General features: G+C 45.4%; 4 protein-coding genes across 5 annotated transcripts; 1 reads left to right on the top strand and 3 right to left on the bottom strand.

The window, feature by feature from the left end:
- The first annotated feature begins 8,699 nt into the window (after window positions 1-8,699).
- On the top strand, window positions 8,700-59,773 carry LOC136638643 (alpha-2-macroglobulin-like protein 1). Its single transcript, XM_066612677.1, has 36 exons — window positions 8,700-8,767; window positions 11,989-12,172; window positions 13,773-13,917; window positions 14,346-14,398; window positions 14,999-15,019; window positions 16,032-16,188; window positions 17,795-17,879; window positions 19,700-19,823; window positions 20,654-20,768; window positions 22,654-22,763; window positions 23,919-24,083; window positions 24,907-25,140; window positions 26,957-27,020; window positions 28,583-28,728; window positions 28,938-29,084; window positions 32,074-32,250; window positions 34,952-35,051; window positions 35,409-35,550; window positions 39,702-39,927; window positions 40,809-40,935; window positions 41,388-41,509; window positions 41,861-41,912; window positions 42,882-42,965; window positions 44,881-45,057; window positions 45,780-45,861; window positions 47,398-47,554; window positions 50,268-50,346; window positions 53,013-53,171; window positions 53,832-53,992; window positions 55,310-55,525; window positions 56,849-56,976; window positions 57,338-57,428; window positions 58,467-58,535; window positions 58,723-58,825; window positions 59,530-59,571; window positions 59,700-59,773. The coding sequence occupies exons 1-36, from the start codon at window positions 8,700-8,702 to the stop codon at window positions 59,771-59,773; spliced, it is 4,386 nt and encodes a 1,461-aa protein (XP_066468774.1).
- An 8,674-nt stretch (window positions 59,774-68,447) lies between these two features.
- LOC136639248 (C->U-editing enzyme APOBEC-1-like) lies at window positions 68,448-85,248 on the bottom strand. Of its 2 annotated transcripts, none has more exons than XM_066613267.1 (6): window positions 84,453-85,248; window positions 83,312-83,695; window positions 81,147-81,174; window positions 79,116-79,507; window positions 72,072-72,201; window positions 68,448-70,005 (listed from the first exon to the last, which is right to left on the bottom strand). In XM_066613267.1, the coding sequence occupies exons 2-6, from the start codon at window positions 83,322-83,324 to the stop codon at window positions 69,996-69,998; spliced, it is 573 nt and encodes a 190-aa protein (XP_066469364.1). In that variant the 5' UTR covers window positions 83,325-83,695; window positions 84,453-85,248; the 3' UTR covers window positions 68,448-69,995. The 2 variants fall into 2 exon arrangements, with proteins under 2 accessions (XP_066469364.1, XP_066469365.1); XM_066613268.1 differs by having other exon boundaries at window positions 83,312-83,545.
- A 134-nt stretch (window positions 85,249-85,382) lies between these two features.
- On the bottom strand, window positions 85,383-106,748 carry LOC136639246 (C->U-editing enzyme APOBEC-1-like). Its single transcript, XM_066613266.1, has 5 exons — window positions 106,671-106,748; window positions 103,787-103,814; window positions 100,317-100,726; window positions 94,797-94,932; window positions 85,383-87,163 (listed from the first exon to the last, which is right to left on the bottom strand). The coding sequence occupies exons 1-5, from the start codon at window positions 106,681-106,683 to the stop codon at window positions 87,154-87,156; spliced, it is 597 nt and encodes a 198-aa protein (XP_066469363.1). The 5' UTR covers window positions 106,684-106,748; the 3' UTR covers window positions 85,383-87,153.
- A 1,563-nt stretch (window positions 106,749-108,311) lies between these two features.
- On the bottom strand, window positions 108,312-116,990 carry LOC136639249 (C->U-editing enzyme APOBEC-1-like). Its single transcript, XM_066613269.1, has 5 exons — window positions 116,918-116,990; window positions 116,025-116,052; window positions 114,216-114,616; window positions 111,987-112,104; window positions 108,312-111,480 (listed from the first exon to the last, which is right to left on the bottom strand). The coding sequence occupies exons 1-5, from the start codon at window positions 116,928-116,930 to the stop codon at window positions 111,471-111,473; spliced, it is 570 nt and encodes a 189-aa protein (XP_066469366.1). The 5' UTR covers window positions 116,931-116,990; the 3' UTR covers window positions 108,312-111,470.
- Window positions 116,991-121,271: the final 4,281 nt, after the last annotated feature.

Here is a 121,271-nt window from a genome sequence, read left to right as displayed (position 1 = left end):
TCATGCCCTTTTCCAGCCACATCATTTCCACCATCCCACTGAATTCAGTGGAATACTCCCTTCTAAATAAAGAGAATGAGGGCCCCATCTTGTCCAGCTTTTCAGCTCTGATGCAGTTATGCCAATGGGGCATGCACTGCGTCCTCCAGTGGGGGTGGCAATAATGGAGGCCTCCTCAAGGTAAGGGAATGCTCATTACTTCACCCTGAGGCTGCACTTTCCCTGCATCCACACTGGAAAGTTGGATGGGATTGGGCCCTGAGGCTGTTAATATATGTCCTTGACCCCTTCCCACTTGCCTTTCTAGACTTCTCACTCAATATATAATACTGATTACAGATCCCCTCACTGTGAGGTCCCTCCATGACACCACCACCTCCCCCCAGCCCAGTATTCTTGGGTGATTAGCAAGTACTAGAGCCTGAGGCTCCTGTGCCAAATTGTTCTCCATTTGAAAGGAGTCCTGGAAGGTCATGGGAGGTGAAGTGGAAGTGGCAGGTGAATGTCTGAGTCTGAAGGAAGCAAGCAATTTATCTGCTTTTGTTGGGTGGGTGTCTTGGGGGGAGGACAAGGTTGACAGCCTTTTTTTAACTGACTCCTGTGCTTGACACAGAGAAATTTATCTGGTGAAGCTTTTCTTATGCCTCCCTATCTCTACTATCAACTTCATTTCTGCAGGTGTGGCTGCTAGTCCCACCCCAGTTTATTTATGTATTTATTCATTCATTACATTTTAATACCTTCCTTCCTGCAGGGAGCTCAGGGTGATGTACAGTACACAGTTCCTTCCTTTTGTCCTTACAACAACCCTGTGAAGCAGTAGTGTAGCGCAAAATGGTAAGTATTGCAGGCTCCCAAACTTGAGTATAAGTAGCTCCTCCCACTCACCCTTGGAGCCATTCAGGCAGCAACAGCTTTGTGGTGTGAGTGGGCTGCTTGCCTTAGGGAGCCTGCAGTACTTACCATTTTGCACAGCTCTAGCTAAGGTAGGTGAGGCTGAGAGTGACTGGCTGGAAGTCACCCAGGAAGCTTCATGGCTCAGCAGGGATTTGAACCTGGATCTTCTAGGTCTGTCCAAGTTCAAAACCACTACACCATCCCCTGTCACTTCTCCATGTCTTCCTAGTGCTAAAATTTAAATTAACTTTGGGGAGAGGAGGTTGTCTTTTGTGTACTATTTTGTGTTTCTTTCTTAAAGCTCCATGTACTTTGCTGATGGTTGAACCATGTACGTGCTCTGGGGGCAATTTTTACTGTAAGCTGCTTTCATTCTGAGTCAATTTGAGTTCCGGATTGCATTGCATTTCCCTTTAGTGAAAGTCAAGGCATCCTCATCCATGTGTATTTTATATATATATATATATATAAACATTTTTATAGCACCCTTCCTCCAAGGAGTTCAGGAAGGTGTATATTTTTGTCCTAACAACAACCCTGGGAGGTAGGTGAGGCTGAGAGATAGTGACTGGCTCAAGTTCACCCAGGAAGCTTTATGGTTGAGTGGGGATTTGAACCTGGATCTTCCAGGCCTAAGTCCAACTCCTGAACTACTATACCATCCTGGCTCCTGGCTTAGTCTGCACCTTGCTGGTTCTTAAATAGTACTTTAAATTGTGTCATCTCTCCACTCTCACCCCTGATCACTTTCATTGGTGGGTCTGAATGTACAGCTAAAAATCCCCTATAGAAAGCACCTCATAAGTTGCAGCAGAGCCCAGTGTCATTAAATTGCCCCCTTAGTCCTTTTCCTGCTTAGTTGGATGCAGAAACCCAGGATTCCAGTGATATTTCATCTGCATATCTGCTGCACTTTTCCCTCTAGCAAAGCTAAAATGACACCTCAGAAGCTTGGTGTTATCAAGATGCAGAGAGATAGCAGAGCAATTGCGTCACAGAATGTATAGATATTTCAAGGACAAGCCTGTTTGGTAATAGTGTCCAGGAGCCTAACCTGAACTCCTCATGCAAAACATTTTTGCAAGAACAGAGATCCTGCATGTATGAAATATCATACATGGATGTATGTATCATACATGGATGGATCAGGCTCATCTAGTCCATCATTCCACTCTCACAGTAGCCAACCAGATCCCTCTGGGAAGCCCACAAGCAGGGGAGAGACATACTTCTCTCCCTTGTTGCTTCCCTGCAATTGATAAGCAGAGACATACTGCTGGAACACAGAGATCATAATCACCATGACTAGTGGCCAGTGACAGACTTGCTGTCCATTTACATGTCTAATCCCTTTTAAGAGCAATCTAATGCTGCAATACTATACCCCTTTACCTGGGAGTAGGGTTCACTGAACTCAATAGGACTAACTTCTCAGTAGATATGCATAGGACTGGGCCACTACCTAGTCACCATCAACTGTGGCATAGCTAAGGGGTACAGGGGGTAGCAGTTGCACTGGGCATGAAGCTTTAGGGCAGCAACAAACTGAGCTTGACACTAGTGACCAAAATTGTGAAAATCTTGGTATGTATGAATAATACCATCATGTTATATATCATTGGAAAGGTAATGTAAAATTGCAAATTTAATCTACGAATGCAATGAAACAAACCGCACTGGAATATCTGTTTTCTATCAAAAGTTCTGGTCAGTTAACCAGAAAATGAAAACAACTGCCTTGTGGAACAAAAAGTGGATTTGCTTAACTCCAAACTGACCTGTGAGACTGTTTGTTCTGAGTGCCAATGAGATGTTGTTATGATACAGCATGGAACCAATAACTTTTTATTGATTTCCTTAATTAAATTTGATTTTGTCATGGGGGGGGCTACAAAATGTTCTTTGACCCCAGGTTGTAGTTAGATGCCTTAGCAATTGATTGGGGGGAGGCAGCAGAGCAAGTAGGTGGTGAGCTGCTGGAGGGAGGAGGTGGGTTCCTCCCAATTTTCACTTTTTAAAAAGTCTGGGTGTGATGTCACTTCCGGTTGTGACATAACTTCCGGGGCAACATTTTGAGCTTGGCAGCGGGCTACAGGATCATTAGCTCCACCACTGGCCATCAGCACATCTTGTAGCAATGTATTCCTTATTAATTATGTACTATGTGAAGTACTTTTTTTGTCTGTCCTAAATCTCCTGCCATTCAGTTTCACTGGATGACCTCTGCTTCTAGTGTTCTGAGGGGGTTGTATTCTCTATCAATTTTTCCATGCAATAACAACAGTTATCATCATCATCACCATCATCATAAAATGTATTTTTAATTATTTAAAAATAATATAAAAGTTATTTATTTAATTATTTTAAAAATTTTAAGGGGGTGGGGTCCCACCCACTGTTCTTTAAGCTGCATTACCACGCAGCTCAAAGGTGAGCAAATCTCAGATGCATGCAGCTTGGAGTTTGGTGTTCCCAGAAGTCCAGAGATGACGTAGAACTAGAGATGTTCTTAAACGTTTTTATTTTTTTGCAATTTCATTTTTCCCAAGGAGGAAAAATGCAGAAAGTGGTAGTATGTGTTTTTTATTCCGAGGGCACATTTTAATAAATTATAATCACTTTAAAAGTGTACTAGGTGGGTGATATAGGTGGTATAGTGTCAGCAAATGCAGTCACAATCATTACCCATCCTACCCCTCACAGTCCAGCCCATTATTTATTTTTTATTTTTTCACAGATTGCGCAGTTTATTTTTTCCCAGATTTTGGCTGTTTGCTTCCAAAATGAGAAGTGTAGAAAGTCATGTTATGTGTTTTTATTTCGTTATCACTGAAAAAAAGTCACACTTCTGCATCATCACTGGTGGAAATGCTGTCAAGCTGCTGTGCAGCAACTAAAGGGGTCAGCACAGTGGCGCAGATCCCTTATGGGGAATATTGGTCCCATCCCCCTTAATAGCTTCCCCCCCCTAAATTAGACCCCCCCCACTCCCAAAATTGTAGCCTTTTCTAATAAGGAAGGTGCTGCAGCCCTCTTGCCATTTTGGTTGCCAGCTGTGCAATGTCTGCTCTGAGATGTGGTGATCAGAACTGTACACAGTTTTCCAAAGTGGCCACACCATTGATCTTTACAGTCTACTCTGAGCAGTTTTATTTTCAATTCCGTTTGATACAGGGATGTATGTGACTGCTCTTCTGTTGCTATGAAATGGGGACGGGAGGAAAACGGAAAGCCAACTCCAGGATGTTGAACAGGGACATTATAAAGGGAAGTGGAGATTATTTGCCCAAAGGCCTCTGAGAGAAATGTCCTTTGGACACCCCTCCCCTGCTGTGGAGGCATCACTTTTCTGCAAGTAGTTGAGAGAGAAGTTCAAACATTCCACATGGAACTTAACACTGTGCTGTATGAATTGGCAATGCCTGTCCCCATGGCCAAGGTCCAGCTATAAAGTTTATTTGGAAACAGGGCATGCCAAGGTCTCTCATGTAGTGAAACATGATCCAGGATCACAATGAAGAAGGACCCAAACTATATGGCCAATGCAAGAAGTAAAACTGAAATAGAAGCTAGATCTTTAGTATTGGCCAAGTCCACTAAAACTGTTCCGTATTATTGGAGGAATAAAAATAGTTGCAGTTCATCTACTGCAGTCTCCCTCCCCACACTGGGGCCCAAGGAGTTCACAAAGTGAGGATGCTACAGATCAGGGGTGTCAAACATAAGGCCTGGGGGCCAGATGCAGCCCGCAGAAGTTTTTTATCCGGCCCTCAGGCTCTCAGCTGCTGAGCCAGGCTGAGGTGTTACTGCTGGAAGGGAAGCCCACTTGAACATTGAGCTCTCCCATATCTTGAATATGATCAAGATATGTATATTTTCTCTTCTATCATTTGCAGCTAATGAGTTCCCAAGTGAGAAAAAGTGCTTATTTTTGGTCATGACCTGTTTAATGACATCACTTCCTGCCTAATGACATCATTTTCGGCCCTCAGCAGGCATCATGAATGCTATTCGGCCCTCTGTATGAAATGAGTTTGACACCCCTGCTACAGATATTGAGAACAGAGAGGCCCCTCTCCTGCAGAGTCCCTTCCTGAGGTCAGCTGAGCTAAGTCACCACAAGGGTAGATCCCTATCTTTCAACATGCGATCAACATGTGATCAGTTCAACATGTGATCAGGTCAAAGTCTCAAAGACAGAGCAGCATCTGACAAACATACAAGTGGGGTTGCCAACTACCTCACCCAAGCAAGGCTCTTTTCCCTTTGCCAGTTATCTGCCAGATAGTCAAGCAGCAGCTGTCAGTGATGACTAGCTGCACCAGTTTGTTCACAGTCTGTCAGGACATTTGCACAGCAGCGGGAGGGGGGGCCAGAGGGCAGAGGAGGCACAGCTGGGATCACACCAGTTGCTGCTGTCAGGCATGCTGCAGGCTTCCCTTGTAGTCTGCATGACTAGTCAGTCAGCCAGCCAGTCAGACTAGCCAGTCATGACTAGCTAGTGTGGAGTGTCCTGTGTCTGTGTCCTCTTTCCCTTTTGGACTACTGCCTCTGGAGAGCAAAGTGAAACACAGAGAGCATGGCACGGCACAATCAACAGCACTGTAGGCTGCATCTGCTCTCTCAAGTAGAATACATACTCAGTGTTTGGGAAGAAGAGTGGGCTATCTGGGTGCACGTGCACCAGTGCCCTGTTGGGGGTGATGCCACAGTGGCTTGGAACTTTACCTTTCTCTTTCATGAAGGGATTGCAGTGAAACTGACTTGTCTGCTCATATGCTATTTTTTTTTGGTGCAAATGCCCTTTCTCCATAGTTCTCACATATGTGCACTCTAAGTGTGCACAACATGTGGCTGCAGAGCTATAGCTCCATGCCATATGCCCTGTTGTCTGAGTCCTGGTGTCCTTAGTAGATCCTTAGTCCTGGGTTTGTGTGCTGTGATTAGTGGCAAAGTGTAGTTTGTAAACTGGGTGGGGTAGAAGGGGTGGTGAGAACTGAGATTTTCTGGTGTTTCTTCTTTCCCCATTGCTTCCTATGGCTTTGAAAATCTCTATGCCACCTGCTGTTGTTTTGTGTTTTGCTGACATTTGGGGCATATCTGTTATCAGAAGAGGGGTTTCCATGATGGCATATGTCAACTCTTCCTCTTACCACTCACATCTCTCCCATGTCTCAACCCTATTCTGCTGCTATAGTTGCACAGGCATTAAAGGTTCATTGGCTTGACGTTGTGCCGGCATCTGTGGCACATCCATCAGTGGAACTGGGGCAATGATGACAGGGCTGTCATTGCATTGGCATAAATGTTATTTCTTCAGCCTCTGAGGTCATGCATCATATCCCATGCTGTTTCTGGAGGATTGCACCCTGCATTCCTTAAGTGCTTGAGTCAGGGGCTTCATATAAAGCATTTTGAAAGTCAGCATTTATAAGGTCTATGGGATCAACCCTGAAGACTTCACATCTATCGTTCTGATGCCAACTTTGATGTACTGTAGATAGGTTTTCTGATGGTCACTGACCTTCAGTGCTTTCCTCCTTCTGTGTTTGACTGTCCTTTGTGGCAAGAATAAAGTTCATCTGTTCCCTAACATTTCCAAATTCACGTACACACAATGTTATCAGCCTGGCAGCTTCAGTTATTTAAACTTCAGTTAACTGAGGACTGGGCAAGGTAGCTTTGCTGTTAAGCATCTAAAAGGGTGAGGACTGGTTGAAACATTTAGGATATCTGATTCCTATAAGCCACACACAATACACTGAGCTCATGCTTTTGCCAGACATCTGCCCATCTGCATGGTCAACGCAGAGATGTAAGTGGACTCCATAGCCCAATCCTATCCAACTTTCCAGCACTGATGCAGCCATGCCAACAGGGTGTGTTCTGCATCCTGTGGTGGGGCAACAGTCATGGAGGTAAAGGAATGTTTGTTCCCTTACTTTGGGCCTGCACTGCAGTTGCACTGGCTCTGGAAAGTTGGATCGGATTGGGCCCTATGTTATGCCTGTGGTGGGTTCTCTGGCACCTCACTGTTCCTTCTTCATCTCGGGCTTCTGATTTAGAATTGAGCCGCAAACTGAAAATGTGGGTTGATGCTCTCCAGCAGATGGGTCTTTTAGACCTAGAGCAGGGGTGCTCAAACTTTCAACTTTAGGGATGCTGGACCTTTAACAAGTGTATAGAAGCTAGAATTTCAGCTGCAATTCTCTCTTCTATACACTTGTTAAAGGTCCAGCATCCCTAAAGTTGAAAGTTTGAGCACCCCTGACCTAGAGCCTAATTGGTGTAACAACATATTCACTCACCTCACAAAATATCTTCTCCAGAACTTCATATACACAAAGGGGAGGAGGTGTGGTCTGTGGTTGAGCTGGTGCCTGCCTGAAGAAAGCTAAACAGATTCAGTTGTGGTCTTGCCTTTGGATGGGAGACTTCAGGTGGAGACGGGAATGGTGGTTTAGACTAGCTTGCCTGTGTAAACTGCCTTAAATACTATGCAAAAACAGAGAAATTAGTACCTTCACTTCCATCTGAAATGGCAGCTTTTGAATAGTGGGCTGGGGAAGAAGGCAAACACCCTATCTGCCCCCTCACTTGGCCACAAGCCCATCCTCTTCTTGTCCCCTCTTCTTGGAGAACTCATAGGAATAGGATGAGAATGAGTAGCTTAACTCCTTATCCGGTGTCACTGCGGAGGCACTGACAGTTGCTGTTGCTGCTGTGATCCACTCCTTCCAAGAAGAGCTTGAGGAAACGGTTCCCTGCCTCCTCTTCTGCTAGCACTGATTCTAGCTGGTTGGGCACTGGTGATCAAGATGCTGGGAGTGGAGAGTCTGATCAGTGTACAAGTGGCAGTGGTGGCAGACAGTGAGGAGGGGGGCCTGAGCTAGTTGGATGACTGGCAGGTGCAAGGGGAGGGTCAAATTGCAGGGTGGTGTTGGAGCAACTGCTGTTTTGGGCAGTCAGCTCCCCCCACCCCTGGGTGCAATCTAGTATTATATACCCGTCATTACTAATAAATAGAAGTGGGAGAAGCTGGTGAGAACAAAATAAAAACACATAACTCTGCTTTCTGCACTTCCCATTTCTGTAAACAACCAAAAAAACCCCCCTCAAATCTGTGAAAAAATACAACTTTTATTTATTATTTAATGCAGGTGTGTGTGTGTGGGGATAGGTAATGTATGTGGTTGCATTTGCTGATACTATATCACATACCCAGTACACTTTTAAAGCACTTTTAAATTATAATGATTTATAATTATAATGTAAATTTTGAATAAAAACACATAGGTTCCTGTACTTCTAGCTTTTGGAAAATACCAAAGAGTAAGCCCCATTGACTATAATAGGACTTATTTCAGAGTAGACATTTGTAGTATTGGGCTGCTAATCTATGTACTGCCCTATTTCTAGTTCTGTTCAGATATGTCATGGTCAGATTTCACAATATCCTACTTAGTTTCTCTCAAGGCCAACAGACTGGAGTCTATGTATCATTCTCAGCTGCGTGACACTCCTGCCTCTTGTCTGAAACGGTCCCAGTGATGTCCCAGGTTGGGGGTTAATGGGAGGAGACTTGGAGACTGGGGTCACTTACTCAGCTGTAGAGAAGGGGGAAAGTAAACACAGGGGCTATTGATTCAGGGAGATGAAGGCCATACATCTGAAAGATTGTGTGCAGTTGGGAGGGGGGGGGGAGTTGGGGAAGGTATTTAGGTGTCTGCGCAGGACTCTAGCACTGGCTGCTTGGAGCTCCAGTGTGGATCTAATCTCTGCTGCCCATCACAGTTCAAGCTATGGGGAGAGCTGTGTTCTTCTGGGCCCTGGCTCTACTATCAGCCACAGCATCCGCCATTTCAAACCCGTAAGATTTTTATTTATCATTGCTCAGCCAGTTTCACAAGAGAACATAAAAGCGCAGGCAGGCATAGAAGGCAGACAATGGTGATGCTTTTGATCTAGAATGAATGGCTTCTGCTCAAGTTGTTTTAGGGCTTCATCCTATCCAACTTTCAAGCACTCATGCAGCCATGCCAACCAGGTACATTTGTTCCCTTACTTTGGGGCTGCATTGTAGCTGCATCGGTCCTGGAAAGTTGGATAGGACTGGGCCCTTAGTTATTTATTTAGAAGATTCATAGCCTACCCTTTCCCCTGGAAAGGTGGCTTACAATAATAAATTAGTATCATAAAAACAAATCATGATACAAATCAGTGTTAAAAATACATAAAAATACAAACCCCCCCCCCCCAAAAAAAAACACCACACACATTAAGAACCCACCCAAAAATGTCTGTGGTTATGCATGCCTTCAGCTTAGAGTGGAGACAGATCTTAGAGCATTTTCAGACACAAGACTTAATTTGCTGTGTTATTATATGAACAGATCCTTGTTCATGCAGAAGATAAGAATGAAAAGAGGGGTGTTTGTATCAAGAGCTGAGGCCAAGGTAGGGTACAGTCTGATTGACTTTAGAACCACTTTAAACCATGGATGAAAATGCTTGCAACATATAATTTGGAAAGGGGTCTTACAAGTGGTTTGGTCCAATCTGCAGCAAATATCAGAAAATAATTAAAATGTGTTCATCAGCTCTCTGATTGGGTTCACAGGAAGGTGTTACTGGCAGTTGGGCAGTTTGTTTAAGCTAGTCCTGCTTTGGTTGTGCTTGCTAAAAATGTTCTCTGCAGGCCTCCTGGTCCATGATCCAAGTGATTTCTGCTTTGGCCTGAGAGCTAAGAGAAGTGTCTTGGTATGATGGCAATACAGTTCCATGGCACACAGAAGCTCTTAATAATGGCCCATCCTCCCCTTAGTTGTTGCTTTGTTTGCAGCAGAAGAGGTGTCACTGAATTTCAAGGACCCAATACTTTGAAAGTCATGGACACAAACCAGCCACAGCCAACTGATTGTCATCTGTTTCAAGATTGAAACAGCCATGCATGTTTGTTAACTCCCAGCCTCCTTAGTATACTTACCGAAGACATCAAACTTTGTGGGCCACGAAGGAAGCACCTCCTCAGAAGGTTGTTCTGCAACAAATACTGTATGCAGACAGTCCTGCTGATTACTGGGAGCAAGCATCTCTATCCCTGTGTTTCTTAGGGTCAGCTTTGCAGTACTGGATTGCTTGTGTGGAGGGGGGAATGTCTTGCTGTGGAGGAGACAGAGTTGCAGAGAGGGAGACAGTGTTAAAAATGCACAGTTAGCCTTATTATTCACTTGTGTTATTGAAAGAGCAGAAATGAAACTGACCAGGTTCTTTTTATATATGACTCTGTACTTCTCACTGATGAGAGGTCCTAGGGCAATGCCACAAGTGTGCAACCCAAGCATCTTCATGCTTCCTCAGAAGTGAGGGTTTACCCTCAGTGGGGTTTATGTAGTATTTCTGCCTTAGTTCTTTTTGGGTGGGAGAGCTCCAGAGCCTTGTGGTACCTTTCCAATGGTTTATTTTTAAATGTACAAGCAGTGCCCAAGTGCCAAGAACAAGCACTCCTACTACAAAGAAAAGGTCTTTTAGCCAGTGACTTGGATACTCCCCAAAGCTGCATCTCCTGCCTGTTTCAGCAAACTCCAGCTAGAAGTCCTCAGTTACCCACCACCCATGCCAACTGTAGGCTGCACTTTATGTGATTAAGGGTGACACGCTTTCTATTTCATCAATAGCAGTTGAATTCGGAGCACCAATGTGGCTCTAACTTCTGTTGCCCATTGCTATAGCTTAGGCCCCCCGCCATGGATTGGGACCACAATAGGAGGGTTGTTTTTTTTTAACCTTTTGCCCCATAATGATCATGGTATTGATCAGGCTCCCACTGCGGCTTCTATTTGCCCTGGAAAGAAAAGCTTCATCTGGTATCAGTGAGAGTGTTTTCTCAATCAAATAGCAGTTGTGCAGGGGATGGGACTGAGTTCAGGACCACAATGGGGCAAAGGGTTAACCCCCCTCAGATCCTGATCTATAGGGGGTACAATTTCCTGAATAAAAAGTAAGCTTAAAACAGGTTATTATTTATTATTTATTTTTCACATTTTTATACTGCTCTTCCTCCAAGCAGCTCAAGGCAGCGAACACTGTGAGGCTAAGAGAGAGAGAGAGAGAGAGTGACCAGCCCAAGGTCACCCAGGAAGCTTCATGACTAGTGGTGTTTGTTTCCAGTGAGTAAGATAGGATTACAGCCCAAATCTTACTGAACATAATGGCCTTCCTTCTGAGTAAAATAAATAAAATGTTTTCAAACACCTCTATGGCTGAGTGGGATTTGAACCTGGATCTTCCCGGTCTAAGCAACTCCCAAACCACTACTCAGTTGTTTTCTGGTGCTGATCTCTGCCCCACCAATGCAGGTGAACTGCCCTTTCAGGAGACATCCACAGCCCTTGAGAAGCATTTACATCTTTTTTCCACAACAGCCCTGACAGTTCATTCAGAGTGATCAAATTAGCCTATTCACCATCATCATCATCATCACCACCACCATCATCCACATTAAAAGGAGAGTTAGTGTCAGGGTTCCTGCAAAGAATTGTAACTTAAAAAAAAAAAAATGGCAAAGACTCGTTAAAAGATGGGGTATTGCTCCCTCTGTGTGTGGGGGGTGGGTGGATGGGAAGGGCACCTTGCAATGTGAAGTAGCCTCTAAAATTTAGAAGTAGAATATCACTTTCAGAAAGGAAACCACCTGGCACAAGAAAGGGAGAAGTATATTGGGGCTTGTTACAGGCCTTGTCTAGTCATAATCTCTGTCTGGTAGGAGTAGATGATACTCACACAAACGTGCATGATAGACAATATATGCATTAATTGGGAGTGTGGAAGGGGAATTGCGTTTTTCTTGTGGCAAATGAGTAAAGGTGAAATGTTTGTTTCAGTGTATGGTTTAGCCAAGGGCAATATGAGAATTGGTGAGAAGATGTGATTTCCCAAGAAAAGAAGCTCTAACTCAAGTTAGAGTTGCTTGTATCCTAAACAGCTGCTGAGTAACAATTGTGCAATTATTAGGTGAAAGTAACACCAAAGCATTGCTTGGAAAGGTCTCAGAAAGGTCTGAGAAACCCTCATTTTTCCCCCCTCTTTCAGTTCTTATATGGTGGTTGTCCCTGCCATCATTTATCATCCCAATGTGGAAAAGGTCTGTTTACAACTAAGCTCACTCAAAGAGACAGTCCACGTGAAAGTAACATTGGAGACGCAGATTCAGAACCACACCTTGGTGGAGAAGGATGTGGACAAGCCTGGGATCTTTGAGTGCATTGACTTTAAGGTAAGCTTATTAGCTGCAAGTGACTTAATATGGAATGCTCATGGGGATTCTCTGTGGCAGAAACAGGCAGAGCCTCCCCTTTCCTGGGCTTAGCCTCCCCTGTGATTGCACGCAAGCTCCACCCAGTTTCGGATGGTTGCGATGATCACCGGGGATGCTGAGCAGCTCCTCAGCAAGCTCTAGTCTCTCTGAAATTATCCGAGTCTCTTCAAGAGACTAGAGTTGGTTGCAGCAGCTCAGCCTCTGCTGTGATTACCCTGTACTGGAGCTTCCGGGTGGCCCCCAGAATGCCTTGCAGTGTGAAGTCACCCAGGAGCTCCATGTACTGTGCCTCCCTAGAGTTGGACCTCACTGCACATCACTGCTCTGTGGCAAGCCATCCCCGCCACCAAAGGGTTTAGTACAGTGGTTCCCAACCTTTAGGAGCTGGCGGACCACTGAGGCAAACATTGGAATTGTCGTGGACCACATGCAGCCCCCCTCCATCCTCGCAGCACACACAAAGTTCAATTTGGTAGCCCATATGGGAGCACTTGGCAAGATACTGGAAATGCCAGCTATGGGGGGTCCATTCTCTGCCCTTCCTGTTGGTTAGTGGGGAAGCATATCATCGAGTGAGTGCTCCTCCACAGACTACCAGAAAGGGTGGACCCTCCCACAGCTGGTACTTCAGTAAGCTATGGACCACCAGAGACGGCAGAGAACAGACTACCTACAGCCACAGCTGACACTTCAGTGGTCTGTGAGATAGCACTTGTCTAGACACTGGAAGTGATCAAAGGTGATCATCTTTTTTCCTGAGGCCTCAGGGACCAATTCTCAGGGTCTCGAGGACCACGTGTGGTCCCTGGACCACAGGTTGGGAACCACTGGTTTAGTAGAACTCGCTGCATGCCTTGGGACCATGAAGTATGTCTCCCCACCGGTACGGGTGATCACCAGTGGCATGGAGTGGGAATAGGGTGATAAAGAGTGGCCTTAGTTTAGGAAGAATACTACTCTAACTGTAGCTTCCATCATTAAGTTACAGGCAATGGATGGGAGAGGATACAACATTAAAAAACTAAATGAGACAAGAATAGAATAACTACTGTAAACGCTTTTGAGTATCTCTGGCAGGGAGAATGAAACACGTTTATACACTTGAAAATAAAGACTTCCAAGTAATGTGTTAGGACTCATAGGCACAAGCCTATGACAAAAGTTTAAACACTCTGCTATTGCTAATGGAGCCTCTTCTCTCCCCACCCTTTCCCTCCTACCCATCCTTCTTTCAGGCTCCAGCCTTTGTCCCCATGAAAAAACTGTACCCAAATCAAGATATCGTAAGTCTTGCGTCATTCTGTTCCTTCTTCTTAAATCACTCTGGGCACAGGAAGAACTAGCATGGCAGAGAAGAGGGGAGATTTTAGGCTTATAGGAGGAAAGGGGAAGAAAATATAAAGAAAGGGAAAAATAGGATAGAGAAGGGGGAAAGGGGGAAACCAAGGCGGGGGGGGGAGAGAGAGAGAATTTCTGAGGAATTCCATGCAAAGTGCCCTCTGTTCTCATCTCTCTGCTGCTGAAAGCTGAAACAGCTTTTCTCCTTTGCACTGTGAAGGAAGAAGAAGTGGCCCGTGTGCACGTCCTAGTACGCAAGGGTGGCAGTGTGAGCTTTGAGGGTCGAAAGAAGGTGCTGATTCGTGAAGCTCATCCAAGGGTGATCATAGAGACCGACAAGCCTTTTTACAAGCCTGGAGAGACAGGTAGGCCTGAGCAGTCAATGAAACATGGCAGATGCCTGCTGCAGCTATTCCATTTTTGGGGTGTAATGATGTCAGCATTACTGAGAATTAGGATAAGAAAGATAAGCTTCGCAAGAGCTGGGTTGCTAAACCAAAGCAGTTATCCTTGCAAGAACGGAGATACTCTGAAGAGTAAATGCATCCCAAATGGGAGCTATGTTTTTATGAGCTCTGCTTTGCAAATTGAGTAATAGTTAAAACAGAAGTGTGTGTGGGGGGGGAGGGGAAAGGAACATTTCAATCTACTTTTAGTTTTAAAATACAGCAACTTGAAGTATAGAATGTCATGAGAGAAAAAACGGTGGCAGGAGACTGAGCAAAAAGAGATCCAGGCTTCTAAAATATCAAGTACTGTACTATGATGAATGACTTTGTCTTTTCTTTTTCAGTAAAGTTTCGCATTGTGAGGCTCAATGAAAAATTTCAGGCCCTTGATGATACAGTGAGTACTGCTCCCTTATTTCTTACAAGGCATAGCTGTCCATTAACCAAAAGTTTCAGTTCTGTTCTGAAAACATCAACAATCAGTAATGTCTTTGCTCTTTAAACACACGCACACGCACACAGAGTTAAGCAGGGATAAATACTCTGCAAGTGTCTCATAGGGTTGCCAGCCCTCCAGGATTGGTCTGAAGTCTCCAGGAATCAGCATCAATTGTGAGGTGATGACTGAAAGTAATCCTGGAGATACTAACAAGCCCTCCCTGGTGTAATAACATTATGTCATGTAGGGAAAAAAAAAATCTTCAGCTTCAGTGAGAGCTGGTAACCCTAGTTTCTCATGCTATTATTCCCTTGAAATGGGTGCAGAGACTCCACAGAATACCAAAACCTTAGCTTAGGCTGCACTTTCCTAGGAGTAAGTCCAACTAAAGGCAATGGGACTTAACTCTGATTAGACAAGTATAGGGTTGTGCTGTTAAAGATGCAAGCCAAGTGATTTAACTTCATATCAGTTCCTAGGCTGGCTACATTACCAAATGTTGGCAAAAATAAAATCTGTACTCTTCCTCATTATGCTCATCTCTCTTATCTTTTGCAGATCTCTTTGATATACCTGCAAGTAAGTAACTTGGAATGATCTGTGTTGGTGGCAGAGTTGTCATGTGGATCTGACAGTTTTATTGATGGAGAGAAAAGGAATGTGAGAGGAAATGTAGCCTGGTGTTGAGAAAAGGAGGGTTCTGGCCTGTTTTCCACATTCTTTGTTGCATGCTGCAGTGCAGTGATCAGAGTATCAGGCATGGTTTCATGTCAGCATTGGAGCGGCTGTTCTCATATTTGTGTGTCCTCATTTATGTGTTATGTGTGCTCTCTGGCCTTTCCTCAAGAATTTCCCCCAATGTTCTGGATATACCAGATGTGGATGTTGGATTGCTTTGAATGTGTTCAACAGCAAAGACATGCTGCTATGTAAACAGCTTTTTTTTGTCTTAAAAAGCATGTACAGTATTGAGATGTGGGCAGAAATGCAATGAATTTAGGGGAAGGAGTGGTGGCTTGCATGTTCTCTGAAGACATTGCTCTCTGTAAATATAGCTTGTCCGCCCACAAGAAATCTCTCTGCGTGCATCCATCTCCAAATCTACAGAGGCCATCCTGGACGTGTCAGGGACATGTTAGTCACTGCTATGTGGCATAAAAATTTGTAGGAAGTGTGTTGCTGATCAAACCAAAAGTCAATGTACTCATGCATGGAGGCTCCTATAGCAACCATTCTGATGAATCTGGGAAAGAGATAATGGTGAGATCTACCCCTATAGTTTGTCCCTGACAATGAGGTATATTGCCTCTAAATAAGGAATCTTCATTTCCTATCTTCTTTGTTTGCCAGTTGATTGTTTCCTATTTGGGCTTGATCTTTGATTTCAGGAGATGCATACTTTGGTCCTAAAGTATCTCTTCTGTATTTATCACCAATACAAATTCTCCATCACACACACGCATAGATGCTTCTTACACACCCGCATGTTATACATGTGACACACACATATTAACTGTGAATCTCAGTATTGCTGACAATGGCAGCCAAGCAAGAGCACGTCACAGTTCTTTTGTCTTATTCCTGTCCACAGGATTCCAATGAGAACCGGATTGGCCAGTGGGTGGATGTGAAGCCTCGGCAAGGCATTGTGGACCTATCCTTCCCTTTGGCCTCTGAAGCACCCCTGGGAATGTACAAAATATTTGAGGACAGTTTGATCCCAGGAATATTCACTGTGGATGAATATGGTGAGATTTCAAAGAGAAATCACTTTGCTTGCAAGAAGCCTCTAAGAATAAAAGCCTGTCAAAAAAAAAACTGTCAAAAGCTCTTCCCCCTCTCAGTATGATGTGAGAGTTGAAGTACTGCCCAATAAGACTAAATATGTCTCTCAAACCCAAACATGACACCCATCCCATAGCAATAATTAGCCGGTGGAATAAATCACCGGACTTAAAAAGCCCACCTAAATTTTAAAAACATTTGTAAGCTTTTTTTTTTCTGAAATATAATGTTGAACTCTGTTGTTTAGTGAGTACCAAAGTTGATTTCCTTTAACTGAGAAGGTTGCTGATCTATATTCTCAGAGAGACACCACAAACAGGCCCACCTGACTGGGAGGCTGTAGCACGTAGAGCACTGCACGGGCAAATTGCTGGGCTGGTTTGTGTCACTGGGCCCCTTTTGCAGCAGCCTGCCCATTGGCCACACCCACACTGCAAATGCCTTTTATGTCCTTGCTGGCATTTGCTCAGTGTTTCTATCATTATACTACCCTTTTGTGCCTCCTGCCCTCTGCCTTATAAACCATGGCAGCAGAGAACAGCTAAGCAATTAGAAGCTTCCTTCCCCCTACTGGAGCCTAAGGAATCACAAAACGAAGATGTTGCAATCTCTGAACCCTGAGAGGCCCTTCCTCCCTCCCTTCCTTGCACCCAGAAGTCAGCTGAGCTAAGAAACCACAAAGGTAGGAAGTTGACTCCTTATCGAACAACAGGTGATCAACCTGACAACTTGTGATCAGGTCAAAGTTTTATTGCACAGTCTCAAAGACAGAGCAGCATCTGAAAGAGAAACATACAAGTAGAGTTGCCAGCTACCTCATCTTAACTACGCTCTTCTCCCTTCATCTGCCAGATAGTCAAGTAGCGGCTGTCAATTATGACTGGCCGCACCAGTTTTTTCCAATGTCCATCATGGCTTTTGCACAGTAACAGGCCCCCCTCCCCAAGGAACAGCTGGGATCACACAGGTTGTTGCTGTCAAGCATGCTGCAAGCTTTCCCTGTGGTCTTCATGACTGGCCATGTGGAGTGTTCTATGTCTGTGTCCACTTCCCCTTTTGGACTGCTGCCTCTGGAGAGCAAAGCAAAACCCAGGGAGCCTGGGAAGACACATTCGCCCAACACTATCCTTGCTTGTGATGTTCCCACAAAGTTGTGGGAAAGGATAAAAGTGTTGGGCATTTGAAATTCTCTCAGGCTGCAAAAGGAGGGAGAGTGTCTGCAGTTAGTCAGATCTGCTAATTATCAGTAGCCAAGACAAATTCTCAAACCTATTTGTGAGGAGGAAAAATAATTTTGAGATATTACCCAGAGAGAGATGTTTAATATCACATGAAAACATCTTAAGCCCTAGCTGCAATTTATGATGTGTTCTGACACATTTTTATTCTCCATCAGGCTTAGGTGTGATTTCTGACACTGAATTTAGCTATTTAAGAAATGACATCACAAGTAGCTCTTCATTTTGTTCTTGAATGTAGAGTGTTGAATTCAGAGAAGTTAGACCACGTAGGGTTGGGCCTGTGTGAATCATTTTATACACTCACTGCCTTCTCCTCTTTCTATTGCAGAGCTGCCAAAATTTGAAGTGTCACTTGTGCTCCCAACACTGGTGACCATCGAAGATGAAGAATTTCAGGTCAAAGTGTGTGGCAAGTAAGTAAAAAATTTGTGGTTAACAATATTCTCATAGGCATTTAGTCTTCACCCTTTTCCAACCAGGGACCAAACTTTAAGCCTACCTTGCAACTTATCAGACCCAGTTTTAAAGTTTGAAGGGATATGTTCCTCCCACTCCACCTTTTCTCTGTTTTCCTTCTTCCCTGGGCCAGATTGGATATATGTCTCCTGATCCAACCCATGGCATAGAGATCAGTGTATGTGTGCAGTTCCTTTAATACCCCTAGTATGCTGTCCCTCCCTGCTGCACTCCGAGTTTTTAAATATATTTTTATATTATTTTTATTTCTTACTGTTAGGAAAGTTCTATTTTTATTTCTTACTATCAGGGAAGGCACCAAAATCAGGCAGGCAGACCAAAGAGTGTAGTACTTATAATTAGTGTACGTGCACCCCTTCCTGATCTCTATTTTCCCTTTTTACTGGGTCCGCATCTAAATTGAGGGGAAATCGTATTTTCTATCCTCTGTCACCACCCAGACTACAGAGACTAGGGGGGGCTCCTAGGACCCCCCCCCCCCCCAGAGAGTACTGAACCGGAAGTGTTCTCATTAAAAATCAAAATGATCATTGGTTTGCAAGTAGGTGACAATTCACCAAGGGCCCAATCCTATCCAACTTTCCAGCACCAGTGCAGCCCCAATACAGCCCCAAGGTAAGGGAACAAATGTTCCCATACCTTGAGGAGGTCTCTGTGTCTGCCACCTCAACACAGGAAGCAGTGCATACCCCATTGGCACAACAGCACTGGCACTGGGAAATTGGATAGGATTGGGTACTAAATTACCTGTGAACATGGACTAGGCAAGCAAAGAGTCAAAATGTAACTAGTTGACAAAAAAATCCAAAAGAAAAGGAATTAAACAAAATGGAGAAGGGGGGTTAAAAATACAAGCAGGCTGATGGGAAATACCTGAACTTGGCTGAGTGGACACAAAGAAAAACATTTGACCATATTAGATACAGAACCAGTAATGACCAGCTTCAGGGCAGACCAGGCAGAACATCCATGAGCTTCCTTGTGGTTGGACTTAAATAATCACATATAATAAAGTTCCCTGATTGGACCCCACCTGGCCACTGCATCCCACCCTTTTACCTTTGGTTGCCCAGTCGATGAGGTGTAGCTATTCCAGGCATGGAAGAATGATTTGACTGGTAGTGGCATTTCCAACAAAGCACAAAATGTGGCTGCAAAGGGATGTTCCTGCAGCTCTTGGACTGCTGAACCTGCACAGGAGCTTCTGAGGAATCAGAAATGACCAAAATTAAGGAAAAATAGGCAAGGAATAGGGGAAAAGCCAGACATTCTTCACAACTATGGAATTTGTTTTGCACCAGTTTCCACTTTTTGTGTTTAGGAGTTTAGTTTCAGTTCAGGTTCAAGGCATATAAGTCTGGGTCTAGTTCTTATTCACTGCAAAGCCCTATCTGAACTGGATTTTGGGTTCCATTTGACGCCTAACTTTAGGGTACCCACCCAGTTCAAACAGGGTGCCATATGTCACTTTGCACTGTCATTGTCACTTTGCACTGACTGTGTATGCCCTAGTTAACACCAAACTTCATCTATGGCCTAAGTTCATCTGTATTAGGAGACAACCAGAAATGCAACAGAAGTTGTCTTGTAGCAAAGCTAGTCTACTAATACTGAGCAACTCAGTATTCTTATTGAGCAACTCTCTAAGCAGCTCCAGAGTCCGCAGGTTGCAATGCAAACACTACTACTTTAGCTTAAAGCATGTTTCTTCCATATCCCCTCCCCCCACCGCTACCACCCTTTGTTCCTGACACAGGTACACCTATGGAAAGCCTGTTCATGGAAATGTAAACCTGGAGTTGAAAAGAGATGTATCATACTTTTATCGTGGTGATGAAAATGAAACCTTGCATGGTATTGAAAAAACATACACAGGCCAGGTGAGCTAACTAGGAAGGAGTTGTCACTGAACAAACTGGAGGAGGGAATGAGTTATCTACCTCTGCCCTTTGGTTCAGAGATTTATGACCTCTCATCATCATTCACTGCTCTGGGACTTGACTTTGATCCAACCTGGGCTTTGCACATGCCTGAATATGTACAGGGGTTACAGGCCAATCCTAAAGGTGGTGCTGCAAATGGGTGGAGTGGCACCAAAGTGGCTCCCGCTGCATCCTGCAGCCCCATAGCAGCTGCCAGAGGTTTCCTCGGGAGAAGGGAACTTTCGGCCCGTTCCCCCAGGGAGAGTCCCAAGACCTGTAATGATGCTTCTCAAGTCTGCCCCAGCTATTTTGCCGCCGCAGACTTGAGAGACTCCATGTCAGGCCATTTGGCTCAACATGGAAATCAGGATCCTCCTTCCCCCATCCTCAAGGTCCTCACTGCTGCCTGGAGCTCTTACCTAGTTCTGGGAGGTCTCTGGCCAGCGCTGGGCTCAACATGGACTGGCACTGGGTTGGTGCCAGCACTGACTTGGTGCAGGGTGTTGCGGATGTGACTTACAGTATGTTTGTGACACCTAGCACCAGTGGTGTGCTCATGCCACCAGCACTGAAGAGCTCAGGATCAGGCTCCTAGGCACTGGTGAGGTCTTGGGCCAGCCCTGGCAACAACGAACCCCAGGAGGTGCTTCCTGCTTGCAATTTCTCTCTCTCCCCATCCAGAAAACATACAAAATTTCCCTCAAGTTCCCTCAACTGGTGCAACAGGAGAGTTTCAAAATCTACATATACAGAGCTTGCTGATGTACTTTATTTTTTATGTTCTTCAGACAGACAAGACTGGTTGTGCAGTGTTTATCATTAAAGGACCAGATATGAATCTGACTCATAAAAGCTATGACACTGATATTAAGCTTACTGCAGAACTGGAGGAAGAAGGAACAGGTACAAGGGAAATAGCAATGAATGGGAAAATGTCATTTTCACTTTTTTGGAGAGCTCTGAGAACTTTAATTTCCCCATGATAGTTTTGTATGATTGCCACTTCCTCTCTACTCTTTGGGTATCTGGTGCTTTTTAACTTTTGTCTGTTGAGGGTTGCATCTGTACAGGGTTGAGGTTCATTCCTACAGTGCATTTGACTTTGCAGATCACATTGTGTTGATGTATACAGGTATGGCCTGAGCCCAAAGGCTGTTTGAGGCAGAGCGCAAATGCTGCCCCCCTTTGAACCCTCCCCCCTCAAACAAGGAGGAGAAGAGAGGGAGGGAAAACTCCCTTCCCTTCCTGCAGGGCAGCAGCATTCTCCTTCTCCCTCCAATGGTGCTGTCCTTGGCACAACTGCTGCCTCCATACTCTGCCAACTCAGCCTCAGGGAGAGGTCAGGAAGGAGAGTCCCACCCCTCCCCTCCCCTCCCATGCTGGTCTGTTCCTGTTCCTTTTCTATAAAGCTCTGAACAAGGAGGTGGTGCAGAAGGAGGGGGCAGGGGCAGGATTGCCATGCTCCACCTCTCCTTGCCCATTCATCTGCAGCCAAGAGGGCAGAGAGAGCAAGGAGGCGGTTATCGCAGCAGTTGTGGCACCTTTTCTGTCTCCTGTTTCGCCCTCCAGCACAGCTAGAGGAAGAAGGGGGCTGCTGCTATTCCGATTTTCTTCTTGCTCGCTCTCAGCAGACAGGAAGAGAATTGAAGCGCCAACTGGAGGGGCTTTGTTGACAGCTTGCTGGAGGAGGGCGGCAGACAGGCAGGGGCCCTGATCATTTCACTGTCCCTTCTTCTGACACAGCCTTTCTGGTGGAGTCATCTGTGGGCTGGATCTGTATTCATGATACAGACATATCCCTTGCAGTCCATCCTTAAGGATGGGTCATCTTGAACTGTGCACTGGCAGTACACAAAGGAACTGGTAATGCTGACATGAAAAACTTCTCACACCAAGTTGTATCCTAGCCTGTAAATAGCTCCCCCTCCATTTCTGTTTAGTACTAAAACAAAGAGCAGGAAATGTCAGGGTTTCAGTGGGTGCCCATCAGGGATATTTATCTAAATTTGCATTGGCCTAGCCTAGCAGGTTAACAGTTCTAACAAACTGCACCCATTTCAGTCATCACATCTTTTGTCTCACATTATTAATCAAGATAATTAATCAGTCTTAATTACTGGTAGTTCAATTTAATCCCACAAATTATAAAGCAGAGTGAAAGTATTTTTCCAGAGCAATATACTCAGAAAATTATAAAGTGCTAACTTTAATCCTAGTAAATTGGGAATGTATGTATAAAGTCTAGGCTCAAATCCCATTTCCGTTTAAGAGGAAGGCTAGAAGAAACAGCCATTACTTGCTATGGACTCGTGGGCTGACCTTATGCAATCCAGCAGCAGCATTCCTACCACATGTGCACTTCAGGCTCCAAACATTAGTAGTTCTCCTGCTAGGGTCTTGGGAAGGAGCAGGCCCTCTGAATCTTAGTATGGGAGATGCATGTTGGTGCCCTGCAGTGTGTCTGGTTTTATGTATACCCAGCTGAAGACCAGAGCAAAAGGAATTATGAGGCCAGTCATAAATGGCCTCTCTGGTATTTTTGTACTCAGATATTTGGGTAATATGTACATTACAACTTTTGATCTCCAGTCCAAATAAGTCTTCAAGAGGCTTATGTAGGATTCCCAGGTGGTATTTAGGCCCGGGCCCTCTTAGCTTCAGCAGGGGAGCTGCATCACATGCCTTCCAACCATTTTACAGGCTCTTGAAGAGGGGTGTGATTTGTACATGGTACTTTTCACACGTTTCGCTTAGCTGCGCTTACCCAGCATATCACCTTTCTGTGCAGGAGTGTCAAACTTTGGATCTGACTATGTCTCAGTTCTTACTTCAGAAGTGCGATTGTCCTTTATCAACCTCAATCCATTCTACAAGCTTGGTGTCCCCTATGCTGGACAGGTAACATCTCACTATAGCTCCTTCCTTTCTATTTAATAAGGCTGTATTTGAGTAATAAACTGTTTCTGAGGTGGCAAAACCCTCACCTCATTGTCTTTTGAGGAATCATTTTTGTGAAGCAGCATCTTGCTCCACCATGAAAAACTTACCAAAATGTGTTGAAAACCAGTGGTCTACCTGAGGAGGAAGGGTTTAATTTTTTTTTGTGAGGGAGGGACTTTGAATTGAGTATTATGTATGAAAATGGGGTGTTAAAGGCAGACTTTATGTTATGCACACTTTGCAAATTCAAAAATAATGTGAAAGTTGATGGCCTCTCTGGGTCTATGGCAGGGAGATAAGAGAAAATTTGCCAGCTGCAGAGTTGTCACTCAAGTATTTTATTCTTGGTGACACTGATCCCATGAGGACAATCAAACTACCCTTAGGACAGCTCCCCAGCTTCTGTCTTTCCTGTAAACCAGTGGTTCCCAACCAGTGGTCCGCAGACCACAGGTGGTCCACAAGAACCTAAAAAGTGGTCCCTGGGAATAAACCTTATTGAACACAATGGGACTTACTTCTGAGTAGGTACAACTGGCGTTCCTCTGTTAGATGAGTACTCCTGTGCTGGAGTGGTTCGACTGGGAAGTGCTAAGTGAGAAATCAATAACAACAACCAAAATACAACTTTTTAAATGTTCCCCAAATGCTGCAAGCTTGGAGGAAAGGAGTTGTGTTCTCTAACACTAGTGGTGTCATAGCTGTAGGAGCGTCATGTGCATTTATATGTTCCAAAACTTTCACAATCAAAACTGTAACAAAATATTGCTGCTTGAGTCTAGGGAAACACAATACCCCTTCCACAAAATCTTACCTGAATGAAAGATGTCTGGATCCTCTGCAAGACATGAATAATATCTTCACATTTATTGCATGAAATGATCTGTAAGTCTCTTTAGGCCCAATCCTATCCAACTTTCCAGTTCTGGTGTAGGCACAATGCAGCCCCAAGGGAACACTTGTTCCCATACCTTAAGAAGGCCCCAGTGACTGCCCCTCCACCACAGGATGCAGCACACACAGCACTGGCACAACTGCACCAGCTCTGGAAAATTGGATAGGATTGGTCCCTTAGAACTTAGAGTTCACTTATTCCTCTTTATATTCCTGCAGTTGAAGGCTGAAGTCTACGGTTTGCCTGTCAAGAACTTCACTGCTTATCTCACAGTTGATGTCGATGACAAGGAGACCCACACCCAATATGTCACAGATGAGGATGGCATCATCCATTTCTCCCTAGACACAACAAACTGGAACAACACGCTGGTTTCCATAAGGGTGAGTTAAATATTTGCAAGGAAAATGTTTGCAAGGAAGTTTGCAAGACAGAGAGAAGAGAGAAGGGCAATGTGAAGACTTGCCCTGGTGGTCAGCATCACAACATGGTTTTGGTACTACACTCGGGCAGGGGTGTCCAAACTCTTCGGCGGGGGGGGCCACTTCATCTCTCTGACACTGTCGAGGGCCAGGAAAGAAAATAATTAATCTACATTTCAAATTTAAATAAATTTACATATATGAATATATTAGAGATGAAACTTACATGAATGAATGAAGGTCTTGCAGTAGCTCAAGGCCTAGAAAAAGGCCTTGCAGAAAGCAAGGCCGACCTTTCCTTTTCTGCCACTGCTGCTTCACAGACATGAAACAGCAAGCAGCAGAGGGAGCTCTCGTCCCACAGCTCACGTGACAAGTCATACAGTTGCCCTCGCACTGAGAGCAGTTGTGTTGGACCAGTGCAGGCTCCAGCAAGTCTCTGGAGGGCCAGAGGCTCATTGGAGACTTGGGGCTCCCCAAGGGCTGGATTGGCCCCTGGGCTGAAGTTTGGGCACCACTGCACTAGGGCATAAAAGTGGTATGCCAATCATAGGACGGATGCAAAAGTTGAATATTGCATTTCACTACATATATCATCATCATCATAGTGTTCACAACACTTGTAGGTCCAAATCCTAACCAACTTTCCAGCACTGACACAGCTATGCCAGTGGGGCATGTGTTGCATCCTGCAGTTGGGGGGCAGTCATTGAGGCCTCCTCAAGGTAAGGGAATGTTTGCCCACAAAAACTTCTGACCTCTGATGTGTCTTTTTACATTGTAGGGGAGACAGTCCCTTGACTATGGGAACCAGACTGAGGATGCTCGAGCTGCGATGTTCCATTTTGAAGCTTTCAATTGGCTGAAGCCCTTCTATTCGGAGAGTAACAGTTTTCTGGAGATTCAGCATGTGGAGGGTGAGCTGCCCTGTGAAAAAGACCAGGAAGTACTGGTGGATTACATCCTTGACCGGAATGAACTGGTACCTGGGGCTGACCATGTGGTTTTCTACTACTTGGTGAGTATTAAACACTTCATGAAATGTGAAGCAGTGGGTGGAGAAAGAAGAATGAAAGAGGAGAAAGACTGAATAAATGTAAAATTTGAAAAATGAGGGGAAAAAAGGAAAAGAAAACCACGAGCAAGGGCAACAGAGCATACAAATGGTTAGAAAGGAGAAAGCTAACAAGGGAAAGGAGAATAATATTAGAGCAATCGAGGGGAGAAGAATTAAATACTTGCATTTCCTCGACTTCTTAGATTAGAAAAATGCTTGTAGAACATTCCCTCACAGAGTAAAGCCGAGCTTATTTGGCCATCCAAAGCTAACCTTAGTTTTTTTTGTTTTTTTTAAATATAGATAAACAGTTGGGCCATATTCAAAATTCAGATCCTAAGATGGAGTTCTAAAGCAATCCTGAGTTGGACCATTGCCCGTTTTGTTTGCACCCAGCTCATCCCAAGTCATAGAGATCTCACCAGTTACTTCGGTGGAAGGCCTTGCATGAAGCAGCTGCTTTGGGCAGTGGGATAGGGGAGGCAGTAAGTGTGGGGGGGGTGCCATTCTCCCTGCACCTGCCTGCTGCCTCCCACAGCTCACTGCTTGCCCAACTCCTCCACCTTGCCCCTTGGAAAGGTGGTATACCGCCTTCTCTAGTGCTCCAGCCAAGAATGCAGTAGTGGCGCTGGAGGAGGAGAAGAGGCTGCCGTGATCCTCTTCCCAATTGCTCTTCAGTGAAGAGGGTCTGCTCCTCTCCTCACCCCCCATCTCTCACGGAGTGTCAGTATTTCTGTTTTTGATGCTGCTGGTGTATTGTGTGAAACTATGTTGGCTGGATAAAGCAACAGCAAAATTATAGCAGAATTTGTGTCTTCTGTGTATACGGACTGATTTAGTCATCAGACGCAGTCCCGGGCTTTCCCACGCCTGAGGCCACCTCTGCCTTTGCTGCCCCCCTGCCCCGACCCAAAAGTAATTGTGGTGACATCAACGTTGCCACAATTACATCGGTGTAGCTGCCTCCTCTGTTCCCCCTTTGAAAAAAAGGGAGAAGGCAGCCCAGGCCCCAACAGAACCTTCCGTGCTGCTTGTAAGCAGTGAAAAGGGCTCCATCAGAGCATTTTGGGGCCACTGGAAGTGGGACCCATGACAGGCGAGCGCTGCTTCCAGGAGGTGGGTGGCGGTCGCCTCCTGTGCGCCATTTCCAGTGGCCCCAAAGCGCTCAGATGGACCCTTTTGCACCACTTGCAAGCAGTGTGGAAGGCTCCTTCAGGGCCTGAGAAGCGGCATGCGTCTCCTCCAAAATCAAAGGAGGCACGCACTGCTTCCACGCTGCTCTGAAGCTTCTTTTGCTTAAAAAAAAAAAAAGTCAAATAGGCAGTGGAGGGGGACAAGGCTGGTGGCAACAACAGAGCCTCAGTGGTATTGAACTGAGATACACTGGTGTCAGTGACTCATTTCATCACTGTATTTAATGAAGAACTTTAATTCAGATAAAATGGAACGGGACACTGCGGCTGCAGTTGTGTCACAGAAGGCAGGGAACTGTAGGCTTTTCTTGTTACTGCCGCTGCTTGCAATTCCAGCAACAGTAGCCTCAGAAGGATAGTTCTGTAATCTATAAGGCTCTCTTGATCCTAGATGCTAGCATTCTTATGTTAGCATTGCTCAGGGCTACTGTTTTCATCTCTGTGCCATAGACTTCCTGTGGCAAAATCCAGCCATCTATTTCTTCTGAATTCCCCCTTTCTTTCCTCTTCCTTTCTAGCTTCCTGCAGTGTCTTGGAGGGGCCTGTTCTCCTTGTCCTTGGCTTAACATGCTTTCTCTTTGCAGGTTGTATCAAAAGGGAAGATTGTCTCCAGTGGACAAAAGGAAGTGCCAGTTGGCCATGATGAGAGTATGTAGGAGAACCAAAGAAATGTCACACTAGGCTAAGCTCCTCAAGCTTGGTGGAACTATGTTCCACTATGCAAGACCTTGATTTTCCCAGGCTGGTGTTACTTTCGTGTAATTGGTTTTTACCAGTGGGGTACCGGGGGAGGGGGGAAGGGGTATAAATGCCCCAGGCATTGCGCTGGGGGGGCAGCGCTGTGACCCACCCCCGGGGTATACCAAGTTCCGTGCTGAGAGTGGTTGCAGGAGTGCAGCCATTCTGAACCTGGTTCCACATTGCTGAAGGCTGCCCCTCCCCTTCCCTTTATTTAAAGGGAAGGAGAGTGGGTGGCCCTCCAATCAGTGGGGAATTGCGCCGAGAGTGCACTCCTGCAGCCACTTTCCGCACAGTTCCTGGCTGCATCTGAGGCCACCCCCCTCCCCTTTAAATAAAGGGAAGGAGAGAGTGGCAGGAAGTAGCACCTTTCTCCTCCAGTTTCAGAGGAGATGTGCGCCACTTCTCTGGCATCATTGGAGCGCTTTGGGGCTGCTGGAAGTAGTGCCCAGGAGGTGAGTGCTGCTTGCTTCCTGGAAGCAGCACTCACCTCTGTTCAGGGCACTGCTTCCAGTGGCCTCAAAGCGATGACAATGATGTTGCCACAATTACTTCTGGGTCAGGGGCGAGGGGTGGCAAAGGCAGAGGTGACCAGGGAGGGGGGAGCCCAGGACTGCCTCTGGTTTTTACCCCATCTTTCAGACAGGGTCAGTGTCACAATTTTCACCTTCTTTTGACATCAGGTCCACTAGGTGGCTAACAACAAAAGCTGTATATAATAACATAAGCACTAAAACCACTACCAAATAATGAAACCTCTTCATTGACTCCCATAATGAAAGTCAACAATATGAAAATCAATAAAACCATAGTGCGCAATATTACTGAAATGAAGCCTGCTTTTTAACTCCTCATTAGACCAACTGCAAATTCTTTAGAAGAAGACCTCAATCAACATAAAACCTCCTGGGAAATTGTCCTAATTCAAATTGCTGGGGTGTGGAATTTTCAAGTGCATATTTGCAATCCTGAAGGTTCCTTAACACTGAGTAGAATGAAAGTATAATTATTGGGTTTTTTTTTCACTATACAAATATATCATACAAAAGAGCTCATTTGTATCCACTTGTATAATTTCCATGGTCAGTGTATTAAAGGAGAATGCTCACAATGGACTGGTTTAGACTTCTATCTTAAAACACTTGGTGTAAAAGAAAACAGAACTTATTCTTGACAAGTAATCAGTGATTAACCCCAGTCCACAATGGTAGAAATACTTTTTTCTTTTCCACCTTTCTTCATTGATGTAATCAAGGTAGGATACCTGGTGCTCCTATTCAGGCACTGACCAGACCCAGATCTGCTTGGCTTTAGCAGGGAATATCATAAACACTAAATCCACAGGCAAGGGGGGAGAAGAGGGAGTGTCTTTGATTCTCCCTTTCTTTGCAGAAGTGAGATTTATAGAGCGTTTGTTCTTCATGCCTTGGGCTTAAATCCCCTCTCTCTCTCTCTCCCTTTCCCTTGATCAGCACTGAAAGGCCACTTCTCTCTCCCCTTGTCCACAAGCTTTGAAATTGCACCGACAGCCAGGCTCCTGCTTTTTGCTGTGTTTGCTGATGGGGAAGTGGCAGCGGATGTGGAGGAGTTCAAAATAGACAAGTGCTTCAAACATAAGGTTGGTGTATGATCCCCGAGTCGACAAGTGGGGCAGAGCAGGAATTTGGGTCCTTTTCACCATTTATACCCACTTTCTGCTGTTGTCTTCCTTTCTCTATCAGCCTCCCATGATACACATGCTCTGTAAATCTGGTATTGACCAACAGCGATTATTGCCACAATTTCTCATTTTTTAGCACCCCCCATCTCATGTGTCTCTGATCACAGGTGGTGGTGGATTTCTCAGAGAAGGAGGAACTTCCAGGATCAAAAGTCAACCTGCAAGTAGAAGCTGCCCCTGGTGCACTGTGCTCTCTCCAGGCTGTGGACAAAAGTGTTCTTCTGAAGGAGGATAAAACACTGACACCAGAGAAAGTGAGTGAGCCCATTCTTCTTAGCTAGAACCATTTCCTACACTATTTATTGCAGACAGTATTTTACTTAATATTTGTTCTTGCCTGGTGGATGATTGCTTCCCTTCATTCAACTCCTGCCCTCTTCCCATTCATCACGACCAGCCAAGCTCTGCTTGGGAATCTCTTCAGCCCTTCTGCCACTTTACCACCTTAGCAATTTCTCTTCCTCACTTCCTGCCTCAGCCCTTCATAACATCCTGGCTGGTTCCAGTTAAAATTCTGTAATGTTGCTATGGCATTTGCTTTTCTTTTATTGCTTTTCTACACATGGGTGGGAAGGAAGGAAGGAAGGAAGGAAGGAATGGGTGTTCCATACATTACTCAGTTTAGTGCTGTTTTTGCAGTTGCAAACCCACAATATTTGTTCCTAGGGGCAAGACCCTAAAAGGGTCAGCTTTAAATCAATTGGACCCAACAGGGCCCCATGTCTAAGGGGGCCCCGTGCTAGGGTCAAAATAAAATTAATATTTTTACTAAATCACTTCACAGGCATTAAAACAAGTGGTTTTGTAACTACTGTATTTACACTTCATAGGTAGTCTTACACATTTTATTTGTTTACTTGTAAGCTTACATGTGGGTGCACATCTTATATTAAGATGTGCTTAGATCCATTTGGTCCATTAACTCAAATGCATTTTTTTAACCACACATTTTGATTGCTTTCCATACTACCTCAGAAAGTCCATAATAAATGTTGCTTATGTCCCTAAGATTCTACAGACCTTAGCTGTGAACCTTGGGGCCCCATAAAAAATGTTTCCAATTGGGCCCCACAGTTCCCAAGGCTGGCCCTGGACCCTAATATGTTTACTCTTATTGTAAATGAATACAATGCCAGAATGTGTGACCAGATCAAGAAAGAAACATCGGAATGTTGTGGTTTCTTGAAAGATAGAAACCTTCTTTCAAATTGTAAAAATCCCTACGGGGATTTAATTTGCCTGCCTATGTAAACTGCCTTGAATAAAGTCTAAGGAGAAATCTGAGGACCAAGAAAGGCGGTATAGAAATACCTGTATTATTATTATTATTATTATTATTAGTCAGGAGTAGGTTGCTTTTGGTGAAGATCCTGCTTTTCCTTTTCCCAGTTTTTAAATTTCCAGCCCATACGCTTCCATTTCAAAATGCCAGTTTGCTTTCTGAGGTGGAGAAATGGTCAGCTGGGATTACCACTATTGCAGAAGGAAGGGGATAGGTTAGCATAGCTATGACTGCTGGTGCTAAGAGCAAGTGAAGATAAAATGTGACTCAGGAGCTCTGTTCCTTTTTCTGACAGCCCCCCCCCAGCCATATATAACTCCGCTGCCATTTCCTTCTCCTGGAGGTATGAAGCAGCTGCTCTTTTCCTTAGCTACTTCTAAGCACTGACTCCCTCCCTGCCAGAAAACCTGATCCTGGGAAAGGGTGGGGAGACACAGCTGCAGATGTATCACAGCTGCAAATGTATCTTGTTTTTCTGCAGCTCTACACATGCACACACGTACGTTCTTCAGGCTCTGGGGAAAGGTATGTGCTGAGTTGTGGAGAAGCAGCTCAGCCGAATGAAGTCAATCCCCTGCTTGCTCCCCCCCGGAGCAATTGGTATGAACAAGAATTAAAAATTGGCATTTGCTGCCTCACAGGCAGCTCACCACCACAGTTGAGTAATGAAAATTATTTAAAACGAAAAGAAAAACCTAGACCATGCTGTAAAAGTAACATATGAAGTCAGATCATTTGTGCTTTGCCACTGCACACCAGACAAGTGAGTGGTTCAATTCTGAAGATGGAAAAGTTAGTGTAAATCAGGCCTGAAAAAAATGAGGGAACAACTCAGAAATCACTGGTATGCAACACATTGGCAACAGTGTTGTCTGATCTAATAAGGAAAATGAATTAAAAACAGCAGTTCCAGTCAAAATAGCTAGTGTGGAATCCGTATTGCCGTCTTTCTACCTCTATTGCCATTAAAACTTCCTTGTTTGTGGGGAAAAAAGAAACGTTCTTTTTTTATTCTTTGTGAATTGGTGCATTTTCATTCCCAAATAACATACTGAGGGAGGGGCAAAACTTGTTCTCCTGCACTGGAGAGGTCAAATGCACAGTTTCCAAAGGGAAAAAAAAATCAAATTACAGGCAACCCCCCCCCCCCCATTTTTAAATGTGTATGTACTTGAGCAGGTACATCAGGGGAAGTACTCAGCCCCTGTGGCCGTAAAATAAAATGTTAGTTCTAAAAAGTTATTTGAACAACTTTCAACCACTGTGCCGTGGCACACTGGTGTACCGCAAATGGTCTGCAGGTGTGCTGTGGGAGTTTGGGGGATGGTCATTTATTAGTAGGGCCACTGGGTGATGTGATCTGCCTACCAGCAGCATGGTGTTCCTTGGCAATTTTAATGCCTTGTCACTGTGCCATGAGATGAATAAGGCTGAAAATTGCTGGCTTATGTAATGTAGTTGGTATGAGGACAAGGCTTTTGTGTCCCTCATTAAACATTTATTATCCAAAATGTGTGAACTATATCAGACTACAGGAAATCATAGAAAAGGAAAAGCATTTGTGCTATGAGACTATTTTGTTGTTTTTGTAGCAACACACTAACCCTCTGGAAATGTCCTTAAACATTTCCCTTCCCCCCCCATAACTTGGAAAAATTTGGAAGTCATGTCATTATCATACCACTCCTACAGCACCCTCGCAGCTTGTTTTTTTTCTTTACCTAGTTAGCCTTCTACTTCCTCTTTCCAGTGCCTTTTTACCTTTAAGATATTACTGGTGAAAGTCTGGTAGCTACGGTTGAATTGCCAAGAGCTGTCGGCAGAGATCAGGCCTTTCAATAATACACCACAAAACACCATGGTTATGCCATGGACACCAGACCTGCGGAATTCTATTTCGTCAACATTAAATATAGTGTGTTTCCTCAATTCCAACTTATTTCTGCTATTTCTGTTTCCAGGTATATAGGAATCCATTTTCATTTGATGATTATACCATTTCTGGAAGAGGATTTGTCTATCATTTGGAAGACTTTGAGCCATATCCTTGCTTGCTCCCCAGGGGACAAAAGCAAAAACGTTCTTTGAGAGTTGCTCCTTGGTATCAGAGTGAGGCTGATGTTTACAGTCTGTTCAAGGTGAGTGGCATCTACTCTTCCTTCAGGCTCCTGCCAAACCTGTTGTATTTATTTTCCCAAGCTACAGCAACACACTCTGGCATAAGGATGGCCAAACATTTTCAGATTAAGTTGACTGTGTTCTTCATTGTCATCCTTCAGTACAGGGGTCCCTCCCTTTATTTTTTGATCCATTTCAGTCTGGTTCCAGTCTGGTTATAGCACTGAAACAGCCTTTGTCGCCTTGATGGGTGACCTTTACTGTAACAGGGAAGTGGGACCTTGTCCATTCTCCTGGACTTTCTTGGATAGACTGTGGGGCCAGGGCTTGCAGGCCCTGCATTGTGGTCAACTCACAAAAATAGTCCAGTGGGACTCTTGCTTTACCACATGGCTATTATGCTCTAAGGGACTGCAGGGTTCCGTTTTGCTACCTGTGCTTTTTAATATCTACATGAAACCACTGAGTGAGGTCATCTGGAGGTTTGAAATGAAGATTCTTGGGCCCAATCCTATCCAGTGCCGAAGCAGCCACAATGCAGCCCTGAGGTAAGGGAGCAAATGTTCCTTTTGCCTGAGGCCTTCATGACTGCCTCACCACTTCAGGAGGTAGCACACACCCCATTGGCACAGCTGCAACCAGTGGTGTCTCTAGGGAGGTGCAGGGGGTGCAGGCCGCACTGGGTGACGTGCAAGGGGGGTGACGCGCACTGGGGGGTGACACGCTAAAATCGCGGTGGTTAGGAATAACCCCATCATATTATATACCGTTCGATGCGGAATTTTGAGTGGAATGCAGTGCAACAAACCAGAGTGAAATCTCCTTTCTATCAAAAGTTATGGCAAAAAACCAGGGAACAAAAAATGCATGGAGCCCTATGGAAAGTGAAACTGAGCCGTATCACGCATTTACTTGCGAGTAGGTGAACGTGCCTTAGTTCGTCGGAAAGGGCAGGCTGAGAGGAATCCAACAACACCACAATGATCCTGATCCAATGCATGCAGACCCCAAAAACACCTGAGAAGGAAGTCTCTCCCTCCAAGCAGACTAATGTATTGAACCGTATGGAAAGCAAAACTAAGCCTCATGGTCATGTTTACTCGTGAGTAAGCAAACATGCCTTGGCTGGTGGTCAAGCCAGGCAAAGGGGAATGTGAAGTCACCAGAATGGTCCTGATCTGTTGGAATTGGAGCTCCACAAATGCTCCAGAAGGCAGCCTCCCGCCCCCCCCCCCCAAAAGGATCAAAACAGAGGCTTCAGCTGATCAGGTTAACTTTTCTGAAACTTGCAAAGCCAGGTGGATCCTGACAGTCATCTGGTTTAAACAGAAGTTCTTAAATTAAACATGGCACTGGGTAGAGCTGAAAACCTGACTGATTTTGGAGGGGGGGTGTTATTGCAGGCAGGCTACAGAGGAAATTCACTTGGTGGAACAGGGCTGGCTTCTGCTTATTTAATTATTTTACTTTAATTATTTATACTTATTTATTTTAATTTGCACTTCCACCATGACATCACTTCTGGTGGGACTTGGACAGATTGTCATTCTAAAAAGTGGGTCCCAGTGCTAAAAGTTTGAGAACTGCTGCAATAAGAGTAAGTTGACACCCTGGGGTGTGTGTGTGTGTGTGTGTGTGTGTGAGACACCACTAGTGAAAATCACTAAAATCACAGTTTGGAGGAATAATACCAGCATGTTATAGATCAATCAATGCGTAATTTTGTGCAGCATGTGTTCTATGTTTGTTCTATCAAAAGGTACAGCCAAAAAACCAGTGGAGGCGGAGTGATGGTAATCACCACGCCCACCACCTAGGGTGTTGGCCCGCCCACTGCATGGGGGGTGACGTGCTGGCATCCCGCACCAGGTAACGCGAACCCTAGTGACGCCACTGGCTGCAGCAGCCAGTTGGATAGGATTGGTGTGTTGATGATACATAGCTCTGTTTCACGGCAGGTAGCACTGGGAGTGGCAGATTTGGGGTGCCCTTTACTTTGAGCCTACCACTGCATCCCTCCGGCAGGCCCACTGTGTTTGAAGCCACACTCATCTGTGTCCCTTTAAACTTCAAACTCTGTGTGAGGAAGGAGCAAAGTGTTGGGGGACCAAATGGCTTCTTCCTTGTATGGGGTTTAAAGAGACATTTTCCCTTTGTAGTTTAAACTTTGAACTTCATGCAAGGAAGGAGTGCTTCCCTATCCCCTCACCTCACTCCTTTCTCACATGGCCCCTTTTAAATAAAATAGAACATAAGAAGAGCCCTGCTGGTTCAGGCCACAGACCCATCTTGTCCAGCTTCCTGTATCTCACAGTGGCCCACCAGATGCCTCAAGGAGCACACAAGACAACAAGGTACCTGCATCCTGTTGCCACTCCATTGTGCCTGGCATTCTGAGGTGGCCTGCTTCTAAAAATAGGAAGTCCCGTACTTCCTTTTTTCCAAAAACTGCTGTGTGATAGAATGAACACAGAAGGTGAGGAGGCAAGGGGCTAGATTTTTTGTTTATTGCAACTGTGTGCACCCTGGCAGAGATGGCAGTGACAAGTCACTGCATTGGAAAGTGGACCTGGTTGGGCCATCCCTGGCCTGGCAGTTTCATTGCAGGAGCACAGGGCATTTTGCAGTGCTTCCCTGATCACTAATAGCAATAAACTTGCTGAAGTTTTCTTTAGTTGTTGGTTCCAGTAGTAACTGTTCTACTCTTCTGGTTTCCCACAGTCTCTGAGGCTGAAAATTTTTACCAACAGCGAAATTAAGAAGCCTGTTTCCTGTGATCCCATACATGAGAGACAGCTTTTCACATCTGCCCGAAACAATGGTGAGAATGACACTCCTTGGACTATTTTACTGCTGTTAATGCAGAGGCCAGTTTTTGAAAGTTCTGGCCTTATTTCTTTTCTCAGACTCTGCTTTCCAAGGTTCAAATGCATCTGATTTCTGTTGATAATCTCTTTTTTCATGATGACATTCTGTCAGATTGAATGAGATCCCCCCCCCAACATTCTAGTACTTGAATTACTACTGTAGCCACACAATTCTCCATTTAGTGTTGATAGGACTGATGTTGGCCTAAAGCTGCCATCATCATGTTCTCTTACAACTTTGCCAGCCTTTCACTGACCCTACCTTTAACTGAGCAGCTTACCACCTTCATTTCTCCCTGCAGAACTCTCAGGTGGCTTATTTCCTCAGCCTTTTCCTGTTGTACATCAGGCAGTGCCTTTTGTTTCTGAGACTGCAGCAGAGCCCAAGAAGGAAAAAGCCAAACCCAGGACAAACTTTCCTGAGTCATGGATTTGGCATCTGGTCCCTGTCAAGTAAGTCGAACCCAAACATTTCTAGGGAGAGAACCAAACACTGTCACTGAGTATGTCACCTGCCTACTGACCATGAGTATTGATCTTTGTTCATTCAATGTAAATCAAAACCACATCTAGTTTCAAGAGTGGGCAGAATTCTTTGCCTTAAGTCCCATCTGCATCTTGGCCCTTTTTCTTTACTGAGTACGCCCATTGTATGTCCCGAAGCAAAAAGCATATATTGTGTCACTAACAGAACAAAAGGACAAGTAAAGGAGAACTGTTTTGTTTTTCCTCAATGTTTGTCTCCATTCCTATATATTAGGTGAGTTTGCACTAATACATCTGGACATTGGTTCCCCTCAGACACCCTGAGAGTTGAAGGGTGCTAATTTACAGCCCAATCCTGAGCTGCCCGCAGCGCCCAGGCTCAGCGGCTCCGAGGAGGGCTTCCACCGAATCCTGCGCCTCCCACGCTACCGCAGGAGGCACCTTGGGAGAAGGGCATGTTCGTCCCCTTCCCCCGAGTAAGGGAAGCAGCCCCGCAATGGGGCTACTCTCTTAAGCGCCGACCAAAATGTTGCTTGTAAAAATGCTCGTGTAGGGCGGCAGCCCTGCACGAGTGCCCTGGATCCTGTGGAGCACAGCTCCGTGGATCCGCCTCTCTCCCTTCCCCCGACACACCTCCCGCCCACCTCTGGCATGCCTCCCCCCTTCCCGGAAGGCCTCCCCCATGCCCCTGGCCATGCCCCCGCATGCCTCCGCAGTTCTGCAGCCTGCTGGTCCGGGAGACCACCGCACCGTGGAACCCGGGCGACCGCTGCGTGCTAGCCCAGCTCTGGTGGGAGCCTGGCGGTAAGCCCCGCAAACGTGCCTTATGGCACATATGCGACTGTGGTCTGCGGCACGGCTCCATGCGGGATTGGGCTCTTATTAATTTAATCACCTAATAATTTATTTGTAAGCAGTAAGTTAACACAGCAGCCCCACAGGCTTACAGCCCAGTCCTATGGGTTTCGTCAGCAGAAGGCCCTCTCTGTCAGTCCTGTGGCTGCAGCAACAACACACACAGCAGGGATGCCAGCGTGAAAGGCTGGCAACTGTGTATGCTCACCACCAGAGCACCTAGCCACAGTGGGAGGAGATGAGTTGGCCCTAGGGATGGACTGTGGATGGAGAGGGGAAGGATCAGGGCAGAGAGAGGGAGGATTGGGGTGGGGATTGGGGCAGCCGGGACGTGTGTCAGGGAAGGACAGGGGGCAGATATTGGCAGCAGAGATGCTGCTGCTATCCTATGCCACCTGCCTAACCTCAGCACGCCTTCTTGGGTCCACTTGGATTTGTATCAGCCAAAGAGCTGGCACAGATCTGAGTAGACCCATTTTGGAACCATTGCACGACAGCGTATGTAAGTAAGAATTTTGTTTAATTACCTCTCTGGCTGGTCTGCAGAATTCAGCGGATGCTGTGTTACTGCTGCTGTGGCCTGCAGACTGGCCAAGGATAGGATTGTGCCGTCAGAGTCCTGCCATTCAACACCTACCTCAAGGTTTGTCTCCAGTACATTTTGACACACTGGATTGGACAGACTGGGTGCGAGATTGCAGGAAGTCTGTGGAGGAAAAAACAACAACAGAGAATGGTTAGAAAAGACCAGAAGTCTCCTGTGCCCAGTTCATGAGTGAAAGTGTTCACAAGCACAATTGATGCACCATGGTAGACATCATAGTCCATTATGAGTTGTCATGTGGCTAAATCAAACAGACTAAAGAAAGCAGCAACTTTGTCTTTCTGGCTCTGAAGAAATACTCTTCTAGCATTTAAGTCTGTACATAACCGCTTGCTCAATATTCATTACCCCCCTCCCACGTTTCCTTCTCCATTGTTAAATTGTTATATAGTTAAAAAGTATTTAAATTGTATTTTTAAAAAGTCAGAATTTCAAGAGACTAACCAGCCTGAGCGCCTAGTATACATGCAACTGCACTTCAGAAAAAAAAATGCTACAAAATTAGGAGGCTAAACCAGGGCCACATAGTGGGCAACCCCCAGGCAAGGTTCTTTTTCCTCTCAACATATGTAACCTGCATTCTTCCATCTCCCCCAGTTTGATTACCAGCTTACCTGCCTGATTTTTGATCACCTGAGCAAGGTAGAGTGTGAGTTGGCAGATACTTGAAAACTGAGTTCAAGGGAGACCCTGGGAGCTACCTGGTTGGCTGAAGGGATAGGGGAAAGGAGCCCATGAGAGTCTCTTCTTCCTTCACTTCCATTCTGGATGCAGAGGGTTGAAGAGGAGTAAACCGATTGACTGAAGGAAAGGAGAAGCAGGAAAGCCTGCACGAAATTAGGGCTTTCCCTCCATCTCTCATGCCCCCCCCAGCTCCTGCTTGGAAGCAATAGAGTAACACACTCTGCCAAATACATTGCTCTGCCACTGTACACCATAAAGGGTGGCTACTAGGGTGCTTCAGGGGTTAACCAGGTGGGCCCTTAAGCAGTGTCCAACCCAGCTGACCTCTGATGCCACCCCTGGACTCTAGTATTTCCTGTAGCCCTGCTCTCGCCATCCTGGCTATGGTTGGATGAGTGTAGTGCATGATTTTGTGCTATTTATGGTAATCTGTCTCACACAACGGTTTAGAGGAGACATTATATGACAGCATTCTAGGAATAAAAATCCCTACATGATAGTTTCCCTGCTGTCTGTTTTGACTAGGGCCTATGATAGAATTCAGGTTCTTCCAAAATGGTTTTCTAAGCCAGCTTCCCCTAGACCTGAGGTATTCAATCTGTGCGTCCTGCCTCTCTAGTGAGGCATGGCTAGCCTCCAGGGGCGTCACCAGGCATCTTGGGGAGAGAGGCTGCTCTGCTCAGCTGCACATGCTGCCTGCTGACTTGCTGCTTTTCTGCAGCTGTGAACGAGGTGGGTGGGGCAGCATGAGGCTGGGAGGGCGCTGAAACACGGTGGGGGGAGGTGGGAGAGAAGGCTGGCTGGGCAGGCAGAGGTGCCGCATCTTATCATGGAGCTCTCTCCATGTGCAACCTTGCCCTTGCCTGACTACATTTCCCAGTGTGCCCCTCGCCCTGGGCATTCTGGAATTGGTCAAGGCTGCTTGGGAAGGAAGGAACCAGCCTGCTCCTAGTGGGGGGGGGGGAGGTGTCCAAATGCCTCAGCCTGCATCCCTCCGTCTTGCCTGGGGGGAACAGGTGTGGCATCTGCATGTTGGGTGTATGTGTGTGAGCAGCCCCCATCTACTTTGGGGTGAGTTGTAATCTTGCTGGGTGTGGCTGCAATCCTTTCCACACTTTCCTGGGAGTAAGCCCCATTGACTCAAATGGGGCTTACTTCTGAGTAGACCCAGCTAGGCTTGGGGTCTGTTCAGCTTAACCAAGGATCCTCACCTTTCTCTTTTTCCTCCCCCTTCAAAAAAGAAAAAAAGCCACTCTTGATGGCTTTGTCTCCAAAAATTGATTAAAAATAAAAAATCCCCATTCCTTTTCAGCCATCCCCTTTTCCTCCTGCCTCCTTTGGGGGGGGGGGTACTCTGTTGGCTGCTATTGTAAGACAAAAGGCACAATCCTAGCTAGGTTTACTCAGAAGTAGGTCCTATTGTGTTCAATGGGACTTACTTCCAGGAAAGTGGGGTTAGGATTCCAGCCAAACAGTCTCTAGGTCTCAGTTTGCATCAGTTTGCAATTAGCAGATACACACAAAACAAAGTCTTCCCCTCCCACAGCAAATTCATCACTTCCCCCCTCTCTTTCCAAAACCCTCCAGGTGTGCTGCTAACAAACTCAGGGCACAATCCTAACCAGGTCTATTCAGAAGTAAGTCCTATTTTGTTCAATGGGGCTTACTCTCAGGTAAGTGTGGTTAGGATTGCAGCCTCAGAGTGCTGGCAGCTTTATTTTGTTTCTAGTGTATAATTATAACACCTTAATCCCCATTTTGGGGGTAACTGAGGTGAGGTGTTGTAATGGGGAGCCGTGGCCAATGGCTACAAGGATCAGGGAAGGCGTGAGCCAGAAAAGTTCGAGAACCACTGCCTTAGACTACGGCTATGTAACCTGAAACCCAGTTTTGCTGTAGCAATGATAAAAATCCAGACAATTGGTCTGAGTTTTGTTGTCGATGAAATGTTAATTGTTTTTCTAATTTTTTTTAGTCAGGAGGGGAAAGCAACTCACCCAGTGACAGTTCCAGACACCATCACGGAGTGGAAAGTCAATGCATTCTGTGTAGCTGATATTGGCTTCGGACTTTCTGAACAAGCCGGCCTCACAGTCTTCCAGCCATTCTTTGCGGATCTGCTAGTGCCATATTCTGTGGTCCGTGGAGAGATTTTGCAGCTAAAGGCCATCGTCTTCAATTACCTGAAGGACTGCATCCAGGTGAGAGCCTGTGTAGAAAAGCAAAATGCAACTTCCACATTTCCCTCGGTGAGTTGTCAAAGCGCATTATGACATGTGGGAACCTTTTCTGTACCTTGCCATAAGTAGAGATGCACAGAAATGCAGAGATCAGGCAGTGTGAGGCCCTTGAACATCTTGTCCTCTCCCTCTTCCCCACCTCGATATTTCCATCATAACAGAAGATGTTCTGAACCTGTAAGGTGTATGACAGAGCCATGGAGTAGAAAGGGACTGGAAAGCCATCTAGACTAATCCACCTTCCAACCACCTACTGGCCTCCACCTCTCAACTACAGTTGGAGAGGTGTACAATAGATAGCTTTATTGGTACACGTATGATTACACAGGCCTACTGCTGTCTTAAAAGTTAGACCTTTGGCATATTGGTGTGCTATGAATGATCCACAGGTGTGCTGTGAGAGTTTGGGTGAGGATCATTTATTTGTAGGGCCACTGAGGGATGTGAGCCTTATATTGGCAGCATGGTGTGCTTTGTCAATTGTAAAAAAAAAACTGATGGTGTGTCTTGACAATTTTAGAGTGGCATGGGATGAAAAGGTTTGAGGATTGCTGTCCTAGAAAATTGTAAGTCACTAGCCAATCTGACCTAGGGAGAAATTTCTTTGTGACCCTTATATGGTGTTTACTTAACATGAGGAACACCTATCATTGGCATTTTATTGGGTGCATCACCCAACTTTCCATCTCTATTAATGGTGGGCCAGTCATGAGCATCTGGTCTCCAGTATGAATTCAGACATGTGTCCATATCAGGCCTAGCCTGCATCCTTTCCCCTGAATGGTTGCTACTCACCCTAGACTGCATTGCCCATACCAAGTGAATTGTTTCTTTGCATCCAGGTGAGAGTGGACCTGGCAGAGTCTCAACAACTGGAGGTGAAGCCATGCCCAACCTGCCAGTTCACGGCTTGCCTGTGTGAAGATGAGGCCAAGACCTTCTCTTGGAATGTGACAGCTACGGAACTAGGTGAGGCAGAGGTACCTGGGAGGGGTGGACCAGGGGAATGTGGACAATTCCAAGTGCATCTCCCTCACTTATTCAGTGAGCAACTAGTGGCTTCATTGCCAGAGCACCACGGGGGGAGGGGATGTGACTGAGTTTTGTCCCCAGTCAAGATTTTGTCCCATCCTAGCTTCTGCTAATGTCGTGTTTGCATTGGTATAGATCTGGCTGGTGGTGGTCATAAATTCGTTCAATAAGCACTCAGCCTCTGTGTGCTGATCTGTGTCCTTTCCATCTCTTGTGCAGAGGAGTACTGTGGAGATGTTAGCAAAGAGGGCATAGTCCTCATAATGGCAGAAGTAATGGCTGGACCTGGGTTTTGCCCCACCAGGCACAAGTGACCACAAGGTCCCACACTGAGCTCTTGACCAAGAGTCTAGTACTCTGCCTTCTCTGCCACTTTCACTTTCTTTCAGGACATGTCAATGTCTCAGTGACCGCTGAGGCTGAAGAGAATCATGATCTGTGTGGCAACCAGATCTCTGTGACGCCTGCACGAGGCCGTTCAGACACGGTGGTAAAATCTCTGCTTGTCAAGGTCAGTATATCATCGATTCCAAGTCTGGCATGCAACTGTCAAGCCCAACAACTGTTCAAGAACCCTGGATTATACTTTTGTTGAGAGTGTTTCCTTTTGGTTATTGCAGAGTGGCTGGGAAGGAGAGTGCCTTTGAACTCCTACATAGGCTCCTAGTTTCCAGGGCTAGGACCCAGTCATTTAGAGACTCTCAGCATGTCTCTTTTGGCCAGTGCAAAGCAATGCCAAGAGTTATGCTCAGTCTGAGGGCCTGGCATTGAGAAAGCAAGTGCAGGAAGGCGTGGAGTGGAGAGGAGAGGGAGATTCCAGGTGAGCAGTTCCTGAACCCACAACTTCCTTTTCATTCCACAGTCGGAAGGCTCCCTTGAAGAAGAGACCCACAATGCATTCCTCTGCTCTTCAGGTATGGGTCGGCTGCATCCCTTGTTCAGGATACCTTGGCCAGTGGCCAGTGTAATTGGCTTAGAGCAGTGGTTCTCAAACTGGTGGGTCGTGACCCACCAGTTTGTGTAAAGCTTCCCCTGCCCCTTTAAGGGGCAGAGGAAGAGGAGAAGCAGGGAAGCGACCCCCAGGATCGTGTCCCTAAGGGGAGGGGTGCTTGCACTTATATTTATGTAGTTAGGGCTGCAGGAGGTGAGGGGAGCCCTGCGCAGCCCTCCACAGGGCTCCCTGAGGCTTGGAATGTTCGAACAGAGACATCACAAAGTACTTTCTGGAAACCGGAAGTGCTTCGCGATGTCTCAGTTTGAACGTTCCAAGCCTCGGGGAGCCATGCGGAGGGCTGTGCAGGTCTCCCCTCAACTCCTGCAGCCCTAACTACGTAAATGTAAGTGCAAGCACCCCCCCCTTCACCTCTCTTTAGGGACGCGATCCTGGGGATCATTTTTCTATCCTTGCCCCTCCCCTGCAAAAACTTACTGAGGGAGTAAAGCTCCCTCAAAGTTTGAGAACCACTGGCTTAGAGAATGCAATTCAGGAGATCATGTTTCTGTAACTTGCTCTATGATAAAGCATATTTTCTCTGTCCTCTAATTGCTCTAGGAACATATTTATTCATTGGGGCAGTAGCAGGGTGAGCAACTCTCCATGTGCTTAAGAGGAGGGTGGGTGGGAGAGCAGAGTGGCCTAGATGAGCATGCATGTTGCTGGGCAGCCACTGTCACTCAGTCTCTCAGCTCCCCATCCACTCCCCATCTTATTCACAGGCCTACCCAACAGGATAATTGCTTACAGTTGCTTGGTAATTGCTTAGCATGGTGGTGTATGGAGAGAGGTCACTGAGTGACTTGGAAACAGTTCTGCATAAACAGCAGCTACTGAACCTGGATTATTGTAAAGAATTGTATCCATTCCTGGCTTTTTCTCTTTTCAGGAGATGGAGCGGTGGAAGAGATTTCCTTGCAATTGCCTGAAGCTTTTGTAAAGGATTCTGCCCGAGCCACTATCAGTGCAATTGGTGAGGAAATGTGCCGTGTTTCTGTCAGGGAAGAAGCTGGCAAAGGCTGCAGGCCAAGGCGAGTAGGGTCTAGTGGTTAGCACTCACAAACCCTGCACACACCCTGCAGCACACACCCTGCACTCACATACCCTACTCTCCTCTTTCCCTTACTGCTGTGGGAAGGGCATCTGGTACATTACTCCACTGCCACTATCTCAAACTAAGGCAACCATCTTTCTGGAAAGAACCACCACTTCCAGAAGAGTATAGAACCCTAGAGAGTTCTTATGTGAAATAAAATTGCAGTAGTGCTTGGGAGCATTCAGAGAGCCAGGGTGATGTAGGGAGGTGGACTTGGGCTTGGAAGATCCAGGTTCGAATCCCCCCTCAGCCATGAAGCTTCCTGGGTGACCTTGGGCCAGTCACTTTCTCTCAGCCTCACCTACCTCACAGGGTTATTATGAGGACAAAAGGAGGGGAGCAGCTGTGTACGCTGCCCTGAGCACTTTGGAGGAAGGGCAGTATAAAAATGTGAATAATAATAATAATTCAGATGTGAAAACCCATGGAATTATCTGTGAACAGACTATGCAGGCAAGGAGTCAAAATCTAACCAGTTTATAAAAAGTTCTTTAAAAAGGGAATTTAAGCAAATGGAGAAGGGAGCAGAGGAATGTACAACAAGGGTGAAAGAATATACCTGGATTTGGCTGGATGGGCACAGAGAAATATCTTGACTAAATTGATTGCTGTAACTAGTAATGCCCAGAAGAGGCAGCTGGGATGCTACTCAAAGCTCACAAAACCCCAAGGCTGTGAAATTGGCGAAGTTTGCAGTTTGGCTTGGAGTGAAAAGGGCAAATAAAACAAAATTAATTCCTTAAATGTGTCTAGCTAGAAATACAATCCTTCCTGCTGGCTGCTTGTGTTGGCCCAGGAATCCCATTCCCTGTACTTATTGAAGAGTAAATGGATGTGGCTTTTGTGAACCAGCAGCTGGTTCCAATGGCACATGTGACAAAACACACCCAAGCCCCCTGATGCTTGATCTGAGGAAACCCACCTGGCCACCCCATTCCAACTGTTTACCTAGACAGATGGGTTTGGCTGCCCCAATCTCAGTGGGAGGCCTGGCTACAGCAGCTATAGAGAAGAGATCATATGCATAAAGATGTACAGTACTTGCATAGCAATCTTTCCACAACTTAGCTTTCCACTTGCAAGAGGAACTTCCTACAAACTTAGCAGTCTATGTGTGCAGGCAGCTTTTTTCAGACTTTTACACAAATATGTATAGATCCAGTGCAACCACCTACTGTGATGCTTCCCTTGCCCGGTGTGTGCACATTATACCTGAATTCATTCCCTGTTAGCCTTTCCCTTGCCCTTTGTTTCCCACTGCCAAAATTTGTAGCACATGACAATTCATGTCAGGAAGGCAAAGGAGAGCTTAAAGACCGGCCAGCTGAGTCCTCCTTTAGCAGCCATGGTGACTAAGAGGAGGTTAAACACAAGAATTCTGTCTATGCATGTTTATGTGGAAGTAGGATGTAGCAAGAAGATTACCTTTGTGGGACAATTCAGACTGTGCCAGCACAGATTTCCTTGCTGTCAGTTACCAATGTTCAGTTACTGTATGGACACTCCAGACTAATGGAAGAGCAACTGTTTCAATCATTGGTTAAGCAGCTTCAAAAGACCAAGTGAAACTTTTCATCACCTTTCAGGCCCAATCATATACTTATGAGCTTAGCAGTGCGGTGTTTCTGGCCTGATCATTGTCCTGGCTCCAGTGTCACAAGAAATGTCATTGTGCAGTCCTGAGGGCAGAAGAAAAGAGGCAGTTCTTCCTGGATTCTCCTCCAGATTCTGGGAGCAGGAGTCTTGGAAGTCCAGTGATCTGAGCTAATGTATGTTTTGTCACCCTTGCCAGGGGACATAATGGGCACAGCTCTAAACCACGTCAGCAAACTGCTTCAGATGCCCTTTGGCTGTGGGGAGCAAAATATTGCCAAGCTTGCTCCCAACATCTTCATCCTGCGGTATTTAGAGAACACTAACCAAGTGACCCCTGAGATCAAACAGAGAGCTACAGAATTCATGAAGGCTGGTGAGTAGGGCCTGTCATCTTCTTTGGATGCTACTTAATCCAGAGATTCATGGCCAGCAAAACACTGCAAGAGCACAGTCTCCCTCTGAGGAGTCTGTGAAGAATGGAAAGGGAAGTGGGGAGGCAGTAGATGTAGCCATGTGTGCAGCTACAGCACGCTCTTGGAATATGCTAGAACAAGGGTGTTAAACTCATTTCATATAGTGGGATGAATAGCATTCATAGGGCCAAAAGTGAGGACATTAAGCAGGAACTAACATCATGAAGCAGATGATGGTCAGAAATAAGCTCTTTGTTCTCACACAGAAACATATTAGCTGCAAATGAATAGAAGAGACGATGTGAAAATCTTGATAATATTCTTAAGATATGAGAGCTCAACTATCACACTGGGAGAGCTCAATTATCATGTGGGCTGCCCTTTCAGCAGTACCACTTCAGTCACAGTGCAGTCAATAGGGTGAAGTTTGGGGAAGGCTGAATTTTGTATATTTATTTGTACTATTACCAGCCAAATATTTGACTGTAAGCCTCTTATTAGCCTCTTTAATTAGCCTCTTAATTAGCCTCTTTAATTAGCCTCTTAATTAGCCTCTTTAAGCCTCTTAATTCTCGTAAGAGACTGTAAGCCTCTTAATTCACATATGAGGCTTCTCCTCCCCACCCCTCTCAGTCAGAGTACAGTGCAGAATTGATAGCACTATTTTTTCCATTTCCTGTAGGATACCAGCGCCAACTGCTCTACAAACATGATAACGGTTCCTACAGTGCTTTTGGCAAGCGTGATGCTCAGGGGAATACATGGTGAGTGAGCAGAGTCTCTGTCACTGCTGCCAGCCTGCCAGAGATCTGTTAAAAGGTGTTTGGATGCAGCCAGAGTGTTGGTATTCTTGTGCAATCTGCTGCCAACAAGTGCAGAAGATGGCATATAGACAAACCTGAATCCTATGATCTGTCGCTCATTGTTCTCAGTGTTCTACTTTGGAGTGGATATTTTTTGCTCCCAACTGTTGTAAGCCCTTAAAGATGCACAAGCCTACTCTCAGCTGATCCGGATGCAAGCATTGTGTGGCCACTGGCCCATTCCCTCTCCTGTAAATGAACCAGATTTCCTTGAAAACAAGTCCCATTGATTTAAGTGGCATTTACTTCCATGTCAATGGGTTTGGAATCTTTTCCGTATTTTTAAAATGTTGAATTTAGACTACTGCATGCATGCCCCCAAACACTGCAAACATCTTGCTAGCTCCTTATAGGAGAAACTGAACCAAGTTACTTCTTGGGCCTGTCTCACACCTCTTTCACAACCTTGTTTCAAGATGGGGGCTGGCTAGAGACCAGGACTGTGTGCTAGGAGGGCCCCAGTTCAAATCCTTCCTCAGGCAAGAACACTCCAGGAAGCCTGCTCTCTCTGAGCCTCACCTCTCCAATCTGCAATATGCAGATTGTAATACAAGTTGGACCTCATCACCTGTGGATTTTGCGCCTGCAGATTTGACTCAGTGCGGCTCCCTGATCCATATTGAGGCCCAACATGTATTCTTGTCATGTCCAGAGGGTGTTCTGAGGCCCAGGGAGGCTCCAGGAAGCCAAAGAACATCACTTCTGGATTTTTGGGAAAAATATTATAAAGAATATTATAAAGACAAATTGGAACACCAAAAAGTAACTCAGAACTGTCAGAACCTTTAGAAAAAAAAAGGCATGTCAACTTTTGCTCAGAAGTGCCAACACATTAGATTTTCTCAAAATATCTCCCGTAAAATTCTATATCCTTTTCCCCCCAGGAAAAGGTGCATGGGGTGCATGGGGATGGGTGCATGGGGTGCATGGATGGGTGCATGGGGTAAATACAGTATTATTGTAAATAATATTGTAAATACAGTATATTGTATATGGAAAACCAAAAAACCTGAAGCTGTTATCAAAGGAGAGTTTACGAGATGAAAAATTTCATAACAGGGACAGTGCAGAAAAAATGAAATGAAAAGTAACAGGACACACGTTCTAGAGCAGCGCAGCTGCATAGTCAGCTGCTGTGGTACGCAGGACAAACTTCAAAATTACGCCTCCCCACGTCACACCTGGAAGTAATGTCACTTCTGGTTGTGACATCACACCCCGCAATTCAGAATGCCCCTGGAGCTTTTAAATATAGACTTCTGGTTTTCGTGAAAAAACCAGAAGCCCCCTGTTTAAAGGCTCCAGCAGTCATTGTGAGTTTTAGTGATACCCCCAGCAGCATAGAGCAAGGGGTAATTGCCCCTTGCCCCTCCCCTTAGCAATGCCACTGGAGCTACACCTCTGTTTCTTGGTTTTTGTTTTATTTTGATTCCACAGGCTGACAGCTTTTGTGCTTCGGACTCTTGAGGAAACAAGACGCTATATTTTTACTGAAGACAAAAACACTCAGGAGTCTGTACACTGGTTGGGGCAACACCAGCTTCCTGATGGCCGCTTTGAAAACGTGGGAAGGATTTTCAACAATGCCATAATGGTATGGTGAACTAAAATGGACAATATAGAACAGCTATTGGATAATGCTTTACCCTCATAGAGAGTGTAGCAGATGCCTTTTTGGGTGGGTGTATTGAAATACATGTGGAAAGCAGACTGCTCTTTTAAGACCTGGTTGATACTGTTTGATACTGGTTGATACTCCCCGTCAAGTGGAGCATGGGAGGCAAACGGCCAGAGAGAGGCCAGACCGGGAAGGAATCCAGCTGGAACGAGGAGTTCTATGAAGGACTAGAACTATTCAATTGCAAAAATCCCTACGGGGGTTTAGAACAGCCTGCCTATGTAAACCGCCTTGGATTAAAGTCTGAGGAGAAATCTGATGACCAAAGAAAGGCGGTATATAAATACCTGTATAAATAAATAATTACTGCTTTCTAAATGACATTAAAATATTGCAGTAGGGAGAAAATTATATCTTGGCTGGGTGTAGGCACTTTCTTCGGAGGAGAGAAAATCAGAAGTGTATATATTGAGAACTCCACTGGGACACCTGTTATTCTCATGGCTGTATTCTCCACCATTCCCCCCCCCCCCGCGCTCCATTGCCCATAAGCTTAATGACTTTCCTCACAGAACACTTCATATTTTCTGGTTTCTGCAGTAAAATCCTTGAACACATCAGAAGGTTCTCATTTACAAGGAACAATAGCTAGGGGCACAATCCTATCCTGCACTGGAACAGGCAAGCTAAGAGGCTTGCGCTTTATCCAACGCAGGATAGGGGCCATAAGTAGCTCAGCCAGAGGCAAGGGGAAACATTTCCCCTTACCTCCGGGTAAGGGCCGCTGGCCACTACGGGTCTCCTTGGACTTGCGCAAGCCTCTCAGTAGTCTGTCTCTGTGCACCAGTTCCTTCTTTTTAAAATATCTTCTCAGTCCCTTCTGTTCACCTTCACTCCTTCCTGACTTTCTGCCTCCTTCCAGCCTCAGCTTTAATGGCTGACCTTGGTCCGCCTTTAATCTCTCAGCAGAGTGTCAGCTGCTTTCTTGCATGGCTGGGAGTATCCTACACTACAGACAGATAAAGATAGAGGGCTGGCCCATCTGTGAAGCAGACGATGTGGTTTGTGTCAAGTGTGAGTGATGGGGAGTGGCAGACTCAGGGTGCCCTTCAACTCGAGTCTGCTACCGCCTTTCTCCAGCTTGTTCAGAATGCAAGCCACATTGATCTGCTTCTCACTCCCTAAAAGTAAGCAGGAACTGGATACTCCATTTCCTTACCTTTCTTCTTCACACAAAGTTTAAAGGAAACACATCCTTATAAACTTTTAACAACCAGGTGAGGTTGTGAACAACCAGATGAGAAAGTAATGCTTCGCTACCCCCTCTCCTCACTCTCCTCACTCCATTCTTGCACATCAATGGGATGTGTTTCTTTTAAATTTCTCACAAGGACAGTGTGAGGGGAAGAGATGGTAAAGCACTCCTTCCCCATATGGTCTCTTCCCACATGCTAGTTTTAGGCATAAGCTAAACAAGCTCCAGCTTGGGGACCTCACAATCTGCAGGGCTCACAATTCAGAATATTTTTATGAGTGCTGAATGAATGTATTTGTGAGTGTGTGTACACACACACACACACACGGGCTGCATGTTTTTCTTATTTAGAAAAAATCAGGAAGTGAAATTTCCAGCATGCTGCTAACCTATTTCCAACATGTTATTTTCTTCCAGTTATTTTAAACTTCCAGTTATTTTAAAAACAGCAAAATAGCACCCTCTCATTGAAATCTATTGTACGGAGTTCGCCATGTTGTAAGCATACTCTTCACACTCTCTAGAGGCCGCCATGTTCCTGACAGGTTCCTCCATTCATTTTAATAGAAAATAACCAGAAGTGATGTAAGCACAGCCATCTTTACTAGCTCCGAGCTCGCTTGGAGAAATTCTAGCATGGCTAGCACGATGGAACCTAAAAAAAGAACATGACCCCAGCGTGCTGGAAGCTTAAAAAAAAGCTCTCTAGCGCTTCTAACACTAGAAGCTAAAAAAAGAATGAAGCCACAGTGTAGACCTTTTTCGAATGGCTTGTGCAGCAAAAGATTGTAATTTTTTAAACAAGGGGCCTCTAAGCTTTATATAGCTTAGGGCCTCAAAGTCTAAATCCAGCACTACCTTCCTTCTTTAGACAGAAGCAGTGCAGATGTTAAGAGCCCTTTTTAGGGACGGAGGTACACAGCAGTAAGTTGGGGCAGCATCAGGCAGCAGACCCAGTTGGGCTGACCCTCAGTGACATGCAGCTCATTCATCATTACGACTCTTTGTGTTCTACAGAACCCTGCTGGAACACAGTTGAAAGCCACACACGAGAATAATATTCAATTATTACTTCTATAGCAGTTACATGCTGTTTATTATTATTAGAGTAAGTTGATATTGTGAAAAACCACATTTCTGCAGCAAAGCTAGTATTGAGCCAAGCGTTTTGAAGAATCCCAGACACAAAATTGCTGTATTCCAATAGACAAGTTCTTGCTAATCTCATACTATGTACCAGAACATGAGAAAGTAACTAGTGAATAGCCAATTATTTGCCTTCAAAATGGGTTTGAGAATTTTTTGTTCTATAATAACAGCTACTATTTCTGAAAACTACACTTCATTGTATTTAAAAATTAACTTTTGAAGAGAAATGAACTCTCACAGTTTTCTGCTTTGGTTTTTCTGCTTTATCTTCTCTTCCATCCACAGGGTGGCGTGAATCATGACTTGTCACTGACAGGCTATGTTACTGCCTCACTACTGGAGCTCCAACAAGAGAAGAACGTAAGTCCTCCCTTCCTCTTGTGACTATGCTCTGTGATTTGTGACCTCGTCAGACATGGTTTGCTGCTCTAAGGTACTAGTTTCTGAACAACGGTAACAAAGGATGGAACTACTGTGTTTATGCACACTGAATGCCATTAATGCTATGACAGGGGACAGTTTTCCAGAGAAAACCATGGGCAAGATGGAGAAGTGCAAGATGGGAAAGTACCCTGCCTCTTCCCTGCAGTTCCTCCGCCTGGATTTTTCCTCCAGTTGGGCTTTTAGGCCAGAAATTAATAAATGGTCTGTGGAGATGGGCTAAGGATAAAAAAGGAGTGTACATGGGCACCCACCCACATCTTGTTCCCAGTCACAGTTTTCCCCCATCCCCACCCCCCCAATCAAAATGGGATTTGCAGAAGCTGTGCTGTAAAATGCCTGCATTTTTCTGTCTTTCCTATTCTCTCTGTTTATTTTCTGCCTATTTCTTTCTGCATTTGACCAGTTAACCTCACAGTAGCTGAGATGCAAATTACAGAGAGCCTTCATCCTGTGTTTGTGAAAGACATGAGCGGGGGGGGGGGGGGGATACAGATTTGAGAAGCTAGGGTTTATACCCCTGCTAACTGGGTAAGAGGCACTTTTTCAAGTGGGTGCTCCTTTTTTAGCAGGGGAAGAGTAACTGGCCCACCTCACCCCAGCAGTGTCTGTTCTAGTGGCTGTCTGCTGGTATCCATTTGCATCTTTTTAGATTGTGAGCCCTTTTGGGACAGGGAGCCATTTAGTTATTTGATTTTTCTCTGTAAACCGCTTTGTGAACTTTTAGTTGAAAAGCGGTATATAAATACTGTTAATTAATAACAAACCAGTTTATCTAGTTCCAGGGGGGTGGGAAGGAGTGACCAGGTAGCTGGCACTCCTCCAGTAAGGGCAACAGGTGACATCATTCCAGTTCCCAGATGAAAGCTCTCTAACTCTCTTTTCCTCCAGCTGCCAAGAGGGAGCTCTGGGTCAGAGAGCCGTAGGAAACGGGAGGAGAAAGTTGGAGTCCCCACTGAAAAGGTAAAATAGACAGGGAACCAGTCTGAGAGAGAACTCTCAGAGTTTACATTGGTTTGTGTTTGTCATGTTTCAGCCACCTTTACAAATTGTTCAAATTTCCCTGGTTAGCTCTGCTGTAAAGAGCACGTGTGAGATTCTGCAGAGCCTCAGTGCCATCTGCTGGTGGTCAGTGTTATTGCACCTCTCTGTTTTTTGTTAACTTTTTTTGGAGGGGCGAAACTTCTCTTTACTCTCCTTTTTCACCTATTTGGATCATCTGTTTTTAAATTAGACTTTTAATAAACTGTTTATACTATAACCATGAGTCTCCATGGTCCCTGGTATGGGAAGTACAGTGGATTGTCATCTCGCTCTGCAGGCACTACTCTGAGTGTGATTTTGATAGGAACCCTTCTGGCTAGCCTGATCTCCTGGGCTGCTGGGGCTGGATTCATTCTACCAGGACTTTCCCCCATTCAGCTGCTTGTCCAAACAGGGGAGAGAGGAGAGCAGGAAGGGAGTGAGTGTGCTAACCAATAGGCCATACTGCCTTGGATCAGGAGGAAGTTGCTGTCAGCCTCTTCTTCGACCCTGACAAGTTGTGTCTAGGGGCCAAGCTTTTTTTTTGCTAGCAATCAATTTGTAACACCCATGGTCTGGCTCAATATAAGAAAAATCTTAGAAAAACTCTTCTTACATAGAATAATTCTGCCAACTTTTTGATAGTGTCTACCCAATCTTGCCTTCCTTGGTGGGGGCCACAGCAAGAGGTATGCACCCTCATGGTCACTGTCTCCATTGCACTCTTTAGGTCCAGGCCACCAAAGTTTAAGTCAGCAGGAAAGGGCTCTTCAGCCTTCACCATGCCTCAGATTGCAGCAGGGAGGGGGTTAGCCTCCACCTGCGGGTCCTCCTTTGCTGTTCTGGGTCCATTCGCCTCCTTGGGTGGGTCTGGCCCTGGTCTCAAGGAGCACTAGCAGCCACAGCCTTCAGGCACCACTTCCCAGTCTCATCCTTGACCAGTGGTGTCCTTTTGTAGCAGGAATAGGCATCTGTTCCTGTCCCACCCGTCCTGAGTCTCCTTCCTCCTCTGGGATTAGCCTCAGTTGGCCAGCCAAGCAAGGGCTGGGAAGATACTGCTTGCAGGCATATGGCTGGTTAATGAGGCCATGCCCTTGATTGCAGCCGCATCTGCCTTGCGCGTTGCCAACTCCTTCCCCACTGTTGGGAAATCAGGTGGCACCGACGGTGCTTGCAATGCATCCACTCCCCCAAGCATCTAATGAGGCTGAGTGGGGACACATGGAAAATGCTGTTGGAAGGCCTTAGCAAACCACATTGGCATGTAGCACCCCAGCTGGGCCACCAGTATGACACAAGTTGTACCCAGTGGAGTTGTGCAGAGCCTTTGTTTCCTGGCCCAGCATCAGAGCAGGAGGTGTTGACTAGTAAGTCTGGGACTGGATAGGATTTTATAGCATTTTAAGTGACATGGCTTCCTCCAAAGATTTTAGGGGGATTATCATTTGGTGAGGTATTGTCCAGTTAGAGATTTCCAGGCCCTTGTCACCATACAACAGTTCCTTTGAACTGAGATCATATTCTTTCTACACTAAAAGAATCTTTTCAAAATTGCATTCAAGGGAGCCATGATTGATTCTGCCTTACTGTACCTTAAGAAGAACTTGAGTTCTGTGGAAGATGCCTACTCCAAGGCCTTGTTAGCTTATGTATTCACTTTGGCTGGGGACACAGAAACACGACAGCAACTCTTGGGAGAGTTAGACAAAGAGGCTGACAAAACAGGTAAGAGGGATTATTTTATTCACTACAAACTTTATTCTGGAGCATTTATTTTTGCAGCATGGTTTTGCCCCATATTCTGAGTACAAACCTTTTCACTTAGAACATGGAGGTGAATGCTGAACACCTCACAAGCTGTCTTGGTTCCTAAATAAATATGCCAACAAATATTTAATTGTGTCTGTTGGCCAAAATGATGCCTTCTTATTACAGCAGTACCTTGACTTTCACCCAGCTGACATGGAAATCATTCAGGGCTACTGTCATCTACACAAAGCCTCCTTGCAAGATCCATCAGTGTAAACCCTGGATAGGATTGGGCTGAAACGATATACTAGTTACTACAAAACATGATCTTCCACTAATGCATTCATGTATATTGCAAGGGGAAAAATTATGTTTTATTTTAATGGTGCAAACCACCTACTTTAGTCAATGGGGGGGACGGGACGGTGGGGAAACAGAATCTTGATTGGTTTGTTTTATATTGGATGTTCATTTGGCACATTCTTTTTTCTTGAACACAATCCACTCATGGAACATTATTAGACTGCTCCAAGGAAGGGGTAGGAGGGATTGCGGAAGTTGGAATGAACCCCCAATAGTGACTTGCTACTTGACACAGAAATAAGTTCCACTACATTTTTTCTTTCACTTTTGTAGAAGGATCCAGATCCTTTTCAGACATTGAGACAACAGCCTACTATCTCTTGGCTTACCTCTCCACACCAGAAGTGTCTGCTGATGATCTCAAACATGGTTCTGAGATTGTGCGAGCCCTTACCCAGAGAATGAATTCTTATGGTGGCTTTCGCTCCACGCAGGTAACAGATCAGCTGTTTCTTACAAAAAGAGGGAGCATGTGGAAATCTTGGTATTTGGGTGAGCTGTGAGCCTTGGAATGCATTTCTAACTCCGCTTTGTGTTCAGCTAGAATACTAATTCTTGGCATCTAGAAACCTCCTATGTGATCTCACTGTACTGAATGGAGTGGTGTGGCCAAATCCGGAAGTGGGGGACAAAATGGGGAAATTTGATCTTATCTGTGAATTCCCCTTGTCTGTGGTTCTAGGGTGTCACAGACTTGGGAAAACAGTTGGTGACAGATGTCCCCTCCCCCAGATTGCTGAGGAAGTCTTGAACCCTTTCTTGAGTGTCAAGCTTGTCACATCAGTCGATTGGGAGCCCACTGCTGTAAGCAGGAAGAACCAAGGTGAAGCTTTACCGCCACCACCAATACTCTACTATACAGGGTCAGTTCATCCATGAAGTGGATGATGCAACTTGCCCTTCACCATGAGCCTGCCCCCACCTTCCTCCAACCTCCTACAGATGGAGCTGCACTGATCTGCTGCCTTACCTAGTCCCTTCCTCACATGGTTCTTTTCCAAAAACAGGGACTTCCTGTTTACGAGAAGGGATCCTATTTTTCATTTTTATACCACCGTTCTTCCAAGGAGCTCAGGGTGGTGTACGTAGTACCTCCTCCTTTTGTCCTGTGAGGAAGAGGAGGCTAATGGCAGCACAGTGGAAACAGACTCTTCGTGCTCTTATGGTAGCTAAACAACTTGTACTAAAACACTTGAAGGATAAGTTCCCCTGCTTCCATTAGTGAATGGATTGAGAACCATTTAACTTAATGAACACTTGAACATATGGCTTATATATGACAACTATGTATGTATATATTTGGACATTTGGAGGTCTTTCTTAGATATTTATGCTTAGATTGCTTCTTAATATTTTTATTAAGCGCTTTCAGAGCGCTTTCAGAGCGCGATACCATAGTCTTTCGAGACTGAAGGTTGCCAACGATATTAATAAAATAATAAAATAATATGTAATAATATGTTTATTAATATGTATTGTAATTTTCATGATTGTGATTCATATTACATATTTCCCCTTTTTCTTTTCCCCCCCTTTAATATGGTGGTTGTTCTAATTTTTATCTTGTTTATTTACCAATACAGGAAAGGAGACAATTATAATCTTTTGTAATTTTATAATGTCAAACCATGATTTAGCATTACACCTGAGTGCATCTAATGACAACATCTCAATACATGGCAAAGTTTGTATTGTAACGCCAAAGAGGAGATGTGTACCACCTCAGAAGATGCCTGTGTTCTTTCCCCCAGGACACAGTGGTTGCCCTGCAGGCTTTATCTAGGTATGCAGCTTTGACTTATCGTGAGATTGAAAGCTTAACAGCACTGGTGACATCCAGCCAGGGCTTCCGGCATGAATTCCATGTGGACAGAGAGAATCGACTGGTGCTTCAGCAGGCTTCTCTCCCAAAAGTCCCAGGGCAGTACAAGGTGGAGGTGACAGGGAATGGCTGCATGTATGTGCAGGTGAGCCAACAACAATTCCAGGGGACAAGGCACAAACAAGTCGGCCCTTTGGCCCATGTGGGGGGATGGTGGCAAGCTCCATGATGTCATCATAGGTGGGTAGTCACAAATTCTGAATAGCATAGAAAAAAGGAACAGGGAATTCATATTTACTTCTCCCACAACTGTGTAAATGGGTAGCAGCTAATATAGTTAACAGCTTTAGAAAAATTGAACAAAACCTTTTGATTATGCAGCAGCATATATTATGCGTCATTCTGACTTGCCGCTCCCCCAGGAGGCCTTGCTGCCTCGAGAGATCTGGCCTTCATGATTAAGGATCTTCAGTGCTTGAGAAATGTCCAGTAATGTTGTACTTTACCCAGACTATGCAATGCCCATGCACTAGAGCAGGGCTGCTCAAACCCAGGCCCACAAGTCACTTGTGGTCTGCCTGGGGTCCCCATCCGGCCCCCACGGGGGTCCTTTGTCTCCAATCGGCACACAGCCCGCTAAAGACTCACCGGGGTCCACGCTGGCCCGACACGTGAGCTCCCGGTATGACTTTCCCTCGCTGCCTTGAGCTTTGGCAAGCTCAGCCGGCAGCGAAGGGAAGACCAGCCCAGCATCTGCGTAGGGCCTTTTATAGTCATAAAGTAACGCAAGTCTTGCAGGTCTCGCGTTTCCTTACCGCTATATAAGCCCTTGTGCGAGAGTGCGCTGGGCCAGTCTTTCCTTGTCAGGCTCCCGAGCAACATGCACATGGAGCCTGAAGCAGCAGGGAAAGACTGGCAACAGAGCACAACCAGAGAGCACCTGCAGGAGGGAGGGAGGAAGGGCAGGCAGTCAGTCAGTTAAATTCATTCATTCATATAAGTTCCATCTCTAATGTATTCATTTATGAAAATTTATTCAAATTTGAAAGGCAAATTAATTGGTTCCCCCCCCCCCCCGGTCCCCAGTGTCACAGTGTCAAAGAGGTGATGTGGCCCTCTGGCCAAAATGTTTGAGCATCCCTGCACTAGAGAAAGCATATTGTTCAGTTCCTTCCTGTGATAAGTAAAAAGCATCCCTCGAAATGCTGAAGACATTTTGTGGGTGTGAACCCATTGAATGTCGCGGATTGGTACAAGCCATTTACAAGCATTAAGGGTGATGTATGTATGGGGTGTGTGTAGAAGTTTCACATACCAGGGAGAAGTGAACACTGCACCTGTAAAATTGCCCATTTTGCTTTCAGGCTGACAGAAAAGTTTGAGTCTGCCTATACAGTGTTATCTGCTCAACATTCTTGTCCATGAGGTGGCAGGAGAGGGGAATGCAATCATTTTCATCTTCCACTAGGCCACCGTTCGATATAACAGCTTACCCCAGGAGGACGAAAAGAAGGTTTTTGCCTTGGAGGTGGAGACGTTCCCCAAGGAATGCAATCAGACTACTCAGAAACATTTTGATATCACTTTAAGAGTGAGGTACGGTATCACACTTGATGGTTCCCTGATCTCTGAGATGCTTGTTGATTGGAAACAACCTGCAAGGCACCATGCCAGTTCCAAGGGAGCAACATGAGGGAGAGGTAGTGTCTTTTGTCTCATTGTGGGTTTCTCAGAGCATCTGGCTGGCCACTGTGCAGTACTGAATGACCCTTTGGGTTCTTCTAATGTGTGTCTAAATTCTTCTTTAGATGAAGAATTGCACAATGCCTCATCTAAAAATACCCTCCCCCTGGAGCTCCTTCGGCATCACCATTTAAAGTCCATCATCAAGTTCCATCTTTCCCAGAGTGTTGGCAACTGCCTTCTTTCATGGAATGTCTCTCTTTTCCTCCCATAGCTACACAGGAAACCGACAGACAAGTAACATGGCCCTGATAGAGGTGAACTTGTTATCGGGATTCGTCCCTGTGAAAACATCTGTGAAGACGGTGAGGAAGCCTAGACTTCTGCCCATCATCATTTCCATGCAGAAGCATATGTGGTATAGTGGTTAGAGTGTCAGTGAGGCTGTGGTTCAAGACCCCACTCAGTCACAGGGCTTCTTGGTGGGGGGGAGAGTTGCCCTCTCTGCCTAACCTACCCAACAGAGTTGTGGGAAAAACATGAGGAGGAAGAAGAAATGAGGACACTACCCTTTGCTTACTTAAAATTCAGTAGTAGTAATAAAATGTAATTCTAGCAAGTATCAGTGGCAAGAGACTACATAAGTTATATACTAATTACTGCAAAATATGATCTTCTAGTACAGCCATGCCTATTGCAGAGGGGAAAATGCTTTATTTTAGTAGTGAAATCAGAAAAGGAACCTTCTGTTTGAGGAGGGCTAAATCTTTATTGGTTTGCCATTGACCCCCATCTGCTGAAGAACCTGCTATGCTCCTCAGAAGGGAGTGGGTGACACCCCAGAGGCCTCTGTATCTTCTTAGGATGTCCCTCTATAGAGTTAGAAGCACTTGCCCAAAGGGTTACTTCTAACCCAGCAGCTGTCCTGTTCAAATGTGATAGGGAAGCACTTGCCAATCAGAAGCCTGATTCTCACAGAATCTCACAGATTAGATTGTTATGTGCCACCCGGACCAAAAACAGTGTGTGAGATATCCAGTCATTCTGATGTGGCAAGCAGCCCTCCTAGTGCTCTACAGTCCTGTTAGCTGGAGATGGTGCAGAGTCCTCTGCGTATCCTACTTGTTTGCATGTGGATGGCTGCCTGCCAGTCTGGAAGTGACTGTGTCTTCTTCAAAAAATCATACCTCAGAGTGGGCGCTGAATGCAGCCCAAAGGCTACCAGCTGGTCATCCCTGATGTTAACAAACATCAGTAACAGAGCTGTGGACCCATAGATTGAGCTTATGTCCCACCCCACTTTGTCTGAATTAACATAATGAATGTGGTTCATGACTGGAATGAATAAGCAAATCATGTCCAGATGTTGCTTAATGGTATCTTTTTGTCCTGTACTCCAACAGCTAGAAAACGAACCCCGTGTAAAGAAGGTGGAATTTGATCCTGACAAGATCAACATCTACCTGGATTGGGTGAGAGCTCAGCAGATCTCTGGCAGTTTGGAGTAAAGCAGGTGTATGGAGAAGTGTGTCAGTGGAAGGTCTGAGAGGGTGATTATCCTTCTGAGGATAAAAAGACATCGATATAGAATGTAGAAAAAGGGCCAAGGAGTGGCTTGGTGTAGAAGTGAGACCTAGTCGCACTGTTTCTTCTCTCTAGCTCGATAAGAGTGTTCAAAGCTACAGTCTTTCTGTGCAGCAGGAAGTGGAAGTAACAGATCTCAAGCCAGCAATAGTGAAACTCTATGATTACTACCATCCTGGTAAGCACTTGAAATTCCTTTATCACCAACTTCAGTTATAGTCAGCCCTGTCATTGCCCCAGAATCATCATGCCTTGTATCTCTTACCTCCTTATCATAGGCTCTCCACAGACCATTATCAGGGATCCTCTAGTCTATGTCTGGGACCCACTAGTCTATGTCTGTTTTTGACAGGGATGAATTTACATGTGCATTTACTACATGCATGAATTTCAACTCTTGCTGAAACTATGTTTTGGACATATGTTTTAGAATGTATGTCTACTGGAGTTGATACATGTTGTATAGCACTGATATCATGCTACCTTCAGCATGCTACCTTCGGGCGTATTTATGGCAAGTAAAGTAGAATTTATGGTCTAAATTCATCCCATGGCCTTAACATACTCTCCAGAATACTTTTTACAAGGATCACTTGAATTCATTCTCTCTGACATCATTTTCAAGGACCTATGGAATTAGGGTACAATCTTATCTATACTTTCCTGGGAGTAAGCTCCATTGACTGTAATGGGACTTACTTCTGAGTGGACAGGCATAGGATTGGGCTCTAGGCCTGCTTTGTCCTGTAAATACTGGGAGAATGTGGCTGGCCTCTATAGTCTCTGGGGTTGTTCTGCAGGAAAGGTGGTGGGGCTGGGAGCGAGGGTCATTTTGAGGCTTTGCCTTCTTCTCACAAGCATTTGTTTCTCTCATAAACATAGATGACAATGTGGTTGCTGAATATAATGCTCCCTGCAGTACAGGTAAGCATGGAATGCAGCATCTTTTAGAAGGGGAGGGGGGGCTAGAACTGTCATTGACTTGTTGAGTTGTGGTGTCTCAGTCACTTATCTTTTCTGGTCATTTGCTGAGGAGCTTCTCTTCTTTACAGTATGCAATGAGAACTGTGAATCAGGTACGCTGATCTGTTCAACCAGCTCCAATAACACAGGCCTACAAAATTGAGGGTCAGAAAAGTTTTTCCCAAACTTTATGGTGGTTTGATATGAATTTGGGGTGCTGATTCCAAAAATGGCATCCGTTTTGCCCTATCATGTCTATACACAAGCCATGGTGTAGGCTTCCTCATGAGGAAGCTGCTTGAACCATTTACTAATGAGGCTATACTATATCTCCAAAACTAGACGCGATAGGACAAAACGGATGCCGTTTCTGGAATCAGCACCACAAATATACCCAGGAATTGGTGTAACATTTACGGAAGCAAAATGTGAGTTGGCCTGTGTAATTTTAACCCACTGCAGTAATTTAAAAATAACATTTTGAGGAGATGTTATGCTTTCTTCCTTTTACTCTAAACTTTCTGCTATGAACTTGCATAGGAGAGAATCCTTTGCAGGTAGGATTCAGTAACCTCCAGAAAATTTTCCTTACCGCGGATGCTGCCCTTTTTCAAGGAGCAGAGAGCTGGAACTGTGAGGTGTGCTTGTGAACTATTTGCACCTGTGGGGACGTCATGGAATGATAAGTAAGAAGCAAGTGTGGTGATGTGCACCTTGCTACTAGTGGGTAGATGCAAGGGTGTATTTCTGATCCAAATGCGGTGTTGTGGTTAGAAGAGAATGTGTGTATCTGTGTTCATCTGATGTGACTGTCGGAGCTCCTCCCAGAGGCCCTGACCCCCGACTTACCCTGGAGCACCCATGCCCAGGGTGGGGAGGCTTCCCTGCCCTCGAAGGGGGCAAAGCAGGTTGGCTCACCCCAACAAGACAGAGGGGGCTGGCAGGACAAACAAGGAACAGTGCAGGAAACAAGCCAGGGACAGGAAAGGCCTTTTCTGCCCCACCTGGAGGAAGGGGAGGGGCCAAAGGGGGCGGGCTTGCTCCATAAAACAGGGAGGCCAGGGATGAGAGGCAGGCAGTGTGAAGCAGGGAGCTGTGAGGTCAACAGCTCCTGCTCCTAGGCCAGGTTTGGCAGCACTGCTAGGGAGGAGGACAAGGGTGCTGGAACCCCCTCCCCCTCCGGCCAATGAGGCCTCCCTGGGGGTGGGACAAGCCTCCTCCAGGGCAGGGACCCTACGGTGACTAAGGACCTGAATCCTAAATAAGGACTGTGCGCAGGGCACAGTGGAGCCACCACAGGCTCCGTTGCACTCTGTGAGCAGCCAAAAACCATTTGGGGGCAAAGAACTAAGTAAACGTTTCTTTTACTTACCTTCCTGCATGGGCCTCATGGGTCTATTCAGACCTGTGTCAGTTTGTTAGCAGTGGAACACAAATCAGAGTAGAGGCGAGGGGGCATGTTAGGGCCAAAGTAGAGTGAGTGGAAGATATAAGTGGAGCCATTGCTATCAACACCTGCCCTCTGCCTACCCTGCCATGACCCCTTAGGCCCCAGTCTCTGCCCTCTTCTACCCATCCCGCTGACTTACAGTCAGTGGTGGAAGCTTAACAAATAAATGAAATTAGCTTCCAGTTTCAAAGCTTTAATGTTATTTATTTATTTATTCATTCACATTTTTATACCGCCCTTCCTCCAAAGAGCTCAGAGTGGTTTACACAGCTGCTCCTCCCCTCCTTCTTGTCCTCACAACAACCCTGTGAGGTAGATGAGGCTGAGAGAAAGTGACTGGCCCAAGGTCACCCAGGAAGCTTTGTGGCTGAGGGGAGATTTGAACCTGGATCATCCAGGTCTAAGTCCACCTCCTAAACCACTACACCATCCTGGCTCTCTTATCCTGCCCACTAATTATATCCTTTGTATAAAGATGGTAGTACAACAAAGACGTTAAAGGTTATTATTAGAAAGTACAAATCTCAAGGAAATATTATTTTTAAGTTATCTCCATCAGAATTTCTTTAAAAGATATAAGAATTAAGATTGTGAGCCTCTTGGGGGCAGAATTACTGTACCACTAATATGTAGAGGGAAAAAAACAAACACTGACAGCCACATTGGGCTCCTCCTAATGGAGGAGAAAGGCAGGATGTAAATATTTAGAATAATAATAATTGTATAAGAATATGTCATAGTATAACATGGAAACCCAGGAACAGAAAGCACAAGTATTTTCTTCAGACACCACACCTAGACTCACCTTATTCATGAAGCCCTTGTTTATGAATGAAGTCTGGCAATACAATACCTATATCTGCAACAAATGCACATAACTGGATTTTCTCACATTCATCCTTTGCAACTTCCATTCCTCTTCATTCCCACTGCTGTTCTGGATGTTTGTCGCTGCCACCTTTCTGCTCTACTCACACTGTCAGATGTTAAGATCGTACACTTCTTGGATAATGACCAGAAGTAGGCTTTTAGGACTGGTTTATATGACATATGATATGGGTAGTTCTTCAGTGTTGCCATCAATCAATAGTGGGTGCTACAAGGGTGCTTGAGCTGCTGTTTCTTACTTACTACCTCAGATAATCATTTCCTTGCATTGATTTCTTAATTCCATATTTTGTGGAAATCCCCCCCCCTCTATCCAGTGTTGTTATTTATATAGCACCATCCACGTACCTGGTTAGAGCCTGATGGGACACAGACAAGGTCCAACCAACTCCCAAGGCAGTGAAGGGCTGCTGCTACCATTGCTCCCCCCCACCACCTGGCAAGTCAAGGCCCAAGGAGATGCTTACCAGATAATGGTGAAGCAGCAGCAGCAGCAGCAGCAGCAGCAATGAACTACCCTCTTCTTACCCCAGTGCTACTTTGCAGTTGCTGAATGTGCTGTCCTCCATGTCAGGGGCTAAGGCATCTAGGAATTGTGATATAGTAGCTAGAAAACAGTCCACTGTTGCCACCTGTGCCTCACTACTTCCTAGTACGTCTTCCCATTGGGCCCTGGACCGCTGACTGTCTTTCCAGGAGGATGGGAGCAATGGCAGCAGCAGACTCTACTCTTCTTAGCCCAGCACTATTTGAAAAATCCTGATGCTGCTCACTGCCATCATCCATTAAGCCTCCAAAGAAACCCACTGGAGAGGCTTACCAGTAGGCAGTGGCAGTTGTGGACCTACCATAAGGTCCAACGGGGCAAAAGCCCCAGGCGCAAGGCGCTAGGGCCCCACGGAAGTCTCTCTGAGACTTCCAATGGAGGCAGAAACTGTGCTTCTGGTTTCCTGGAAGCACAGTTTATAGCTTCGGGGAACCTCACAGAGATTTATCTGATGTGGGCGGAGGCTGGGTGAGGCTCTGTGAGCTTCTGGTGAGTGGAGGGGGGGAGTGGATTTCTGCACGGGGGGAGTGATAGCCCGCGGGGAGGTGCCATCGCAGACCTTTGCCCTGGGCACGGAGCTGGAGAGGTCCACTGCTGGGCAGTGGAGAGCAAGTACCAGGAGTGTGCACAAGTTCTTCCTTGTATCACTACCTGGCAGGGGAGGGCAGTTGCCTGTCCATAGCCTGGTTTCCAGGCACTGGACTAGAGTTGTAAGCTGGTGTGTGAATATGCTTTCCAAAGCATAGAGTACCATTGAGAGACCTCACAAGGCTTTTGGCCCCCAAACCATCACTGTACATGGCAATTGAAAAAGGTGAGAGGATAGGCCTCTGCCTCAAAAGACTTGCGATCTGGAAACAGCCACAAGAGAGAAAATAGAGAAAAGGAGGGGAAATTGAGGTAAGGGTGATGTGGAAGGATATGTAATTATTTTTATATTAATTCTGAGGTAGTGCAATACAATAAGATAATAGGGTATGGAGATTAGGTGGAGAATGTGCATCACAGAAAAAAAAACCTATTCTATAGTTTCACTATCTGCCAGTTTTGCACTAGCGCCTACAAATGTCATTTCATTGTTATCTGACTTGAATGTCTTCACTGTTCTTTTCACAGGTACTACCAGTTTTGAAACATGAAGTGCCCCAATGTGAATTTTGGAGAAGAACCCCCATCTCAGGCCATTCTTTTGGGATTGCTCTCTCAGGTTGGGTACCAACTACGGCTTGGGTCTCAGTGACCCCTATGCACAAACGGAAAGCACTTCTGCTCACAACGTTTACCATTATTCTGTCCTGCCTGTAGCCTCACCCTCTGGGTTGCTTCACACAGTACTCCCAAGGTGGTGTTTGAACTGTGGAGTGGTGAGTGTTGCATCTCCAGAGGGTTAGAAGTCCCTCTCTCCCCTCTGCACTGCAGTTGATTTTTTGAGATCTTGCAACTAAGGGGGAAGAAAACGAGCCAACTACAATGCATGTGCAGAAGCACTTTCACTCACACATTGCTACTAATTTGCCTACAGGGCACATATTCGTTGGGTAGGGGTGATGGGGTCCAGCAGTCTCTAATCAATCAGACGTTTACAATACTCCAAGTAGTGTTCTAAAAAAGTTGAAAAGAGCCCCCAGAAGAGTAACTAGCGCTGCTGTAATACACCTGCGTGCCTGTTGGGTAATACCCATAATGAATAACAGGCTTCCACTTCCCCTCCGGCAAATCATCAGAGCTATTTAGAATATTTTTTCAGATGGCTTTTGTTTTAAATTAAGCAATTTGTTTTTAGTATGTGAAGCATGGGGACATAGCCTTGTAGAAAGTGATGTAATCCTTTAAAAGCGGAGGGGAAAGAGTGGGGCATTTCTGTTTCGAAATTTCCAGTCAATTTCACCCACTCTTTGAAGTTGCAGAACTAGAGAGAGTTGACTGCATTTTAAAAATAGAACAACAGAGTGAACAGGTCTTTTCTCCCATAAGTGAGACTTCCTCTTCCCCTGTATTCCTTTCCATTCATCTAGTAGTCCATGCTAGATCACAACTAGCAGTTTCCCTTATTTGGCAATATAGACTGTGTAGATCAGTGATTTTCAACCAGTGTGCTGTGGAACATTGGTGTGGCATTAATGGTCCACAGGTGTACCATGGGAGTTTCAGGGAGGGTCATTTATTACTAGGGCCATTGGGGATGTGAGTCCTCCACCAGCAGCATGGTGCGTCTTGTCAATCGTCAAAAAACTGATTGTGCGCCTTGACAATTTCAGTGCCTTGTCAGTGTGCCATGAGATGAAAAAGGTTCAAAATCTCTGGTGTAGATTATTAATGTTAGAATTGTATTATGATGACACAAGCTGGGACAGAAAATTAGAAGATCAATCATAATAACTGCCCTTTCTATAAACAACACTTAGGATGTTGGAAAAGTACTTCCAGGTGTTGCAGGATATAGAGTATTTTCAGGTAATACACCGTATTTCTAAGCCAGAGTCTGCCAAAGCCCTGGTCATCAGCAAAAAGCTTATGCAACAACAAGTATGTTAGTTTTTAAGATGTCCCAAAATTCTCTTGTGATTAGAAAGACAAAGCTTAGTATGCTAGTATTCTCAGGGATACATTATTTACCTGGAGGGGCTATAAAATAAAATAAGGTCAGGATACCCTTGTCTGTAATAACTATGATGCTTACCGTGTATTCTGAAGATATAATATTGAAACGTTTAATCTTATTATAAACGTATAACGTTTATAATAACGTATAACGTATAATCTTATTATAAAGCTTGACTAAATATCCAGATGTACTGCTACTCCTCCATGATCTTGTCAGGATGATTATTTTCTGAAATGCTTCTTCTACTTGTGCATGGTAATGCTGAAATCTGCATAATCTTTTTAAGACAAAACAATAAAACTTTTGGTTTGTTACTTTGCTTATGTGTTCCACTATGAGTTTTTCTCTAACAAAAGCAGCAGCCTCAGAGAAACCAATCTGAACCAGGACCAAAAAGAAAAGGTTTATGGAGGAAAAGGTCATCACAAGTTACAAGCCATCACAGATTATATGCAACTTCTGGGTTTTAGAGGTAGCCAGTGTTGGATGCAAGGGAGTGACACCATGATACAGATACCTTGTTGTCTTCAGTGCTCCCTGAGCCACCTGGTGGGCAACTGTGAGATACAGGAAGCTGGACTAGGTGGGCCCTTGGCCTGATCCAGCAGGGCTCCTCCTTAAAAGGATTAGAACCACCACTTGACATCACTGTCCCAGACTCGCACACACCTCAGCAGCTATTTCACTTAGAAAGTACAAACAAGCACATAAGGTCCAAGTTACTTGTTTAAAGTAGCTTGGCTCTTAATTAAAGCAGAGACTCTCCTTTCTCTGCTTCTAAGCCAAGGGTCAGTTAGCTCACCAGAAAGACTTCCAGGGATCATGGTTTGGCAGCTAAAGGGCCTATCTACAGTCTGCTCTCTCTCCTCCTTTCAGCATCACCTAGGCTCCATTTAAAGTTCCACATACTGCAGTTGTGACATCCCTCTTCTGCCTCTTTGTCTTGTTCATGGTCATGCCTTCCCCAGCTGTCTTTGCAGTTCCCTGTTTGCCTTGATTGTGGCAGTGCTTTGCTGGGAAAGAGCTGGGCAGACTGTAACAGGGGCAGGAGGTCTGGTCTGGGCAGGAGGTCTGGCCTAGAGGGTAGAGCCTCCGTTAGCCCGAAGATAACATCAGAAGGCCGCCAGTTCGAGGACAGTGGCAGCTCCCTGAATGGCTGAGAATGGCGAGAACTTGAAGCAGCTGACAAGCTGAGCTGAGTGATTCCACCTGCTCTTGACGTGAGCAAGAAGCGTCTTGGCTGCCCTCCACGTGAGGGATGGAGCTGCTTGTCAGCCTGCGTGGGAGAACTGGAGGCCGGAAGTGAGACCAAACCAGGAAGATCCATTCTGAAATGTGGTTGGTTCTTGAAAGAGAGAACCTCTATGATTGTAAAAATCTCCTTGAGGGATTTAGAAATGCTTGCCTATGTAAACCGCCTTGAATAAAGTCAGAGGAGTAATCTGATGACCAGATTGTTGTTGTTGTTGTTGTTATTATTATACTGGAGGTAGAATTTGACCTCTGCTACGCTGAAACACTTTAAAAGCAGAAACAACTCCAGCATAAATTCTGATACCTGCTCATGACCCACTTGCCTGAGCAGTGAGATACTGAGAGATTCTGGCTAGCCTTGGGCAAGGTTGTCACTGGAGGCATACAATCTTTGTAATATTTGCTTTATTTTCAGATTTACAAGTGCAGCACTGCAATGAGTTACACAGCATGCAGTTTTGCAAGTGACAGTGGGTTACATCCCCAGTGTGGCAGCTGTGCACCCTAGAAAGTACAGTGACCCTAAACAGGCTCTTTCCTTAGCTTCCAGCCAACTTCTTGTCTTCCACAGATCAAATCCTAGCCATTCTCTCATTCAGAATGTACCGTCTTTGTTTTTTTTTCTCTCCCAGTGACCATCCATTCCACAGAGGGAAGGGGAAATGGGTGACCTTGTGCCTTCAATGGTAGCCTGCTCTCTCAGGCAAATGTTACTTGAAGTCAACTTCTCCTATCAGAAGTTTCCCTTAAGAAATACCCTGTGAAATACCAGAAATACTTGTTCACACATCTGTCTCAAATTTATTGGCAGCTAGCCAGTCCTCTGTATATTTATTCATTCATTTTCCATATTTTCACACTGCCCTTCCTCCAAGGAACTCAGGGTTGTGTACATAGTTCCTCCCCTTTTGTCCTCACAACCGCCTTGTGAGGTGGTGAGGCTGAGAGACAGTGACTGACTCAAGGTCACCCAGGAAGCTTCATGACTGCATGGGAATTTGAACCTGAATCTTCCAGGTCCAATTCCCAAACTACTACACCATCCTGGAACTACTGGCCAGCCCAATAATTGTAGCCCCACAACATTGGCTAACTCTGCAACGATCCTTTGAACAGTCTGCTGTGGAAGCATCAGCCAAAACTAATCAGGTTAACATTATTTGAACACGTTACACTGTTCCGATGACTATGCTTGAGTTTCTCGTCCTTTATGCATGTGCACTGGTTGTTGCTTCACCAAAAAGGCACTTAAAAAAGTTTGTTTTAAGCTGAACAACTCACCCCCTTCTTGTATATTATCATCCCACCATCATTTGCCTTTAACAAATGTGATGCATGAGAGTGGTTTATTGCTTTGTTTCAATACAATGCAGTGGGGCATAATCATTCATTCATTCATTCACTGCATTTCTCCCCTGCCTTTCTCCTCCTGAGTGGTCCCATATTTTTCCATATAAGGCTGTGAATCTAAGGGCACAACCCTATCCTACACTGGAGCAGGCAAGCCAAGAGGCTTGTGCAGTATCCTGCGCAGGTTTGTGGCCATAAGCAGCTCAGCCAGAGGCAAGGGAAAACTTTCCCCCTTACACCTGGGTAAGGGCCGCTGGCCCCTATGGGTCTCCTTGGACTTGCGCCACCTCTTGAGGTGGCACAAGTTTGAGGAGAACAGAGCGACTTGGAGCCGCTCCGTTTTCCCCGGGGAACGGGGGTTGGGATCTGGCATAACTGTGGGATCCCAGCCCAACTGCTGCTCCCCACCCACCCACTTGCCCCCAGGGCAACCCACCACCTGCCCTCCCCCAGCCCAGAAACGCCTCCCTCCCACCTCCTCCCTGCCTCCCCTCCCCTCCTCCCTTTTGTCCTTGCGTCAGTCCAGTCAGGCCGACACAAGAGTTGAAGAGGAAGCCAGTGCGGAGACTTGTGTCAGGCTCTACAGGCCGGCACTTCTTGGAGTGCCGGCCTGGCTTCCTATTGAGGAGGCGTAAACGTGCCTTACGGCACATTTGTGACCCTCCTGGGCCGGCGCAAGGAACTTGTGTTGACCGAAGGGGGCCTCTGGATTACCCCCTAAAAAAAACACACGTGCAAAAAGGTTACATTAAAATTAATATTACTTGCTTTCCAATACATATATATTCAGGAATGTGTCTAAATCTAATAATAGAGGGAGAGACCCATTGTCAGCAAACAAGGAAATGCTTTGATAACCATATCAGGGGAAAAACAAAACTAACAGAAGAAAAAAAAATCAAACATTCTTTTCTGATTTGGTCACAGTTGCTTCAATATAGATAGGAACTTTGAACCAGTACAGTACCAGTAATAATGCTTAATATTTACATAGCAGTTTTGGAGTGTTCAGGGTATTTCATAGGCAGAAGAGAGAGTTAATGCCAGAATAACGGGGTGGGAAGAGCTTGGACTAGTGCTGGACAGAAGAAAATTTAGAATTATATTGTGTGAAGATTAACATACTTTGATCAACTACATTCCTTGAAATCACTAAATAACATATAATAAAAGCAGACATTCAAATGAATGAAAAGGGCCACAAAGAATAATAAATGTCTGCCTTCAGCTGTAAGATTGTGCCTCTGAAAAAGACAATAGGTCCAAACATCTTTTTTTGACAGGGCATACATTTTTCTCCAGTACTCACTGAATATCTGGTCTTTTCCTGTTTTGGGGGGCTGTCCCTTTCCTTTTTCCATACTGTTTATAAACTTGTTTAATTGAATGCTCTCTGTAAGGGTAGACAGAGGGCAAGATGGGTGCAGCACCTAGTAGTGACTGATACCCAATTCCCTGGTCCTTGCTTCACCCTTCTAACTGGATTAACTGGGAATTAACTGGTTAAAAAGAAGCTTTTGCTGCCAGCACCCAAAGCTAGAGGGCCCAAATGGAAGAGTCTGCCTTGAGATGATCTTTCTCCCTGATTAACAGGAAGCCCCAATATCTGGGGAGACTCCTTAAAATGAAAAGGTGACAGAGAAGTCCATACTGGAAAAATGGCACAACACTGCCAAGTGCAAGGGAGCCAGCACCCAGTTGCTCCCTGTGTGCACAAAGGGCCCACCTGGGTCACACTGGAAGAGGTAAGGTGGTGAAGGGGACTGATCACGGGCAGAGAGCAAGCTAGAGGGTAAGAATCTCAGCAATAAAAGCGCACACCAGATTTTTATCCCCCACTTTCTGGCTCCCCCCTGCCCCCTTCCTTTCCTCAAATTTATGTTAGCTACATAGCTGGTGTGGGTCCAAGGAGACACATAGGTGACCAGAAAGCCTACTGAGGAGTAAGTAAAAACGTGTTTTACTTACCTCGCCTTGGCTTTCTGGTGCCCCCCATACCATGCAACATGTGCTTTGTTGGCATGGTTGCATGCTACAGCGTGGTGGGAGATGTGACTGTCAATACATGAAGTTTGTTTTTTGTTCACCATTTGTAGGTAAAATCTTCTGAATTTCTCAGAACTTCTGAAAGTTTCTTTCATTTAACTGAAATGTGTTTGGCATTAATATTCCTAGACACTAAAATACGCTTGAGCCAAGCAAAAGGGTTATAGAAATTTCTGCTGGTTAAAATCACCAATTCTCCTTCAGTAGCAAGGAGTGACTGTTGGTCGCCCTGAGAATTGGTCTGTTCAGTATGATCTGTGGAGGGAGAGAGAATAGTGGAGAGTCAGGCCTAGTCTGAAGCAAAGTGACATCCTAAACAGTGCCCCAAATTTCCATTTTCTGTGTTTTGATCACCTCTCTGGAAGGGGAACAATCAGAACACCATCGCAGCAGCCACAAACATATTGGGTGAGCCCTGATCACTCACTGTTTCTCAGTCTAACTCGACTCACAGGTAGATTAGAACCATTGGGAGAATGAAAGGGATGCTTGGACACATCATGCATGCTCACTGGAGGAAGGCTAGGATAGAGCTACCTAACTGACCAATCAACAGGGACTGGCACCCATTTTTGTTTATATCAACAGCAGGCAGGGACAATGTGGAAAGAAGCAAAGCACACAACCTGTGCACCTGACCTTCCCTTGCACCTTTGGGTACCTTCTGGGAAGATTGTGATGGCACAGTGCCCTGACACAGACAGTTCCGGGAAGAGTAGTTGCTACTGCACAGAAGGGAACACCCCAAAAGGGATGCCCTTTCTCTCCTCTGAAGAGAGTATAATTACCAGAGTACTCTCAGTATGGAGGTCTGTTGCTGAACACGTTTGTGTAACACTTCCCCAGTTACTTCCTCCTATCCCTTTAAGGGGCAAGGGAAGAGGGGGGCTAAGGGGAGCAAGGGGGTGCTTTGCACTTACTTTTAACTAGGTAGGGCTGCTGGAGGCTGCAGGAGGTGCAGGGAGCCTTGAGCAGCCCTTCATAGGGCTCCCCAAGGCTTGGAACATTCCGAAAAAGTGAGTGCAAAGCACCTCCTGCAAAACAGAAGTGCTTTGCGCAGCAGTGAACTTTCCCAGCCCCATGCCCAGGGCAAAGGTCCGCAATGTCCGCGGCCTATCACTGCCTCCTCGTACAAAAATCCAGCCCCCCTACTCACCTGAGGCTCACAGAGCCTCGTGTGACCTCCACCCATGTCAAGGAATCATTAGGAAGGGTACTGAGAACAAAACGGCTAGTATTATAACGCCGTTGTACAAATCGATGGTGAGGCCACACCTGGAGTATTGTGTCCAGTTCTGGTCGCCGCATCTCAAAAAAGACATAGTGGAAATGGAAAAGGTGCAAAAGAGAGCGACTAAGATGATTACGGGGCTGGGGCACCTTCCTTATGAGGAAAGGCTACAGCGTTTGGGCCTCTTCAGCCTAGAAAAGAGATGCCTGAGGGGGGACATGATTGAGACATACAAAATTATGCAGGGGATGGACAGAGTGGATAGAGAGATGCTCTTTACACTCTCACATAATACCAGAACCAGGGGACATCCACTCAAATTGAGTGTTGGGCGGGTTAGGACAGACAAAAGAAAATATTTCTTTACTCAGCGTGTGGTCGGTCTGTGGAACTCCTTGCCACAGGATGCGGTGCTGGCGTCTAGCCTAGATGCCTTTAAAAGGGGATTGGACAAGTTTCTGGAGGAAAAATCCATTATGGGGTACAAGCCATGATGTGTATGCGCAACCTCCTGATTTTAGAAATGGGTTATGTCAGAATGCCAGATGCAAAGGAGGGCACCAGGATGAGGTCTCTTGTTATCTGGTGTGCTCCCTGGGGCATTTGGTGGGCCGCTGTGAGATACAGGAAGCTGGACTAGATGGGCCTATGGCCTGATCCAGTGGGGCTGTTCTTATGTAAGGAAACCTCTCTGAGGTTCCCCAATGTAAACTGTACTTCTGGGAGACTGGAAGCACAGTTTCTGCCCCCATTGGGAGCCTCAGAGAGGCTTCCATGGGGCCCTAGCACCTCGCACTTGGGGCTTTTGCCCCATCTGACCTTATGGTAGGTTTGCAACTGGCTTTGCACTCGCTTTTACTGAAATCGGCAGGGACCTGACGGAACTGAGCGCATGCATGCTTCTGTGTGCAGGGGAAAGAGACATGCACAGTATCTCTCCTGGTGACCTAGCTATAGTCCCCCTCCCAAATATAATCACAAGTATTTGGGCAGTAGGCAACCCAGTTCCATCACTGGAAAGTAAGAAGCCCCTCCCTCTATTTGTATTTACCTCTGTTACTTTAGCCTGAATTTAGATAAAGCCACTTACTCAAGAATCTGGTCAAGTTCTTCAGAATAAATCCAGTAAAGTTCTTCAGAATAAACATGCTCTAAGAAATGCCATCGCCAACAATAACCACTTTGCTGATTCACAAATTTTCTCCAACAGTAGAAAAAATCTGAAGAAATAAATATTAGTGATGTAGACTTGAGTTGGTTGACTCAGACTCAAGTTGGACTCTTCAATGACTTGACTCAGTAATAAATGAAGCGCTGACTGGACTTGACTTGCAACTTGTATATTTTTAGCGACCAACTTGCTGGCCTTGGTTAGTAACATAACTTTGGAAAAAATAGTTTTTCTAAAATGCAATCTTGATAAACTAGATTAACCGCACACTTTTGCTTAAATAAAGCCTTATTAAACTTGCCCATGATAATTTATTTTTTTAACCTAACTTTGTGCATGTCTTCTTGATTTTCTAGTATGTCCCCCCCCCACACCCTACCACTACCTTTTTCTGTTAAAGTTGGCTCCAACTTGAGACTTGACTTGAAAGTAACTTGCAGTCTCAAGATTCGGGATAAAAGACCTGAATACATCAATGATAAATAGCCTGTCAGGGTGTTTCAAAGTTGGGAGAGCTTCAGTGGAGAAGTATATACTGTATGTGCAGTTTCCAGTTCCCTAAGAAAGCCTGAGAGATTGAGAGGAGCCAAACTGAGAGTTGGCGGGCGAAAAAAATCTTTCACGTGTTCACATCCAAAATGGAAAACGGGTCAGAGGAGTAAAAAGCACTAGTTTCAGAGTCAAACTATGCATTCTGTTAAAGGCATAGATTGAACCTTCACGTCTGGGTTTTTCCTCCATTAAATATCTGCAATGGGTCCCTCTTATTTTGATCTTCCTTATTTTAAACTGCCGTGCTTGGTTAACTCAGTGAAGGGGTTGTGACTTTGTCCCCACAACAGTTACAGTGCTACTGTGCTCATTTTTGGGTGGATCTCCTGGCAATCTGGGGTTCCTGCCACACAACTGGAAGTCCTGCAAGGTAGCCCCTTTCTCCTTTCTCTAGATTGAGCCTTGGTGGCAGTGATTACTACTGCTTTATTTAATCCATCCATCCATCCCTTTATTGGCATATATAAAACAACAGTTTTATATATTCTATCTAGAATAAGGGTGAGCTGAGGGGAGGAAGGAGAGTGCTGAGTGGAGACCCCCTTCAAGCAGCCATCACAGGGCCTGAGACTTACATCTCAAAGGGCTGTTCCCATTCATTCCCCCCCCCCCACCATGCAAAATTTAGTATGTGCTGCAGGAACACCACTTCACTTCCTTCCACTGGCTTGAAAGTACAGGAGGGAGATGGGAAGTGGTGTGTCAGTAGGTATTTACAGCAGGAACGTAACAATATTTTAAAACAATACTTCAAAATTTTTTCATTCAACATGCTAACAAGTAAAATTGCAATTTTTACTGTGAAAAATGGGGGAAGTCCTCTAAAAAAATTCAGGATTTTCCCTTGACTTTTTTTTGCATGCTTTCCATCCATTTGGTATGAACCTTGGATCAGTCACTATATAGGTACACACAAATATGTGAAATCCCCAGGCCTGCCATGTGACATCACATAACTGCCATGTCCCAGTCCTGCCTCCTGCTCCCCACCTGCGCACCCCTGAGGTTGCCTGCCCCTGGGGCGGCCTGCCCTCCCCCCACCCCAGAACACCTCTCTCCCGCCTACCCCAGAGCCTTGCGTCGACCCAGCAAGGCTTGGTGCCTCAATCGGTGTGGAGGCTTGTATCAGCCTCTGCAGGCTGCACCTCTGCCAACTCCCAAGGCAGCGCAAATGTGCCTTATGGCACACGCTTGTGACCCTCCTGGGCTGATGCAAGGGACTTGTGCTGGCCCAAGGGCGCCTCTGGATTGCACCCTAAATATTTATTTACACACATAATCACACACACATAATGTATACTTTGTCCTCTGGCATGAGGCTTAAATTAATGTACAATGTGATGATATACCATTTCCATATGGATTGTCAGTGGATAACCTACTTTACTATTCTTTGTTCTTATGCTAGTAGCATCCTCCATATTTTAAGTTACAAATGTTTACATTTTGATTTTACACAGGTGGCTGTTATGGTTATAGAATCATAGAGCTGGAAGGGACCTCTAAGGTAATCTAGTCCAACCCTCTGCCTGTAGCAGGAAATCCTCCTACAGCATCTCCATCAGGTGCTTGTCAAGCCTCTGCTTGAGGATCTCCAGTGAAGGAGAATCCACCACGTCCCTTGGCAATCTGTTCACTGCCCGGAAAGCTTGGATAGTTCTGGAAGAGATTTCAAAGCTCTGGAGGTGTGTGCAGAGGCTACGATTGTTGATAGTTTTTCACAGAGCTGAAGGTGGAGTTTCTTTTTGTGTACCCATTCATTTCTTTGGTTCCTCTCAAAGGCTCTTGCAAGCTTTCAAAATGGAAAACAGTTTAATTGCTTCATACTTTGACAAAGAAATAAGTGTATGAACTACGAGTCATATCATATCACTTTCAACAATGGGGAAAAAGCATGTTTGCCAGTCTCTCTATGATGCAAAGCTAAACCACAGAGGGCCTGCTTGGCCAGGTCAACCCCTGAACCTTCAGTAAGTAGCTCTCAGTGCTCCATTAGTGGGTTGGTAGGGGTGCCACAGGGGGACCTTGTCAGGGGATTGCCCCAAGGTCACCACCAACATGGTACCAGTACTCATAATGGGAGTTCTAGTTGTAGGAAGACTTCAGGGATCTAGGAACACATTCTTAGCACCTTTCCAAATCTTTTGTGTTCTTTGGAAAAAGTTATGACCATGGTGGTAGAGCCCACTTGCCAAGCTCTGGTAAGCCAAGTGATCGTGTTGCTGGAGGTTAAGACTTCCAGCTACTTCACACCCTTGACATCTGTGAGCCTTGGCCTCTCATAGTGGGGCTCATGGGCTTCCCTGGGAAAGTACATTCCTTCTTAAGAGCTGTTTAGACCTGTGGAATCTCCTGAGATCACTAGTCCTTGAGTGCCACATGACTTTTCTCTGCACGACACCTCTTCCTCCTCACTACTGTTTTCCTCCTCACTACTATCGGATTCCTCTATGACCTAGTCTTCTGGGGCAGTAGGGGCTTTCCTCATCTTCACAGGGGTGTGGGATCAGACCAAGCAGGATCATGTCGGACGTGGAGAAAGATGCAACAGAACTGCACAAACATCCTGTGATAGAAGGTAAATAAGCCAGACGGAATGTGAGGGTTTCCCCTCTTACTCTTCCAGTAAAGCTCTCTTTGATATGCAGATTCCGAATCTCAGGCTCGCCTTTCTTCCTCCTTCTTCTTGCCAGATTTTCTTTCCACTAGGGCCTTCCATGTAGGGCCTCTCTCTCTCTCCTCTCTCTCTTTCCATGTAGGGCCTCTCTCTCTCATCCAAGTATCCAAATTCTCATAACTTAGATATTTCCTTTCTTTATGACCATTTGCCTTGAAGTGTTCTTAATAGAAGTTTCCCAAACCCCATTGTGTAAACCTGGGCAACTAGTTGTCTCAACTGCAGTGTGCTGACTCCTCCAGGCTCATAGCAGTGATTATACCTTGGTGCAACAGTTAATTCTAACTCCCCCTCCCATGGTTGGATGGGGCTTTCATTTTCTTCCTCTCTGTTGGGCCAAAAATTAGGTGACAGCTTGCGCTTCTAGCAACTGCTGTTTTGAATGACCCACCTGCCTGGGAAGCACTGGCCAATGCCCCTTTAAGGGGTAGGGACACTGAGAAGGCAACAACCCCCAGGATTGCGCTGTTGCTGGGGATGGGAGGGTTTTTTCTACTTACCTGCAGGCAAAGCTGCAGTCCTGGGGGGTTCAGGGGGAACGGGACCCTGCAAAACTGTTTAAAAATAGGGGAAAGGGCACTTCCTATTTAGCTGTAAAAATCGGAAGTGCCCCTTCTCCCTTTTCTTACAGTTTCGCAGTCACTGGGAGTCCTGCAGATGGCTCCCTGCATTCCCCCAGGACTACAGAACTGACTGCAGATAAGAAGAAAACCCCACTTCTGTCCCTGGCAGCAGCGCGATCCTGGGAATCGTGTCGCTGCCTTCGCCCTCTCCTGTGCAACAACTTAAAGCTGCGGTTTTCTTAAAGCCACAGTAAGTCCTTGGAGGGGAGGGAGGCAGCGGGGTGGGGGAGGCAGCAATGCGATCCCCTGGATCGTGATGCTAAGGGGGGCTGAAGGGACTGGGATGCGCTCCCCTGTGCGAGCATCTGCAGTGCCCCCCAGCCTTCTAAAAGTGAAAGTGGAGCAATTGCGCTCCACTTCCGGTTTTGTGGAGGTGGAGCGCAATTGCTCCACTTTCACTTTTGGAACGTCGGGGAGCCCAGCAGACGCTTGCACAGGGCTCCCTGCACCCCCGACAGGCTGCTGCAGGGACTGGTGAGTACATCCCAGTCCCTGCAGCCCCCCCCCGAGCAGTGCGATCCTGGGGATCGCGTCACTGCCCTTCCCCTGCCACTGACCCTTAAGGGGGCAGAGGCCAAGGCTGGGGCGTTGCGATGCCCCAGTTTGAATAGCTCTGACATAAAGTGCTCCCAACTCCCTTGTAGGAGTTTGGGAAGCACTACTCTAGAGATACGTTAACAGTTCTCTCCTTCTGTTCTTGATGCAGCAGGTGGGTCAAACTGACCCTACCTGCAATCACTGCTCTGTTAACCTGGATCTTTCTGTTTGCTCCTTACAAAATCCCTCCTGCACCAACTTATGCATTTTCTCTTTGCTCTTCTGCAACATTTTGTACATATCCACACATGCATCCCATACTACAGAAATTCTCAAACAGCTCTTTTGCACTAGCTGAATGTTTGGGGTTTCAAAGCAAGCCACCTGCCAGGGACACGCTTCTTGGTCAGTCACTGCCTAACTCACTACCTTACTATACTTCTTATGTTTTCCTGAAAAACTGGGAGTTGTCTAGTTAAGTGGGGAAAAATTGGTCCCTGACATCAGAGCATATACTCAGTGAATTTTGTGAAGCACAGAGTGAACTGGAACTTGGATCTCAAATGCCAAAAGGAGGAGGCAGGGTTCGTACAGAACAAGGACAGCTGAACCACTTTTACTGACTTTGTTGGGCACCAAGTTTGGAGTGTTTCTCTGCTTTTCTGCCAGAGAAGTTGATATCTCTGCACTGCTTATGGTATGTGGAGCACCAAACCCCAAAACAGTTCAAAATTCCTAATTCTTCAACTGGCTCAACATTTTCTTACAGTCTCAAGACCTCACCCATATTGCCACTTACAATCAAAAAGACCAAATACCTAAAATCTTAAAATGCCTTTGCCCTTCTAAGGCCAAAGCCATTAAAGATGTTCTAATTTTCAAAGAACTGAAGGGGGAGTGGAGTTTCAAGGGAACCCACTTCCTTGCTCGCTGAGCACATGGGTAAGAGGCACTTACCCATGCTAATTCACCCCTGCTAATTGGGTAAGAGGCACTTTTTCAAGTGGGTGCTCCTTTTTTTAGCAGGGGGAGAGTAACTGGCCCACCTCACCCCAGCACTGTCTGTTCTAGTGGCTGTCTGCTGGTATTCATTTTTGCATCTTTTTAGATTGTGAGCCCTTTTGGGACAGGGAGCCATTTAGTTATTTGATTTTTCTCTGTAAACCGCTTTGTGAACTTTTAGTTGAAAAGTCGTATATAAATACTGTTGATTGATTGTTGATTGATTGATGGGCACTCAGAGCCACTTACAGCCCCAAGTCCTGTTCTGTCTGGCATAGCCATCTTCCAAAAGACCAAGTTCACTTGGTCACAAGTGAAGCACAGTTCACTGACACTTTCATTAAGTGGTTCCCAACCTTTAGGAGACAGTGGACCCACTGAAGCAAAAACTGAAATTGTCCTGGACCACATGCAACACCCCACACCCACGTACAAAAAATACATTTAAATTTGTAATACAGGTGGCCTCATTATTCATAGAGGTTCCATTCCCAAAACTCCCACACATAAGGAAAACCATGGGTATTCAAAACAAGTGGTTTTTGCCCCACCCTGAACCCAACCAGAGCTAAGCTCTGGTCAGTCCAGAGACTCTTCTGAAGCCTGCAGAGGCCACAGGTGTCTGCACACAGCCCCTGTGGGCTACAGATTGGAGCCTGGACCATTTAAAGGTGACTTCCTGTTTTTGCTGAAAACTGGAAGTCACCTTTATACGATTTCAGGCTTCATTCTGAAGCCCATAGAGGCTGCTGGCAGATGTGCACAGCCTTTGTGGGCTTCAGAAGAGCTTCCAGAGGCAAGGGGGGCACAACTCCCCTTGTCTCCAGAGCCTCCAGGTTGGCCCACACCACAGGTTCAAGGACCCACAGATGAAGAAATCCAGGTACTAAACCTGTGGATAACATAAGCTGTCTGTAATTAGAAAAGATTTATTAGAGATTTTGTGGTTTGCCGCTTCTGCCGCCAGCTGCAGGCAGTCCATTCTATGCCCTCTCTGGTGGTCCATGGGGGAATATTCACTCAGTGAGATGTGGAAGTGATCAAAAACTCCCCCCCCCCTCCGACACCTTGTGGATCACTTCTCAGGGTTTTGCAGACCACCTGTGGTCCCCAGACCACAGATTGGGAACCAGAGCTTTAATTAGACTTATGAGCTAGAAAGTGGGATGGAGACAAGAAGAGGGGACCCCACACTGCCTAGCCAATGCTCAAAGCCGAATGGTGCTAAACCTTCTATGGAACCAAACCTTATCCTGGAATGGCTGCCTAGAGTCACTCTGTACAACAGCAGACTAGAAAGGGGGAAACAAGACAATAATAATTTTTCATAAAGCAACTTTAATCTGACAAGGAAGAAAGGAAACAAGTGTGGGGACTTTTGTGTATAGGAAGTGTGCTTTGTTTGTACTTCCTATACACAAAAGTCCCCACACTTGTTTCCTTTCTTCCTTGTCAGATTAAAGTTGCTTTATGAAAAATCATCATCATCATCATCATCATCATGTATACAAGGCTAATGTTATTTAACAGATCCACAGCATGATTCCTAGTCCCCCATTCACTTGCACTTACCATCACGACTCATAATGCTTATGTTCACCTGACTTTGATCCAAGTTCCTCAGGCCCTCCTGATTACGTTTGTCATAAGACCTATACAGCCGAGCCACACATATCTTCAGCCTCACATTGTGATGTTTTGCCAAGAACTCAATGATACGGCGGCTACATACACCACAAGGACTCCAAGATAAAAACCAAGTGATATAGCAGGGAGTAGTGCTGTGCATCCTCAACTTATTTTTCAAAAAGTTGACTTCAGCATGGATGGGGTGGTCATTTCTACAGAAGTTCTTCCAGGTCCTGGGACTTCTTCCCCAGCGGATTTCGTATAGGAGATCAGTTTCTTTTGGGTGACTGTCTTCTGCAAAATTGCTCATAAATGCTTCTGGTTCTATTCTCCACCTTAAGCACAGTGGGATGGAATTCAGATCAGGAAATCATATAGAAGGAAAAGGATAAACAGCCCAATCCTAACTAAACCCCTCCCCACCACAACCATGCCAACTGAATATGTGCTGCCTGCATCCTATGGCGGAAGGGCAATTGCAGAAGCCTGTTATGGTAAAGGAAGTTTCATTCCATTGCACTGCGACAAGCTTATGCTGCATGAAAGGGTCTCTTTGAATGTGCAACAATGCAGAACTGAGGAGAGTAAGGGAGAGGGAATAGGAGATGAAAGAAGGATAGGAACCTGATGCATGCTGGAGCTGCCAGGATCAACCCCCTTCTCCCTGTTCCACTTCCCTGCTCACCCTCCCTGTGCAAACACTCCCCCTCCCTGCCACATTCCACCAACCACCCCCTGCACCAGCTTACCTGCACTCTTGCAGGTGGCCAGTAAGGGCAGAGGGCTGCTGGCAGCTGTGCATACAGCCGTATGGCCATTTACAACAGCAGAACTTCTGTTCCATTTTCATAAACCTTAGTTAGGATTGGGCTGGAATCCCCCCCAAGCAGCATGGTCCAAATCCAATTCAGGCCCCCCATAGGTGCTATTAACATTTTCTATTTTTAATCTTAGGAGACTCAGTTCATGGTTTCCCTTTGTCAGCCCTAATCCTTCCCTGACAACATGATAGTGCTATATGATCAGTTATTGTAAAGCGAAAGAAGTGACTCATTAAGAAGTCTTCTTAAATACTGTTGTAACTGGAACAGCTCACTAGAAAACCCTAACTGTGCAGTCCTATTACAAAAGACATCATTAGCAACACTAGTGTAAAAAAAAATAGCGGAAAGGGAAGATCTAAGTTTCATATAAAGAAAAGGCAGAAAAACCCCAAGTGAAAAGGTAGTAGAACAAAATTACTAGAGATAGCAAACTGGGTGGGGAGTGGTGGTAGAGAAATAGCAAATAGAAACTGCCTTGTGAGGTAGTGGAGAAGGAAAAGAAGGGTTTTATGATTTTAATGTCATTTTTGCATACTTTAATAGATGTGAGCCACTGGGGGGGAGGCTTCTTTGGAGTACAAAAGGCAGGATATAAATCTCCAGATTAAAGAAAAAAATATATACAGTATTTGGAGTCCAATCCTATGCACGGCTACAGAGAAGTAAGTCCCATTATAGTCAGTGGGGATTACTCTGAGATTAAGTGTGGATGGGATTGCAGCTTTGGTTCTTGCATTCTTGGTTTGAGTGAATCCTTGCTTTGCTCTACCTCTGCCTCGGCTCACCCTTCTGTCACTGTATAGCATCACGTCTTTCATGGAGAACGTCATGGATCAGGGCCTCTGAGAGGCATTTTATCAAGGAGTACGAAGTTTTTGGGGGGCCCTTTTCCTTCTCCATTGGATCATAATTTCTACAAATTAGGACACATAAAACTATGTAGGCTTACTCCAAATGTAAACACTAGCCTTCATACAGTATATGCAAATATTTTCAGAGATTCTAGGAAATTTCTGGCTCCCCTTCTTTACCTCCTGGGCCCCCTTTATGACTCCAGGCTCAGGCAAGATGCACTTCTTGCACCCCCTCTCATGAGCCCTACCACAGATAAAATAATTCATTTCCTGGGAAATGAAACATATTGTCTTACCGTTGGCTGGTGCGTCTGTCAAACTGCTCTGTGGGAAGTAAATTGCACAATTAAACAATGCCATTCTGCACAGGTCTCCTTTAAAAAGTACAGTCACACAGTCTCACACACTGGCGTATGGACCTGTTGAAATCAGCAGCACTTGTTGCTTGACACTTAGTGCTATTCCGAAACATCTTGAAGAGCACCTGAACAGCATCAGGGCCACAGAAATTACCATCAATCAACTGCAAAAAGCAGTGTTACTGGGAGCAGCTTACATTTTGCAATGGTATTTATAGGATAAAAACCAGGCATCCCAGGTCCTTGGGAAGGACTCAATGTCAGGGATAAAACAAACCAGTCAATAACACCTACTGCGAAAGTATAATAATAATAATAATAATAATAATAATAATAATAAATCTGAACCATTCTCATTTCAATCTGCTTTTGTCAATGCAAGTCTAAATTCAGATCCATGCACAAAGCTCCAGTCCCTTCTGAGCGTCTCTGCTACCACTTGCGTTTTCATCTAATCATTGTTCAAAAATCAGGGAAGCATTTGCAACATTGGGGAGTCCTGTATTCTTGCCAATGCAGGTTATATATTCTGATAACAACAATGACTGAGGCAGCAGCTGCTTTGATGTCTCGTGCATGAAATCACCCTAACAGCTGTGAGGATGTTCCTGCATTGTGAATTCATACACGCAACCACTTATCGAGAGAAACAAGCAGGCTGAAAGTTAGATGTGACATGTTGGATTTTGCTGCCAGTAAGAACATAAGAACAGCCCCACTGGATCAGGCTATAAGCCCATCTAGTCCAGTTTCCTGCATCTCACAGCGGCCCCACCAAATGCACCAGGGAGCATACCAGATAAGAAGAGACCTCATTCTGGTGCCCTCCCCTGCATCTGGCATTCTGACATAGCCCATTTCTAAAATTGGGAGGTTGCACATACACATCATGGCTTGTAACCCGTAATGGATTTTTCCTCCAGAAACTTGTCCAATCTCCTTTTAAAGGCATCCAGGCCAGATGCCATCACCACATCCTGTGGCAAGGAGTTCCACAGACCAACCACACGCTGAGTAAAGAAATATTTTCTTTTGTCTGTCCTAACTCTCACAACACTCAATTTTAGTGGATGTCCCTGTCATGGATATGTACAGTTCAGGCCTAGTAGCATTGCAAGGCCTGAACCAAGCTAAAACAGTAACACAGAAGTGGCTTGCATTTCCTAGCTGCTAGGATTTACAACTCAATGGAAGGTGATTATGTAGCACCTAGGCAGCCAGAAAGACGCCCATCAAGGATGGAATGCAGCTGCAGATCTCCAGGGGGGAGGGAAGAGCTGAGGGCGAGCTTCCAGCCCCACTTCTGGAGGACAGGGTTTTTGTTCCTTGTCTCTTGGTGAGAGAGGTGGTGGGTGCACATCCTGCCCCGCCAGAACCATGTGGCCTCTTAGGTAACTGAGGATCTACAAAAGAAGCTGACCCAGGTGAGAGTCAGAGATTAATACAGTTAGCCAGTTAGCTTTGTTGTTTTATGCTGATATGTTTCCTAGAAGTTTTTTATGCCTCTAGCATTTGCTGCCTTTTTGTAACTTTTTGTAACCCTATGTACTTAATAAAGTAGAAAATCTTTTTACCATGTTGGTTCATTGTCTGTTGGGGACAAAGGTTCAGAATCCTGCCTAGCCGTTCAGCAAGCTACCAAAAATCCTCATTGTGGACTAGAAACTTGAGGACTGAGACTTTAAGTAAAGAAAGTGCTCAGTGCCTACAAGGGATACAGTTAAGCCTAGAGGGTCTCGGTTTCCCTGGACTGAGGCACTGGCTCTTACAGGGTGGTGGCAGTACTACCGAACAGGGATCTTTGAGGGCTCTAGGGTTCAGAACCAACAACTCTGAGCACCCAAAACCCTGGGAGTGTGAGACCAAGTATACGACAGTCCCCACTAGTGGATATCCCCACACTCAATTTTAGTGGAGTCATCAAGATTCTATAACTTTGCCCTTGCTGCCTGGTCAGAGTTTACTGTTTGTGGATTTCGGCCTGCTGGATTACCTTTATTGCAAAAGTTATTGGATGACTGTTTTAAAAAAAACCCTTCATTACCAGGGGAAGAAAAAACCCACCCTAGCTGAATCACCCACAGAACTGGCTATTCTTTTACCTCTCTGAGCCATTGAGAACGGTGATTCTGTCCTGCTGGGACTTCAGTATGTATATGGAGTAGTTGCTTCTTTTAGAGCATACAGAGCTTTCCTGCTTTCAGTTTCTTTTCCCCAGAAAAGGCTCAAGTTACAAGTGAATCATCGCAGTGCAAGGTTCAGGACTCACCGCTGCCAGCAGCTCTCATAACCAGAAATGGTGTTGAAATAAGGCACGTCTCTGATTTTCTACAAACCTGATAATGTAAAATAAGGTACAAAAATGGAGGTCACTTACAATAAAGGATTTATGGTAATAGTAGTTCCTACTGAGGTGAGCATCTGTAGTGATTTAAAGCTCTTGTCATCGAGGGGCAGCTGGCAGTGAGTCCCGGGTCTTGTGTTGGCTGGAGCAACAAAAACACAACATATCAGGACCTGGAGCGGGTCAAAGACAGCTGAGCAGAGGCTCAGGTGGTGAGGAGAGTGGCAGCTGGTGATAAGTCCCAGCAAAAATTGGCTTGCAACCCACTGGCAGGTTACGACCCATAGTTTGGGAACCACTGATGCAGCGTTTTGGGAGTCGGACCAGTAAATTTACCTCTGGTAAATTTTCCTTACTGATGATGCATCTCCTCCCCAAGGAGCAGAGCTGGGACTGTGAGGTGTGCATGTGAACTGCTTGCACCTGTGGGGGAAGCCTCACCTCCCCCCACTCACTATTCCTGACTTTCCCTTCCTTGATGCTTGTGACATTGTTGCTTAGCCAATGAGGCACTTATAAAAGGTTGTTTGTGCATCTGCATTTTAAGCTGGGCTGCTCTCCTCCTCCTCCTTATATATCATCAACCCACCATTCTTCGTTTTTAAGAAATGTGATGCATGAGAGTTAACTGCTTTGCTTCAACAGAATGCAGCTGGGCAAATTTATTTATTTATTTATTGCATTTACCTTTATTTATTTGCCTTTCTCCTCCTGAGGGGTGCCATATTTTTCCTCTGCATCTAAGTCTATGGATCTGTTTTTTTGTTTTTTTTTTTAACTTACTTGAAAAAAGATTACAGTGAAGTTAATGCTCCTTGCTTTCAAATACATATACAGGAGCATGTCTAAACCGAATAATAGGGTATAACAGAAGTTGCCATTCCCCTCACAGCACTCACCATGCCCGGCAGAGGAACGCTTCTAGCAATCTGTGTCCACTTGCTACAGCAAGTGCCTTAGGTCCCTCTGAGCAAACCACCTCCCCTCTGAGGACGCATGCACTCCATGAAGAGTAAACATCTTTATTAAACAGACTGAAGTTAGTACATAAGAAGTTGTCACCCTACAAGTGGTGGGCATCTCAAGGACAAATTTAGGAAATGTCAGTACACACAAAGCCATACAAGATAAGAAAGCTAGCTAGGACTACACTACTTACAGCTATCCTACTCGCTTAGTTGGACTCATCTCAATATTCAGGGAGCCACGGCCTTTGGCGGTTGATGCCAGGAGAAAGAGACACTTTTCCCAAAACTTAGCTCATTTTTATAGAAAATTAATATCTGAACCCTGTGAGGTTTCTGACCAATCATAACTTCCCAATTCTGCTGAATCATGCTTGCTCAGATTATCCCCCTCACCAATCAGTCTTTGCATGTATCCCTCATACCTGGCATGATCTCATAATTTGCACCTGGGTGTTATCTTTTGGTCCTCTCACTATCTTCCATTCCCAAGGACATGGGCAGCCCAATCCTGAGCTGGCCGGGGCGCCCAGGTTTGGCGGCACCCAGAAGGGCTGCTACTGTGGGAGGCGCCTCGGGAGGAGGGGACGTTCGTCCCCTTCCCCCGAATAAGGTAAGCAGCCCCGCAATGGTCAGTGGTAAGGTAAAGGCACTCGTGTAGGGCACACAGCGCCTACACGAGCGCCCTGGATCCTGTGGAGCAGAGCTCCGCGGACCCGCCTCCCATCCCTCCCCCAGGCACGCCTCCAGCCCGCCTCCCTCCCCGCGTCACACCTCCCTGTCATGCCCCCACCCTCTCTCCACCCCACAGCCGGCCTCCCCCCTCCTTGGAATGCCTCCTCCCTGAACCCATCCCCGCCCCTGCCTACCGTTCCGCAGCTCAGAGGTTCGGGAGATCGCCAAGCCGCGGAAGCTGGGTGACTGCCCTGCGCTAGCCCAGCACTGGCCAGCGCTGGGCTAGCACTGGCGGGAGCCTGGCCGTGAGGCTGGCAAACGTGCCTTATGGCACGTTTGCAACAGTGCTCAGTGGCACGGAGCCATGCCGCCGAGCACAGGATTGGGCCCTAAATCGGGTATTTCTCTGCCAATAATATACATTTGGGATATACATTATAGATTGAACCTCTTCCAATCCACCACTCCTTGGAAGTACCTTGCGGCTATGCCCTCTGGCAAAGAGGTGGAGTTTGATCCTTTACCACCCAAGTATTGTGTGAAGATTAACATGCTTTAATCAAGTACATTCCTTGAAATCACTAAATAACATATAATAAAAAAGGCATTCAAATAAATGAAGAGAGCCCAAAAAAATAATAAATGTCTGCCTTCAGCTGTAATAGTGTCTCCGAGGAAGACAATTGGTCAAAACATTTTTTTTGACTGGACACTTCATACATTTTTGTCCAGTATGCACTGAATATCTGGTCTTTTCCTGTTTTGCGGGGCTGCCCCTTTCTTTTTTCCATACTGTTTATAAACTTGTTTAATTGAATGCTCTCTGTAAGGGTAGACAGAGGGCAAGATGGGTGCAGCACCTAGCAGTTAGTGACTGATACCCAATTCCCTGGTCCTTGCTTCACCCTTCTAACTGGATTAACTGGGAATTAACTGGTTAAAAAGAAGCTTTTGCTGCCAGCACCCAAAGCTAGAGGGCCCAAATGGAAGAGTCTGCCTTGAGATGATCTTTCTCCCTGATTAACAGGAAGCCCCAATATCTGGGGAGACTCTTTAAAATGAAAAGGTGACAGAGAAGTCCATATTGGAAAAATGGCACAACACTGTCATGTGCAAGGGAGCCAGCACCCAGTTGCTCCCTGTGTGCACAAAGGGCCCACCTGGGTCACACTGGAAGAGGTAAGGTGGTGAAGGGGACTGGTCATGGGCAGAGAGCAAGCTGGAGGGTAAGAATCTCAACAACAAAAACACACACCAGATTTTTATTCCCCACTTTCTGGCTCCCCCCTGCCCCCTTCCTTTCCTCAGATTTATGTTAGCTACATAGCTGGTGCGGGTCCAAGGAGACACATAGGTGACCAGAAAGCCTACTGAGGAGGCAGCCAGCTGCTTCCTATGTGCGCCAGTGGCCCACCTGGGTCACACTGCAGGAGGTACGGCGGTGGAGAGCAGACAGCAGGCTGGAGGGGACGGATCTCAGCAGCAAAAGTGCATGCGGAATCTTATCTCCCACTTTCTAGCTCCCCCGCTGCCCCCTTCATTTCCTCAGACTTATGTTAGCAACATAGCCGGTGTGCATCCAAGGAGACCCATAGGTAGCCAGTAGGGTGTTTCACTTACCTCTCATTGGCCTTCTGGTGCCCGCCCCCCCCCCCCAATATCTTGCAGCATTTGCTTTGTTGGCACAGCTGCAAACTGCAGCATGGTGGGAGATGGGATTGTTTTTACATGTGGGGTTTTCTGGTTCATCATTTGAAAGTAAAATCTTTTAGAACTTCTCGGAACTTCTGAAAGTTTCTTTCATTTAACTGAAACCTGTTTGAAACTAACATTCATAGACACTCAAATACTCTTGAGCAAAGCAAAAGCGTTATAGAAATTTCTGTTGATTAAGAGGAAATCACTGATTCTCCTTCAGTAGCAAGGAGTGACTGTTGGTAGCACCAGGGAATTGGATGGTTCAAGATGACCTGTGGAGGGAGAGAAAGAGAAGCGTGGAGAGTCAGAACCAGTCTGAGACAAAGTGACATCCTAAACAGTGCCCAGTGGCCCCCCCCCATTATTTCTCCATGCGCCTCTGTGTGCATACGCCCCAAACTGTCTTTGTGGGCATCTTTTTGCCTACCAAGCTTGTACTGAAGAAGAAGCCATGGGCAGTGGTGTCACTAGTATTTGTGTCATTCAAAAGCCCCGAGCTAAAAGAGGTGGTGTACATAGTTCCTTCCTTTTTGTCCTTGCAACAACTCTGCGAGGTAGGTGATGTTGAGAGATAGTGAGAGATCGCCCAAGGTCACCCAGGAAGCTTCATGACTAAATAGGGATTTGAACCTGGATCTTCCAGGTCAAATTCCAACTCTTGAACCACTGCACCATCCTGATTCCACTTTGCCTACCCAGCCTGTTTTGAAGAAGAGACCGTGGGAAGGATGTGCCCATGGAGGAATCCCAGAGCACCTGCTCCCCCCAATGCAAAAGGAAAACATTAACCTTTCCCTACCTCCTGGCTGGAACCTCCCTGCTGCTCAACCAGCCCCACAAGGTCTTTCATGCCACAATAAAGTAAGCAAGCAGACACAGACTCGAGTCTGCATGCTTGGAGTCTGAGTGCCGAGGGAGCCCTGCGTGACCTTCTGCAGGGCTCCCCACAGCTTCAGAAGTGAAAGTGAAGCGATTGTGCTCCACTTCCGCTTTCGCTTTCAAAGCTGCAGGGAGCTGTGGCTTTTAAGCTGTGGCTTTTAGAGTAAGGGTGGTATTTGCACTCTTTTTCTCAAATGCACGAGCAGGCAATTGGCACATCTCTCTCCCCTTCTCCCCATCCCACTCCCTCCCATACACCCCCCAAATCTCATAATCACAGTGAACACCTCTCTTACTGTCCTCACTTATCCCCACCTTCCAAAGATCCAGAATAAGTTGACTTGCATTCTCTCTCTTCCCCCCACCCCCAGTTGAATCCTGCACTTGTTTCAATCATGTCTCCTCATTGACTCTCACTCCACATTTCTCCAGTATGTGTTCATTCTGACCTCTCTTTGCCAACACTTTCTGGCACTTTTGATAACAATTTGATCACATGACTTCAAAACATTTTTCCTCCTTTCCAGAAACCACATCCCCCTCCCAGCTTCTTGTGAATTTATTCAATTGTCATGTAATCATTTAATTGTATTAATTATATCAATTAAAAATAAATTGTAATATAATAATTTAATGTAAGTAAAAAACTGGTAGTGTATCTTGACAATTTGAGTGCCTTGTCAGTGTGCCGTGAGCTGAAAAAGTTTGACAATGGCTGCCTTACAACAACCCTGTAAGGGACGTATGTCTTTTTATTCTCATGTAGCAGCTGAGGAGGAGGCACCTACCAAGTTTCATGAAAGAGGAAAGTTTCAAACCACACACAACTTAGTTCACTGCTCAGTCTCTTGGTCACTACGTACACCAGTACTTTAACATTAAAGTGCCTTTCAACGTCTAGCTTCCCCTCCGCCGCAGCTTGTGCAAAAAGGGAAGCTTTGCAATCAAGAAAGGCTGACATAGAATCTACCATCCCAAGACCAGCCAGAAAATCCATTCTGAGCTGGAAGTTTAACCAAAGTCATGTCTTTTCTAGTTTTATCCCATGGACTGTACTGGTGCTTTCACTCTCTCTCTCTCTCTCTCTCTCTCTCTACCCCCTTCCCAAAGTAGATTCAAAAGGAACTGATGAGATTAAAACAAGATGCAATATTGCTTAAAGTAGCAGGGGATAGTAAAACATCAAATGAAACATGGGCGACTTACAGTCACAAAAGGGCTGACTTCCCCTCCCCCAAGCACAGACACATTATAAACTTATTTTAAAAAGGGACTGAGGAGAGTTGTTTGAAACAGACAGAAGAGACCTTTCCCTTCCCCCCCCCCCACAATGCAAATATAAGACAAATATCTTCAAGTCCAGTTATTCCCATTTGCAAAATCTCAGTTTTTCCACATATGTATTTTCTTAGGAAAAAAAGAAGACAGGGTTGCATACTCGCCCTGCCCATTTGGACAGTCAGTTTCCTGCAGGAAAACCCCTAATACGTAGCAGCAAGATAAGACTGGCCACCAGTTTGAAGCGCGCAGAAGCGTTATCTGCAGAAGCGTTCTTCTCTGCAGAAGTGTGCGTGGCCTCTGGGAAACCAAGTGCCTCAGGAACAAAGTGCCAGGTAAGGCACCACGAGTTTAGCCTCTGTGTGAGTTCAGCAGCAGGGCGAGCAAGCCAGGGCCCCAGACACTGCTCTTCTCTTCTCTTGAGAAGAGGAGCAGCAAACCAGTGTAGGGTTTTTAAGTACCCCTAAATAAAAACAAACAAACAAAACTATGCAGTCAGACAGCCAGCTGCAGGGTGGGGGCTATCCAGTGTTTTGCATGGAGTGCCACATGTATGACTATATGCCTCTGGGGCATAAGTCATGGGTGTGCCCTCGGTGCAAGGAGCTCCAGGGACTCAGGGAATGCATCCGCTCCCTTGAAGGCTTGGTGGCTGACCTGGAGAAGCAGAGGCAGGCAGAGAAGGACCATGGGGAGACTTCCGGGGATGGTCAGGCTTCGTCGTACCCTCAGGCGCGCAGCTCCTCAGCTGCCCGGGTGGGAAGTCTCGGGGCTGGAGGACGTCATCCTGGAGAGGAGGGAAACAATCCCCTAGGGGGACCCCTTCTCCAGGGGATGGGCCCGTATCTGAACGCATTCAGGATACTCCTTGGCGGGAGGGGGGTTGGGGTCTTCTTGTAGTGGGGGATTCGATTATCAGAAACATAGAGAGGGGGGTTTGCGACGGATGTGAGGACCGCATGGTGACTTGCCTGCCTGGTGCAAAGGTTGCGGACATCACTTCTTGTCTAGACAGGCTGGTAGACAGTGCTGGGGAGGAGGTAGCGGTTGTGGTGCATGTCGGCACCAATGACGTGGGCAAGTAGCTGGGAGGTCCTGGAGGCCAAATTTAGGCTATTAGGTAGAAAGCTGAAAGCCAGAACCTCAAAGGTAGCGTTCTCGGAAGTGCTACCTGTTCCACGCGCAGGGCCAGCTAGGTAGGCGGAGATCAGGGGTCTCAATGCGTGGATGAGACGGTGGTGTAGGGAGGAGGGGTTTAGATTCAATAGGCACTGGGAAATATTTTGGGACAAGCGAGGCCTGTACAAGAGGGACAGGCTTCTTTTGAACCAGAATGGAACCAGTCTGCTGGCACATAACATTAAAAAGGTGGCAGAGCAGCTTTTAAAATGACCTTTGGGGGAAGGCTGACAGGAGCTGAGGGGCATCCGGTTTGGGACTCCTCATCCCTGTGGGATGAGGATGGAGAGGGTAGAGAACAACAAGGTAAAGGCAGAGTAGGAGAAGAAACTGGGAATGGTAACGTGACGGGATGTGATAGATGGTTTGGCACAATGAGAGGATGCAGAGATAAAGGAACTAATAAGCAGCCCATCCTGGGGCATTCCATGTACAAATGCTTTTATGCAAATGCCCAAAGTCTCCGAGCAAAGATGGGAGAACTGGAATGTCTGGTGACTAGGGAAAACATTGACATAGTGGGCATAATGGAAACCTGGTGGAATGCGGAGAACCAGTGGGGTACCGCAATCCCAGGCTATCTCTACAGGAGGGACAGGGAGGGGTGCGTTGGAGGTGGGGTGGCCGTTTATGTTAAGGAGGGGATAGAATCCAGCAAAGTAGAGATTGAAGGTGAGTCCAACTCCATAGAATCTCTATGGGTTAAATTACCAGGCCTGGGGAGTGATGTAATACTGGGGGCGTACTATCATCCTCCAGACCAGAAATCGGATGGGGACTTTGAAATGAGGAAACAGATCAGGGAGGTGACAAGAAGGGACAGGGTTGTAATCATGGGGGACTTCAATTATCCTCACATCGACTGGGTTAATTTGTGTTCTGATCACGAAAAGGAGACCAGATTCCTTGACATTCTAAATGACTGTGGCTTAGAGCAGCTAGTCATGGAGCCCACCAGAGGAGAGGTGACTCTGGATTTAATATTGTGCTGTACTCAGGACCTGGTTAGAGATGTCAATGAGCTGTTGGGGAACAGTGATCATGCTGCGATCCGTTTCAACATGCACGTTGGGGGAAGAATACCGGACAAATCTCTCACAAAAACCCTTGACTTCCGACGAGCGGACTTCCCTCAAATGAGGAGGCTGGTTAGAAGGAGGTTGAAAGGGAAGGTAAAAAGAGTCCAATCTCTCCAGAATGCATGGAAGCTGCTTTAAACAACAGGCCCAGCAGAAGTGTATACCGCAAAGGAAGAAGAGCTCCACTAAGTGCAGGACGGTCCCCGCCTGGCTAACGAGCCAAGTTAGAGAGGCCGTAAAAGACAAGGAAGTTTCCTTCCATAAATGGAAGTCTTGCCCTAATGAGAAGAATAAAAAGGAACATAAACTGTGGCTGGTGATATGGGAGGCCAAGAAAGACTGCGAGGAACACATGGCCAGCAACATTAAGGGGAATAATGAAAGCTTCTTCAAATATGTTAGAAGCAGGAAACCCGCCAGAGAAGTGGTTGGCCCTCTGGATGGTGTGGGAGAGAGATAAAAGGAGACTTAGAGATGGCAGAGAAATTAAATGAGTTCTTTGCATCTGTATTCATGGCAGAAGACCTCAGGCAGATACCGCTGCCCGAATGGCCCCTCCTGACCAAGGAATTAAGTTAGACAGAGGTTAAAAGAGAAGATGTTTCAGACCTCATCGATAAATTAAAAATCAATAAGTCACTGGGCCCTGATGGCATCCACCCAAAAGTTATTAAGGAATTGAAGAATGAAGTCGCTGATCTCTTGACTAAAATATGCAACTTGTCCCTCAAAACGGCCATGGTGCCAGAAGATTGGAGGATAGCAAATGTCACACTGATTTTTAAAAAGGGAAGGAGGGGGGACTCGGGAAACTATAGCCTAACATCTATACCGGGTAAGATGGTGGAATGCCTCATCAAAGATAGAATCTCAAAACACATAGACAAACAAGCCTTGCTGAGAGAGAATCAGCATTGCTTCTGTAAGGGTAAGTCTTGCCTCACGAACCTTATAGAATTCTTTGAAAAGGTCAACAGGCATGTGGATGTGGGAGACCCCTGGACATTATATATCTGGACTTTCAGAAGGTGTTTGACACGGTCCCTCACCAAAGGCTACTGAAAAAAATCCACAGTCAGGGAATTAGAGGGCAGGTCCTCTCCTGGATTGACCTGGTTGAAGATCAGGAAACAGAGAGTGGCTGTCAATGGGCAATTTTCACAATGGAGAGAGGTGAAAAGCGGTGTGCCCCAAGGATCTGTCCTGGGACCGGTGCTTTTCAACCTCTTCATAAATGACCTGGATACAGGGGTAAGCAGTGAGGTGGCTAAGTTTGCAGACAACACCAAACTTTTCTGAGTGGTGAAGACCAAAAGTGATTGTGAAGAGCTCCAGAAGGATCTCTCCAAACTGGCAGAATGGGCAGCAAAATGGAAGCAGCGTTTCAATGTAAGTAAGTGTAAAGTCATGCACATTGGGGCAAAAAAATCAAAACTTCACATATAGGCTAATGGGTTCTGAGCTGTCTGTGACAGATCAGGAGAGAGATCTTGGGATGGTGGTGGACAGGTCGATGAAAGTGTTGACCCAACGTGCGGCAGCAGTAAAGGCCAATTTTATGCTTGGGATCATTAGAAAAGGTATTGAGAACAAAATGGCTAATATTATAATACTGTTGTACAAATCAATGGTAAGGCCACACCTGGAGTATTGTGTCCAGTTCTGGTCGCCACATCTCAAAAAAGACATAGTGGAAATGGAAAAGGTGCAAAAGAGAGCGACTAAGATGATTACTGGGCTGGGGCACTTTCCTTATGGCTTTCCTAAGGCTATGGTGTTTGGGCCTCTTCAGCCTAGAAAAGAGGCGCCTGAGGGGGGACATGATTGAGACATACAAAATTATGCATGGGAAGGATAAAGTGGATAGGGAGATGCTCTTTACACTCTCACATAACACCAGAACCAGGGGACATCCACTCAAATTGAGTGTTGGGAGAGTTAGGACAGACAAAAGAAAATATTTCTTTACTCAGCATGTGGTTGGTCTGTGTAACTCCTTGCCACAGGGTGTGGTGATGGCATCTGGCCTGGACGCCCTTAAAAGGGAATTGGGCAAGTTTCTGGAGGAATAATCCATTACGGGTTACAAGCCATGATGTGTATGTGCAACCTCCTGATTTTAGAAATGGGCTATGTCAGATGCAAGGGAGGGCACCAGAATGAGGTCTCTTGTTATCTGGTGTGCTCCCTGGGACATTTGGTGGGCCGCTGTGAGATACAGAAAGCTGGACTAGATGGGCCTATGGCCTGATCCACTGGGGCTGTTCTTATGTTCTTATGAAGATCCCTGTCCCTCCTCTGGCAGTGTCATGTGACTGTTGAAGCTTGCCGCTACTGAAGCCTAACCTGGATTTCCAGGTAACAAGAGCCTGCTCATCTCAGAAGGCTTAGTGCTACCTGCAGAGCGGCTCACAGGGAAAAAGAGCCAAACAGAGGGCTTTTACACTCATGGACTCCCGGACATTTGGCTGAAAATGAGGACGTGTCCAGGAGATTCCGGATGTCTGATCACTCTGGTTAGGATACAGCAACAGAGCCTGTCACTCCTCTGGGCCTGTTCCTCCCCTCCCCTCCCCTCCTAGTTCTGACCCCTTCCCACCCTTCCCCTGCCCTGCTGCCAGCCAGCGGCCAACCTTACTGCCAGGAGCTCTTGGTGTCTGACTTCAGGTGCTGAGGTTCAGTGCCAGTGACGCTTCATTAGCAGTGGCTCAAAGGCACCTTACAGCACTTTTGCAACAGCCCTGGTCCAACAGCACCAGCAGAGTGTCAGCGCTGCAGCCCATAGGATTGAGCCCAGAGTTCAAACCAGCTTCTTTGCCTGGGGAAGGGGTGTGGAAAGTTGTGTTGAAAAAAGGACTGAAAGAATCTGTCCCTTTCTTCTTCTATTCATCTGTCCTGATCTGTCTTCTACACATACCAATTTCTGGTTGCCATCTCTGTGTCATGTCATGTGTTCAAGAAAGTGATCTTTTGAAGGGGCCATGCAGCGAGGTTGCGTTTGGTTGTCCATTGCTTTCATCAATTATAAGGCAAGATAATATATTATAATCATAACTATATATAATTATAATACAATTATTAGGTCAAGATAATGAGTTGTAATGTGGGACATGAGTGAGACACAGCAAAACCTATTCCTTGTTCACTGAGATCACAAGACACTGAGTGCCATTCAGCAGCAAATAGAAACAGATAACAAGACTTCTTGCAGTGAGCATGCCTGCTTTTCCATCTCTGATGGCCTGGTCTTTACTGGCAGGAACCTGATGGGACTGTGCGCATGCATGCTTCTGTGTGCAGTGTAAAAGAAATGTACAGTACCTTGTCTGGTGACTCAGATCTAGTCCCCACCCACCCCCCACCCCCAATATAATCACAGGTCTTTGGGCAATGGGCAATAGGCACCTCAGTTCCATCACTGGAAAGTCAGAAGCAGATCCCTCTTTTTGGATGTAGCTCTTTGAGCCTGAATTTAGATATAGCCACTTACTCAAGAATCCGCTTAAGTTTTTTGGAATAAGACCGGTAAAGTTTTTTGGAATAAACATGCTTGAAGAAATGCTTCAGCTGATCGTCTTCATCACTCTCTTCCTGTGCCACAAATGTTCTCCAACAGTAGGAATAATCTGAAAAAATATATACTAGTGATGTAGACTTGAGTCAGACTCAGGTTGGACTCACTTCAGTGATTCAACTTGTACTCAACTTGGCAATAAGTGACACATTGACTTGACTTGCAACTTGTATATTTTTAGCAACAAAGGGCGCAATCCTAACCCCTTATGTCAGTAGTTTCCAGTACTGACATAAGGGCAATGCAGCTCTGAGGTAAGCGAACAAACATTCCCTGACTTTGAGGAGGCCTCCGTGAGTGACACCCAACTGCAGGATGCAGCTCGTCCCATTGGCACTGCTATGCCAGTGCTGGAAAGCACTGACATAAGGGGTTAGGACTGCGCCCTAAATTGCTGGCTTTGGTTCAGTAGCATAACTGTGGAAAAAATAATTTTTCCAAAATGCAATCTTGATAAACTTGATTAACAGCACACAGCTTTTTTATATAAAGCCTTATTAAATTTGCCTATGATGATTTAATTTTTTTTACCTAACTTTGCACATGTCTTCTTGATTTCTAGTTATTGAAACACCACCCCACACTCCACCACCACTTCCTTTTTTTCTGTTAAGGTTGGCTCTGACTTGAGACTTGACTTGAAAGTATCTTGCAAGGACTTTAGACTTGACTTGTGGCTTGGAATAAAAGACTTGAATACATCACTCATAAATACCCTGTCAGGGTCTGTCAAAGATGAGAGAGCTTCACTGGAGAGGCATTTACCGTATGTGCAGTTTCCAGTTCCCTAAGAAAGCCTGGGAGATTGAGAGGAGCCAAACTGAGAGCTGGTGAAAAACAAACAAACAAAAACACCCTTTCACGTGTTCACATCCAAAATGGAAAAAGGGTCAGAGGAACAAAAGCACTAATTTCAGAGTCAAACTATGCATTTTGTTACAGGCATAGATTGAACCTTGATGTTTGGGTTTTTCTCAGTTAAATAGCTGCCATGGGGCTCTCTTATTTTATCTTATTTTAAACTGCCTGGCTTGGTTGACTCAGTGGAGAGTGTGTGACATTGTCCCCACAACAGTTAACCCTGCTACTCTGTTCATTTTTGGTGGGAATCTCCTGGCAATCTGGGGCTCCTGGCCACCCAAATGGAAGACCTGCAAGGTAGTCCCCCTTTCTCTAGATTGAGGTTTGGCGGAGGCAGTGATTACTACTGCTTTATTCTATCTAGAATAAGGGTGAGCTGAGGGGAGGAAGGAGAGTGCTGAGTTGGTCCCTCCAAGCATCTGTCACAGCACCTGAGAGTTACACTTCAAAGGACTGCTTCCATTCTTCCTGCCCACCATGCAAAATTTAGTATGGGCTGCAGGCATATCACTCCACTTCTTTCCATTGGCCTGAAAGTACAGGAGGAAGATGGGAAGTGGTGTGGCAGTAGGTGTTTGCAGAAGGAGCTTAACAATGTTTTAAAACAATACTTTAAAAATATTTCGCTCATTATGCTAAAAAAGAAACATTGCAATTTTTGCTGTGAAAAAATGGGGAAAAGTACTTTTAAAAAATTAGACTTTTCCCCTTAATTTTTGTTGCATGTTTTTCATGCCTTTGCTATGAACCTTGGATCAGATTTCTTCAGTCATTCAGTATACACGTTGCGGCCCAATCCTTTTCTCAGTGCCAGTGCTGCTGTGCCAATGGGGGGGGGCATTCACTGCTTCCTGTGTTGGGGAGGCAGTCACAGAGGCCTCCTTAAGGTAAGCTGCACCACTACTGAAAAGTTGGATAGGACTGGGCCCTGAATCTAGGCATCTGTGAGGATTCATTCCCAGAACCCCCATGGATGCCAAAAATTGTGTTAAATAAAATCCATTTTTAAAAAAATGTCCCTTTGCTCAGCGGTTCAAAAATAGCCTCACTTACCTTTGTAATGCAGGATAGCACTAGCAGGCAATCAATCAATCAATCTCTCTCCAGGGGCTTAGCTTAGTTTCAGTTCCTTCTGAGGCAAGAGGGAACTCCCTTCCCCCTTCTTCCCTGAAAGTATGGAAGTGATTATCACCTCCGCTTTGCATTCTCTTTGCATCCTGAACTGAAACTAAGCTGTTCTAAGCACCTGGAAAGTGATTGTTTGCCTGCCTGCTGCCACTGTCCTGCATTACAATGGTATTTTTAAACTGCTGAGTAAGGGGATGTTTTTCCTTTAATTTAAAGGGCACTTCTCATTGCGTGAGATAAAACCACAAATGAAAAATCTGTGGATAATTAGGTTATACACACAATTAGGTTGTACACACAAGCATATGAATTCCCTAGGCCTGTCATGATCACTATCGTGGACCTCCTGAATCTCAAGTTTGTGTTCAACCTATTTGGAAGCTTTGCTCCTGGGGCTAAATGCAGCTTCAGGGGTATAATTTTTGCCAGGGAAATGCCGTATCTTCCCACTTGTAGCAGTTCTGATCCTGATCACCTCCTGTGGCTGCTATTTAACCAAAAAAGGGAAAAAAAGGCCACACACATAATATGAAGTTTGTCCTCAGGTATGGGGCTAAAATTAATGGATGTTGTGATGAAAGACCATTTCCATACGGATTGTCAGTGTATGACCTGCTGTACTATTCTTATGCTAGTAACCTCCTCCATATTTTAAGCTACAGATGTTTGCATTTTGATTTTAGATAGGTGGCTATAATCACAACATTCTATCTATAGAATGATAGAATCACAGAGTTGGAAGGGACCTACTAGGTCATCTAGTCCAACCCCTCGCCTGTAGCCGGAAATCCTCTTACAGCATTGAGCCTCTGCTTGAAGATCTCCAGTGAAGGAGAATCCACTCCCTCCCCTGGCAATCTGTTCCACCACCAGGAAGGCTTGGATAGTTTTTTGAGAGATTTTAAAGGTTTTAAGGTGCATGCAGGGGCTATGATAGAGACTACAATCAATGATTGTTTTTCACAGAACTGAAGGTGGAGTTTCCTTTGGAGTACACGCTCATTTCTTTCCTTCCTCTCAAAAGCTCTTGCAGGCTTTTGAAATAGAAAATGGGATCTTGGAACACAGCACCTTTCCAAAGTTACAATCTTTTGTGCTCTTTGAAGAAAGCTATGACAGTGGTGGTAGAGACCACTCACCACGCTCAGGTGAGCCAAGTTATTGCGTTGCTGGAGTTTAGGACTCGAAGCTACTCCACAATGCCCTTGACCTCTGTGAGCCTTGGTCTCACACAATGGGGTTTATGACTTCTCTGGGGAAGGACATTCCTTCTTAGAGCACTTTAGACCTGTCAAATCTCCGGAGAACACTAGATCTTGAGTCTCACATGACTTTTCTCTGCACAACCCTCTTCCTCCTCACTGCTATCTGACTCCTCTGTGACTTGGGACTTCTGGGGTGCTAGGGGTTTTCCACATCTTCACAGGGGCGTGAGGCATGATTGGGACCAGACCAAGCAAGATTATGTTGGACGTGGAGAAAGATGCAACAGCACTGCACAAATATCCTGCACCAGAAGGTAAGTGAGCCAGATAGGATGTGAGGGTTTCGCCTCTTACTCTTCCAGTAAAGCTCTCTTTGGTATGCAGATTGAAAATCTCAGGCTCCCTCCTTCCTCCTCCTTCTTGCCAGATTTTTCTTCAGCTAAATAGCAAGCATGTAGGGCGCCTCTCTCTTTCTCTCATTCAAGTTCTCATAAATATATTTTCTTTCTTTATGACCACTTGCCTTGAAGCAACCTTTTAAATAGAAGCTTCCCAAGCCCCACTGTGTAAACCTGGGCAACTAGTTGCCTAAGGGCGCAATCCTATGCAACTTTCAGTGCCAGTGCAGCCGTAAAGCAGCCCTGTGGAAGGGGAACAAATGTTCCCTTACCTGGAGGAGGCCTCCATGACTGCTCCTCTCCTGCAGAACGCAGCATGTGCCTTGTTGGCATGGCTGCACCAGCGCTGGAAAATGATTTGGCCCTAAACTGCAGTGTGTCAACTCCTCTGGGATCATATCAGTGATTACATCTTGGTGCAAACAGATAATTCTAACAATGCACAAACATCTTGCACCAGAAAGTAAAGGGGCCAGATGGGATGTGAGATTCTCCCCTCTTACTTTTCTAGCAGAGCTCTGTTTGGTGCGCAGATTGCTAATCTCAGGCTCTCCTTCCTTCCTTCCTCTTGCCAGATTTTCTTTCAGCTAGATAACAGGCATGTAGGGCCCTCCTCTCTAATCCTAGTTCTCATAAATATTTTCTTTCTGTGTGACCACTTGCCTTGAAGCGACCTTTTTAATAGAAGCTTCCCAAACCCCACGATGTAAACCTGGGCAACTAGTATCTACACCATAGTGTGTTGACTCCTCCAGGCTCATAGCAGTGATTACATCTTGGTGCAAACAGGTAATTCTAACTGTATCCTCTCCCCCACCCCCACACAGTTCGATGGGGCTTTTGTTTTTCCTCCTCTATTGGGCCAAAAATCAGGTGGCGGCTTGTGCTTCTGCCAACTGCTGTTCTATGGTTTTTATGTTTTTAATTCCTCTAGAGCAGTGCTTCTCAAACTTTGAGGGAGCTTTATTCCCTCAGTAAGTCTTTGTGGGGGAAGGGCTAGGGCAGCAACATGATCCCCAGGATAGCATCCATATGGGGGGGGCAAGAGGGGTGCTTTTGATTCATGTTATGTAAGCAGGGCTGCAGCAGGCTGCAGGAGGTGGAGGGAGACCTGCACAGCCCTTCCTGCTGCTTGCAACGTTCAGAAACAAAAGTGCAAAACAGACCCGCTTTTGCACCCGCTTTTTCCAATTGTTCTAAGCCTTGGGGAGCGCTGCGCAGGGCTGCGCAGGGCCAAAGCAATTAAAGATGTTCTAATTTTCACAGAACTGAAGGGCCAATGGGGTGTCAAGGGAGCCCACTTTCTTGCTTGCTGGGCATGCCGGCACTCCACATTACAGCCCCAAGTCCTGTTCCAGCACAGGCATCTTCCACAAGACACCAGACCAGTTCATTGACACTTTAATTAGACTTCTGGGCTAGAAAGTGGGATGGGGACAAGAACAGGCGACCCCACACTGCGTAGCCAATGCTCAAAGCCCAGTGGTGCTAAACCTTCTATGGAACCAGACCCTATCCTGGAATGGCTGCCTAGAGTCACCCTGTACAATAGCAGACTAGAAGGGGGGAAACAAGACTACAAACAAAGCATACTTCCTATATACAAAAGTCTCCATCCTTGCTTCCTTTCTCCTTTTCTGCTAATCTATTTAGTTTAAAAGCATCTGGTAAGGTCCGGTCCTTTTTTAATTTTTGTGCAGAACCCATGGATAAATGTTGCTTAATAATAATAATAATAATAATAATAATCATCTTTTTTTCAAGGCCAATGTTATTTAACAGATCCACAGCATGATCCCTGGACCCCCATCCACTTGCACTCTATAGTAAAGTCATTAACTTACCATCACCATTCATAATGGTTATTTCCACCCCACTTTGATCCAGGTTCCTCAGGCCCTGCCGATTACGTTCGTCATCATACCTATACAGCCGAGCCACACGTATCTCCAGCGTCACGTATGGATGTTCTTCCAAGAAGTCAACAATTTCACTGCTACATTCACCACAAGGACTCCAAGACAAAAACCAAGTGATAGAGCAGGGAGTGGTCTTATGGCGGCGGCGCGTCATCAACTCACTCCACTCATTTTCCAAAAAGATGATTTCAGCATGGATGGGGTGTTCATTTCTACAGAAGTTCTTCCAGGTCTTGGAACCTCCTTCCCACTGGATTTCATATAGAAGATCAGTTTCTCTAGGGTGACTGTCTTCTGCAAAATTGCTCATAAATGCCTCTGGTTCTATTGTCCACCTTAAGCATAGTGAATAAAATTAGATTAGAATTAGATCAGGATAACATATTGAAGGAAAAGGATGCAGCCCAATCCTTACTAACCCCCCTACCTTAGCAATGCCAACGAAGCATGTGCTGCCTGCCTATGGTGGAAGCGCAATTGCAGAAGTATCTCATGGTAAAGGGAGTTTCATTCCATTGCCCTGGGACAAGCTGTCACTACCTAAAAAGGTCTCCTTGGATCTGCACCAGTGCAGAACTGAGGAGAGGGAGCAGGAGATGGAAGAGGAATAGGACAGGACACTGGAGCCAGCAGGATCAACCCCCTTCTCCCTGTTCCACTTCTCACCCACCCTCCCTGCCCAAACACTCCCCCTCCCCACCCCATTCCACCACCACCCACCCCCTGCACCAGCTTACCTGCACTCTTGCAGGTGGCCAGTAAGGGCAGAGGGCTGCTGACACCTGTGCATACTGCCATATGGCCATTTACAACACAGAACTTCTGTTCCATTGTCATAAACCTTATTTAGGATTGGGCTGGAATTTGCCCAAGCACCATGGTCAAAATCCAAATCAGGCCCCCCATAGGTGCTATTAACATTTTCTTTTTTTTAATCGTAGGAGACCCCATTCTTGGTTTCCCTTTATCACTGCTAATCCTTCCCTGTCAACATGATAGTGCTGGATGATCAGTTGTTGTAAAGAGAAAGAAGTGACTCATTAAGAAGTCTTCTTAAATACTGTTGTAACTAGAACAGCTCACTAGAAAACCCTAACTGTGCAATCCCATTACAAAAGGCATTATTAGCAACACTAGTGTAAAAAAATAGTGGAAAGGGAAGATCTAAGTTTCATATATTGCAAAGGCAGAAGAACCCCAAGTCAAAAGGCAGTAGAACAAAACTACTATTTATTTATTTTATTTATTCACATTTTTATACCGCCCTTCCTCCAAAGAGCTCAGGGCGGTTTACACAGCTGCTCCTCCTCTCCTTCTTGTCCTCACAACAACCCTGTGAGGTAGGTGAGGCTGAGAGAAAGTGACTGGCCCAAGGTCACCCAGGAAGCTTTGTGGCTGAGGGGAGATTTGAACCTGGATCATCCAGGTCTAAGTCCACCTCCCAAACCACTACACCACCCTGGCTCTCTACTAGAGAGAGCAAACTGGGGGGGGGGGGGTAGAGAAATGGCAAACAGAAACTGCCCTGTGAAGTAGTGGAGAAGGAAAAGAAGGGTTTTATGATTTTAATGTCATTTTTGCATACTTTAATAGATGTGAGCCACTGGGGGAGGGGCTTCTTTGGAGTACAAAAGGCAGGATATAAATCTCCAGAATAAAGAAAAAAATACATTCAGAGCTCAATCCTATGCATGGCTACAGAGAAGTATGGTAAATCCCATTACAGTCAATGGGGATTTCTCTGAGATTAAGTGTGGACGGGATTGCAACTTCAGTTCCCACATTCTTGGTTTGAGTGAATCCTTGCTTTGCTTTACCTTTGCCTTGGAACACCCTGCTGTCACTGTATAGCACCATGCATTCATGGAGAATGTCATAGATCAGGGCCTCTGAGAGGCATTTTATCAAGGAGTACAAAGTTTTTGGGGGGCCCTTTTCCTTCTCCATTGGATCATAATTTCTACAAATTAGGACATATAAAACTATGTAGGCTTACTCCAAATGTAAACACTAGTCTTCACACAGTACAGGTTGAGCCTCATTATTCATGTGGGTTCCATTCCAAGCACTCACTTGGATGGCAAAAAATGCACTATAGCAAATCCATTTAAAAATCAAAGTACCTTTGCTCCTGTGATTTAAAAACAGCCTTGCTGACCTTTGTGATGTAAGATAAGAGTCATTAAGAAGACAATCCATCAATCAGCCCTCTGCTTCACTCAGCCCCTCCCTTCACCAAGGCAAAGTGATCACCTCTTTCACATGCTCAGGGGGAAGGGAGGGGTTGCCTGGGGAGAGAAGGATTGATGGATTGTCAGCAAGCTGCCCCCCCCTCTCATTAAGGAGGCTATTGTTAAAGGACTGTTCAGTTTTTTAAACTGATTTTAAAGGGCTGCATTTTCCCCTTTGCCAGGGATCAGCACATTCCTTCTCATTTGCAGTGGCCATGCATGTTGAGTCAAATCTGTGTATAAAAAATCAGTGTATAAATTGGCTGGACCTGTATATACAAATATTTTCAGAGATCTCAGGAAATTTCTGTCTCCCTTCCTTTACCTCCTGGGCCCCCTTTTTGACCCCAGGCCCAGGTACGATGCACCCCTTGCACCCCCTCTCATAGGCCCTATCACAGATAAAATAGTTCATTTCCTGGGGAACAGGGCCTCTGAGAGGAATTTTATCAGGGGGTACAAAGTTTCTTTTGGGTCCCTTCCCAAAGGGGGAGGGGGTAATGGTGGCAAGCAGAAAGGGGGGGGAATAGGTCAGGGGGAGGGTGCTGACAGCCAGAATAGTCTTTGGAGCCCAGGTCTATCAGGTTTCTTGATGCGGAACCCAGGCTACCCAACCATGCGACTTTGGCAGCTAGATAAAGTAATATGGAAACCCAAACACACTCCTAAGTCTCTCTAAAATCTTCGAAATATAGAAAATCCAATGCAGAAAATTAGCATCATCATAGTCAGGCTTGCACTAGAATGGACAGTGTGCTGTGTGCACCAAAATGAACTTCTGCAGCAGCTGTAGCCCCGCAACTGTGTCCCTGAATCCCTATATGCTCCTTCATGGTTATGGTTATGGGATCCACAAGCCAAAAAGCTACTGTAGCAGGCCAGTTTCCTCCCAGATTTGACATTGTGTTGGGAGGGTCATGGGTGCATTCCTGGGCCCAGTGTGTATGGCTTGCTGCAGCAGTTGCCACTTTATACCTGTGGTTGTGCCCCCAGCATCATGTGCAGGCAGTGAGTTTGGGTGAGATTGGAAAACATGATCTCAGGAACTTTTTGGGCCCCCTCTTTTGGTTCCTGGGCCCCCTTTCTGACCCTGTACCCAGGTACAAATTACCCCTTTACCCCCCTCTCCTAGGCCCTGCTGGGGAATGTAACATATAGTCTTACCCTTGGCTGGTGCTTCTGTCAAACTGCCCTGTGGGAAGTAAATTGCACAATTAAGCAATGCCATTCTGTACAGATCTCCTTTAAAGTCACTCAGTCTCACACACTGGCATGTGGACCTGTTGAAATCAGCAGTACTTTAGCATGTGTAATCTTGAACTGGCAAACTTTTCCAGTTTCTTTTCTTTCCCTTGTGTAGTTCTACCAAGAGTTTGCTGAAATAAATGTGTTTGTCTTCAATGTGCCACATGACACATGCTGTCTTTGGTGTGTAATGGAAATGCACAAGATCCCTGGAGGAGATAGGGTGTGGTGTCAACAGTGGCCCCTTGCTCTGGCAAGCAAACATAGGGTTAATCCCAGGGCTCTAACTAGCAGTGGGGATGCTGCACAGCTGCAGCCATTAGACAGAGGCAACCAGGTCATTAAGGGATAAAAGCAGCACCTGATGAAGCAAGAGTTATTTGGGTAGTAGGAGGAGAAAAGCTTGGAGGGAGGGTGACAGATGGACCTGGGAACTAATGGCTGATGGGCTAACTGACTAATGGATAGATGGGTGAATGGACTTCTGAGGATTGCTAGAACAGAGACTACTGGAGATTGGTGTGTGGTTGCTATGCCCAAGACCTGCTGAGGACCAAGGTGTTGATGTGGTGGCTGGAAAAGCTGCTGGCAGGAGAGCGGAAGGAGGAGGACCTCTGCAGGTTGAATAGGTGAGCTACCCTGGTGATGGGGTGCTGCAGTGCAGAACGAGGGCCATTGTTGGGGAGCTAACTAGCTTAAAGTGGGCATAAGTTCTCTAAGTGAAGCTTGAACTGGGAATCTGGCAAAACATGGTACTGTAGAGCAGGGGTGCCCAAACCCCGGCCCTGGGGCCACTTGCAGCCCTCAAGGCCTCTCTATGCGGCCCTCAGGGAGCCCCTAGTCTCCAATGAGCCTCTGGCCCTCCGGAGATTTGTTGGAGCCCACACTGGCCCAACGCAACTGCTCTCAGCGTGAAGGCAACTGTTTGGCCTCTCGAGTGAGCTGTGGGATGAGGGCTCCCTCCACTGATTGCTGTTTCACATCTGTGATGCAGCAGCAAAGGCCAGCCTTGCTTTATGCAAGGCCTTTTATAGGCCTTGAGCTATTGCAAGACCTTCATTCATTCATATAAGTTCATCTTTAATATATTCATTTATGTAAATTTATTCAAATTTGAAATGTAAATTAATTTGGCCCCCAACACGGTGTCAGAGAGATGATGTGGCCCTCCTGCCAAAAACTTTGGACACCCCTGCTGTAGAGGAATGCTGTAACCTCTGGAAGTTGTTCTTACCCTTTTCTGATATGAACCATGAACCAGCTTTGGAAACATATACTGCTTTTGTTGAAAAAAGTACTGTTTTATATATTTGTGTGTATGTATAAATAAATGCTATTGCTGCTGCTAATAATAAATATTAATTATGTTATTATATTATATAATAAACATTATTAATTAATAAATGATAAATGATGATAAAAATTTAAATAAAGATGCCAAAACAATGGGATTGCTGACTACAGACAAACATCTATCTTGTAATACACCAGACCTAACTGTAGTCGAGAAGAAAGGAAGAACAAATCAAAATCATTGATACAGCAATACCAGGAGATGGCAGAGTGGAAGAAAAAGAGCTGGAAAAAAATAACAAAATACAAAGATTTACAAACAGAAATTGAAAGGCTGTGGCGGAAAAAGACCAAAGTGATCCCGGAGGTGCTCTCAGTGCTATTCCAAAACACATTGAAAAGCACCTGAATGGTATGGGGCCACTGAAATTACTATCAGTCAGCTGCAAGAAGCAGTGCTATGGGGAACAGCTTACATTTTGCAGTGGTATTTATAGGATAAAAGCAAGGCATCCCAGGACCTTGCGAAGGACTCGATGGCTGGGATAAAACAAGCCAGTCAATAACACCTACCTGACTATGCCAAAATCTCATAATAATAAATCTGAACCATTCTCATTTCAATGTGCATTTGTCAATGCAAGTCTAAACTGAGATCTTTTCCATGCACAAAGCTCCAGTCCCTTCTGAGCTTCTCTGCTACCACTTGCGTTTTCATCTAATAATTGTTCAAAAATCAGGGAAGCATTTGCAACATTGGGGAGTCCTGTATTAATAATAATAATAATAATAATAATACAGGTATTTCTATACTGCCTTTCTTGGTCCTCAGATTTTTCCTTAGACTTTATTCAAGGCGGTTTACATAGGCAGACAATTTAAATCCACGTAGGGATTTTTACAATTTGAAAGAAGGTTTCTATCTTTCAAGAAACCACAACATTCAGATGTTTCTTTCTTGATCTGGCTGCACATTCTGGCCTCCATCCTCCCACGCTCAGAGCAGATGGAATAACTCGGCTCAGCTTGTCAGCTGCTTCAAGGTCGCTCAGTGCTGGTGGCCTCGAACTGGCGACCTTCGGATGTTATCTTCAGGCAAATGGAGGCTCAACCCTCTAGACCAGACCTCCTGCCTGTATTCTTAGCAATGCAGGTTATATATTCTGATAACAACACTGACTGAGGCAGCAGCTGCTTTGATGTCATGTGCACGAAATCACCCTAACAGCTGTGAGGATGTTCCTGCATTGTGAATTCATACATGCAATCACTTGCAGACAGAAACAAGCAGGATGAAAGCAGTATGCGACATGCTGGATTTTGCTGCCAGTCATCAAGATTCTATTCTGCCTGGTCGGAGTTTACTGTTTGCCAAGCTGTGGCCTGCTGGATTACCTCTATTGCAAATGTTATTGGATGACTGTTTTTTTAAAAACCCTTCGTTGGGGGGGGGGGGGGAGAAAAAACCCACCCTAGTTGAATCCACCCACATAAGAGGCTGTTCTTTTACCTCCCTGAGCCATTGAGAGCGGTGATTCTGTCCTGCTGGAATTTCAGTATGTATATGGAGTAGTTGCTTCTTTTACAGCATACAGAGCTTTGCTGCTTTCAGTTTCTATTCCCCAGAAAGAGCTCAAGTTGCAAGCGAAACTGTAGGTTGCCAGCATTGCAGGCTCCATTCACCACACACAGATTTGTTTGTCATCTCAGAATGTCAGCTGTAAGGGCCATTTTGAGAAGCCCAGAAATGCTGGCCTTCGCACTTGGTTCCCTGGCACGTATAATTTTGGGAGGCATGGTCAGACATAAATTCTACAATTTTGCCACAAATGCTTTGCTAAGGCAATGTGCTATCAATCTGTTGATGTGTCCATCTATCCCTCTATTTAGGCATTTGCAAACAGTAATTCCTCATTGTGCAAGCTTAACAACACAATCCTATGCATAGCTACTCAAAAGTACATTCCTGTGGGGCTTAGGAAAGTGTGGATATAATTGCAACCTAATTAATCCCATGGAAACAGATCTTAAAGGGAAAACTCATAACTAAAACTCATAGGTTTTCCTATAAGAGCCCATGTTATAATTTCCAATTTTTGGGGGGCTTAAAAATTTACCCCCAAAGTAGACTTGGGCAGAGCACAGAATGAAACCTAATTATGAAAACAATACAACTTTTACTCAACTAACAGTTGGCATCCTTCAGTCTCGGAAGACTATGGTATCACGCTCTGAATAGTGTTCTGGAATGGAGTGTCCTCTCCACTGCGCGAAGCCTGGGTAAGGTAGATATGGAGGATAGACTGTTACCCATGCAGCAAATCCCCCCTCTCCACGTCACTGAAATGGTCCAATGGAAAGGCAGAAGCCAATACGGTTGGTTCCAGCAGCGTCACAAGAGTTGCCAGAACCTGACTGTGTTCAGCCATGAACTGCCTCAGGGACTCCGGCCCAAACACTCCCAAACACTCTGGATTTTGCCTCGAGGTTGACTCCTGAAGCCTTTTCCATAACTGGAAGTAGCCACAAGGCAGTGGAGGTTTGGGATCAGAGTTTTCCTTCTCTCAGTTGAGCTGCCTTCCCAGGCTAATGAGTCCCATCTACCCGGTGGCTGTTTAGTCGCCTCTTACGACAAGTTCAGTCAAACTGAGGGCCTATTCTTATCCCCAGCCCCCAGGGGAATCTTCAGACATGCGCATCAGAAAAGTAGCTCATAGGATAAAATGTACCAACTACACTAGCACAGTGATGTTGGTGTTGCAGGAAGGAATACAGGCTGGACACACCAGCTTCTTTAGGTTCTGGTGGTAGTAGAACCCTATCTCATATGTACCTCCTGGATAAGACTGACTGTACATGTGATTTTGATGCAATCCCATAGTGGAGAAGGGCCACCAAATTTTTTCAGATGGGAATGTGGTCCTTGGTGCTGGCCTAGAGATCCCTGCAACTGATCAAAATGAAATCAGTGTGGTTCAACCTGGAAAGCAATGACTTGCTTTGTCTAGCATGGCTTTAAAAGAATACAGGATTCTGTAAAGTCAGACAACACATGAACAATTGGTTCTTCCAGGAAACACTTTTCATTTACTTTTAAATGAAACTTATATTTACTGCACTTTTAAACACTTTTCATTTAAGGGTGTCCTCATGAGTCCCTGTGGGTTTTCAACAATGGTGTTTTGAAACATAGGTGCTGCCCTGCAGCCCAGGGTGGCTTTAGAGATTATGGGTGTATAGACATAAGGAGGGGAAGAAGGGAATAGAATAGATTACTCAACTATTTGTGTAATTATCTTACGAGGAAATCGTATGCATATCTACTCAGAAGTACGCAGAAGAGAGTCATGATGGCTTAGTGCAATGCTTCTCAAACTTTTATTTAAAAGATTTATATCTCACCTTTCCTATAATAAGGCAAATGCCCAAGGCAGCTTGCAAATACCAATAAAATATACAATTTGTGCATTAAAATGCACAGTATGTAAAATAATAGTCATAGTAAGAACAGTAAAACCATGGGGTGGGGGGGAAACTACTTAGACCACAGCATTATTACAGAGACATGGACATCAGGTAAGACAACACAGCATCACTCAAACACCAACAGGAATGTTTTGAGCCCTTGCCAAAAGGCCATGAGGGAGTAGGCAGTTCTTAATTCCCCTTGGAAGGGAATTGCACACTTGAAGTGCTACTGTAGGAAAGGCTCATCCTTGTGCCTCCCATCCCTCTAAATTGAGATAAAGGCGACACCTCAGATGACCTAAGAGGGCAGGCTGCAATGTATGGGAAAAGGTAGTCCCTCAGATAACCTAGACGAAACTGAAGGGCTTTAAAGGTCAATACCAGCACCTTGAATTGGACCAGTGACCCAATTTTTAACATGACAATCTATTGCGACTCACATATTATGGCCAGCATGAGGCCTGGAACTCATCACCAGATGCTGCTCTCATCACCAGAATGTGTTGAAATAAGGCACATCAGTGATTTTCTACAGAGCTGATGTTGTAAAATTAAGGCACATTCCCTTACAAAAATGGAGGTCACTTACAATAAGGGATTTATGGTAATAGTTCCTACGGAGATGAGCATCTGTAGAGATTTGATGCTCTCATCACTGAGAGCAGGAGCTGGCAGTGATTCCCAGGTCTCGCACCAGTTGGAGCAAAAAAACAAAACAAAACACAATTATTATTATTAATTATTAACAGTATTTATATACTGCTTTTCAACTAAAGTTCACAAAGCGGTTTACAGAGAAAAATCAAATAACTAATGGCTCCCTGTCCCAAAAGGGCTGACAATCTAAAAAGATGCAAATGAATACCAGCAGACAGCCACTAGAACAGACAGTGCTGGGGTGAGGTGGGCCAGTTACTCTCCCCCTGCTAAATAAAAGAGGAGCACCCACTTGAAAAAGTGCCTCTTACCCAATTTGCAGGGGACTAATGTGACAGGACCTGAAGTGGGCCAAAGACAGTCAAGCAGAAGCTCTTGCAGTGATAAAAGCAGAAGCTGGCAGTGAATTCTGGGCTTGCATGAACCACGCAAAATTGGCTTGCAACCCACTGGTCAATCATGACCCACAGTTTGGGAACCCCTGGTGTAGTGGTTTGGGAGTTGGACTGATAAATTTACCTCTGGTAAATTTTCCTTAATGGTGATGCTGCTCCTTTCCAAGGCGCAGAGAGCTGGGCCTGCGAGGTGTGTTTGCTTGCATCTGTGGGGGCCTCACATACTTACTCTGACTATTCCTGACTTTTCCATCCTTTATGCTTCTGATCTGGTTGTCACTTAACCAATAAGATACTCATAAAAGATTGTGCATTTGCATTTTAAGTGGAACAACTCCTTCTTGTATATCAGTGGTCTTGAAACTGGAGACAGCTGTGTCACCAAAAAGCCCTCTCCATCCCTCATGGAGCTTACTGTTCCACCATGGCACTGTGTGTTTTTCAAACAGAACAGGTCACAGGGACACTCTAGGCAGTTGCGTCTGCCCGGACATCCTGTGACACAGCCTACTGGGCACTGGGCAACAGACACAACTGACCAGAGCGTTCCTGTGACTGGTTCTGTTTGAAAAACACGCAGCACAATGAGAATGGCAAGCTCTGCTCACAGGGGAAGGCTTTCTCTGAACACTGAATTCCGGCCTGTGGGCTGGGGTTTTGAGGGCCCTGTGGTATGTTATCAAACCACCATCCTTTGTCTTTAAGAAATGTAATCTATGAGAGAGGTTAACTGCTTTGCTTCAATATAATGCAGCTGGGCATATTTATTTATTTCCTTACTGCATTTCTATCCTGCCTTTCTCCTCCTGAGGGCTGCTATATTTTTCCCTGTGCGTAAGTCTGTGCATCTTTTTTTGCCTGCGCTCTGGACTGCCTACTCCAGGGCAGGTTAGGATTGGGCTCTAAATGTGTTTTGATCAATTGCATTCTTTGAAATAGCTAAATAACACAAATTAAAAAATAGGTGTTCATATGAATGAAAAGGTCCAACAATAATAATAAAATGTCTGCCTTCAGCAATAAGATTTTGCCACTGAGGAAGACAAATGGTCAAAACATTTTTTTAAAATTGGGCACTCTTCATACATTTTTCTCCAGTGTGTGTGTGTGTGATCTTATATTTTTTAAATACTGTTTATAAACCTGTTTGTTTAATTGATTGTTCCCTTGATTGATTGTTAATTGATAGGTGCAGCAACTTGTAGTTAGCAACTGGTATGAAACTCCAGCAGTTTCACCCTTCTAACTGAATAAACTGGGAATTAACTGGGAAAAAGAGGTTTTTGCTGCCATCACCTAAAGCTAGAGAGCCCAGATGGACGAAGGGTTCCTTGGGAAGATCTTTCTTCCTTGTTAACAGGAAACCCCAACATCTTGGGGGGGGGGGTTCTCCTTAAAAGAAAACTTCTCTCTTTGAACAGAGAAGTCCAAAGGTTGGAAAAATAGGGCAAAAAAGAGGAAAATCAATTATTTTCGCCATATGATCCTTCACTGTGATGAAACAAATAAAAATGTTTTTTCAAGGTGTTTATAATTTTCCATTCTAATCAAGTTGCAAATAGACTGCAATTCATAAATTAATGGCTCAATCCTGGTAAAATATTTTGAATTTTTCAGGACTTCTGAAAGCTTCTTTCATTTAACTGAAACATGCTGGGCACTAACATTCATAGACCCTAAAACACACCTTGAGCCAAGCAAAAGGGTTATATAAGTTTCTGCTGGTTAAGAGGAAATAGCTGATTCTCCTTCAGTAGCAAACTGTTGATAGCACCTGGGAATTGGAGTGTTCAGGATGACCTGGGGGGGGAGGGAGGGAGAGAGAGAGAGAGAGAAGGTTGGAGAGTCAGGTCCAATCTGAGATGAAGTGATATCCACAACAGCGCCCCAAATTTAACTTTCACTAATGATAAGGTCAAGATAATAAATGGTAATTTGAGACACAGGTGAGACATGGCAAAACCTATTCTTTGTTCAGTGAGAGAATAAGACACTCAGAGCTGCTCAATAGAAACAGATGACAAGACTTCTTGTAGTGAGTGTCCCTGCTTTTCCATCTCTGATGGCCTGGTCTTTATAGGCAGGAACCTGATGAAACTGTGTGCATGCACACTTCCGTGTGCAGGGTAAAGCAAATGTACAGTACCTTTCTAGGTAACCTGGAACTAGTCCCGTCCCCCGCCCAACATAATCACAGATATTTGGGCAGTCGGCAACCCAGTTCTATCACTGGGAAGCCAGAAGCACTTCCCTCCTTTTGGATGTATCTCTTTGACTTTTGCCTGAATTTACATATAGCCACTTACATAAGAATCCAGCGAAGTAGTTGGGAATAAAACCAAATATGCTGTAAGAAGAACCACTGCCAATACTCTTCGCCACTCCCTTGGCAAGCCACAAATGTTCTCCAACAGTAGGCATAATCTGAAGAAATAAATACCCTGTCAGTGTGTGTCAAAGATGGAGAGCTTCAGTGGAGAGGCTTACATGTGCAGTTTCCAGCTCCCTAAGAAAGCCTGGTAGATTGAGAGGAGCCAAACTGAGAGCTGGTGGGGAAAAACCTCTTTCCCAGGTTCACATCCAAAGTGGGAAAAAGCAGTCAGAGGAGTGATAGCACTAATTTCAAACTATGCATTATGTCACATGCATAGATTCAACCTACATGTTTGGGTTATTTCTCTGTTAGATAACTGCAATGGGCTCCTCTTATTTTGATTCTTAAACTGCCTGGCTTGGTTGACTCAGTGGAGGGTGTGTGACCTTGTCCCCACAATAGTTAACCCTGCTACTGGATTCACTGGGGGGGGGGGGGGGCGCGAAAATCTTCTGGCAGTCTGGGGCTCCTGCTACATAACTGGGAGAAAGGACCTCCAAGGTGACACCTGCTTTCTCTAGATCAGGGGTGTCCAAAGTTTTTGGCAGGAGGGCCACATCATCTCTCTGACACTGTGTCAGGGGCTGGGGAGAAAATAATTAATTTACATTTAAAATTTGAATAAATTTACATAAGTGAATATATTAAAGATGAACTTATATGAATGAATGAAGGTCTTGTAATAGCTCAAGGTCTATAAAAGGCCTTACACAAATCAAAGCTGGCCTTTCCTTTGCAGCCGCCACTGCATCACAGATGTGAAACAACAAGCAGTGGAGGGAGCCCTAATCCCACAGCTCATGAGAGACGTCAAACAGTCACCCTCACACTGAGAGCAGTTGCGTTGGGCCAATGTGGGCTCCAACAAATTTCCAGAGGGCCAGAGGTTCATTGGAGACTTGGGGATCCCTGAGGGCCGCATTGAGAGGCCTCGAGGGCCGCATGTGGCCCCAGGGCTGGGGTTTGGGCACCCCTGCTCTAGATTGAGCCTTGTATTTCCTTTGTTTATGACCATTTGCCTTGAAGTGACCTTAATAGAAGTTTCTCAAACTCCTCTGTGTAAACCAGCCAGGCCGAGAGATTGTAATGTAGGGTCTTTTATGGAGTGCATTCTGGGTAACTAGTTGTTTAAACTGCATGTGCCAACTCCTTCAGGCTCATAGCAGTGATTACATCTTGGTGCACCTGCAATTGATGTTCCAATCAGGTAATTCTATCTTTATCCCCCTACCCCTGCTGTTCTGAAACTCTCCCCGCACCCCTGGGAGGCTGCTGCAGGGACTGGTGAGTGCATCCCAGTCCCTGCAGCCCCCTTGGCAACACGATCTTGGGGATCATCGCAATGCCCCAGTTTGAAAAGCCTTGCCCTACACCATATGGCTGGCTGGGGCTTTTGTTTTCCTGCTCTCTTCTGCCAAAAATCAGGTGGCAGCTTGTGCCTCTAGCAACTACTGTTTCTAAGTTTGTTAGTTAAGTATTAAATTTCTCTAGATACACTGTAACAACAGTTTTCTCCTTTTGTTCTTAATGCAATTGGTGGGCCAAGCTGACCTTACCTGAAATCAAGTTGCTCTCTTCTAACATGAACCTTTCTGTTTGCTCCTTACAAACTCCCTTTTCCTGCACTGCCTTACACATTTTCTCTTTGCTGTCATGCAGCATTTCGTACATATCTACACATGCATGCCATATTGCAGAAATTCTCAAACAGCTCTTCCGCACTGGCCAGGACAGGTGTTTTTTAAAGGAAATCCCCACCTGCTGGGACACACTCCTTTGGTCTCTGCCCAATGCTTCACCTTACTATTCACCTTCACCTACTACTTCCTTCTTCCTTATGCTTTCCAGATCAACTAGGGCTTGCCTAGTTAAGGGGGAGAATATTGGACCCTGCTACCAGAACACATACCAAGTGAGTTCCAGGACACAGAAAACTGGAACTCGGATCTCAAACTTCAAAAGGGGGGATGGATTCATACTGGACAGTGGAACTACTTATAAGTATGTGGCCAGGTCCTGTGTTAATTCTGTGCACCACTCACAGTTTGGAATTGCTTTGTAAAAATATATTATCTTGTATGCAAGGCCAATGTTATTTAACAGATCCACTGCATAATCCCTGGTTCCCCATCCACTTGGACTAGTAAAGATATTAACTTACCAAAAGGATTCATAATGGCTATCTTCACTCCATTTTGATCCAAGTTCCTGAGGCCCTTCTGATTACGTTCATCATAATACCTGTACAACTGAGACATGCGTATCTCCAGCATCACATTGCGATGTTCTGCCAAGAACTCAATGATACGGCGGCTACATACACCACAAGGACTCCAAGATAAAAACCAAGTGATATAGCAGGGAGTGGTCTGCTGGCAACGGAGCTCACTCCACACATTTTCCAAAAAGTTGATTTCAGCATGGCGGGTGGGATCACTTGTACAGAAGTTCTTCCAGGTCTTGGGACTTCTTCCCCAGCGGATTTCATATAGGAGATGAGTAACTTCTGGGGGTCTAATTACTTCAAAATTCCTTCTAAACCTCTCTGGTTCTATTTTCCACCTTAAGCAGAGTAGGATGGAATTTAGATCAGGAAAAAATGTTGAAGGAAAAGGATAAACAGCCCAATTCTAACTAACCCTCTCCCCTACTGTAGCCATGTTAGTAGAGTGTGTGCTGCATCCTATAGTGGGGGGCTGTCACGTATGATAAGTCACATCTAATAAAAGAACTTTTGTTCCATTGCCCTGGAGCAAGCTTGTGTTGCCTTAATTGGTCTCCTTGGGTCTGCGCCAGCCATTTTTATGGTGCAGGACTGAACAGAGAAAACGTAGAGGGAAGAGGTGAGGGAACAGGGATAGGATCCTGGTGCATGCAGGTGTTGTCAAGATCAACCCCCTCCCACCCCATTCTGTCTCCCGCCTGCCCCCCATCCAGACACTCCCCATTTCTCCTCCTCCCTGCCTTGTTCCTCTCACCAACAGCCACCTGTGTGAGCTTACCTGAGCTCCTGCAGGTGGCCAGTAAGGGCAGCAAGATGCTGACATCCGAGGGCCCAATCCGATCCAACTTTCCAGCTCTGGTGCAGTCGCAATGCAGCCCTGAGGTAAGGGAACAAATGCTCCCATACATTGAGGAGGCCTATGTGACTGTTCCCCCACCACAGGATGGAGCGCACACCCCATTGATATAGCTGCACGAGTCCTGGAAAATTGGATAGGATTGGGCCCTGCCATATGACCATTTGCAACAGCAGAACTTCTTGTCCACTGTCATAAACCTTAGTTAGGATTGGGCTAAAATTCCCCCATGGTCCACATCCAAATCAGGCCCCCCAGAGATGTTATTAACATTTTCTTTTCTTTTCTTTTCTTTAAATCTTGGGAGATTCAGTTCATGGATCCCTTTGTCACTGCTAATCCTATCTGACAACATGACAGAGCCAGATGATCAATTGTTGCAAAGGATAAAGAGTGATTCAATAAGAAGTTGTCTAATTAAATGCTGGTTGTGATTGTAATTGGAACTGATCCAGTTCAGCAGCAAGAGGCATCCCCTCTCAGCGCACTAGAAAACTCCTAACTGCACAGGCCCCCATTACAGAAGGAGTCATTAGCAACACTGTTCTATTTCACTGTGCTAGAGATACCAAAGTGAGTGTTTCACACAGAGAACTAGGAAATAGAAACTGCAACTGTGCTGTGAAGAGAAGGAAAAGAAGAAAGGTTTTATGATTTTAATGTCTTTTTTAATAGTTTTTGTATACTTTAATAGTTGTGAGCCACAGGAGTGGCTAGATAGACATCTCCAGAATAAAGAAATAAATACATTTGGTTCCTACATTCTTGGTTTGAAGTGAATTCTTGCTTTGCTTGCTTTGCCTTGGACCTCCCTGTTGTCACCCTGTCATTCGTGGAAAACATCATAGATAAAATAGTTTGTTTTCTGACAAATGTAACATGGTCTTTACCTTTGGTTGGTGCTTCTGTCAAACTGCCCTGTGGGACAGAAATTACACAATTAAACAATGCCATTCTGCACAGATCTCCATTAAAAAGAAGGGTCACACAGTCTCACACACTGGTGTGTGCACCTGTTGAAATCAACAGTACTTCAGCATGTATAATCTTGCATTGGGAAACCTTTTCAATTTCTCCCCCCCCCCCATGTAGTTCTACAGTCTGCTGATAGTGTTTGCTGAAATAAATATGTTCGTCTTCAATGTGCCTCATGACACATTACTGTTTTGGGTGCTACAGAGGAATGTTGTTACCTCTGGAAGTTCATACCTCTCTACAATTCTTATTTCAATGTGCTTTTGCCAATGTAAGCCTAAACTGAGATCTTTTCCACACTTGAGGTTTCAGTCACTTCTGAGCTTCTCTGCCACCACATACGTTTTCATCTAAACATTGTTCATAAATCAGGGAGGCGCTTGCAATTATAGAGGAGTATTCTTGACAATGTAGGTTATATATTCATATCAGAAACCTGACTGAAGCCCCAGGTGCCTTGATGTCTCATGTGTAAAATCAGATCACGCTAACAGCTGCAAGTACTTCCTGCATTGTGATTTCATCAGGTGTATATACAACCACTTGGTGAGAGAAACAAGTAAGTTGAAAATTGGTTGAGACATGTTGGATTTTGCTGCTAGTTATCAAGATTCTATTATTTTGTCCTTGCTGCCAGGTCAAAGTCTACTGGATGTTGGTACCATTTGCCCAGTTTTGGCCTGCTGGATCACCTCCAATGCAAAACTTCAACATTTATTGGATGCCTGTTTTAAAAAAACCCATCATTACCCGAGGGAGAAAAACCCACCCTAGTTGAATCCACCCATAGAACTGGCTTTTCTTTTACCTCTCTGAGCCATTGAGAGCGGTGATTCTATCCTGCTGGGACTTCAGTACGTAGATGGATGAATTTTTTTTTTTTATATGGAGCTTTCCTGCTTTCAGTTTCTATTCTCCATAAAGTGCTCAGAGTTACAAGTGAAACTCTTTGTTGCAAGCATTCTCGGTCTTTACCACACCCAGATTTGTCATCTCAGAATATTACTTATAAGAGACAATTTGAGAGATCCAGAAATGCCGGTCTAGACAATACATTTGGTTTTCGGGCATTAGTATAATTCTGTAAGGCATCGTCAGACACAAATCCTATGATTTTGCCACATAATTGCCACAAATGGGCTGCTATGATAAATATGTCATCAATATACAGTGGGCCCTCCTAATCTGTAGGCTTGGCATCTTTGGAGCTCAGTAACCATGGACGCTGAACCTCACAGGACTTTCTGGATGCGACCAGAAGTGACTTCTGGTTGTGTCCAAGAGGTGTTCTATGACACGGGGAGACCATGCATGGTTTCCCTGTGCCTCAGAAGGTCTCCTAGATGTGACCGGAAGGCACTTCTGGTTGTGTCTGGGAGGTCCCACAAGGCCCTCCCTGTGGATTTCATTGCCCACGGAAATCAGTATCTGCAGAGGGAATATCTTTATCCATCCATCTTTCTGTTTAGGCATTTGTAAACAATAGTTCCCCATTATACAAGCTTAACTCATACCATGAAAACTGACTGTAAGGTGAAAACTCATACAGTTTTCACTCCCCATATCCATGGATCCAGTGAATTTTTAGGCCCAGAAACCAACTGGAAATTATAAAATGGAAATTTTCCCTATGGGAAAAAAACGTTTTTGGTATACAGGTGTGTCCCTGTACTTGCAGGGGATTTAAATAAATAAATAAATACAGGTATTTCTATACCGCCTTTCTTGGTCCTCAGATTTCTCCTTAGACTTTATTCAAGGCCGTTTACATAGGCAGGCAATTTAAATCCCCGTAGGGATTTTTACAATTTGAAAGAAGGTTTCTATCTTTCAAGAAACCACAACATTCAGATGTTTCTTTCTTGATCTGGTCGCACATTCTGGCCTCCATCCTCCCACGCTCAGAGCAGATGGAATAGCTCGGCTCAGCTTGTCAGCTGCTTCAAGGTCGCACGGTGGCCTCAAACTGGCGACCTTCGGATGTTATCTTCAGGCAAATGGAGGCTCAACCCTCTAGACCAGGGGTGCCCAAACCCCGGCCCGGGGGCCACTTGCGGCCCTAGAGGTCTCTCAATGCGGCCCTCAGGGAGCCCCCAGCCTCCAATGAGCCTCTGGCCCTCTGGAGATTTGTTGGAGCCCGCATTGGCCCAACACAACTTCTCTCAGCATGAGGGCGACTGTTTGACCTCTCGTGTGAGCTGTGGGATGAGAGCTCCCTCCACTGCTTGTTCTTTCATATTTGTGACGCAGCAGCGGCAGCAAAGGAAAGGCCAGCTTTGCTTTGTACAAGGCCTTTTATAGGCATTGAGCTATTGCAAGACCTTCATTCATTCATATAAGTTCATCTTTAATATATTCATTTATGTAAACTTATGTAAATTTATTCAAATTTTAAATGTAAATTAATTCTTTTTTTTCCCCGGCCCCCAACACAGTGTCAGAGAGCTGATGTGGCCCTCCTGCCAAAAACTTTGGACACCCCTGCTCTAGACCAGACCTCCTGCCACCTCCTGCCCTGGATTTGTTCCGGGGACACCCATGGCTACAGAAACTGTGGATACAGGGGACACCTGTATTAATAGTGACCCCCACGTGTGCACCCTATGCCTATTTGCATTCTTTAAAGTCTTATCAGGAAAGGTATTTTGCTTTAAATAGGTCACTATATGCATTCCAGCTTAGTGTAAAGAGAATAAACCTCCAGCAGCCTGAACAACTGACGAAACAGACTTAATGTTAAACAGGAAGCAGAACTTCCACTTCCTGTTTAGCATTAGGTCTATTTTCCTCAGTTATTCATGTTGAAATACTTATATCCGTGGTTCCCAAAAGTTTTAGCACCAGGGCCCACTTTTAAAAATGACACTACAGTCATGTCTCAGCATCCACGGGGGTCCAGTTCCTGGAACTCCTGTGGATGCTGATAACCATGTTAAATAAAAGCAGTTAAAAATGAAATAAAAAGTGCCCCTTTACATTACTGTTGTGGAGAGGCAGGACAATTAGAAATGCTCTGGCAATTAGAAATGCAAATGACCCCCTCCTTCCCCTTTGCCCTGGGTCTCTGAAGAATGGAAAGCAGACATATTTAGCTTTCACATTACATTGTTCAGCAAAGGAAGGGGGACATTTGCATTGCTAATCGTCCAAGACTGCCTGCCAGATCCCTGGATTAAGGGTAAAAAAATGTGTCCCCTTACCATCAAGGTTTAAAAATTACTTTTCTTACTGTTGTAAAGCAATGTATAAACCTTTATTGTAAAGGAATTCACATGGTCCTTTTCATTTGCAGTGGCAGTCTGTGTTGAGTCAAATCCGTGGATAAAAGGTTGGTGTAGAACAAAGTTGGACCTGTATATAGGAACACATCTAGCTTTATGAGTCTAAAAATAAAGTTTCATTTTACCAGCCACTCAAGCCTCTGGTTTTATACTTTTTATGCGGGGGGGGGGGGGTGCCTTCTAGAGTATTTGTTGAGTTGCATGTGCATCGGATTGAGACCATTCTGGTGACCATGTGTTCCCCTTAACATGGCTGGTGGTAAAAGCCAAGGCGCACAAGTCACAAGTAAACAAACACACATGGATAGGGTGTCATTGATCCTATGGGTTAAATGGTGTTAGGGGGAGAGTAACTTACCTGCCAGAATTGGAAACACCCAGACTGCCAGCGAAGACCCTCAGAATGCAGCAGAGGCCTTCAAAATGGTGCCCACAAATAGCACAGATAACTTTAAAATGGCTGTGGGAAGCTTCGTAATGGTGTGGATAGCGTCTGAAGGTCTCAGCTGGCATTCTGTAGCTATCCATGTCATTTTGAAGCTTCCCACAGCCATTTTAAAACTATCTTCGCTATTTGTGTGCACAATTTGATGGTCTCCACTGCATTCTGAGTGCCGCCACTGCATTCTGAAGGTCTCTGATGGCATTCTGAATGCAGCAGAAACCTTCAAAACGGTGTCCACAATAGGTTCAAGGATGCCACAGATAGTATGCCTTGGAGACTTTTGGAATGACACAGATGGCTGAGAACAAACTACAAACAGATCAAGGAAAGTTGCACTCTTGTTCCTCATGGTTTGATTACATGAATCCACTGGAATCTGCCAGCATGCTAGAGGGAGACTAACTGAACAATAACAGAAGCACTTCCTGTTAGTGTTCAGTCATTCTCCTGCCTGTAGTGTGCAGGCTTGTTGTCTGCATGGTGTTCTTCAGTTCAGCAAGAATGTTGCTTTGTTTAATAAAGAAACACCAGCACTTCCAGCACTATTAAACAAAAACTAAGGTAATGGGTGCAGTGATGGTGGTGAGGTGGCTGCTATTTTGACTAGGGTACCCCATATCTGCGTTTTCTATATTCACAGGAGCCCCTGGAACAGAACCCTCACAGATGTGGAGGCCCACTTGTACTTTTAAAGCAGTAACAACTCTAGCAAAAATTCTTTTACATGCTCGTGCCCCACTTGCCAGAGCAGTGAGATACTGAAAGATTGTGGCTAGCTTTGGGAGAGGTTGTGAGTGGAGCCTCCACAGTCTTTGTAATAATTTGCTTTATTTTCAGATTTACAACTGGAGCACTGAAATGAGTTACACAGCATGCACTCTTGCAAGGAACATTGGGTTACACCCCCAGTGTGGCAGCTCTGAACCCCCCCAAAGTAGCATAGAGCCTAGACTGGCTCTTTCCTGACCTCACTTGAGGTGGACGGAGCACCTGATTCTCCTAGAAGAAGTTTCCCTTAAGAAATATCCTGGCCTCGGTTTGCGCTAGGACCAGGACACAGATAGAGCAATGGAGACCATTCTATGCTTGGTTGAAAATGAAGTTGTAGATGTATAAGATAGGGCATTTAGATGAATGTATTGTATACATGATATATTATATATGATATGATATGATAGACAAATGATACTAAGAGGTTAAACTAGGAACAAGATTAGGAGATATGTATTGATTGATTAGATATACTGTTATATGATTGCTTGCACCCTCCAATGGTGTGTTTTTGTGTTGTAGATTGAGTTTGTGTTTGTTATGTGTTTGTTTATATTTGTTATTATATTTGTTGTTGTTGTTATATTTGTTAGACCTAGGAAACTATAGGCCAGTCAGCCTAACATCCATACCGGGTAAGATGATGGAATGCCTCATCAAAGATA

The sequence above is a fragment of the Tiliqua scincoides genome, chromosome 2 (assembly GCF_035046505.1).
Source record: "Tiliqua scincoides isolate rTilSci1 chromosome 2, rTilSci1.hap2, whole genome shotgun sequence".
Classification (NCBI taxonomy): Eukaryota; Metazoa; Chordata; class Lepidosauria; order Squamata; family Scincidae; genus Tiliqua; species Tiliqua scincoides.
The sequence above is the reverse complement of the archived record's forward strand: the minus strand, read 5'-3'. Positions and strand labels throughout refer to the sequence as shown.

Bases quoted from the DNA above. Each gene is read 5' to 3' on its own strand.
- LOC136638643 (XM_066612677.1), top strand. From the start codon at position 8,700: ATGGGGAGAGCTGTGTTCTTCTGGGCCCTGGCTCTACTATCAGCCACA. The intron at 13,918-14,345 runs GTAGGCCTGAGC...TTTCTTTTTCAG, and splicing joins TTACAAGCCTGGAGAGACAG to TAAAGTTTCGCATTGTGAGG. The intron at 24,084-24,906 runs GTGAGTTAAATA...TTTACATTGTAG, and splicing joins ACACGCTGGTTTCCATAAGG to GGGAGACAGTCCCTTGACTA.
- LOC136639246 (XM_066613266.1), bottom strand. The intron at 100,727-103,786 runs GTAAGACTATAT...ACTATGCTTAAG, and splicing joins GACAGAAGCACCAGCCAAGG to GTGGACAATAGAACCAGAGG. The intron at 94,933-100,316 runs GTAAGTTAATGA...ATATTTTTTCAG, and splicing joins AACCATTATGAATGGTGATG to ATTATTCCTACTGTTGGAGA.
- LOC136639248 (XM_066613267.1), bottom strand. The intron at 79,508-81,146 runs GTAAGACAATAT...ACTGTGCTTAAG, and splicing joins GACAGACGCACCAGCCAACG to GTGGAGAATAGAACCAGAAG. The intron at 72,202-79,115 runs GTAAGTGCAAGT...TTATTTCTTCAG, and splicing joins AAGCATTATGAGTCGTGATG to ATTTTTTCTACTGTTGGAGA.
- LOC136639249 (XM_066613269.1), bottom strand. The intron at 114,617-116,024 runs GTAAAGACCATG...ACTCTGCTTAAG, and splicing joins GACAGAAGCACCAACCAAAG to GTGGAAAATAGAACCAGAGA. The intron at 112,105-114,215 runs GTAAGTTAATAT...TTATTTCTTCAG, and splicing joins AGCCATTATGAATCCTTTTG to ATTATGCCTACTGTTGGAGA.